We start from the raw sequence: 127,058 nt of genomic DNA, 5'->3' as shown, positions 1-127,058 counted from the left end.
GATTTGCAAAGACAAATTCACAAGATTTCAAGTTTCACAAAGGTTTTAGATTCGTAAAAATGTAAGGACTTTCAGATTCGTAAGAAAAAAATATTCGTAAGATTCTAAGTTTCACAAAGGTTAAAAAAATAATCTAGACTGAGTCAAGATTAGATGATTGAGACAAAATCACAAGTTAAAAAATGAAGCAACCAGGATCGAGTCAAGGTCAAAAATAAATGATTTGAATGAAATCAAGAGTCATAATAAATGATCTAGACTAAGCTAAAGTCGGATGATAAGGACGAAACCAGAGGTTAAAAAATAAGACAACCAAGACTTAGTTGAGTTAAAAAATAAATGATCGAGATAAAACCATAAGTCATAACAAATAACTTGGACTGAGCTAAAATCGGATGAATGATAACAAAGTAATGTAAGTGCATGCCCTATGTGCAGAGTTGATGTCATGAAATTTCAATTGTGGTGACAAGGTTCTTAAGACTTCACCAATCCTTCTTAGTTTCTCAATAATCTCAAGACAAGTTCTGTCAACTGATCCATGTCTTTCTTCTCATTCGGTTATAACTCACAAGTCATGTCAACTAATTTATCACTGAATTCTTTATCGAGTCATCTTGTTTGCCCTATTGTAAATTATTTTCTCATGTTTCTTTTCATTTATCTCATCCTGAATTTCTTTCAAAAGAATGAAAAACTCTTTATGAAAAATATCATTCATTTATTTGACATTATTCAAATCAATGACAGATATGATACATTTTCTTAGTTCATTCAGGATATGTTCATTTGGTGAAGGGTAAGAAAAATGGATCTTTATTATTGAAATAATAAAAGGTAGGGTCAAGAACAACTCAAGGGTGAACAAAGGTAAAATACTGTGATTGATTCAAATAAGACATTAACATCCAAAATAATGATTGCTCAGATAAGTTTGAACTTAAACTTAGGATCATCATTAAAAAACATATTCTGTTAATATCTTCAATCTTTAGCCAATCATCATCCTCATTCTTGGAACATGAAGTTGTTTTTTTTTTTATAAGTTTTCATCTTCACTTAAACTTCCCTTTCAGGTTTTCAATCTAAGTTTTCTTTTTTCCTTTTTTTTCTCTTTTTCTTTCTCTTGGCTTCTTGTTTTTTTATTTTTTGTAATTTTTTTGTTTGTTTTTTTTTTTGCACACTTTTTTTTTCATTATTTCATTTTTCTTTCTCTTTTTATTCATCAATGACACTTTGATCAAAGCTTCACACAATCCAATGGTAAACCTAACCTAATTCAATTCATGATTTTTCAAATCAAGTATTCACATTTGATCAAAATAAATTTTTAATGTACGTAACGTAGGCTAGGGTAAAAGGTGCTAAAGAAAGAGATAAAACAGGTCCAAATTATATTTAAAGGATAATCAAACCAATCATAATTTCTTCATATGGGGTAATTTGCTATTTTACCCCATCAATTTTTTTTATTTTTATTTTTTTGAGTATATTGGCATTTTGCCCCAATAATTTCTCTTTATTTTTTTTTGGGTGAAGTATATTGGCATTTTACCCCATCAATTTTCTTTTTTTTTTTTCAACAAAATGGCTTTGCCCCTGAAATTACTAAAGGTAAATAGACTTTTCAACTTTGTCCCCCCATGTGGGGGTGATCATTACTTAGGGTTCTTTAAAAAAAATTTTCAACCAGCTCAAATAAGATAGCAAGGTATTTTTTTTCTTTTTTTTTTTTGGAAGGATAAAAGAAAAATGACCATTTCTCATTTCAAACATGAATACTTTCAATGAAGAACATTCATTGACTAAGAGTAGACTTATGAATGAACAATTACAAAGATCATGTGCTGCATCACTTTCAAAATTCTTCACCAAATTTGTCTTCTTATTCAGTAGTCCCAATAATATCAAATTTATTAATCAAAACATCACGAATGGTGTTTTTAAAGTTAAATCCTAAATTATTATCACGACTGTCTGAACATTCATTATTTGAAGTTAAAAAAATGGGTAGAAAAAAAAGGTATGAGATGGTAAAAGCAAATGATGGTATTCACACAAAAAGAGAAAATGTCATAAAAGTGCATCAAATCTGTCACTTTTATTAAAATGATAAAAAAATAAAATGAAATTCAAGCACATAAAAGAGATCCATATTTTCAAAAAATTTTAAGATGATAATTAGTTTCAATCAACTTTCCTAAAATCATACCCTTGAATGATTGGGCAAAGAGTCTTCGTGGATATTCAGTTTTTCTGATTCATTAAAGCTTATCAAGCCTGCTCGAATCAAATTTTGCATCTTATGCTTGAAAGCAAGGTAAGTTTCTATAGAGTGACCCAAATTTTCATTATGGTAGTAACATATAGCATTAACATTATACCATTTGAGACAGGGTGGCTTCAATGGCTTCAAAACAACTGGGGATACTAGGTCATTCTTGACCAATTCTAAAAATAACTTAGTATAGGTTATGAGAATAGGATCAATGCGAGCTCTCTCTTAATTACCCATGAATCTTATTAAACTACTCCCTTAATTATTAGGCCTTGAAACTGGTGTAGTAACATGATTGGGCCCATCTGCAAGTGCTTGAAAAGCTAGTTGATAAAGATTTATAGTGATATTGTTCATGGTTAGAAAATAAAGTTGGTAGGAAACTTGCACAACATTATTGACTATTGGATAGTAAGCAAAATGAACATATGGTGGATATGTAGCATAACTTTTGGATTGTTGCCCCTAAAAACTCATCACTTAGGCTTCATTCTCTTTTCTTTTAGGCATTCCACCTTTTTTGGCATTGTCGATCTTTCCCTCCTTAAGCTTGCCACTCTTAATGGTATTTTTAATAATCTCTCATGAGATCACCATATCAACAAAGTTTTTTATTGCATTCCCTATCATCTTTTCATAATAAGAAGATTTTAAAGTACTTACAAACAAAATCATTATTTTTTTTTCAGTTAAAGATGGCTAAACTTAAGTAGCTATATCTCGTCACTTTTGGACATATTTCTTGAAAGACTTAGATGTTTTTTTTAAGACTTGTAATAAAAGGTGATCAAAGGCCATATCTATAATGTGATGGTATTAGTTAATGAAAGATCAAGTTAAATTTCTCCATGACTTAATGCAGGTTCTATTTAACTGAACATACCACCTTGCAGCAAACCCAGTTAAGTTATCTTGAAACACATGCATTAGCAGTTTCTCATTGCTAGCATATGCTATCATCTTACGATAGTACATTGTGATATATGTAATGGGGCACTTAGTACCGTCATACTTTTTAAATTTTAGTTCCTTTAATTTTGAAGGAATTACAACATCTGAAACCAGACAAAGGTTAGTAGCATCCATAGATTCATAGAAGTCAATGCCTTCTACAGCCCGCAATCTTTCTTCAATTATACTTATGGCTTGATCAGTCTTTAAATCTTTCGAAGGTGTAGTCGTATGTAATTTCATTTTTTTTTTAGCTTTAACTATTTTGATGGGCTCATCTATCTTTTTAACAAAAACAAGATTGGTATAGCTCTGAACATTCCCTTGATTGGGTGTATAAGGCATTCTGTAATTCAAGAATGTGGTCTGCTATGGTTGAAGACTTGAAGTGGTTTAGGTTTGATGTGGACCAAAACCTGGTGGATATGACGGTTCAGTAATTTCATGCAAACTATTTTCTTCCACCTCTTTTCCTTTGTTTATCTTTTCAAGAATGTCCAGAATTTTGCTTAATTTTCCTTCAAGTATCCCCTAAGCCTTTTTATCTTTTCGGGATGACTTGCATTATTTTGCTATATTTTTTTGGCTTTAGCTCGAGTATAGGACTAGTGTTGACTATCTTCGAACCTTGATTTCTCACAATTGTAGTGAAAATTTAGAACGATGTTTATGAAACCTTTAAATTATGCATGGGAATGAATGCAATGATGCATGAATGTATGCATACATAATAAAAAAAATGTTAGTAAGCATAATATGCAATCTGAATATATGTTTATAAATATACACAAAAAGAAAAAAAATTGGTTAGTCACCTTAATAATAAAAAATAAATAATAAACACTATAAAACAAGTAAAATAACAACATGGCCCTAATTTTGGGTTAACTATAAAAGGTGAAAGGACATGGCTCTATCTATGGTTGGGCTCTTAAAGTTAACTATACGTGATTTAGATTACTTTTAAAGATTCCAAAATTATTCCTTACATTATAGTTAATCACAAACTAGTAAGGCACCTCGATCCTCGCCCATTATAGGCTTCAAGTGAAAATGGTTCAATTTGAGTAAGAGTATTTTGCAAGCCCATTTGGAGACATGAAATCTTATAAGAGCATAGGTACTTCACTCCCTCATAAAGGTAAAGCCTGGATGGAGAGCTTATGTTATGCATATGCTAATGAATGATAGGTATTTATATAATAAATAGATAATTAAGCAAATATAAGCAATGACTAAAAAGAAAGACAAATGAATAATTATGCAAGTATACACAATGAAAAGAAAAATAAATAATAAAGCAAATATAAGCAATGAAAAAGAATAAAATAATTTTAAATTTATTAAACGAGGCTTGGATAATAAGAAATTATTCATTAGCTTGACTTTTAATGTCCCCAGTGGAGTTGTCAAATTGTCATAATGTATAGATCCATGGACCTACTACTACACATAGATGAAAGGGAGTTGTCATCAATCTTTTTGCTTAGGTGTGATTGGCCACCTGATTGAATTTATCCTATCTAAAGAGGAGTATCAAGATTGACTTAGGTATCTTTAAATAGTATATTTTAATCTACAAAATCAGAGTTTAGGTTTAGAAGTACGATTATCCATGAGAAATGTTATAGCACTCCCATAATACCTATCTAAAAAATGATACCAGTTGAATTTTAGATTATCTAAGCCTTGATCATATTTGTGATTTATCAGATAATTTAATATTGAAAATATATCTTAAAATTGTCTCAATAGTTTGGTAGCAATTTAAGATAATTCTCTCACCTCATAAATGTTCATGGAGACTAGTGTCCTATTCTGAAGAGGCTCTGTCATCAGAATTAATGTATTTTTATTCAAAAAAATTAGTAAAGTCTCTCAATAGTTTAGTAAGACTTATTTTAAGGCATATCTCTCAATAGTTTCGTGAGATTTTATTGTAAAAAGATTTGAAAATATTTTGAAAATCTCATTAAGTTTCATAATAGTTTGGTAAGACTTAATTTAGAACGCAATCCTCAAATTATTTAGAGGATGAAAACATTTTTTTTTTGTTTTTTTTTTCTTTCAAAACTGATTTTATGAAATTTTTCAATAGTTTGGTGGATTTCATAAAATTTTAAATATATGAAAATTCTTCAATAATTTGGCAGGATTCATGAATTTATTTAAAAAGATTTTTTTTTATTTTTTTTGTAAATAAATAAAATGAAACTCGTAAAAAAATCACAATAATAAGTAATGTATTTTTTTTAATTTAAAATAAGAAATAATAAGAGTTAATAAAAATAAACAAAATAACATAAATAAAATAACAAAAATAAAGTTAAAACAAAAAATAGAGTGAAAAATAGGAAGAAAATACCTACAATTGGGTCATGGTAAAACACATAAATTTAGATGCCTCAAATTTCAGGTTTTTCTTTAGAAGTGTTTGAGTATGCTTCTCTTTCTAAACTGGTTATTCTTCTGTCTTCTCTTTAACTGATTTTTAGAAATTGACAAATAAATCTCAAAAGTTGACAAAGAATTTTCAAAAACCCAATAAATTGTTTAAAAAGCTAAACCCATGAATCCTTAGAATGCAGAACCCTATAGAAATTCAAACTCAAAAACACTAAATCCTAACTCTAGAAAATCTAAACAAATCAAACCCAGAATCTAAAACTTCATGGTTGCTAAACAAATTTTTTTCTTTTCTCTCAAGAGTTTTTGCATAATATTTTTTTCTTCCCCCATTTGCTTTGATCACATATTTATATAGGAATTCATGCTCAATTAATTCCCCTTAAATCTATGATTTTATTTTATTTCCATTTTAATGAAAATTGATTCTAAAATCAAATCCTAAAATCTCTCTCTATCAATTTAATGTGAATTGATTATGAAATTAAATCCCAACAATCTCTCCATATCATTTTTAATGCCAATTGATTCTGGAATGAAATCCCAAAAATTTCTCAATCATGGTTGAAGCCTAATTTTGAAAAAATATTTTCAAACAAAATGGGGTGTCTACATGATGGATTGAAAGAAATGAATGGATCAATTGCTCGTATTAAAAGAGCAGTAAGATACATGAGACAATCACCTTTTAGGTTAGCTAAGTTTAAAGAGTATGTTGTAAATGGACATATTCAGAGTAAGAGTTTATTGTGTTTGGATGTTAGCACTAGATGGAATTCTACTTACTTGATGTTGGATGCAGCACAAAAGTTTGAAAGGTCATTTGATGCATTTGATGATATTGATCCTTATTATAAAGCATAGAGACCCCAATCTATCTGGGGTTCTACTAGATTTTTATTTTGTTAATAAAAAATAAAAAAAACAAAAAAAATCAATGGTTGAGTTTGTATGAGACTGTGTATGTGAAAAGGTTGAGTTGGACTTAAAATCTAAAGGGAAGGTTTAAAGAGAATCAAAATCCCCTTTGGATTAGGTTTTTTTTTTTAAATTAGAACCCTATAAATGTAGACCATATCAACTAAGCAAACACAAAAAATCATAGACAAATAGAAAAATCAATGAGAGATTAGCAAAAAATCAAAAAAAAGATTTTTTTTGAAAATTTTTAGATTCCGATGAAATTTTTTGACGAAACTTACACTTTCTAGTGAAATTTTCTAGATTTTAATGCACTTCCCTAATTTTTTATGTGTATTTCGATGGAACTTGAAGTTTCTGTTGCTATTTTCTAAATTGGTTGAATTTTGCGATCGATGTTCAAACAATCTTAAGAGAGGTTAAAGAAGCAGTCGGCTAGAGAGAGAAACAAAGAGGAAAAGTGATGTGAAAATTTTTTTTTTGCCTTTTATATTTTGGCTTAAATGGCGTCATTTTTTAGGTTAAACAACCCTCGGGATCCATGCATTTCCATTCAGGTAGCTTGACCAGCAGCGCATTGCTCGCGATTGGCTTTAAGCAACTAGAACCCAAAGCCGAGTTGAATCACTGAGCTGCATCTCTAAAACTGTCTTATGTGCATGAAGCTGAGTCACACCGTAGCCACTGAGTTGAGTTGTTCCTACTTTTTATTTTTTAAAAATTTAATTTATTTTTTTTAAAAAATATTTTTTAACATGATTAAATTTAGGAAAAATAAAAAATATAAGACAAAATCAAATATTTTTTTAGAATAAATAATAATTATCCAATGATGAAATTTTTAGAAATTTCAAATGCTAAATTTCTATAAAATTCCTATGTGAGAAATTTTTTCTAAATTTTTCTCAAATTGTGAAAGAATTTAGATAAAGTTTCAATAATAATTAATATTTATTTTTAATTCAAAAATAATAATAAAATAAAATTTGGTTTAAAATATTTAAAAATTATCCAATTATGAGATTCTTGAAATTTTCAAATGATAAATTCCTAAGAAATCTTTAATTAAGAAATTTTTTTAAATTTGTCCGAAATGGTAGAAGAATTTAAATGAAATTTTGAAAAAATAATTGTTATATAATTTTTTTCCAAAGATAAAAATAAAAAAATAATTTCTAAATAGACCCAAGTGGTGAAAATTTTAGAAATTAAAAAATTAAAAAAATCTAAATAGGCACAAATAACAAAAAAATTAAAATTTAAAAAGAGAAGATATTTTTAATTTGGCCTAAATTATGGAATAATTAGATATATTTTTAATAAAATTAAATCTTTTTTCGATGACGGAGCCTCTTCAAGAAAATAAATGAGATTTTTGAAGACTCTTGAGATGAAAAATATTTTTAAGAATTCTGCGAGATTGATGGAGAATCTTAGAAGTTATTTTAAATATTTCAACATTAAAATAAAAACCATTAGAATCAAGACCTTAGGATAATTTAAAATAAAATGGTACCATCCATTGAATGGACATATAGGTGTACTATAACCTTCTTCATATGTAACTAAACTTGTGAACCCTGTTATGATTGGTAAATTAGAACTTATTCTTTTAAGGACCCTTAGTCAAGCTTAGGAGTTCCTTAAAAGGATAGATTCATTAGGTAGCCAATCACACATAAAAAAAATATTGGTGACGACTCATCTTGTTAAGTTTATCTATAAATTTATGAATCTATATGTTATGACATAGAGGTGAGTTTTAATAAGAGATGGGGTCCCTAATCAAAATTATTGGGCAATTGTTATGAAGTTTTACCCTTTCTTGCAACAATTTTATGATCTCACTTTAAAAGTTTCAAGTACTTCTTATGTCACATCTAACATTTTTTCTTGATGATCTAAGTGATGTTTATTCCACTTTGTGATAATGGTAAATAAATCATGATGTTAAGTTAAATGCAATGGCAAAGAGAATGAAGGATAAATATGATAAGTATTACGAAAATATAGAGAAGATAAATATGTTAGTTTATATTGCTTCTCTTTTTGATCATTCAAAAAAGCTTTTTTTTGTTAAATATTGCTTCATGAAAATGTATTCTTTTGTTGAAGCTTCATTGATGATTAATAAAGTACAACAAGCAATAAAAGACTTGTTCAATAAATACAAAAGAATGTTAAAACCTTAATCTAAGCAAGTTAGTGAAAGTAGTCAAGGAAGCCAAATGTCACAACCCACTGATGATGAAAGTGGAAATGAAATGAAAAAAAAGAAGCAAAGCTTTAAGTCCAAGTACAAGAGGTATAGGATTAAACATGGCAAAGATGAACATAAATTAGAATTAGCTAAATATTTGAGTAAGGAGCCTAATGATGATGATAGTGATGACTTTGATGTTTTAACTTGGTAAAAACTTAATAGCCATAGGTTTCCTATCATTTTTCATCCAGCTCATGATATATTGGCAATTCCTATATCCACAGTTGCTTCCGAATCTGCTTTTAGTACTAGTGATCATGTGCTTGATGCATATATGAGCTTTTTAACTCTTAAGATTGTACAAGCCTTTTATTTGTACTCAAGATTAGTTATGTAAATCTTCTAATCTTGATTCATTTTAACATAAAGATTATTTGATACAGCTTAACAAAATGGATTTGGGTAACATTTTATTTATACCATCATTTATTTTTTAAGTATTATTATTATTATTTACTTGTTTAAAGCTTACTTTTGTTATTTTTTGTTTATATATTTTTAGATTTGTAAAAAATTACCTTAGATCCGGTAATTGATTAAGAAAAAGGTGCATCAGTGCATAGACCTTTTAAGGTAATTTCATTATTAATTTCTATGAATATTTGCATTTAGAAAATATTTATTTTATTGTTTGACAACTAATTAAAGTTTTGGTTTCTTTAACATATTAGGAAATAATGAAGAATGTGCATTAAACCTATGGGGTTCATGTATAAAAAATGCTGTTAGAACTTGAAATGTCCTTTAATTAGCTTGTTTTATGTTTTTTATGAACTTTTATATCCATTTGCCAATTCGGAGTGTCCTTAGCTTGTTTTATGTTTTGTATGAGCTATTAGCTCAATTTGCCAACTTAAAATATCTTTTATGTTTTGCACCAAAACATGTCTGAAAATGAATGCAAGTCAGTTGTAAGTTTAAGTTTCTGCTAGTAAAAAATTTGATTTATATATGGCGTTTGGCATGAAAATGCCTTCAATAATCTTATAAAAAATTGAATAGGTTATTCAAGGCATTTCTTCTCAAAAACACCTTCAATAATCTCCGTCAATTTTTTGCAAGAGATTATTGAAGGTTTTTTTGATCAAAAAATACCTTTAATAATCCTTTACAAAAAATTTAATAGTATTATTCGAGGTGTTTTTTTTCAAAAACCCATTGAATAATCCTATACTATTTTTTTTGTAAGAAATTATTCAAGGCATTTTTTGGCCCAAAACACTTTGAGTAATCTTATTCAATTTTTTGTAATGGATTATTCAATGTGTTTTTAGTCAGAAACGCCTTTAATAACCCCATTCAATTTTTTGCAAAGGATTATTCAAAGCATTTTTTGTTACAAACGCCTTTACCAACCCCATTCTATTTTTTATAAAAAATTATTCATGGCATTTTTTTCCCAAAAATGCTTTCAATAATTGCAAAAAAAAAAAAAAAAAACCTTCATTAATCTCCTAAAAAAATTGATGGGGATTAATTAAGGTGTTTTTGGCTAAAAATACCTTGAGTAATCTTATATTATTTTTTAGGAGATTATTCAAGGCGTTTTTTTGTCAAAAATGCCTTGAGTAATCCCATTCAATTTTTTATAATAGGTTATTCAAGCCATTTTTAGCTAAAAACGACTTCAATAATTTTATTTAATTTTTTGCATGAGATTATTTAAGGCATTTTGCTGCTTAAATAATCCTCTCATAAAATTAAAAGAGATTATTCGAAGCATTTTTTACCACAAATGCCTTCACTAACCCCATTCAATTTTTTATAAGGAATTATTCAATGCGTTTTTTAAATGCCTTCAATAATTGCAAAAAAAAAAAAATGAAAGGGGACTATTGAAGGCCTTTTTGGCCAAAAATGCCTTCAATAATCCCCTTAAAAAAATTGAAGGGGATTAGGCAAAACATTTTTTGCCAGAAATGTCGTGAGTAATCTTATTCAATTTTTTGTAAGGTATTATTTATGGCATTTTTTACCAGAAATACCTTGAGTAATCCTATTCAATTTTTTGTAATGGATTATTCAATGGGTTTTTGGGTAAAAAATGCTTTCAATAACCCCATTTAATTTTTTGTAAGGGTTTTTCAAGATGTTTTCTAGATAGAACCACATTGAATAATCCCATCATAAAACTTAAAGAGGATTAGTCAAGGCGTTTTTGGCCACAAACACCTTGAATAACCCTATTAAATTTTTTGTAAGAATTATTAAAGGTGTTTTCTGGCTAAAAACGTCTTGAATAATCTCCTTTAATTAAAAATTAGATTGTTTAAGTTACTATCATATATGCCAAAAAAATTATAGTAATTATTTAAGATTTAATATATGTAAATTTTTTCCATCCAAATGAGTAAATCTGAACACAAGATGCTCTAAAAATGGAAAAAAAATCCTGAGCATCATATTTTATCAGGAATCACACTTTTTAAAACTTTATTGTTTAATTTATTTTGATTAAACAAGTTTAGATGAGTATTTATTTGTCTTTTTTCTTGTAAAATATTATTGAAATTATTAATTTCTTCAGTGATTTAGTTTGAATGATATGTGAATTTTAGTTTTATTTAATTGAATTTTTAGCTAAATAATTTTTAAAATAAGAGAAAAAATGATGAAAAATTCAGTTATTTAACCAAATTGATCGAACCGAATTGATTTTGGGTTGGTTCAGTTAAATCGATTATTTAAAATTATGTTGGTCGGTTCGGTTACTTGTAGAATAAAAGTTGATTAATTCGGTTATTAATTTTTTCAGATCAAACCGATCGAATTGACCGACTGCTCATCTCTACTTTTCATGCAAGCATATACAACATACAAACTATAAAGATTATTTTAATTTATTTTTTAAATAAATTAATTATCATATTTATCATATCATTTTGATATTTAAATATATTATAAATATTTAATTTTTAAATATTTTTATTTAAATACTAATTTAAATGATTTTTTTATTTAAATAAATAGATTAATCATATCTAATCATATTATTCGTGTCTAATCGTATCGTGTCATGCTATGTTGTATTATTTAAGTTGTGTTAAACAAATAAATTTTAAATACATTAGTTGTGTCATGTGTAACATATATAATAAATGTATTATATTCGTATTTAAATTATTCATGCTATTTAAGTATTGTATCATATTCATATTAAGATTATTCATATCGTGTTTGAAATCATATCTGATACAAAATATAACCTGATAACATGAATTACCAAAATTAATTGGAACGTACAAGAAATCCAATTGGATTCAAATAAGATTTTTAAAATTTAAAATTTTATTTATTATCTAAAAAAACTAAACTGAATTTAATCTTATCTAAATCATTATCATATATTTAAGATTGTCCCCTCTATTTTTTTTTTTATTTCTCCTTTCTTTCTCTTCTTTTATCTTCTAAAACATAAATTTGTTCAATGAATCAATTACCTATCCCCATGTTTCTGGAGCCATTTTGGTCCAGGCATTGCTATTTGGAGTGTGAATCTATATGATTCTACCTTCTACAATACTTCGTTTTTGCCTTAAGAATAGCTAAAACAAAGAAAAGAAAAAGGGTATGATTATGATACTGTGCAGGCAGAACAACATCAATTGCAAAATTGTTCTACTTTGGGTGCATGCCCAAATCATTTATGCCACCAAAAGTGAAAGGTGGTTAAGAGAAGAAAAGAATTAAAATTACAAGAAAAGATTAAAAAAAAGAAAAAAAAAAGGGAGGGAAAAGGAAGATGGGCCCGATGACAAGCAAGAACTCATAATAATGCGTTGCTCAATGCAAAAATCTACGAGTTAATGGATCCAATAATTATTTTTTGGTCAACTCTCGTCTGCTACCATTCGGTCAATGATTGTCCGCCAAAGCGCACTGATTGGGGCACCACTACCCTTGAAACAAAACCTCAATAACAGTTGAATTGAATTAAAAATACTTAAAATATTTAAAGAAGAAATTCGAACTTAAAAAAAACAGAGAAATTATTATTAGTTGGTAGTATCTGTATCGCAAAAATGGATTTCAAAATCTCTTAATTCCCCCACGGTATTCTTGGATGTGATGTTTCATTTGACCCTCATCTGACAAAATCATTATTGGTATATTCTTAACAAACAGCCTAACATTCAATGCAAGTAAATTAGTTTTGGAATCACCCAACAAATTAAGATTAAATTAACAGTCTGCTATTTTTAGTTTAAAGTTTATTAAACCCATAAATTTCTTTTTTTTTTTTATTGAAGCTAAAGTTTTTAATTTTAATTTTTTTATATTTAAAATTATTAAAATTTGAATTTTAATATTTTATTAAAAAATTAAATGATTATTTTTTTTATTACTAAAATTTAAATTCAGAACTCTCAATTATAGAATCGATTTTAGTATAGATCACGAAATTAATAGTTTATTGGTATTATTATTGGCAGTAGATTGCAAATATTGTCCTGAAAGAGGCCAAGAAAACGCTGAAAAATGTGGGCAGCTATATATATATTATTAAATCACTGCCTAAAGTCAAGACCAATAATAATGTAAAACACTAGTGGCAAAAATGCAATTGGTTCAATGCAACAACCGCACACTTTGCCATGTCTTTGATCAGTTAATTAGGTAAGCAATCATTTCAAAAATTTTGCCCTTTTTTTTTTTTAGGTAAAGCAGCCGTTTGGGAAATTTTAATTTGGGTAATTTTAGTCAAAGAAATGGAAATTAATATTTTCAGTGAAAACGATCATCATGTGCGTCGAAGTTTAATTTTGCTGTGATACCATGGCATGCAATTGGATACAGTCAACCCAAATAGGACACCTCTTTCGACTGTTCGAAAGAATGAGAAAAAAAAAATTGATCCCTTTCGGTTGGTTAAAAAAGGGGTTAATAAAATTTTTATTGGCAAACAGCACGTGATGTAATGATAAAATGTTAAATTTTATTTTAATTGATCAGAATTCAACTTTTGATAATTTCATATAATTCATGTGAAAAACATGTGATTAACTAGGGTAAAGATAACATGTTTTACAAGACTTAAAAGACAAGCTATCAGGGATCAGTGGAAACTAGAATGTTGTCCGTTAGTAGAAAATGGGAGTCGAAGGTTGCCAAAAGTCATCCATAAAAGATAAAAAAGAGCAAGCTAGGCAATAGTGATGATCAGATTTTAAGTCTTATTCGAGGCCATGCTTGCTTTTTTTTTTTTTTTCCTCAGGTTTTTAAGGTCTTACAGAACATGATGCTGTGTGAAAAAGTCCAGCCATTAGAACACCTGAAAAGGCACGAGGAGGAAGGACCAAACACAAAATAAAGTGTAGTGTAGTTACCAATTACGATACATGTCTGATAGTTCGTTTTTCATACAGTCGATTGATATAGAAGACTTAGTTTATTGTTATTGTTGTTTTGTTGTTATCTGATAGCTCGTTTGGGAGGGCGATCAGTGTGGTTCCTACTGCATTGACACCCTCAGACGGCAGTGCTCAAATGCCAATTCCGTTTTGGAGGAATCGCAGCGCATTGACGGCCTACCTAAACAGAATTTGAGCTAACTTTTATGTCAACATCATTGGTATAGAACCATACTCCTGGATCTGATTTTGCAGCGACACTGTTTTCCTTTATCTTAATTCCCTTTGTTTATTTTGAGTCCAAAATCTAAGTCACAGATCTCCAAATTTTTCCTTTATCAATTTCACTCTTCTACCAACCACTTTTCTGATTAGGTGATTTGATACGATACTTGTCAGGCCAAAGAATCTTTCTTAACATGAGATAAACAATTTAACATTGGTGTTAAGGTCATAGGCTGGCAGCCACAAACACCAAATATGAAAGATTTAAATCGAACAGATTTGATGTTGGATCTATCAAATCCATGCGAAATCCCAATGTTCATTGAATTCATTCATTTTCATATTCTTTCATAGTAACACCAAGTTGTAAAATTACATCACAAAAGTGTGGCTTTGAATCAGATTGTGTCTGCAATTTGTATGATTATAGAACACCTAGCACCCTGCATTTTCAAACTACAAATTATATATCCTTTTCTAAATTTTACAGGTCCGTTGGGTAAGAAAAACGAAATTATCGTGCTTTGCTGGGATAGTTCAACATTAATATTTCAAACAGAACATTATAGTAGCTAGCTAGTTTTTATTGAGGTTGTTTTTTTATCAATCCCGTGAGGCATTCTGAGCAAGGTCAACAGGACAATTATTCTTGTCATGAATTACATGTCTCACAATTAAACTTTGAAATTTTTGTTACTTTTTGTCTTTCATTTGGTGTAAATATAGAGAAACCTGATGATTCAGTACTTTAATGAATCTAATGATGACAGTAAATCTATCCCAGAAGCTAGCAAGAAAAAACAACATTTACTGCAATTGAGTTGCAATTAAATTTATCAAAAGTAGGACACTCTCATCAACCATATATGGCCCCATAATTTTCAATATTGGAAATTTGGAAAGATGGTCAAGCATTGACATGAGACAAAATCAAAGAATAAAAAAATGCAAAGAAAAAACCTTTTAACTATATTGAGAGTAGAAGTATAATCAATCGAATATAAGTTGATATAGTATTAAGCTTAAATTTGAGTTCGATTCAAAATTTAATATTCAAAATTCGATTTGACTTCGATTGAGTTTTATTTTTCTTAACTCAAGTTCGATTCGATATAGAAATCGAACTATTCAAACTGATTTGATTAAATTTGATAAACATGTAAAAATAAACTCAATTTTTGTATTCGATAAAAGCTAGATTATTTATATTCGAGCGTGAATTCAAGATATTTTGTTAATTAAAATAATTAAAATATATTAAAATATAAAACTCTATTAGACTCAGAAACTATTCGAATCAAATATAAAAATATTCGAATTTAGCTTAATCGATAAGTTGAGCTACTCAAGTTTGAGCTTAACTCAATAATAATCAAACTGAGTTCAAGTTTTATTCGAATTGAATACGAATAATTTTCTAATACTAATATATCATTTACACCTCTGATTAGAAAGAGTATTTTCATGGCATCCAAAAGGTGCATTTTATGATTGAATTCATTAAACTTTCAAATCAAAGTCTAAATGGATAAAGATGATGACCAGCCAATAGCCTATAATTTACCTTACAAAAAAGATCTTTTATTATATGAAAAAAAAACCATAACCGGCACAAAATTACATAAACATTTTTCTTAGGAGGAAATAGGATTAAATTAACAGCAATGCAATCAACACTTGTTTTCATTATACTATTTTATAATGGGAAAGAGATATGATTAAATTACTCTCGAACCATAATTGAAAAAACAAAGTAGGAAGAAAAATTATAGTACTAGTGAAGTATTGTCAGCAAAGATTTAGTCTTGATTACAAAGGTAAGATCCTGCCTGGAGCTTGACATGAACAAAATCAGAAAAAATAATTTGATGACACTGACCTTTGAAGGCTCTTATTAACATCTAGACAACAAACCCCAAAGTCATAAGGTCGTGCATTGATATAATAATTAAGATTTATTATCAAAGTTGAAAACTTTGTTTGGTTTTGAGAGCTTTTTGTTTTCTCTTTTGATGATCTGATATGGGAGGAATAATTTTTATTCGGAGATAACATCATTGAGAGAGAGTGAGCTGCCTTGATGCTTAAGCAAAATCTATTAGGTCCATTATCCACTAGCCAAAAGTGATTAGGGGCCTCAATTTTTTATGCTTTTAACCGACAAAAATGTTTATAATCTTAAGGCAAAATTATGATACGATAAGATTCTCTTGCATGCCTCGTATGACTGCTTTTTTAACTCATTCTTGACTCAATATACTTTCTTTTCTTACTTGTGCTTGCTTTCAAATAACATGACCCAATATCCCAATTTCTCTAAAATTTTCTTATGCCTTATCCCAATTCTGTTTTTCTTTTCGTTACATTATCATTTGGTCTTGTCTTTTGTATGTGGATCATGTTCGTGTGTTGCACGTGCAATACGATGAATATATTGATTTCAAAGGTGTATTATTTTTGTGCGGTGAGGGGGACAAAGCGGGACTATCTTTAATCATTCTTCTCGATCGCCACTCTTTTTTGAACTACAACTTTAATGTTTACATATTTATATATGCTCTTTGCTCTTTGGAGGTTGTAAAGCAAACTAAAGCATGGGAGGAAGTGAGGGTCGATCTTGATATAATGGCATGATGAGTTTGACTTAATATCATAGAGTTTTTCCAACTGATTAGTGGACTTTGAATCTTTCAGAAGAAATCCCACAACTCTCTCATCATCTTTTAACTTGTTGAAGCAAAGTATATTTGGTTGATTGATTGATTTTTTTTCTTTTTATGTAAGAATTTTCCTAATCAAACAGTTTTTCATTTTGCAGCCTAGTTATTCGGCTGGTTTGGTTATGAGGGCAAATGGGATTTTTTTTTATATAAAAAAAAAATAAATGGTGCATACAAAGTGCTGAAGGGCCACGATTCCATCAAAAATCATGTTTTGGAAGAAAGAAGAAAAGACATCTCTCAGAAGATGCTTATAGAATCTTTAAAAAACATGGGGGCCCTCTTCGACCTTTATTGCCCTGCCTTGGTTGGTACAAAAAACAAAGCATGGCCAACAAGAAAAATCATGCTCTCGTCACAAAGCAAACGCATCAGAGAGAGTGGCGGAAATGGACTTAGCACATCTTCAAAATTAAAAAAAAAAAAAAAAAAAGGCTGTTTGATCCAATGTCACATTGCTTTCACTCATCTCTTCTTTCGTTTTTCTGTCCAAAGGGAATCCCATGACCATCACCTCCATTTTTTTGATTAATTTTCAGTTTCCATTAAACCATGCAAAGCATTAAAACCCCACTACAACTTTCAAAAGAAGCATATTTATAAAAAGATGCTCTCAGCCTTCCCATTCTTCACAACTAGGAATGGTATCAGGTCGGGTTTTGCTCGTCCCGAATCCGATTCGATTTTATATTTTATTAAATTCGATCTCGATTCAAATTTTTTAAATACCCGAACCCGATCCGATCTGACTTTATGTAAATCGTATCTGATCCGACTCGAAATTAATAAAATATTATTTTTAAAATATAAATATTTAAAAATATCGTTATATAAATATATATATATAATTAATTAATTGAAAAATAATTTTTTAATAATGTCGGGTCGGATCGGGTCGAATTTTAAGAAAATCCGAATCGGACTTGACCCTAATTGTCACCTAATTTACCCGACCCGAAATCCAAAATTAAAAAAAAAAAAAACCTGACCCTATAAGGTCGGATCGAGCCGAAACCCATCGGGGACGGACTTGATTGCCGTCCCTATCCACAACATTGAGCAAACTGCATAAACCAAACTTCAAACTATGCTCTCGAGGCTCTCGCTATTTGCTATTGCTAGTCTTTCGCTGCAGGTGGGGAAGTGGCAAAATTTGTATTTATTGTAGATTGATTATCAACATTTGAGAAAATAAAAGAAACGACTACAAAAATTGATACAGGGCAGCCACCAAGGAATTATGAAAAAAAATGTGATCATCTATTAATCATCAATCTCATCAGTCAAGACATGTATTTTTTTCTTCAACATTGACAATATCAGATGTCATAATCTTGCGCTGCTGGCTTTCTGTTCTTTCATTCAGATCTTCTGGTCTATGTTTTATTACTTCTTAACAGATGCGTTTCCTTCCCTTGTGGTCTTTGCACAAGAAAATGAACCAACACAAACAAACAAACCAAAAAAAAAAATGAACCAAGGAATGAAAAACTGATTATAAGACTTAATCTCAGCAGATTTCTTTGGCACCAAATTATTATGACTAAATAAAGGAAGCGTGAGACTCATTCCTATTCTCGTGAGAAAGATATAGGTGAAATTTGAAAAAACTTTTATTGAAAAAATTTAATAGAAATTAAAATTTAAAAATTTAAAAAAATCTTATTACATAAATAAAGTATACAAATTTTGAAAAAAATAATAAAATTTGATATTTCTTAGATAAATATTTTTAATAAAAATTTTAACATAATATTTATCATTAAATAAGTACTCATTAAATATGAATTATAATGATATTTTTAATAATATTTTTTACATACTATTGATTTTCTCATTTACTTTTATCAATCTATTGATTTTAATTTTTAATTTTTAATTTTATTAAGTTATTAAAATTCATGAACTTCGTATATATATCTTTTGGTTATTCAAAATATCCATTCACGGATTTAGAAAGAATTGCCAAAGATCGGTCCAAAATTAAATGGGCTTAACATTTTGGACTGAGCCTTTTTTAATAGAGGCGGCGGTTGTGGGCATTGCATCGAACCGTAGTAGACCCACCTTTACGTTTGTCATCCGGTAAGTTATGGTCCTGCTTTAACAATGTTTGTGTATCCTGTTTCAGGAACAACACACGTTACTTCTGTCTCTGAGTTTTTAGGTGCTAGCAAAAGAAGGTGAGAGTTTAGAAGAGTTACCGGCCTGAACAGCTGCTCAGTTCACTGATGAACAAAATGGGCATCAAAATCCAACGAGGTTATCCAAGATGAGGAAGAACATGGAAATCTTGGATGATGGCCCAAAGAAGTTTCCAAAGATCGCTGATTAGCACCGCATATTTAATCGTTCCCGCTATTAAGGTAGGTAATCTAATTTATATCCGTTGAATTTTGATTTAATCTGATTTTATAAGATTTTTATTTTTATTTAAAATTAAATTTTAAATCAGATTGGGTCTAATTTTTTACAAAAAGTTTAGATTAAATTTTTCAGAAATCCATTTCAATTTGACTCTGTATATATATATATATATATATATATATATATATATATATTATTTATTTTTAATTTTATATATTATATATATTTTTTAAAATAATATTTTATATTAACAAAATAATATTAAATAATATTTTTTAATATTTTATTAATTTCAAATCATATCATATCAATTGCAAGTTTAATCATATGTAAATTGAATTCTAACTATAAAAAATAATATTTTAATATTAAATTGGGTCATGTCGATATTTATTATAAAATTAAATTAAATTCAAAATTATTAAAAAAAATTTTTACCCTTCTCATCCATAACCACTGTTCTCTATTTCTTTGAAAAAGAGTTTAACCCACAAAAATTGTTCACAAAAATTTATATCTAGCTTTATATAAATTTTTTTTATTATTTCTTTCCCTCTTTTGTTCTATTCATATTTTTTTATTTATTATTCGTGTTTCTTATTACTTTACTATATAGAATATTTTGTTACTATAAAATATCATGTTCTATTAAAAAAATTTATTGAGTTAATTTTATTAATATAAAAAATAAAGAAAAAAATTTATTGAATAAATGAAGTAATTGCATAAAAAAATTAACAAGTGGTGCAGTGAGGTGGGAATGAGTGTGGTTTTCTTCGTTTCTATTTCCCGACTATTTATACATTATGCTTGATTCGTTTTTCCTTGCGGTTTAATTGAATCAAAGACGAGTTTCAATGACTTCGATTAATGCATAGTTGGAGAAAATTTGATGGCTTTTTCATATATTTTCCTTATAAGTTAAGAAATTTAGCAATGTTTTTCTGGTTCGTGGAAGAAAGAAAAGGGATTATTGTTGGAAGATGACTTTCATGACTAAATGGAGTCAATGCTGGGAAAATGGAAAAGCAGACAAGCTGTCATTCCAAATGACACCACTGCTTTATGTTGACAAAAGAAAAACTTTCCTTCTGACAATTGCATTTAAATTTCTATTAGCTTCACAATTTCAACAAAGAAGAGTATAGTACTATTACAGCCAAAGAAAAAAAAAAGCCAAAAAAAAAAAAAGGGGGCAAAGAATATCAGAGGATGAGACAACTGTAGTAGCTAGCAACTCCAACAGCTGCTCCACCTTTGGGAGTAACTCCAAGCAGATTGGTAGTTTTTAATCCTAAACACAATAATTTACTACTGATTCCAATGCATTAAAAAACAAACAAAGATCCATCAACTCCTTGACATTATTGTGTGTGATTATAGTCTTCATCTAGTTTTATTACATTAAAAAGCAAGAGCATCTAACTAAAAATTTATTGGTATATATTTGTCAGAGAGATCTACCAATCATTGTACAGCAGAGATGTATCTAAGGTGTAGTCAACTACTGGCCTAAGCTCATCCCAGTTCTGTTGTCCAAAGTATTCATCTCCGTTTGGGTTAGAAAAGCTTAAATATGATGGAAGAACTTGAGTTGTTCCCGCAAAGAACTGGTTCCTTCCAAGGAAATGATCATTGACAAGCTTCCTTTCAATCTCTTTCTCATCTAAAACTCCAAAACTCTCAACCTTGACGCTGTTGTCCGACTCTACACTGCATGTTCTGGAGCTGGTAGCAGTAGTATTTTGTTTGGAAGGATTATTGTTCTTCTTATTTTGCCAATCTGATGCATACTTTCTGCATGAAACATCGCGCTTAAAGATTCTGCAAAGTGTCCAAACTTCCTGCAACCCCATGAAGAAAAAATATTCTAGTCAATATTGATCATCAATTCATCGCTTCTATAAGATTTTAATTTTTTAAAGAAGATGATAGCTAGTATTAACCCAAGCATTAGTTCACTTAAGAAGTGACATCTAATAAGTCTCGGATTTAAATCTCAGTACTTACAACATATTCCGTTATCCCGTGTTGGGACGTCCTATGTAAAATAAAAAAAGTCTGCTGGGTCAAGTTCTTAGCAGTTTGCACTAAAAATTGTTATTAATTAGCTTTAAACATAGAAGGCTTTCAAGAGAGATTAACTGATTAAGTTTATGGTAAGAAATGGATCTTACAGCTTCTGGCAAGTTGTCCTTCTCAGTATTTGAGAGACTGGGATTTTGACCAGCTGGAAGGCGAAACTCATGCATCATCCAATCAGTTTTGGTGCCTTTCCCTGCACTTCCCCGGTAATAGACCAAGGATTTCTTTAGGCCTATGCAATCCTGAAATCCTTCAACAGAATTTATTGGCTTGTCGATACCAGTAGCTTTCCAGAATCCTGACCCTGTAACCCTGTTTGGCCTTATGCTATTCCTATATTTTCTTCCTCTCCTACAAAAGAAGTACCATACCTTCTCTGTAACAGTGCTAATTTTGCTAACTTCTGCACCATCCACAAACAGCAATTAGTTAGCATCAATTAACCACCAAATTAAGAAGAAGAAAGTTTATTATACATGAAATTATCCATTTTCTTCAACAATCAGAGCGAATGAATAATAGTTAACTCGATGAAACTTTCATTTTGAACATGTTTCAGACACTGTAAAGAAGAAAGAAATGAATATTGAATCATACTTGGAAGATCCCAAGGATCATATTTGTAGATATCAACATGTTTGATTATGTCAACACTAAAGAGTTTCATCTCCACCTTCCTTTTAAGATAAAACCCCACAAGCTCTTCATCTGTAGGATGAAATCGAAAACCAGGAAGCAAAACTTCTTCTTCTTCATTGTTACCTGAAGAAATCATCTTCTCCACCTCCATTTTTAATCTCCTCTTTAGTGTTCCTTACCACTTTGAGAATGTAATAGGCCTTACATATTATATTGAGGAGAGATTAGTTTTTAGTCAAAGCCTTACTATTGGACTGAAACATGGGATGGCTTGCTTGCTTAATTAATAGTTGAAGACTTTAATTTATGTTGAAAAAATAAAAATTTGGGAACATAGATTTTGCTTTTTAGTCTGATATTTCTTCAAAGAAAAGGACAACTAAAATCTTTATTAGAAAAATACTGCAGACAAGAAAAAGAAAAGCCATGAACGGTATGGCTCTAGGTATGAAAACCTGACTATCTCTTTTGTGGCATTCTCCAATGAGAAATTGGTTTTACTCATGGATTCCTACTTATAACAGGACATAAATGTTTTTTTCATTAACAATTGGACTATGAGCAGATGACAGGGAATAACTGATACATGCATTTTACCATTGATATTTCTCAACTATATTAAAAGATCTTAATATTTTTGAGGTCTGACACATTTGAATTTAAGAAATTTTTTAAAATACCTAATACCATCAAAATTTAAACTTTATTTATTGAAATTAAGAGATCAACATTTTATTAACAGATAACGATGTTATTGACAAAAAATTTGAAAATTGTTCAGGTCATGGTTTTAATTCATGTTATTGGAAAAATCTTTTCATAAGACAATCGGGTTTTTTATTTGGTCTGGGATATACACCGGCTGTGCCGGAGATGGTGTGCTAACTCTCAATCAATAAATGAATTTACACGTGCATATGACCTGTCATTGCTCATTGTGTCGACCATTTGAATGCAAGAAAAAAACGAACCCATCACACAATACCTGACACAAAACAAAGATAAATCAAACGTCCTAACAGCCTTTTTTTATTCATATCCCTTTATCACGAACTAAACATGGACATGGATAGGATTTTTCTCTCTTGAGCAAGGGCCCCCATTGTATGATGCAACAAAGGAAAAGAAAACAAGTTGTTTCTTTTCAAATTCAAACTAAAATATTAATTTAACTTAAATTAATCATTTTATTTATAATTTTACTCTTAACGTTTTTTATTATTTTTTATCTTTTCGTACCAAACACAATAAAAAATAATTTTTTCGTCTCTTTCTTTTTTTTTCCTTCCCTCCGTATTTTTTTCTTCCCACATTGTGTAAGAGACAATCTCAAATTGTAAACGAGCCTTTTTCTCCATGGTCAGAAGAATTTTAAGATCGTAGAGTTGAATTATTGATGAGACTTTCTCAATAAGAAAGATATTTTTAGATTTTTAGATTTTTTTAATATAATAAGAATGTGTTTAAGTTATGTTTGACATATAAGATTATTGATAAGATAAAATAATAATTATCTTATATCATATTCGATTTATATTTAAAAAAAAAATAGGGATTGCAAAGAAAATTACTATCTTCTCTGGCATAAGATTATTTAATCATTTTCAAGTAAAGAGGATTATTTTTAATCTATTGGATTAAACTTACATGTTTAATTATATCCTTAAAAATTATATCAATAATTTAAATTAAATAAACTTTGAAGAAGAATAATTTTGATAAATAAATAAATTATTCTATCTTTATCTTTACATACATCAAACACAAAATAAGATAATATTATTTAATCTAATTTTAATCATAATATTATATTATCTTATCATATCATAATCTTATATACTAAACATGATTATAGTATACAAAATTATAATAAGATAAGATAAAATAATATTATAAATAAAATTACATTAAATAATATCATCTTATCTTGTATTTGATATATACAAAATTATGATAGAATAATTTTATTTATTAGTTAAAATTATTATCTTTCTTCAAATTTTAGACAATTTAAATTATTAATATAATTTTTAATAGTATAATAAAAAATATAAATTTAATCTTATAAATTAAAAATAATTTTTTATATTTTGAAAGAATCGAATTATTTTATATCAAAAAATTGATTAATTCTTCTTATATTTTTATCTAAATTTTTAAATATAAATAAAATATAATATAAAATAATTATCTAAAATATAAACTAAATATATTACATATAAGTAATTAAAAATTATTTGACTGTAATTACCATCTTTCCTTGTATGCATAATTTTCTGTATAAAATATAAACTCATCCATCCTCGTCCTCAAAATTATACATCGTCACAATTAAAAAAAAGAAAGAAAGAAAAAAGGACGATAGGCAAGAGATCCTACCGCCCACCAGGTTGTCCTTGTCATACGGATCAAATTTTCTACTTTTGATCTACACATTTATTTTTAATAATATCAATAACCATCATTAGCACCCAAAGTCAAATTTTAACAAAGAAAAGTTCTCATTATGTCTAAATTAAATCAATTTAATTTAGGGTGTGCCAAAAAATCAATTTAGCGTAGCAAAACCGCGTGGTAATTAAAACAAGGAAGCTTCTAATTGAACAGCTGAATAAACAAAAAAAAAAAAACGTTTTTGGTAAAAGGAGCTGTTTGGATGCTCGGGCTAATGAGTGGCCGGGGAGGGGCTGTCTCAAAAATTAAGGTTCTCCACGACACTAATTCCTTTGTCCAAACAGACCCCAAGGCATCCCCCCTTTTTGTTAGGCATGCATACGGAATTTTTTTTTATATAATTAAGATCGTTTAAGATTAAACTTTAATTGTTAAAATTAATATTTTAATATTTTAGCGACCGTACGATTGTCGATAAAAAATTTTCACGGGTGAGTAATGTGTGAACAAGTGGGGAAAGGTAATTTGTTTGTGTTACCATATGCAAATGAAAAAGTCAAAGAACGTAGCTGTCTCCTGCCCCACCGTTGCTGACGAATGAAATGGATGAATATGTCAAAGTTGAAACTAGTTGATTCCTCACCACCTTGCTGGCCTTTAGAAACTTCTATCGCACAAGGGCTACCAGCAAAAGTAAGAGGTTTTAAATGTTCAAACCGATTTCTCACAATTCACTTCTTTGGGTGTCCTTGCTTGACCATATGTAAGTACTTGTGATCAAATTTTCCGCATTTTTTTTGTTTCATCAAGGGATAAAGTCTAAAATTTTCAAATTGATTATTTTTTAAATCATTATATGTAATTGAAATTATCATTTGAAATTTACGAATTTAAAAAAATTTATTCATATAATATTTTATTTAATTAAATAATTTAAAATTAAAAAAAAATTTAAATTCTTCAATGTGATGCATCAAATATATTTATTATCTATTTTTGTGTAAGTGTAATTTTATTACTTTTTAATTTTTTAAAAATACTAAAAAATTAAAAAATTTAATTTTTCTAAGGAATAGACTTTTATCGTTAATTCTTAACCAAATTAAGTACAATGATTAAATTAAACCCGTAATCGAGAGCTTATCACTTTTGAACATCCACGTGGAAAAATATTACACAAGTTTTTTATGCTTGTAGGAATTAGAAAGCATTCAAAATTTTGAACATCCACGTGGAAAAATATTGAACAAGTTTTTTATGCTTGTACGAAGCACTATTATCTATCTTTTCTTCCTAAAAAAATGGCACATGCTTGCAAGTACATAAACGCGTTTACGTACAATAAAAGTCAATTATTATCCAATTATCGTTAATCCATCTATTGAAACATCAATGTTTAGATTCAACTTATTTTTATCCTTTTTAAACATTATAAAAATTAATTATTAATTAAACAAATATATATTATATTTGGAGGCATGTATTGGAACTCAAATATAAAAGTGACATTTATATTATTAATTTTGTAAATATTGGTGCAAAGGGATAATGTCCACCTGGCATCTATCCTTTTCACTAATTTTTATTTATTTATTATTTTTTTTTAATTTTAATTTTAAATTTTATTAGATAAATTTTATAAAAAAATCAACAAAAATAAAGATGATAAAATAATTAATATTTGATTAATTTTTATTCATACCAATCTAATATAAGTGTATTTAAAAAAAATCGAAATTAAATCAAGATTTTTTTTAAATGTAATCGGATTAGAGATTGATTTAAGGTGTTTCATCTCATCTTGAATGTCTACGTGACACATCTTTCATTTTTTTATTTTATTTTATTTTATTTATTTTTTAAAGCTTTTCTTTTTGGGGTTTTATTTTTTAATTTTTTACTTTTTTTATTAAATAAATTTTTTAATAAAAAATGTCAATTGAAATAGAGATTACAAACTAACTCATATCTGGTAAATTTGGATTCTTTTCGATCTAATTCATATATTTTCTTTTAATTTATGATAATTAGGTTGAATTTTTTTTAAATTAAACTCGAATAAAAATAAAATTTTAAGTATTACATCTCGATCATATATATATATATAATATTATTTATTTAATATTATATTTATATATTTTTATTAAAAAATTATTTAATATATTAATTAATAAATTCACATATCACCCCATTTGCCTTTTTCTTTTTTTTTTCATTTTAAAATTTTATTTATTATATAATTTTTTAAAAAATTAATAAATATGAAGATAATAAAACAACTTAATCCAATAAGTTTTGATTCGTTATAATCTAATCAATACATTTTTTGAAAAAATAATAAAGATTGGGTTAAATCTTACATCTTTAAACATTTTAAGTCAAGTCAAAATCAAATTTGGAATACTCTATCCCAACCTTTGTTGGGATATATAAAAAAATATATTTGATTATTTATTTATTTATATATTAAATATAAATATATGTACATATATAAAGCTTCTAGAGGTAGACTAAAACTTTTAGAGATAGACTATAAAAGATGTGTAAATAAGAAATATTATAAAAGTCAAAGAAATAGATGAAAAGATTATTTGTAATAAAAAAGAGTGGCACAATAAAATTTAAAACTATGACTAAACATGATTTCTTTATTTGGCCTCTCATATAGTCGGCTTTAGAGTTATGAGTTATAAGACTTAGTTTATTATTGTATATGTATTATATTAATAAAAATATTATTTAATATTTTAATTAATAAAAATATATTTATATATAATTAAGTTAAATTTTATATTAAAAAATAAATACACTTATATTTATTTATATCTTGTCATTTATTAAAAATTCACAAAAAAATTTTACTTCTCACATAATTAAAACATAATTTAAAAAATATAAAATAATCCCATAGCAAAACGCAGGTCTAATTTTAGTTTCCATGAAAATTTTTGTAAGCTTTGGGGGCTTAGAGGGCTTTAGCAAAACCCAAGTCCAATTAATCCAATTCAAACTTTATGGGTCCATTTCAGCCCAAATTTAGTTTGGATAAATTTCAGGCATGGACAAGGGTGAATTAAGTTGAGAAACCGGACAGAGGAACACTAATCACTGGCTCTCTTGAAAGTGAAATCATTAGAAATTCTGAACATGGAAACCGCGCCTTGTTCAATCCTTTACGCTCTCCGCTTTTCAAACAACAACGTCACTGCAACTATTAACAACAACAACAACAATCTTTGTCTGCTTCCTTCATTTTCCTCTACTTTCCCTAGAAACTTCAACGTTCATGGAAAAAACTTGCAATTCAATGGCTTCACTGCTTTTAGCTCACCCTCTAGCGCCCAAAACCAAAACCCATCTCAGGAACTGGCTGTTCTTCTTGAAGTTGATGGGTAATTCATTTATAGGGCTAACTTTTGGTTTTTTAATATATATTTTTTCTCATTTTAGTTACATTTATTGCGCCTTTGACTGTTCGATATATCTTCTTCTTGAGGTGCATGAAGTTACATTTTTATTTTTTTTTTGAAAATTTCATTTTTGATTCTGTCAGGGTCCTTATGGATGAATATCGTTTGGGTGATCGACAAGCCTTCAATTTAGGTGCGGCAGATGAAGTGATCATATGTCTATTGCGCAGAAGGATCCAAGTTAATACTTCAATGATTAAGCTTCATGATCATTTAGAAATCATATGTTTATTACTTAATTTTCCGTTTTTGTTCAAATACTGCCAGCATTTCAAAAGCTTGGGCTTGACTGTGCAAACTGGACTGAACCTGTCTATTCGGATCTTGTAAGGTGCAAAGATTGTACTTTATTGTGTGTTGTCGTCGAAACCAGTGCATTTTGAGTATGCTATGAATCAACTGGTTTTCTTCATCACTACTGAATGGGAGTTGATTGGGTTTTATATAATGGCATAACATTTCAACTCTTTCCTTGGTCTTTTTAGTGGAAAACCATGATTGACACTATGAAATTTCATACTTAACCTTGTTGAGAAGCATTTTGTGATTACTTTCCAGGAGGAGTGCTGGTAATGAAGAAAGGATGCTGATTCTATATTTTAACCGGGTAAGTTCTTGTGATTAAAAGCATTAAAGCTTAGGGGTTAGCTATCTGTATTTGCATGTTATTTCGTCAATTATCTGTCCTATAATCTCCTTTAGTTTGCCAAATCGGTTGGCCTACTTCATTGCCCACAAGTGAGAAGGATCCATTTGTGAAAACTGTATTGCGAGAGAAGGTAATTTGAAATGCAATAATGAAATGATATATGTTTCATGGATGTACTTGTGTCTCTGTGATCTTTTTTTCTGATTTTCTCAATCCATAAAATGGCTCATCCTGCTGCAGTTATAGTCTTGAGTTCTTTCTTTTCTACTTAATCTTTCTTCTAATTGTATAAGCTTTTTTGCCATCATGTTTAGCTTGTGTTCAGAGTGTAGCAAGGTAAGCTAATGGACTTATCTTGTTGTCGACAGAAAATTGCACTGGATGAACTGATTTCGAAATGTTTACCATTATGACCTGGAGTTGAGGAGTAAGTTTGTCATCTTTTTTTTTTTTTTTTCATTTTTTAAGGTTACTTTTCCTTCTTGGCATCAACCCTTTAAATCTGTATTTGCCATGTGTTTTTGCAGTTTTATGGATGATGCATGCAACAAAGGAATACCTGTGATCATCTTAACATCCTACAGTAAAAGTGGGGACAAAATTGATGCAATGTTCTAGTGATCACCAATGTTATGCTGTATTGTTTCTGGAATATGATAGATGTAATGCTGTTTTGATGCAGGCTTGCTGCTAGTCTTTCCCTCTCTCTATTATAAGCATGTTCCAGTTCATTATACAGCAGCACCATGTAAAGCAAATTTCAATGATAATGCACATGATAGTTCATATATACCATGTAGTCCTTTCCAAACTTCTCTGTTCTAATATCTCAGGAAATAATGACTTGTTAAGTTAATGTATTGAAATTTGAACACATCACCCATTTGCTAGAGTTCAAGATGCTTTGTTGATGGCGTGGAAGCTTGCTAATGTTTCTCTTTTATATCAAAAAACATTAGATCTATAGTTGAAAAGCTTGGTCATGAACTGACTCTCAAAAAAAAAAAGGTTGTTGGGAATGAGGAAGTAGAAAAGAGTTTATATGGTCAACTTGTGTTTGGTAAAGCAATGTCTTCTTCTTTGGATGAGCAACTAGCTAAGGAAGCAAGAAAAGCAGGTAGAATCTCAGTTCTTGTGTTTGGTAAAAGAATGATATGCATTTTTTCAGTTCAGCTGGTTTTTGTATAAAATGATTTTGTTCTTGCTTTGTGGCCAGCTTCTTCTGAGAAACAAAGAATAGCGAAGGAGGTTGCATCCGTGCTGAAAGTGTGTTAACATTGATACCAGCTAATCTGAAAGGTCAGACCACTTCTTTTCTCCTTTTGTTCTTTCCCTTTCTTCTTCCAACAGACATTTGAATTTTGATTTACATATTTGGAATAATTTCCACTGCTGTTGAGGCGTTACTTCTATGCTCCATAAAGATCCTTGATTATAGCTTTACTTTGTCTGGTTTATTTCTTATTGGTCTTTGTTTATTCCTGGAAAGCACCAAATGCTAGATAATAATTCAATGTGAAAAATATTTTCGGAGGGAACTATTAAGACTAAGAAATAGGACTTGCTATTCTTCAAAAGCTGAAATAACTTTCTTGACTAAGTTTAAACCTAATACTAGTCTACTGCCGCAAGTCAACCTCACCACTCATTAACTAGTCATGCACCATCACCATCAACAACTACCATTTGCAAACATCATTAGCAACTTTCAAGAACATTGCTACTCAATGTTGATTGTTGAGAAGGATATGAATATGCCAAAATTTCCACAAATTTTCAAGCAGGGGAAAATATAAATCAGAAATGCATTCACGTGTCAAATATTTTATCAGAAACAAAAATCAAGAAAAATCAAGATAGCAGTTCATGTTTGATGTACCAAGTCATTCATTTGGCTATGGCATTACCAACTTCAATCTGATATTGTGAATGCTATCCGGCTTGGAGAAGATTGTAGCTACGTGCAGGGGCAGAAATTGCTGGGATACCTGTCTACAATTGCATCCTTATTGCTGGAAGCAAATCAGGAGTTGCTGCAGCTGAGCAGATAGGCATAACCCATGTTGTTCTGCGGAGCAGGTAAAGGCTTGCTTCTCAACCTTGTAGATTATGTAATGCAATTCATGCCTCTTTCCAAGTATGGGATGCAAATTCATTGCATGTCTATTCTTTTGTAGTTTCACATCTAGAGCAGAGTTCCCTTCAGCCAATGCTATAATGGACTTGGAGGTGCAGATCTAACTATCTTTAAACCATACAAAAAGGACGGTCATGACTAATAAGATGAAGGCAAGTGCTGTGTTCTGAATCAAGTCCCTGGACTGCTGGTTTTGTTTCTCTAGTTTGATATTATTGATCAGCATTTCATGCAATCCAATGGAAAACTTTTGTAACATCACTACACGTTCATTGGTCAACCAGATACAGGCTTAAAACTTGTCACTGCATTTTATCTAAAATTTTCCAAGATTTTGAGTTACCTTCTTCTCAGCAACACTGATCTAATTTTTGTAGAAGTAAACATATTCACGTGGATGGAATGCTGCAACTTCATGCTGAAATTCCTGTAGGCCTGTAGCTCCAACGTCATAGCCACTGCAGTCAATCACAAAGGAAAGAAACAAATTTGCGGAAATAGGAGCTCAATGGGAAGAAAAGTGGAATAAGCTGCATTCATTCACTATCCAGACAGAATTAAGGATTTTGGGTAAATGCCAGCAGGCCTGCAGCTCCCAGGAAAGAACCCAACCGTAAGTAGAGAACAATGCACCATCCAATAAATTGATATTACTCTTATGCATGCCAACAAGTTAAACATGGAAATTTACGGGGTAATAGAAGCAAAGGCAAGTTGCAAGCTTAAACCAACTTTGAGCATCACATAATATTTTCAGCTACAAATATCTGGGCTGCTACTTGTGAAGAAAAGAGATTTCATTAATTAAATTTATGAGAAAGTGCACAATACAAAACTCCCCGACAAATGTGGTGTTAACCTATTACAGCCTAGAACATAGCCAAATCCTGCATCCTGGATTATTCTTTTGTCACATATGTAAAAGACCTCTCTCTCTCTCTCTCTCTCTCCATATATTATATCCCCATTTTTCATTCGAAAGAAAATTTTATGTTGCATAAGGGAGTGGCTAAACCTATTTTGGTACACATTTTACACTGGGAAGACTAGACTTTATTAAGAAAGCTGTGCTTCCTGAATTTTTATACTTCTTCTATGCGACAAGGGTGGGCTTGAGTACTCAACAACATCATCAGACGCTTTAATGTTGGATGATACAGATGATTCTGGAATTGAGATTGATGGGTTTAGCTGACTTTGATTCCCGACCCTCTGAAAAGCCAATGATGATTGTTGCTTGGGGGCCTCAGGAGTTTGATGGCCTTGAGCCTCTTCAGCAAGTCGCCTTAGAAGATTCATGACGGTGGGAAGAAATCTTGATGAAATAGAGATTAGCCCAGCCAGCTGGTAAGAAGGCAAACAAAAAAACTGAATCAGTTTGAAACAAGGTTCCTTTAATTTAGGCAAGGCAACTGGAAAATAGTTCCTGATGATCTTTTGTCTCATTTTAAATGTACAAGTCTGGCTGAAGAAGATAGAATTTCTAAGAACAAAAGAAAACATGAAATATTGAGGACATAAACCCACAGTAAAACATTTCAGCACCAATTTGCTTTCATCATTATGAGTATGCTATAGGTCATACTTTCAATTGCAAGCTGAATAGCCTAAGTGGGAGGCCGTGTACAAATTCACATTTGAAACAGTAAATCACAAGTCAAAACTACAGAACATTTGACAAAAAAATAGAGTGCATTCTCTCTTTCGTACTCACAGTGCCATGTTGAAACTGCCCTGGGATATCCATCTGTACCCACATGGCTTTTGAGAGCAAATATGCAACAAATAGAAGCATGAGATAGAAAGGATTCCTGTTTCATCGGCAGAGAAACATTATGAGCACAATAATTAACTGACATGATAGTAGAAAGTAAACAAGGAAAATCCAGACTAGTATTTCGAACTTTGCTAGGAATCAGACTCTAGAAGAATATCCATGCAAAACCTAGGGCCTGACCCTGTAGATTCACCTACTGTCTTTGGGTATAGCAGTCCCCGAGGGATTAGGATGTCAAAGGCCAGAGTATTTACCCCCTTTAAAAGCATAGCCCAGCAAAAATAGTAGTAAAAAAGAAGGGGAAAAAGAAGGGATGAACTAAGGACTCTAGGTTAGACTAAGTTACCTTAAAAGGAGCATAAATTCATTAAATCCAAGGACAACCATTGCCACAATTGCCCATGGGGGAGGTAACCAGTTGTTACTCTGCTTGTAAGCCTCCTAAAGAAAAGAAACAAAATCATTAGAGAGAGAGCCTACAGTATCTCTTCATTGATCTGCAATCAGCCCCTAGCAACCAACTGGAGCCTTAGATAGCGTACCTGTGCTGAAATAGCTTGAGTAATTGTATACTCGGTCTCAGCTTTGAACTGTCTCCACAATGACTTGCATTGCACTGGAGTAATCAGTGTATTCTTAGGAGGAACCTAATACATGTGTGACTTCTAAATGAGGAACTTCGGTTAGATAGAAGTACACATAAACAAAACAAACCAACCTAACCATTACCTCCTCCCATGTGCCAGAGGCAAGAGGGTCTGAAGAAGTGGCTATACTTTTGTCTTGTGAAGATGCAACAGCCACGGTTCCTTCCAATAGGGACAAAAACAGTATGTCTTCGATTTTATCCAGTTTCTCATCCAACCGTATGGCAGCCATAACAGATAACAGCCTCAGAGACTGCAAAGAGAAAATTAGTTAAAAGTCTCCCACATTGCTGCAGCAAGCACGGTTGGTGATATGTTGAAGTTTTACTCGTGAAATAACCCAGAAAATTACCACTGTACGAGCATCCTTAGTAATTGTCTTAATGTCTTCTTTTCCAGTCCAAACTCTTGGCATTGAATCATTGTCATGACTGAAGACAGTTGAGAACCTGATACATGTAATCAAGCCATAAATACAACAGATCAATCTAATCAATAATAGCTACAATAAGGAATATGAAAATTCAGGTTCTCTACCTATCCTTCATGTGGATCAGAACTTTTCCAGCTTCTTCTCTGGCTTTCTTCTCCACCACATTTCTTGCATAATCCCTCAAACCTTGCAGCATTTTCTCAACTGTCGGTTGGTCTAACTCAAAACTAGAAATGGCAGTTGAAAACTCTGACACAGCAGTCTCAGTCTCACGTGTAAGAAGCTTTCTTATCGAAGCCCATGTGTCTCTTCCAGCAGCATCAAGTAGAGACTCCACTGGTTCAGATAGTGATTGACTAAGTTGTTTCTGAGTAACAAATAAAATGTCAACATTTTGTTTATCTGATAAAACAATGGTGCACAGTTTAAGGAATATCTATAGAAGAAAAACCGTCAATAAATATTGAAATAACAAATAAAATTACCTCATAGCTAGCTATCAATTCTGACAATTTTGCATTTCGAACGGATGATGTATGGGCATCAATATCACGACGAAGTTTTTCTCTTACTCTAGAAGCATCCCAATTAGCATGTCTTATGGCAGCATCTGTAAGAGGAGAAAATTTACTGTTAAAGCAGATAAACAAGTTGAACACAAAACTGAATGATAACATTGTTATTATAATAATTTAGACTTGCTTTGCAATCTTCATTAGGGTACAGATGTATGACAAAAATTTATTAGATTACCTGCACATCCTTGGTCAAATTCAAGCATACAAGACTTAGTACATGTATGAGCAGAAGCTGCAAATCCTTCTCCTTTGTTCAGCATTTTTTCCAATCTAGACTTAAAATCTTCAAGTGCTTTGAAGCGTAAATGTCCCAACAGATTAAGATAAGCAGGATGCACAAGCTGCTCAATTCAGGAGAGTACCTCAATCAGAAGAAGGTAGATTTTTAACAATATTAAAAACTCCAACAAGCTTACTATTATGACACATACGGTACACCATTTAAAATCCCTACACATGAAAACAATCCTAAAGCTAATGAAGGGACAACAATTGGAAAACTCTCATTCACTTCGCCTTAAACAGAGTAGCCTATAATAATATTAGGTTTAATTGTTAATGCACATGTCTGAAGTTTCAAAAAATTATGCTTACTTATATTACACTATCATAACCATAGAAACAGGCCTTATAATACTTTAAGTCTCACTTTCTGCTGTTCCTAAGAATTTTACTACAAAAGCGTGGTTTAGTTGCCAGATTATTTAATTCACCATCAACAAGAGTCTGAAACTCCTTGACTAAATTAAAATCCAATGGCCTCCAAAATAAAATATCATAGAAACATTAAATAAAGCCACAGGCAGAATTGTTAGAGTGAAAAAAGAAGCGAAAAATATAAAATGATAGATATTGATCAAATCACACCATCATGTTTCAAACAGAAGACTGGCTATAGTTTTGTATATTATTACAAAAAATAATGTAAATTTATGATAGATGGTATTAAGAAATCCAACGGCAACTGCCTAGATCAAGATAGCTTTAAGCACCTCCATTAACAACCAAAAACCGTTGGTGAATGCTACAAACTGCTTAGAATTAAAACTAAAAGCTTGAATGCTGACTAGGTACACAATCTACATTTTGAAACAAAATAAGTATCATAATGATAGAAGTACGTAGTACTTACATCCAAAGCTTTTGATTCCAGTTGTTTTCGTTTCACATTTCTTACACCATCATCAAAGTATAATGCCCCCACATCATATCTATGGAGAAATTTGAAGGATACAATAAAGATTATGGCTTGCAGGGAAAAGAATATTAGCTTCATATGAATCATGAATTTACAAAGCCATATGATTCAATAAACAACTAGAAGCTACCCGTGAAAGTAAGGAGTGAAGAAACCTTTCAAGTTACATAGGATGGTAGTATAATATGTAACTTAAAGCCTTTGCTACAGGTCTTTTTTTTCAAATAAGAAGACTATTCGTTTCCATACAATTCAAAATTAAGATAGAGATACATCAAACAACAATACGTTACTCAACATACTAGACAAGCTTACTCTGAAAAGTAGGTTTCTAGGATAGAGCTCAGCTTTCTCCCAAAACCAGATACTGGCCCACACTGAACAGCTTGTTCCAATGCTAACCAATCCTACACAAATTTACTAGTGCCATAACTAAAAAGGAGCATTCAATCAGACAAAGTAACGCCTACGAGAAAGATAGTTGCAAAAGTACCTCATCAGAGGATAAGTGACGGAGCTTCTCATTTGCAATCTCTTCACAACGAACTGTGGCAACCATTACCTAATGAACATGATGGAAAGACATTTACTTATACGATAAACAAAGAAATGCTATTTGGTTAGGAAGATCAGGATGACGAGAAAACCTTGTGAGCAGGAAGATCCAGATCCTTGTTCTCTTTTATAACTTTCCATATCTGTTGTGCACTGAAAGAGAATCCAGAGGCAGGGACAACACCCCGTCTATCACCAGCAAGTCCTCCCGGAGTAATAGAATTGAAAAAGCGTTGCCTTAGTTGAGCAACCTGTGTAAGAATATATCAGATAAGAGTGTGATCTAAAACCCTTTTTTATCTAATAGAAATTAGAATGCTAGTTTAAAATCAAGGTCCAGGTCTCTGCTCACTCCCCCTCCCTCTCCCTCCTCTTCATGCCTTCTCGAATGTACCAAAAAGAAAAAAAAAAGTATCATGATACCCAAAACCCAATTATTTGGTTCAATAAAGTAACATGAAAAGCCTTAACAGCTCTCTAAAAGTCAGTTGTAGCAAAACTTTTGAAGCATGATAAAACTTCATTAACTAGAGGCTGAGAGACTACCTGCTCTTTGAACTCCTCCTCTTTTTCTTCAAAGCTTGATAAGGCAGTGACTTCCACCTTCACAACATAGTTCAAATGTGAAACAATGTTTATAACCATGTAGTAATATGCAATTAAAATACATAATGTAATCAGTAAAAAGGAAAATGGATATTTCTTACATTAAAGAATTCACTGAGGGGTGTATCTTTATGGGACACAGGTTTACTAACTGCATTCCATATCTGCGGTAATCCTCGGCAATTAAAATTAAAAAAAAGACAGCCAGAGAATGAGAGAGAGAAATGGGGGAGAAAAGAAGAAAAATAGAGAAATCTATACACAATGTTACCTTTTGAATATCTTCCTTTAGGATAGGCTCCAAATATTCAAAAGGGGTCTACAAAAATGTCATAAAAAAGGGGTAAAAGTATATCCCAAAGGTTTTACCACAAGGCTAGAAAGTATCACAAATTAATTAAGAACAAAATGAAAAGGCATTAATCCAGACCTTTGTTTTATCACGTATAACAAATAGCAGTGTTGTTTTCCGGGGGCTAAATAATCGTGTCATAACCTAGATTAAAAATAGCAACAAGATTGTCAAACACAATAAACAAAGCAGACATCCAAGAACTAAAGGATTATGTACACACTAGAGTACCTGAAAAACTGTTTTCAAAAGTGGTTTGTTGGCAGCCTGCTCCCGACCAATATCATGACACCACCTATATCAATATCCAATGTCTGATTAATACCTAAATTTATTTCTTCCATTCTCTTCAAAAATAGGCCCAAATATAGGAACAACATCAGATGCCATAGAAGCCAAACCCACACGTGACCATTGAAAAGCACCAAAAGGATATAAAAAATGCAGATAAAAACAATGATGAGAATGACACTATGATTTATTTCAATGCATCAAATTTTAAAATTGGAGTTATATTCCATATTTTCCTAAAGATGAACTAACATATTTTAACATTATTTATTTCTAATTCAGGATTTATTTGTGATTAAAACAAGAAAAGGAAAAAGAACACCACCATTAAAGCCATAAAAGGGCAGAGGAGGCAACTCATCCTGCCATATAGATACCCCTTCTAGTGCTAGAATTTGGACATCCCATTAAGGCCCATCAACAGATGTTTGGGTAAATGTAAGAAATTGAGAATATCCTTGGTGAAAGTTTTAAAAATGTGCATGTGTTGTTCATCCAGTATAGGCTACTAAAGTGCCAATAAATCCAAAACAAAATACAAAGCAAAGATATACTGATATGATATGTAGTGTTCAGTAAAATCCTATAACATGAGTGGTACAAATGACAATTTCGCTTTTAAGACAAGAGACCTTGATTCTTTTACCCAGTCATTCTCTAGAAAGGCCAATGCCTGTTAATTACCAAAATTTCTACAGATTACATAGTTTTGAGCCTTGTAACCTCCGACTTAATGCATGTAACACCAAATGCATAAGGCATTAAAGCATGTATTTAGATAATTACATGTTTATTAGCACAATATCTGCAATGGCCAAGGCAAAAAGGGCACTTTGTTTCTCAAATGTAGTGTCATCCTGAAAATAAAATAAAATAAAAATCAGTGTAGAAATAGTGACAAAGAAATGTGACTAATGAAACAGAAATGAACAAAACTATGATTCAAATAGTTAATTAATTGTCATTTTATATCCAGTCATACATACATTAAGGTGTCCGTTACAAAATCAAAACACCTATATGCTTCCATGTTGGTCTCTGTGTTAGCGTCTTTTTGGTGGGTGGATGGGTGTGTTGGGACTTTTATCTTCAACAACCAATAATAGTTTTTAAAGGCTATTTACCTCGCCTCTTTCTCTTCCATCGGTACCTTCCAAATCCATGGCAACCGTGAAAGGCTCTATGCCAACACAGTGTGCCATCCAAATACCCCTGGTAGTTTGACTCCTGCAATGAAATTTATATAAGTTTATACATCTATCTTTTGATAGAGAAATTAAAAGTTGAACGAGTATACAACAGAGTAATAAGATAAGGGAAAATATTTATTCCTTTTGAAACAATAAATTTGGGAGATGAAAGAACTAACCTTCCTCTGTATGCATCCATCTCCCTGAAATTTGTGTGGAAAAGATGATTTAACAGAGTGCTCTTCCCTGTAAACAGAAGAGAAAGTCCTTTAATCTACAAGACACACCCTTATAAGCAATCCATTGTATAGAGAGTGAAGGAATTAAAGATAGAAGCTGGCATCCCTCTAAACCATGTGCTTCAAAAATATTACAAGAAGAGGTGTGTATCAATATAACGAGATCAACAATGAAACTAAACTTAGAAAGAAAAATGGGAGAATCTAATTTTTTTTTAATAAAAAATTATGATGGAAGGATAAATAGTAATGTCTATATCAGCATGCAAGTATTAGCCTTTCAAATCTAACTTTCTAATAAAAACAATTGGAAATGAATTCTCTTCCAAAATCCATTATATTTGACAAAAAACTTTAGGGTTCATACTTGTTATCGCGCCAAGAGTCGCTCACAGAGATAGTTATGAACAAAAGCCCGATTCAACTAAACACAATCAATCAATTTCACACAAAAACCACAGAGCCAGCGAGAAAGACTGAAACTACAACTTCAACAGAAATGGAGACTCGCCCTACCATGTGTGAAGCATTAGAGTATGTTCAAACAAGAAAAGCACTTCAGTTTTCTCAAAGTGACCCGGAAAGCATCCACTCTTACGGATACACGCTCACGATTTCTTTGAGTAACCTTCCCTTTCGCTAGACTCCATTTCAGATGGACAGAGACTTCTATGATGAATTAAGGATTTAAACAGCTAGTAAAAAGCACTAGGCGTGTAATACCTTATTATTTCAACTAGAAAGTTTAGCTTTTTTCTGCGATGGAATTGGGTGACCAATGTAACTCCGGGAAATGATTATACAGAGCAAGCTATGTCATTCTTATCTAGCTATAGCCCTAAGAAAATAAAAAGGAAAAGCCTGCTATTTAGCACAAGGATGAGAAGAACGAAAACGGTATCAGGTTAGATTAACAGAAGAGAATCAGATATACAAACTCGATTTGCTTGAAGAAATGAAGTGTTCAAAAAGCTCAAAATTTAACTGAAAACAAATCAACCGTTGAAAAAATATTGACTTTTTACCAGAATTTCAATAATAACTAATCCAAAAAACTCCAAGAAATTAATCAGAGAAACAAAATGAAATCATAAAAAAAAAAAAAAGAAGAAGCAAAGCTCGAAATGAATTGAAAGGCAACGCACCGCTACTTTGAGGGCCCATGATGGCGACGACGGCATAAGAGAGGCCACATTGAGAGAGCTTAGTAGTCCGCATGAAGTTGTCGAGTCCAACCACATTGAACTCTCCAGCTCCATCGATCAATTGCATCGAGCAACGATGGTCCGCTTCCGCCATCCAGGAACTTAACCGGATCAAGGATTTCAAAAGAAAAAACCAAAGAAGAATCAAAGATGGATCTGAAAACACTGAATAAACAATAAGAAATTAGGGTTTTGTTGTCCTTGGTTTTGGTGAAGAATAATCAGACCCTGTAGACAGAAAGTTCTTTTCTTTTCTTGATGGTTACGTATGCCCTAGATTTTAGTTGAGGGTAAGAATAAAAGCTCGAGAAGAAGATGGAAAGAGAAGCAGTATTTTGTTTGTGACCAGAGCGTCTCACGTCAGTCGTCACGGATAGCTGTCTTGAGATACGATAATTTCTTTTGTTTTCTTGTTTTTTTTATTTTTTATTTTTATTTTTTACCTTTTTGTTAATGGAAAATTAAAGTGACGATAATGGTGATTTAAATTTATACTTCGTGTCAACGAAGGGATGATTAAGAATACTAATCTTTTTTTTTTTTTTTCAAAGGAGAGGGGAGAAGTTGAGGTCGAACCTCACCGTCCTGATATCTTTTTAAAATTTTTTTCTCATTCAAATTTATAAAAAATTTAATTTTTTATTTTTATAAAAATAAATATACATATTAAATTTTAAAATAAAATTAAAAATAAATATAATTTTAAAATTTTTATCATGTAAATAAATAATATTACTTATCTCATTCATATAGTCTGTATTTATTATATATATTTAATAAATTAATTATATAATATAAATTTTATTTCAAATTTAATAGAATTAATATATTTATATTTTAAAAAAATATATTTATAAAAAATTTATTTAAATGTATAAAATAAAAATTAAAAACTAAATTTTTTAAATCATATGTTTGAAGATTATTTTTATTTATAAAAAAACATATAAGAATAAGATGATAATAAATTTAAAATATTCATTTATTACAAAAATAAATATAACATAAAAAATTAGATATGATATAAGCAATATTTTATCCATCTCATATTTTACTTATTGAAATCCACATAAAATAATTTATATTAAATGAGTTTTGATTTATTTTTATTTAATAAGGTAAGATTCTTTTTTTAATCTAGGTTAGGTCAAGGCAAAGTCAAATACTTTTTAAATCAAATTCATATCAGGTTTTAGGTACCATCACCCCTATCCAGATATATATAAAATATATTTGTATTATTTATTTAATTAGATATATATGTATTATGTTAATAAAATTATTATTTAATATTTTAATTTAAAATATTAACTTAACAAAAATATTATATTTATGTATAATTAAAATATAATTTATTAATAATAATATTTTATAAATATTATATTAAATTAAAATTATTAAATTAATTTTAAATCAATTACAATTTATTAATATATAAATTAATTAAAGCTAAAAAATAATATTTTAATATCAAATCAAAATCAAATATAAATATTAAAACGTCACATCAAAATTGGGATGAATAAAAATTTATCTTGACCCAAAATACTATCATCCCCATATATGTTATTGAATAAAATATGTATTTTTTAAATTTATATGATAATGATAAAATTTTAAATTATATATTTTATTATGTATGGTATTTAAAACTATTACATCTATTCAAATACATATTAATATAGAGAAAAATATATATATAACTTTTTTATGAACACATTTTTGGTTTATTAAACCCTCATAAAACATTATTTCCGTATTTTTCATTTTATTATTTTCAAAATTATGCCCATGAAAAAGTATTTTAATTATGTAACTAAAAAAGAAAAACACCTCTAAGCATGCTCGCACGTGTTAGGGTCATGAAACGCTATCGCAATTTTTTTTATTGGTTTGTTCACAGCTTTTAGCTGTAGGGTACTTTATTTTAGGGTAGGCAATTTAATCTATTTTGTATGAATTTTGAGGTTTTACGGGTCAATTTTTTTTTTAAATTTAAATTTTGGCCTAGATCGATTAAGATTAAAAAATAATCAATGTTGGATTAAGTTTAAATTTTAAATAAATTTGATTTAATTCGATTCAATATTATATAAAAATTTATTTTTTAATTAATTATTTATATATATTTATATAATAATATTTTTAAATATTTATATTTAAAAAATAATATTTTATTAATTTCGTATAAAATAAAATCGAATATGAATTATATAATATCAAATCAGAATCGATTCGAATATAAAAAAATAAAACAAATATTTAAATATGATCAAATTCAAATTTAATAACACATAAAATCAAATCAAATTTAGAACTTACTCGCTCTAACCCGACCCGCCAACTCTACTTTATTTTGCGTAACCCAAAATTTTCAAGCAAATGTTACAAGCGGTTCGAGTATTGGGTTAATTAGATTTTTTTATTCAAATCAAATCCAATAAATATAAGTCTATTTTAAATATTTGTTAAATCGGTTAATATTTGATTAGTTACAGAGATGTTAATTACATGGATCCTTGGTTTTTGCTTCAGACTTATTAATTTAAACATTGGAACACAAAATTAATTTTCATCAAAATAAGATCGCATTTCAGCAATATATTGAAGCCATGAAACATCGATGAGCTTGCACCCTGTTCTTCATAAACCACCAATGCCATTGAAGAGCTTTCGCATCTAGATGCATCCTCGCAATCTTAACTTTATCACCTTATCTAATCTTATCAGCTTCAAATTTTTGTTTGATCTTAAGTAGCCAACCCCTGAAATTGCTTCCCTCAAATCGTGGGCACTAGATCTTGGAATATTCGGTATGCATTGTAGTTGTCATAAGAGAACCACCCAATTTCATCAATGGTTTGGTCCCATTCACATCCATTGTCTTAAAATAGTTTGACCATCGAAGAAACTGCTTCTTTTTCATTCCTTACTTTTGATATCTTCAGTGAACTCTCAAATTTTGCAGCGAGTTGATCAAACATCTTCCTAAGATCGGCACCAATTTTCTCCGACTTAACTTGCAAATCGTTATGTAGTTCTTCTTGCAGTTGGGTTACAATTTGGCTTAACTTGGAATCCAACTATTTTTGCAGTTAACCCAATTCTTTCTGTGCTATGGTGATTACGTCATCCGCCATCGTCGAATCGTCTATTCTAATATCAAATGATAGTAGCTAAACGTATTAAAGAAGATAAGCTGCAACAGAATCACTGCATAACTTTGATAAGAGAAAGAAGAAGAATAATCGAGAGAAAAAATGAAGAATTTTCTATATATTATATTTCATTTCTTGGATTCAATCCTTGCCAATACACTCATGTACCAACATAATAATGACCGATCATAGAATTAGCACCTCTGTAACTAATCAAATATTAATTTACTCTAACAAACACTTAAAATAGATTTATGTTTATTGGACTGGACTTAGAATAAAAAAACCCAATCAGCCCAACACTCGAACAGCTTGTAACACCAGATTCGAGTCCACCGCCGAGCAGCAGTAACCAGAATCGGAAATTCAGGTTAGAAAGAAAAGTTTTACAGATCCTTACTGATTTTGATGGAAAAAGGTTATTTGCCTTGATTTTGGATCAATTAATTTGGAAACAAAATTTTCTATTTTCCTTAAAAATGTTGAATTTTATTTAGGGTTATGCTTTTGCCAATATTCAATTTTGCTTTTTTGTCAACCCTTGATTGTTTATGAATACGATTTGTCATATAATTTATTAGATATTTGATTTCAATATGGTTTTTTATGTTAAAAAATCATGGATTTTGCTTGTTTATTGAGATTTCTCGTAATAAAAATCAGGGGTTTTTCGGGGATTCTAATTATTATTGTTTATCTAGTTTATCAATGCTGGTTTCATTGAGTAGAATTAGAATTTTGGTCAATTTGATCTGTGTATGGTTTCGAGCTTTTTGTTAATTGGTTTATTTACAATGTTATTGGTTAGCAGGTTTAGATTCGCTTTATATGCCATTAACGTTTTTATTAAGACTTTCTGAATAGCAAGCTTAATTCTGAACTAATTTGCTTGCAATATGTTGGCTGAATTCTATGATATTTTGTTGGATTCAGATAGGATAAGATGAATGGAGAAGTCCCCAACATAAAGAAATGGGTAGTTTTCTATCCTGTTTATATTAATTCGAAGAAAACAGTAGCTGCGGGGAGGCGAATCAGCTTGACTAAAGCATGTGAAAATCCCACTTGTGCTGAAATAGCTGATTGCTGCAGCCATCTCAAACTCGCAAATGCCATTGAGGTTTGTTCTTGTATGATTTGTGATGTCACTTATTTGACCCCCTTCCTTTTCCTTTTTCATTGTGGAAACTTGGGGTAGAATAAGACCAGATCTAATATGAACTTTTTGTGACTGATTAGAAACCTGAGGTTTCAAGTTAATAAGTATTTCCCTCAGTGACGATCGAAAATTGTTGTGGACTGCCACCAACATTGTTCTAACAATTATAAGTATTTCCCTCAGTAACAATCAAAATTAAGCAAGGGCTGTCACCAGCATTATCTATTGCCTCCTACAAGGATTTAAAACTTTTATAGTCTCTGGAGACAGTACGCCACAAGCATGGTTTTAGGGGTTTTTCATGCACTGCCCCTTTCATCGTTCAAGGATCCATCTGAGAGTGGTGGCTTTACATATGTGGTGTCTAACTCTAACCCATTGTTGCTTTCTATCTTTGGTTCCTTCTGCCCCTTTTCAGAAATCTGCCTATAACCGGACATTTAGGACTTACTATCATCCATGTCTCGTTACTTGTAAACTATTTTTGTTTCCCAACCATCAATTTACCAGACAATATGGTTGCCTTCAAACCTCAATGGCTTGCTACCTTTAGTGCAATTTATTAGCTAAATTATTTCTGCATCCCATGACAATAATCATTTGCCTATTGTTTTGTTGAGGAACTCGGGACACTCAAAACATATATGCCAAATATCTTCTCCATCTCACTCTTGTTGCATGCTTAGTTGAATTTTTACTGTCAACAGTTAAACGAATTAGTTCTTGCTACTTGTTATATAAATTTAACAGCTGATTTATCTGACTATTGCAGATTGATAAGGCATACCCACGCGATTTCATGCAAAGAGGGAGAGTGAGGGTTCAGCTGAGAAAGGAAGATGGGACTTTATACAATCCAGCCATTTCTTCCAGTAAGTATAGTTTTAAAAATATCAGAGGCTGATTGTAGAATAAATATATTGCATTCTTTGAAAAAAGCCATATTTTTCATAGAAACATTTGTGGGCATATAAATTGGGTTTTTAAGTGAGTTATCGGTACTGCTGGATAAGTTTGTCTGAACTCTAAAGTAAAATGTAAAAGCACTTTCAATCTTTGATTTCACCAAATTAGATTATGAAGGGAGAAATGTTTCCTTTGTCTCATTGATTTCATTAAATTAAAAGAAAAAAATATTAATGACATAATGGATTATGACTGGAATGTAACACAGAGAATGCCACTATTAATGACCCTACTTCCATAATTTGTTTGGTTGCAGGAAAACAACTGATGCTCCATGTTGCAGAGTTGATACCTAGACATCCTGGGAGGACTAAGAAGCAGGAAACTCCAGCCACATCAAGTATTGCTGGATCTTCCAAGTCTGGGAAGGGTGGAAGAAAAAGGCGATAGCTCCTTGATTCCTCATGCAACAGAAGATCATGGTTTTCCCTTGAACAATTTCAATTTCCCATTGAGTTAAACATCTTCATATGACAATGATTTCTGTCAGTTTATACAAGTGAGCTTCAGATTATATGTTTCCAAACGAATTCCTCAAATTGTCAACAGGTCAATCATTGAACCCTTGACTTTATTGTTCTTTAGATTTTAGCTTATCAAATGCTGATTACGGGGCATATGGTTGTTAAATTCAAAAATAAATATAACCAAGTACCTCACACTCTTCCTCGAGCAGTGTGTATACCTCACATAAACACTGTTCTAGGAAACTATTACCCTTTTTTCATTCTTCAGACTATTTCCTGGCTCTTATTCTTTGCTAATATTATTGTTTGCCTGTTTGCCTTTTGCAACTATGCGTGTTAAATGATGGGTGACTATAGACTATGGAGGCGAGTGATATAGTGTGGAGATGTTTTTTTTTTTTTTTTTTTTGTTGAAAAACTCCTTTTAATTGCCACACATAGCATTTGTTACTAACTTATTGTAAACCTATATTACTTAATCGTTGATATTTTAAAATTACACCTGATATTAAGATATTGTAAACATATACATTTATTAATTGTTGATATTTTCAAATAAATTTGAATTGTAATTACCATGTGCTATTTATGTAATTTGTTGCCAGCGTGATTCATGAGTATCATTTGCTTGTGAGATGTGCCAAATATCTATGCATATCATTAGGGATAGTTAGATATTGAAAAATAGTGAAAAGGGTTGGACCCTTGGTTTGATCTTCAGGGACAGAGTTACTTAAAAGTCAGATCTATTCAAGAATCGGTCTCTTGACAGCGCAAATTTGTAAAGAAAATGCTAAATAGTTTGCTAGTAGCAGGAGGGCTTTGACTCCATGAGCCAACATGCCTTTTTTTTTTTTTTTTTTCAGTAGGAAAAAATTTGAGAATAGATAGGTTATTCAATTTTTCAGGTAAAGATAAAATATATTATATCTGATAGTTTAAGACAAATGATTACAAGTCGTGCATTCGAGATAATTTTAATAAATGACCACCGGTAAGAATCCAAAATCTTTTCGTCGAAAAGAATAAATTTTAATCAATTGAATTGAATCAATTGTTGGTGAGTTAACATGACATTGATAGATAAATCTACATGCTCGGGGCAAAGGGTTCCGAGTTCCGACAACACACAAGGTACAATTCTGTAGAGAAATAACTGTTATGCAATGAGTAGAGTAAAGGGGAAAGAAAAATGAGCCAAGGTCAAAGCAATACCAAGATATAAATATAGCAATTACACTAAATTGAAAAGGTTTCCAAACTTAGGCTATATAGCAATTATACTAAATTGAAAAGGTTTCAAAACTTAGGCTATGTTTGGATTGAAGGGGAAGGTGAGGAAAAGGAAAGGAAAGCAGGAAACATTTTCTTTGTTTTGTTTATCAAGTGTAGATGGGAGAAAGGAAAGAAAAGGAAAGCCGGGGAAATAAGGAAACTTTTCCTTTGTTTGGTTTATCATTTATACTTTAATAAATGAAAAAAAAAAAATGTTTGAGTATCTTTCCCTTTTCTTCCGAAGCTTTAATTTTTAATTATTTCAAATTTGAGAAATCAGAAAAAGAAAGGAAATGACTAAAAATTTTAAGTATGAAATATTTTTTATGTTTTTATTATATTTTATCATTTTTTTAAAGAATACTATTATAATATTCAAATTTAACAATTGATGTTGCCTTTAAAGCTTTTGTATCTCACCCCTCAACTATTTTTTTTTATCAATAACTTTAAATTCTATATATTTTTTAATTTATGTTTAAGTTTTTTTTTTTTCATTTTTTAATTACTTCACAAATTCTAAATAATATAATTAAAACAAAAATGATGAAACATGTAGAACTATAGGAAAATACTACTACTTAAAACATATTAGTTTTATCTTAACAATAAATATTTAAGTTTTTTATTCTCATTTAGGGATTAATTTTTAAAAATTTGTAGTAAAAAATAATTAAAACACATTTTTATGAATTAAATATTAACAATATTCTCTTTAATTAAAATTATTTAAAATAATTAATATCAAGATTTTCATATAATAGAAAATTATTTTATTTTAAAAATATATAATTAAAGTAATATAATATAATATCCCCTTTCTTTTCATTTTTACAACTTAATCATCATTATCTTCTTTTACTTTACTCATTTTAACGTTGGAAACAGGGGAAATGAAGTATCATTTCATTTTCTTTAAAAACTTTTCTTTTCTTTTCTTTTTTTCTTTTATTTTCATTTACTAATTTCAATCCAAACATAAACTTAATTTGCTTTGTGGTTAGGTTGCAAAATCGTGACTTGAAGTATAATCAATTTGTATTTTGACAATTTAACATAAGATACAATATTTAGCATTGTATTTTATGAAATTAACATTGGGAAATCCAAAAGTAATAATAGTACTATGTATATTCATATTGTTTGTTTCAACTTTAAATCTCAACGGAGGATTTACATTTTAGATAATATTTATAAAATATTATTAATTATCGATGTTCGAACTCAATTTATGAAAATCAACAAATAAATTGATTGAATCAATAACTTAATTGATTGAATCAATAAATTTTTATTGATACAATTTAATAAAGTTTGTTTTAAACTTAAACATTAAAGGAAGGTTTTTAGAACAATCTCATGAACATTTAAAAAAAATTTACATGCCAACTTTTTTACATATAAATTATTATCAAAGAAAAATAAAAAAAGTCACTTTTGTTCTTTTTTTCTGGTTTTGTAAGCGTGCGTATATAGAGTAAGCAACATTGAATTTTGAAGTGTATAATTCCATGCTCCTAATGTGTGTTGTTCCCTAATCTTGAATGCAGGCAGGACTCTCGAGAGAATTAAAGGCAAACCAATAATAATAAGAGATTTACCATTGGCTGTATTCGTACCGCTGCAATGAAAAAGTGCAGGCTAGAGTCCAAAAACTCGGAACGAAAGGGCAATTCAAAGGGGCTTCTAGACCCCATGGCCTGTCCTCCCTTGGGTCAAAACCCAGGTCAAATTGACCCCTGGCAAAAAATTTGGTACCTTCAATTCCTAGCTGGCACGTAGATAAAAGCGAAGAAAAAGGATGCTGATGTGGAATTGAAGGCTTTAAATGTCTTGGCTTAAGAGACGATGTTGACAACTGTGTTATCCTCAAATGTCTGTAATAATCCCCAGCTTTACCATGTGACATTATGTGCTACCCAATTCTATTTGTTCTCTTGTCTTCCATGGTTGTAACCAAATGATTAGGGTATTCTGAGCCATGCTGGTTGGTCTTTTAATGTGGATCTCTCTTGCCTAATCTTGCTTAGTAGCAAATCTTTTTGGAAGTAATATGCTTAATCAGAATGTTTATGATGTTGTCAAAATGTGTGTTTGATTATTACAAAGTGTAGGAAGGAACTGTAGATTTAGTTGGAAGGGGGAATGATGATTGGTGGCTTTGCCACATGTGTGGTCTAATCTTTCATGGTGACACCCTCCCTAAAGCAGGCAACACTGTATCTTTTTCTCTATCCCATATTATCTAATACCCTTTCCTAGAAAAAAAAAAAAGACTCTCTATCTCTGTCTTCACCTGCTTGATCTAGAGGCCAAATCAGCACCTTCCGAGGGCTCAGCCCCCTTTGAACGACAAAAAAAAACTCTCTATCTCTCTCTCTCCTCCTCTGTAAAATTTTTAGGGTTTGTCGATATGTCAGTTTTTGCTTGGCCTTTTCTTATAATGGTGCGCTTGATAACAGCTTTTTCTCTCCCACCCTTCATCTCTCTGTCTCTCTCATAGTTTTCTTTCCCTCACTTTGTGGGGAGGAGCAGTGGTTCGAATAAGTAGTTTTAGATTTCGACTTTCACCTTTGAAGATTTTTTTGATGACTTTAAGGGAGGGGGGAGTGCAAACTTCCCGAAAAAGGAGCTGAAAGTCTTAAGTACTGGAGAAAAAGAAGAGATGTATGGATGGTGAAAACAGACAGCTTAACTTTGCTTTGCTGCTTCTGATCTCCTTTTCATTTACACAAATGGTGAAAACGGGCAGCTTAACTTGAAACCACCAAAACCATGAAAGCAGCATTACCATTTTTGTTTTGTCTTAAGAGTGATGCTTATTGAGTAACTGATATTTAGCTTTAGGTAGAACCCATATTAATTCCTTCGCCTCAATTAGCAATCTTTGTGATATTTGACAACTCTGTTACCCAACATCAGATCAGGTCTCCAAAAAGAGAGCAAAAGACACTGAGTATCCAGTAGTAGACCCCCTTGGGCCAAGTTTCATTCTTTTTCAAGTTTCTCTTGTAAAAAGAGTTCATCTTGCTCCCTTTTCTTGAGCTTCTCCCTTCTCCTCCCTTCTCTCTCCCTATGTTTTGTTAGAGTGTTGCATGCACTTGGGGATGGCTGATCAAAGTGGTAAAAATATTGTATTGAGGGAATACAGGAAAGCAAACTGGACTGTTGATGAAACTATGGTATTGATTGAGGCAAAGAAGATGGATGATGAGAGGAGAATGAAGAAAAGTGGGGACAGTCAAGGGAGGAGCAAACCAACAGAGCTGAGATGGAAATGGGTGGAAGATTATTGTTGGAAAAGAGGGTGTTCGAGGAGCCAAAACCAGTGCAATGACAAGTGGGATAATCTCATTAGGGACTACAAGAAAGTGAGAAAGTACCAAAGGAGAATAGCTGAAAGTGGGGAAGGGAATACTAGTAACGAAGGATCTTATTGGGAGATGGAGAAGAATGAAAGAAAAGAAAAAAACTTGCCTAGCAACATGTTGCGCCAGATATACGATCGTTTGGAGGAGGTGGTGGAGAAGAAAGGAGATCAAAAGGTGGTGGCTGCTGGTGGGTCACGTTCCATTTCCAACATACCTTACGTTACGGATAGAACAATGACTAGTGTGCAAGCTTCATTGCCTCCTCTATTGCAACATCAACTTTCAGCTCCTATTCCAGCTGCAATTCCATTACCTCTACCAGCAATGCCACTGCTGCCGCCACCACCGGCTGCTCCTGCGCCATTAGTGCAACCACCTCCCCTTTCATATGCTCAACCATTGCCCACAGTAGGTACTCTCTCTCTCGCTTGCCTTGCTCACATTGCATTTTTTTTCCACTATTTATCATAACATTCTGTAACGCTTTCCATTTCCTCTACATCAACTCTTGCTTTAAATTTGCTACATATTATTAATCTTGACGGATCACTACTTCCAAAGATTTCATCACTAATAATTGATAGTTTTCGGTATCATAAATTTTTCTATTATTATCGATTGAGTTTATTGGTTCCATATTTTTACGTTTTGGAGATGTGTGATAGCTCAGATTCTGATACAAGTGAGTATTCAGACTCACCAGCAAAGAGAAGGCGAAGAGGAGGCAGTGGGGAAGGCACCAGTGGCACTGCCAGTGCAAACAACTCAAATGAAGTGGGCACTGCAATCTCTGAAAGTGCTTCCATTATAGCAGAAGCCATCCAGGCTAGTGAGGAAAGACAGGAGAGAAGACATAGAGATCTTTTTAGTTTGCATGAGAGAAGACTAAAGATTGAGGAGTCTAAGACAGAGATCAACAAAAGAGGCATGGATGGCCTGGTTGATGCGATTAACCAGCTTGCTAATTCCATCCTTGCTTTAGCTTCCCACAAGAACCAGTCAGCTCCAAAGTGATTCTCTTATTAATGAAAAGGAAAAACTATCCTTTAATATCCAAGACAGGGAGAGATTAATTAATCACATTGGTAGTTGTACATAGTAATTGGTAATCCCATTTGTGATGTATATTTTATGTTGTACTCACTTTCATTGATCATTCTAATTTATATCTTCAAACTCTCATGTTTTGTGTTCAAACACAAACTAGAATTGGTTGTAATTGTAATCTACCAAAAGTGAAATATTAGCAAATTGTTGTGCAGTTGAGTTTATCTTCAAGGAAGTTAAGTATACCGTCTATACAAGTCTTGAATTTGCATTATGCTTTTCCATCAAAGGGCACTCTTTAAATTCTCTTGTTGATCAGATAATTACAGTTCTAGCTGTATTGGAAAACAAATTAAACAGTAAACTAGAGAGTGAGAAAATGATAAATTAATTATCCTAATCTTTAAATTGATTGAACTTGCTTATGAATGTCCCGGATCACATGAATCAAAGCGGTAGGTCACTCCAGTGCTTGACGTCCAGATTGTCATACAAACTCTACAGCTTTTATTAAATTGCCTTAATTTGTTACAACTTCGATTACACCGATAGTTAAAAATTTATTAAAATATATATTTAATCATCGGTATAAGATTTTTTAAACTATAGCAACGAATTATTAAATTTCGCAGATAAATTTTTAAACGTCTGGCAATTTTTTTGTAGTGCATCTTTGAAGAAAATGCACAGGAAGATTCCACAAAGTATCTAATGACAGATATCGGAATATCAACCCTACTCTTCCTTGTTTACAGAAGGTCAAACCCCAAAGAAACCATAATTCTGAACATGGTTGGAGTGTGAATCACACATGCAATGGCGGGAAGGTGGAATTGGGAGCTGCTCATCTTATCATTTCTTTATGAGAGAAATGTTGCAGCAACAGGGCAGTGACCAGTACTTCTCTGGAACTGGTCAAAGGCGACCAGTCAATGGATCTCTGAACCCCGAGGGATGTCATGGTTGGAAAAATTTACAGAAATGCCATTCTGGGCGCTATTATTGGATTTAGTCTTGTATTCTCTTGACAAGGCTGTTGTGTGTGCCTGTGGCAAAAGTTGAGAATTCAGAGTGAGAGAGAAAGGCGGAAGAGGCCATTATTGGCTAGTTTGGTAGGCTTGGTTGTAATTTTCTGACAAAAGGTTGTGTATTAAAGTTGGCCTTTTCTATTGGGTATTAGGATAGAGATCCTGGATATAATGGGCATTTTAAGCTTTTGTTCCCCTTTTTCTGTGTTATTACTTATCATCGGTCAAATTACTATCTACGTCCATCTATTTTGGCCATTTGCTACACTTTCACTGTTTCACATTTCTTGTTCTTTTGGTAGAATGGCACTGCTGCTTCACATTTCTCCTCCACTATATCATGTACAAACATGACCATTTGTGTGGTTGTGGTTAGTATTTCTTTATTTTGTATTTAATATGTATAAAATATAAAAAATATTATATTATAATTTATATTTATATATTAAATATAATATATATTTTTTATATTATTATATTATATTTAAAATTATTAGATATAATACAATATCATAAAAGGACAACCACCCCCCTTCCCTCTGATTTTAATCTCCTTTTCTTCTTGGGAAGGAAAATAAAATGCTTTGTTTTTCATTATTTTCAAGTTTTTTTTTTCTTCTTATTACAAGCAATCTCATTCCAGGAGTAATTTCTTAGTCCTAAAGTTGTTTTTAACTGAAATATCAAATGATAACAGTTGGTTGCTCAGTAGACATTTGTTTGTAGTTAAATGTTGAAATGTTTACATATTAGATATAAATGCAACGGATGGCCAGGAGGACACCATTGATGCCCAACATGGATTCCAAATGGAGGACCATTACTTTTCAAGGCTGCCCTTATCATAAAACAAAAAACAGCTGTAACTTCTAAAGCCATCTTCGTACTGAGATTCCTGGTAAAAAAAGCTTAATTTGCTTGCTTCTTGCTTTGTCCAAAAATGCTTTTGTTCTTATCTGACAGAGCATACCAAAAAAAAAATGAAAAACAAAAGAACATATCTAGCCATGGTGCCATAGCTCATTAGCTTGCCTCTACAGGTTAGAGAACGTTCATATGAAGAATTCTTGCCCTAAGAAAAGGCCAAAAATCTTGTCTTTGGACCCTAGAGATTAGACACAACAGTTTCATGCATTATTCCCAAGCACTTTGATATGCAAATGAAGGAGCAATGAAAGGCTTTGGTGCAGAATTTTAGAACTTGAGATCAATTATGCATGAAATTTTTGAAGCAAATGATCTTGTTAAAATCATCAACGGCCCCTCCATTGTTGGATCTCAAAACTTTGAATTCATCAGTAAATACACACAATGAGAGGTTACAAAATACAAAACAATTCTCTAGTTGGAAGTTGGCACAGCTTTCTGTTAAGGTTTGTGGGGAAACATGTCTGGGAATTTCATGAAAGATTGAGTATTCACAACTTGATGTTTCTACCCATCATTATAAAGTTAACAAACTTCAGCAGATTGAGGTCCCATGCGCTGTCTTATTTGTTTATGTTGTTGCCTTGTTTATAGGGGGAAGTTGAGAATTCCTTTTGCTTTTAGGATTAAATAATCCTACATTTTCTTGGCCTATGGCAAATTGGTCTATCACTCTTTATTAACAGTACGGTGAACCCTAGTTTCTTGGCAAATATATTCTATTTCTATTCGTTTATTAAATTTAATAATCGATCTCAAATAATATTTTAAGATTTATTAATTAAATGAATAGATTATGAATATATAAAATTTATTCATATTTGATTTATTTACATTCGTGATTAAAATATTCAATGAACAGTTTATGAACATTCTAAATTTTTATTTGTATATAAATTTAACAAATAATTACAGACAATATTCAAATTCATTAACTAAATAAAAAAAATTCATTTATATTTGGAAAGTTTCCAACTCTTATTTCTCACTTGGGGCTCAACTCAAATGGCCCATCCGCCATGGATTATGGTCCGACTGGGTTTTTTAATGAGATGTTAAACCCAAACCAAAAACGTTCTGAAATTGGATTCATAAAGCCCAATCTTGTTTAGAGTCATAGTACTGGACTCCAATCTTTGGGTTGGAGAAAAGACAAGATAATGGCTAAGCTGTTGCCACGTGGAATGGTGACTAGTTAATACCCTAGAAAAAGAGATTATTATAAAAATAAAAAAGGAGTACAAATTAAAAAGAAAATGCAATAAATTTCCGAAGAAGAAAAGAAAATCAAAATATCGCTTTCGTGTTTGGATTCGAGTCATTGGCAGACTTTGGCTTGGTTTGAAGGTTGAGGAGGATCCTTCCTTTTGCCTTTACCTTTACCCTTTGTCTTTTACATCCCTATTTTCTTCCTTTTCAACGCCTCCAACAAGCCACAACTCTCTTGTTACTGCCTAATTTTTCTTGATCTGTTTTTGTTTGGAATATAAAATCTGATCAAAGGATCTCATGGCCACCACTGGAAACAAGAACATCAATGCTAAATTAGTCAGTTTTCTCTCTCTCTTGATCTTAAACCCTCCTTTTGTTCCCTAAGATAGTTTTTTTTTTTTTTTTTGTTATTACAAGTATTTTGTGCTTTGTTCCTGCTTTAGATGCTGAATTCTGATCTGGGTCTTGATGAATTGTGGATCATGAAGGATTTTTATCTGAATTATTACATGGGTTTTGCTAATTTTTGCAAAATATTCTTTTGATTTTGGTGTTTTGTTTTAGGGCTGACCAATTCCCATGTGGGTTTTGCTTTGATCTTCGAGGTTCATTTTTATTTCTGAATCTTAGAGTTTTTGTTAACATTTTGACTCTGTCTGGCTTGCGTGAATATGCTTAGGTTTATGCCTAACTTCTTTGGGATTTTTGTTGTTCAGATTGTGGATATTATGTTGATATCATATCAGCTATTTCATTTCATTGGCTTCATACATGTTCTAATTACAGAACTTACTCAATGTGGATGTATCTTGTTGGGTTCAAATATTTCTGCTTTCATTTGCGATGATGCATCCAAACATGTCTAGAATTTGAGTGCCTAATTATTGTGCTTATACCAGAAGTTAAGTTGTGTCTTTAATTTCAACTTTGAACTGGTGTTTTTGTTTTATGTATGAATTGTTAGTGTGTATTTTATTCTTCAGGTTCTACTTGGGGATGTTGGAGCCGGAAAATCTAGTCTTGTGTTGCGCTTTGTTAAAGGGCAATTTGTTGAATTTCAGGTTGGTGATGTTGTGGAATTTTGTGAGTTAGAACATTATTAATTCAAAATTTGAGTTAGGAATATATAGCTTGACGTTTATCTTATAATGATTTAGGAATCAACCATAGGTGCAGCTTTTTTCTCCCAGACCTTGGCTGTGAATGATGCGACTGTAAAGTTTGAGATTTGGGATACAGCTGGTCAAGAGAGGTACCATAGCTTGGCACCAATGTATTACAGAGGAGCTGCAGCTGCGATCATTGTGTATGATATAACAAATCAAGTGAGTTCAAGATGGCTAACCAATGTCTTGTCTATGTGTTTTGGTCATGTAAACACTAAATTGCCTATTGCTCAAAATGTGACACTGGGAGATGAAGCGTTAAAACTTTGGGAGCACATAATCTAGGTCGTTCTTTGTTAAATTCCCTAAACATTACTGGTCTCAAGTCAAGCTTTCTATGAATCCAAATTTATGATGTGGATTTACATTCTGAGACATTTATGGTGCATGATTCTATACATTATTACAACTTGCCACCACATCAAAGCCAACACTTATTTGTAAGGATTTTAAAAACTCAGGGTGAATTTTGTTTTAGGTTGAAGTTTAAAACAGTAGTATTCCCTTTGTTGAATTTTAGTAGGGATGTGGAATGATATTTAGTATCTGAAAGAGGAGTAATAGTGTTTTTCTTATTTTGTAGGCATCATTTGAGAGAGCCAAAAAATGGGTCCAAGAGCTTCAAGCACAAGGTAGTAGTTTGCCCTCTCTATTCTTTGAAGGCATCCTTTATTTTTCTTATTTTTAATCCTTATGACATGTTATTTAAGTGCTCCGAGTAATTGAATTCTAATTTTTCTTATGTTGAATGTCTTCTTTTCCTTTTCTTGTGAAGGCAATCCTAATATGGTAATGGCACTTGCTGGGAACAAAGCTGATTTACTCGATGCAAGGAAGGTGGCTGCAGAGGCAAGTTATTAGTTTTTACTTCATATAACTTTTGCCTTCAAATTTAAACATTATAATATTACTGTTAATCAGTAGTTCTGAGCGTTCTGAGGTAGAATGACTGCTAGGATTAGTCTAGTTCCAAAATTTTGACATTTCGAAACAACTCATTCTCTTTTTGAGATGGTAAAGGGTTAAATAGATTCATGGTTCAATTTTGGTTTGACTTCAACCTACATGTAAATATCAATTTGACTTCTTATTCTCCTTGGTGATTCAGGAAGCACAAACCTATGCTCAGGAGAATGGTCTTTTCTTCATGGAAACTTCTGCAAAGACTGCATCCAATGTCAATGACATTTTCTATGAAATAGGTGTTTTACTTGTTGTTTTGTTAAGTTTTCAAAAAACATTCAGTATTTGTTTTATTGAATTGGCAGTTGACTGATTTTTATTTCATACAGCTAAAAGATTACCTCGAGTGCAGCCGGCACAAAATCCTGCTGGAATGGTTCTTATGGATAGACCTGCAGAACGGACAGCAAGTGCATCTTGTTGCTCTTAGGCGGTGGTTGTGTTCGCCTGTATCGTATAAGTAGCTCTTGTAATGCTCACTGCAATCAAAGTTTTTTCTTTCCTTCTTTACCTTGTTTGTGTACAATCATTGGGAACTGTACATGCACGATGTTTAGACGCTTTGATATCAACCCCCTACTCGTATTGGAGATTGGTTTTTCTTGTAATTAAAGTGTGGTAATGCTATGTTTCATTTCCATATTACAGCGGACATGTTGAAATAAATATATTCCATTTCATGTGTTGACTTGGTAGCTCGTTAACAAGTCGTGGTAATTGTTAAGAGAATGCAATACTTTATAGCACTTCACTGAATTACTATAGGGATTTTGAGGGGTCTTGTGGATGACCTATGTGGTTAACTGGTAAGCATGTAAGGACTCGTCGGGGCTGTCGTCGGTGGGTTTTGGCTCATTTAGTTTTGTATTTAGTAAAGATGCCGAGAATGTTATTACATCTGCCGCTTTTAGCCTGTAAAACTCATGGATGTAGTTTGTGTGGCCTTGTTGTATGGGACTTGGGAACTTTTACCTTTTTTTTCGTAACTTGTAAGCAGTAGTATAAAGTTTTGCTATGGGCTTCAAAATGTAGGGACTTCATTTTCCTGAAGTGAATATTTAAAAGCTTCTTTTAGACCTCTGGACGATGCAAAAGAGTACCAATCAGCAACTTCCAACAGATCATTGAGGATACGGCTTTTGGTGTTTTGTCAATGTTGATACGAGTGTTGGCTGCACCAGAGCTAGAATGGTTTATGAAATAAACAAAATGAGAGAAAAGAACGTAACTTACAGGAAAGGAATTTATGCATGAGAATTATGTTTTCTTATTTCTGGTGGAAGTGATGAATTCTGGTGAAACTGCATTTCCATTCTGATATTGTATATCATCATCGTGAAAAAGACTAACCCCATTGCTAAAATGAGTAATGAGACAATTCTGAAGAAGGGATGGTGTTGTCAGTCTGAAAATCCAAAATATGCTAATGAAGTAATGGAGTAGGCAACGAATTCAGCCAGAAAAAAAGGACTCAAGAAAGACTGAAGCATTGACAAAGTTTGTTTGCCTTATTACCATATGCAAGGAAGTGATCATGAACATGACTCATATTGGACCGTTGAGCCGTTGTCAAAATTATGAGATCAGTTGATACCGACTACTCCTGCATAGATAGAAGAAAATAGGGTGATCTGCTGTGGCGAAAAATAACTCAAATAATCAAGAAATGTTCAAAGATAACAAATTTATGGGATTTTTTTTTTTTTTATGAAATGGTAACAATTTTTGCTTTAAAACATTAATTCTTAGAAATCTTTAGTAGTGAATTTGTGTTCATGAAAACGAAATAATTGAAAGATATGGCATAGGCGTACAGACTGAGTGCAAGTCAACTATTTGAGTGATTACTGAAATAGTACATTCAGTTGGGACCATATCCAACAATCCCATATCCATCAACTGGAAAAGTCAGATCAGACTCAATTTTGTTTTTCATTAGTACTCAGATTTTGACCTTTTCTATATCATTTATACATCGCAGGAGTAGAAAAATATACAAATCTCTGACAGATCAATATCCGAAGATATTAGACTCAAGTTTACTTCCTATATTCGCCGTTGCCTCTTTGCTAAAGTCCTCACCAAACCTTTAATAATCTTCCCAAACCACACCAAGTTCATGGTAGCTAATACTGACGGCACCACAAAAACCAAGACATAGCCAAAGGTATGCATCTTGATCACCTATTGAGCCAAACACGTCAGAACAGATTCTTACCAAATACTTGTATAACAAAGCAATCAGTGATACCAGAATTGTTCAAATGGGCGTGGAATTTCTTAAGAGTTGGTTGCCGCACGACGTACAGGATCAATAAACAAGAAAATAGCAAGCTTATAGAATAAATTCAAAAGAGGCTGAAATTTCAGGATGAAATGAAAACTGACATGAAGACAAGCCATGCTTTAAAATACAGATCAATGAAAATCTGCAAGTACTTGCAAGAAATTTTTATTACATGATGTATATAATTTAATAGAACTCATCTATCACTATATATATAATTAAATAACCATGCAGCAAATGATCTTTTTGGCTGCAAATAGGAAAGACAAGGTGAATTTATCCAAAAAAGAAAATGAGGCAGGGGAAAAAGGGGTTGCAGCAAAGCTGGAATCTAATAGCCACTGAAAATTTGGAATTGTTATCAAATAAATGAATGATAGATTCCTACTTTTAGCTTTAATTTCTCATCACTCTTCTTAGCAGCAACCAGATATTAAAAAGACCAATTCATGAAAATCTAAAAGATATGGAAGAATAGAAAATATTAGTCAATGCAGAAAAGTAGTTGAAGACAACAAAAACATTCAGTTAAAGCTAAAATATCAGGGAGGTAAAATTACCTGCTGATAATGCAAGTACACATGGTAGAACAGGTAGCCAAACAGAAGAACTCTTGCAATCTGCAATTCATAACTTACTTGAGTTTCTAGAAAAGGTCTAAAGCTCAAAAGGACAAGGAACTTATTAAAATGAAAAATAGCAAAAAAAAAAAAATCAAAACTAAGGAACTTCTGCTATCTTTGAGACCAAAGATATGCAATATTCTCAAAAAAGCTTCTAACTGACTGAGAAACTCCAGTCAGCTTGTTTTGAGAGCCACCCACATCTAATTATCAATTCAAGTTTTATGGTATCACATATAACTCTGCATGTCCATTTTACAAAGAAAACTTACGAAGAGTTTAGCTCACCAGCCAAGCAAAAAAGATGACAACACCATTAATGAGATATGCACTGGATCTCTTCATACCAGCTGTATCAAGATACCTTCATCACAGAAACATGATATGGTTTAAAATCAGAATTTCAACAAATAAAACCTAACTAGTTAGAACTTACCATCTCATATTAATCTCTGGAGTTGTCACCTCAGATATAAGAACCATGTACGTATAAAGCTGTGCTTCTCCGGTAAACATTGAATATGCCACTGCAATTCCAGAAAGGGAGTGATGAATAACCTGCAATCAGATGCTACCATCTTGTTAGTCATCCCTTAACATTGCATATACTCCGTGAACATAAGCACTTTAAGCATGCGACACCTTATAATTTGTTGGTTACTGCACTTTTAAAAAGTTATAAGTTTCATAAAGATTCAGTTCTGCTCAACATGACAAACATACAAGTCAAAGTTGTTCCAAAAATTAATTACATTGAATCCTCCAATCTAGAAGCCTAACTACCCTATGCTTGCATGCTTTCTGGTGCATATTCAGTTAATGAACCAAATGGGTTTGTCTTAAGTTTTGGTAAAAGGAAAACAGCCAAGTATTTAAAGATAAAGTTTAAAAGGTTGTAGCAAGCGTCATTCACATGCTTAGCGACAGAGGCAACAGAATTGTTACCATCATTTCTTACAAAAGTAACAAAATAAACAAATGAATAAAATGTAAGTCAGAGTGCAGTCCATATAGAGAATACACTTACATATTCTATTCCACCTAAAGATGGATATAGCCACAAAATCATTCCAAGATCCGAAAGGAAGTATCCAACAGAAACCTGTAAAATATCGTAACAAATATTTGAAAAAGTCCTAGGATTTGACCCAAAAGTTGGTACTCGAAATTTATCCAGGAGAGTGATTGAAGAAGCTGTGTACAACTACAAAGGATGACATGCATCCTCAAAATGTTGAGTGGAATAGAGAAAAAGGAAGGGATGTCCCTTCTGGTTGCCATTATGTAGTTTAATCTAAACTATGCTAATCACTTTCATCCAAAAGGTGAAATCATAAAAGAAACTTTCTTCTTTGAAGAAACTATAAGCATATCTCATACGAATGAATGAGCTGAAAAGTGAGAGGCATCATAAGCATATACATAGGACATAGTGATGCCACGTTAAATAAGCATATAAGATGGATCCTAGTTCACAGTTGAGAATCTATACTTAATAGATAAATTGCCCACAAGATACATGGTTGAACTTCTTCAAGATCACATAAAAGGTTAACACTTACCCCTAATCCAAAAGTAGAGAGTGGTGAGCTTCGGAAGACAACAAGACCAGGAAGGTGTTGATCAGAAAAGAGATCCGACCAGAAAACAAAGTACAATGACAAAGCAGAAACAAAAATGGCATGAATTGTAGAGATGCCACTGCCAAAAATAAGTTAATAAGAAATGAGAGAATGAACATCATAACAGAAGCGGAAAAAAAAAAAAGGAAAAACTAGATCATGCATTACACTAACCGGTTGTTCCACTCTACTCGTTGAATTTTAGTAAGACCAGGGTAAGTCTTGATGTAAATGCTGCTGATTAACTGGGTAAGATCATAGGCCTGAGGGATGGGGAGAAACATGTAAACTGAATTTTAATAAAGGAGACAGAGGGGAAAGCATCCACGAAATCACATAACAACATAAAAATAGGTAGGATTTAAATTTAAAATGTAAATTCATTCCTGCGAGTTTCATTAAAGGGTATAAGCAAACATCTGCCCTTAGGATTCAAAGATCCTGAATTCAAAAGTTAAACATATTTACTATGGGAAAAAGTGAGTATACCACTTTGCAAGCAAGAATGCCACCAAGGATGGAAGTGTACGGAATGAAGGGATCGGCCAATAAGTAGTTCTTAAACAACATCTGAGCCTGATTTTGATAAGACTTTATAGCCATAACTGTCTGTTTAGGCACGGCCGTCATATTGCAATCTCAAAATCACCTTAGTAACAAGAGTATCTTCTCCTATCTTCATCCCTCCTTCATTCATCCATTCCATAACAAATACAAAAAGGTAGTCAGAAAAAAAAAAAGAAAGAAAAGAAAACTTTCATTCAAGTCAATTTTAGAATAAAAGTTATAAAGAGGAAAATTAGACATTGAGGAAGTTTTGACAATTGATACTACAACCAACCATATAGTCTACAAGCAAACACTACAAGGTGATAATAATAAAAACAAATGCCAATTTCCATCCTATTCCAAGAAATATCAGGTCTAACATCTTCTCCATTTAAGGACAAATTTAATTCAGTCAAGTTGAAGCAAACAAGGAACCAACCGAAACTATGAAAAGCTTAATTCAAACGAAGAAAGCAAGTATTAATGGTAAGACTGAACACAAATAAATATGTCCATTTCAGATAAGCAAATGCAAATGCAATGAAAAAGCAAAGAAATTCGAAGTAATCCATGTGGAAAACACCTAGATAACATTGGAATGAAAAGCAACATAAGGCAATCAAAGGTAACAGTAACACAATAGAAGCAAAGAAGCTGAGCAATTAGATAAACATGCTTACCACAAGCATGGCCTGCATATTTGAAGAAGCAACCATGAAATTCAAACTATATGCAGGTGGGTAAAGGGGGAAAAAACTAATCTTTGAAAGAGAAACCCCAAGCGAGGGACGAGAAAAATTGGGTGCTTGAAGAAAAACCAAGGTCAACCAATGCCTGGGACCTGAAAAGAAAAAAACTTTTAAACCCAAAAATAAGGTGCAAATGCAAATAGGCACTTGACAAAATGGAAAATAAAAAAGAAATAAAGGTAATCAATGCAAAAACCAAACGTCCATGAGAAGAAAACCAAAGCTTTTTAATGAATGCAAAAAGGAACAACAACCCATGGAATAAGAAGGCTCAAAAGTCAAAACCAAAACATAAGGTAGAATCGAAAGAAGGGAAATCAATTTCTTGGATCATTTGGATAGCAGAAGAAAAAGAAATGTGGCACCAACCGTAAGATTTAATCAGTGTGGCAAGAATAAATGCGGCACCAACTGTAAAGAGTTAATCAGTGTAGGAAGAGTCCTTCGAATCTCCAACCAACTCAATAATGGAGGACTTTAATAAATGAATAAGGATACAACATATCAAGAAAGTAATCAGAAGCCGCTGATTTCTGGATGCTTGGGATGATGGGATTGGATGATGATGAGTCGTTGTTTTGGGCCCCTTTATGGAGTGGAAGGATGCAATTTTATCATTTTGAAATGTGTCTCTTGTTTATTGGGTGATATTGGAATTTGGATTTTGCTCTCAGTGATTTATCATTTCCTGTTTTACAAGTAAGCATCTTTATGCCACTTGATATGATTAAGTGAATCTTATTTTATCAAATGAAAAGAAATTTGACATTTGAATTTGAATTATTATTATAAAAATTATGATAAATTTTATTCTTTTTATTAAAAATTTAAGTTCATTTAATATTTGGGTTTATAGTTGTATGAATTTAAAACTAATCATAAATGTTATGATCCAAATTTAACAATACATGACTTTGCAGGTCACTATTAAATCCACAACCATATAATAACTCCATTTGCTAGTGTGGTAGGAAAAATGGTTGGTGATTGGTTGAGGAGAGTTATCATTTGATCCACATCCATATAATATATAAGAGGTTGTAAGTGTTAAAAATTTTTTTATTATTATTATTAAATATTATTTTTTTAAAATGATTAAATTAATCAATTAAATTATATTTTAGATTCTAACTCTTCATAGTTGATAATATTATAAATTTAAATTTTGACCGATAAAATCTTACTTATCTTAATATAAAATTAAAAGTGTTGAAATTCAATTTGAGTAATTGAATCTTATCTTTTATGTGTTAATTTATAATCCAAAAGCTCCATTAGAATAATTCATTAGAGTTTGAGTTACTAAAATATAATAATAGATAGTAGAATTCCAAACTTAACCCGATTCATAGAAGGAAATTTTATATAAAATTAAAAAAAATTTCTTCTTGAACAAGCATCGCAGGAAATCTTATATAGGATGGAGTGTTGCAGTGGAAACGAGTTCCTGGAATTAATCCATAATTGTATTTAGCAGCCCATCCTTGTGGTTTTAGCATTATAAACATTTTTAATATCTTAGAAATTCTGACGTAGTTAGGAGAATGCAATAATGGCTCTTTCTTTCACTTGGTTTGCTTCTCCTTGTTAAACACGTTACTGGCCAACCAACCAAACCCATGTCTGTTTTGCATTTGAGAACGACTTCTTTCTTTAAGCTGTTTTGTTTTTCTTTTGTTTTATATATGAAGAAACTTTGGCAATCAATTAACTGAAAACCTGTTTCGAGCTATATTGCATCCTCTATAAATTTTTGTTGTCTTGTAGGAGCAGCTAGGCAAAGACATTTCTGTTACATAATTGGACACACAGCTAACTTTACTTCCCAGGGATATTATACAGGGTTAGTTTTTCATACACTGCCATCATCATCCTTGTAGACAACCAGAAATCCTTCATTATTCTTTCAAAGAGGGAGAAGATGCTGATGAAGACAAACCAGAGCGGTTAAGCTCAGGCCTTGTTCTTATGTGCTCCTGTCAAACAAAAAGGTAGGTCATCCTACCTTCATGAACTTACCTAAACGCCAAAGCATTTGGCTTCTGCTCATCGTCCTTATTGTTGACACAACCTACATTTCTTCACAATTTTCTGAGCTTATAAGGGCCACCATCTTTTAGGGAAGATGATGATGATGATGAAGACAAACCATTGCGGTTAAACTCAGCCTTGTCCTTTTTAAATGCCTTCTGAACATCGTCCTTGAGCTCCCTGAAGCGTGATCTTTTAACTTTTTGCTCCTCTGGGGTGCCCCTCTCAAGGTAAAACAAATCAGGAAGGTCATCCTCCATGAACTTATCTAGAACTTCCGAGCAATGAGGGAAATAGCGTCGACCCATCTCCACTGTGAAACAACCAAAATGATCAGATTATGAAGTGCGAGGAAATTTTGATTGTTTCAGTTTCCAAAAATTTTATATCTCCTGAGGTCGTGCTTCTTTAAAAGAGGAATCACATGACTTAGATTGACCTCAGAAACTACAATGCTAAATACATGATAATATTCTCGAATCAGGAAGTAGATTGACATTTTAAGGCCAGAAACTCATAGAGGTCAATTAAAATAAAAGATGCAGAACATTTTTGGGAACTCTAATTTTCCACATACTGATGGAAACAGCTCCTAATTTAGTGCTCAAACAACACAACATTAGATTAGAATTTACTCATGAATCATTCCAGAATAGATATGATGTAAGTTGGCAACAGTACGTTTTTTAGTAATCAGCATCAATGGTAAAAAATTTATGCAATGGCAACAAACTGAAATTTCCCTAACAAGTTGAATTGCAAGAAAGAAATAAGATGGGATGAAAGCACACAATTTAATCAAGTTAAACCAAACATGAATGGGAAAAAAATTAAGAGAAGAAGTGTCTGTAATGATAAAAAACCATTAAGCCTAAGATATGACTAAATGCTTAGGAACAAGAAATGAGAGCAAGAAACAATTATTTTGCCAGCTTCTTAGTTTTCTTCTACGCTTTTTTTTTTTTTGCTCTCTGATAGTAAAACTAGCATTGGCTAATAGTTTAACAAGTAGTTTGATCTATTTATGTTCTTTTTACTTGACCTAAAGAATGTGTGAAAATCTAATCTTCATTATTACTTGATTAATTGACTGTCTATTTTAGTCAAGTCTCTTATTTTTAGAATAAGGAGTGATTTGGGTAATTACACCAAATCCATTCGACATTTTCCCATTATATGTGAAGAGTAGATTACTCCTTTGATTAGCTGTTTTTAATGCTTAAAAATCTTGAGTTTTAAGGCTAAGAATATTCAGTCTTTAGCCTATATATTTTCATGCAATTATAGCATTGTAATAAGAAAAATATAAAAAAATAAAATAATTTTATTCTAGAAATTTCTTCATGGTATCAGAGTGCGATATGAGCTTTTGAAAATTTTCACTTGAAGTCCAATATGGCAAGTGAAAAGGAGAGCCAGACACTAGAGGTTACCTCTACTCCCAGAGCTAGCGTTTCTCAATCACTGCATAACATTACCACTCCTATTCGAACAAGTTCTTTAGCACAAAAAGGGAATTTTCTAAATACGTTAAGTGTAAAACTAGAGAAATCAAATTCAAAGACTGTGGATTCAAGTGCTTCAAGCTATATGACAGGGGATGCATCTGTATTTAGTAAATACAAACCATGTCATGAAAACTTCACTATTCAAATTGCTAATGGGTTACTTTTAAAAGTAGCCAGTACAAATTCTGTTATTATTTCCAAAGAAATAACACTCGATTATGTTCTGTTTATCCCAAATCTAAGTTGCAATCTATTGTCTACAAGCAAACTTACAAAAGACCTTAAGTGTGCTACTAAATTTCTTCCAAATATGTGTAAATTTCAAGATTTGGACTCGTGAAGATGATTAGCAATTCTAAGATCTGTGCGGCACTCTATATCCTAAAAGCTAATGACTCTGAAAGACAATATCATAATACCTATGGTGTGGCTTCATCCTCCAGTAATAATAAAGATAATACTATCATGTTGTGGCACTATAGATTAGGGCATCTAAATTTTTTGTACCTCAAAAGGTTGTTTCCCTCATTATTCAATAAAAATCTTAACAACTTTCAGTGTGAAATCTACCGACTATCTAAACATACCCATACCACATCCTAATCAGCCTTATAAATCATCCCATCCTTTTTTAGTAATACACAATGACATTAGGGCTCCCTCCACAATAAATAACATTACTGGCTCCATATGGTTTGTCACATTTATTGATGATCACACCAAGATTACCTAGGTATTCCTTATGAAGGAAAAATCAGAAGTGGGCCAGCTATTAGAAAACTTCACAATATGATCCAAATTCAATTCAAAACCAAAATCCAAGTGTTGAGAACCAACAATGGAGAGAATACTACAATTCAATCCTTGGATCATATCTAATGAAGCATGATATAATTCATCAAAGCTCGTGTCAATACTCCTCAGCAAAATGACATTGTTGAAAGAAAGAATCAACATTAGTTGGAAGATGCAAGATCCTTCAAGATGGCTACCCATGTACCTAAGCATTTTTAGGGTGAGGGTGTTCTTACCGCTACAAATCTTATAAACAAAATGCCTTCTCGAATCCTAAAATTTCAAAGCCCTTACCAATCCTTTCTCGGTTTTTATCCTCACCTTCGTATCATCTTATCTATTCCCATTAAAGTGTTTGGATGCACTTTATTTGTTCTTACTAGCCAACAAAACCAAAGCAAACTAGATCCCAAATCCATCAAATGCATATTTCTCGGATACTCCTCGAATCAAAAAGGATACAAGTGTTATTTACCAGTGACAAAGAAATTTTACCATTCCATGAATGTTACCTTTTTTTAAAATCAACCTTACTTTCCCAAAACTGCCATTGAAGGGAAGAATCAAATCACACGAGAATACCAACTTTGGGAAGATCTTATTACTAAACCACCAACACTTCTCAAACTCCCTTTCATGACCAAAACATCCAACCAGATCCTTTAACTCCCTTTTAAGTTCAAAACATCCAATTAGATCCTTCAAGCACTTCTCAAACTCCCTTTCACATCCAAAACATCCAACCAGATCCTTCAACTCCCTTTCAAGTACAAAACATCCAACCAGATCCTCTAACTCCCTTTCAAGTCCAAAACATCCAACTAGATCATCCAAGCCTAAAGTCCACAAAAAGGAAAACAAACAAAGAATTGATTGTCTATTCAAGAAGACATAAAACTCAGAAGGATCTAGGAGAATGTACACCTTCAAAGCAAAACTAAGAATCTGAATTGATTCCAGAGACACTTGAAACCAACACAAGTAATATACTCTTACTAAATCTGATTCAATTGAATCTTTTGATGATCTTGATCAACCAATTGCTCTTAGGAAAGGTGTGAGATCATGTACTCAACACCCAATTTGGAACATGGTTTCTTATGAAGTTTTATCACTCAGTTATCGAGCTTTTGTTACCATACTAAACAATATGTAGATTCCCAATAATATTCATGAAGCACTCATGCAACCAAAATGGAAGAGGGCTGTTTTGGAAGAAATCAAGGCTCTAAAAAAGAACAAAACATGGGAGATTTCAAAACTACCCAAAGGGAAAAATCCAATTGGGTGCAAATGGATTTTTACTGTCAAGCACATTGCAAATGGAAGTATTAACAGATTCAAAGCTTGCTTTGTTGCCAAGAGATTTACTCAATCTTATGGTGTTGACCATGAGGAGACATTTGCTCCGGCTGCTAAACTTAATTCAATCCGAGTGTTATTATCATTGGCAGCAAATCTAGATTGGGCACTCTACCAACTAAATGTCAAAAATGCATTTCTTAATAGTGACGTAGAAAAAGAAGTTTACATAGAAATCCCTCCGAGATTCCAAAATCAGGACAATTCTGGCAAGGCCTGTAAACTTCAAAAGTCTTTATATCCTCTCAAACAATCCCTACGTGCATGGTTTGATAGATTAACAAAAGTGGTAAAGAAGTATGGTTTTTCACAATGCCAAACTAATCACACCATGTTTGTCAAACATTCGCTTGAAGGAAATATAGCCATTCTTATTGTCTATGCGGATGACATTATTCTTACTGAAGACCATGTGAAAGAAATTAACAACCTAAAGAACCTCCTAGCCAAAAAATTTGAAATCAAAGATTTGGGACACCTCAAATATTTTCTCGACATGGAGGTAGCCTGTTCAAGGAATGCATCTCTATTTCATAGTGTAAGCATGTCTTAGACTTAATAAAAGAAACTGAAATGTTTGGATGCAAACCTGCTGACACCCCATGGACATAATGAATAAGGTAGGAATGGAAGAAGAAAGTTCATCAACTAATAAGGGTAGGCTAGATATCAAAGACTTGTAGGGAAACTTATCTACCTCTCTCATACAAGACCAGATATCAGTTTTTCGATTAGCATGGTAAGCAGATTCATGAACAACCCAACCGAGGAACACTTGAGGGCTGCGTTTTGAATCTTACAATACCTAAAGAAGAGTCATGGCAAAGGGTTTTTTAAGATGACATCAGCCAAAATGTTGAAATTTACACTGATGTTGATTGGGCTGGATCCATTACTGACCAAAGATCAACTATTGGTTATTGTACCTATGTGTGGAGAAATTTGGTTACTTGACGAAGCAAGAAGCAATCTGTGGTGGTTAGAAGTAGCGCAAAAGCTGAATTTAGAGCTATATCTCATGGCATATGTGAGGGAATTTGGCTGAAAAAATTGCTAGGGGAGTTAAAGGTCTCTGCAGAAGAATTCATGAAGATATTCTGCCAGAACAAAGCTGCTATAAGTATAGCAAAGAATCCTATTCATCATGATAGGAATAAACATGTGGAGATTGATCATCACTTCATCAAAGAGAAGATAGAGGGAAGGAATTGTTAGATTAGTTTATACTCCCACATGCCTCCAAACTGCAGACATACTCACTAAAGATCTCTCTCGAAACAAATTTGACAATCTGAAGTCCAAGCTGGGCATGATTGACATCTACCACCCAGCTTGAGGGGGAGTGTAGAAATCTAATCTTCATTATTATTTGATTAATTGACTTTGTCTATTTTAGTTAAATCTCTTATTTTTAGAATAAGGAGTGATTTGGGTAATTACACCAAATCCATTAGATATTTTCCCATTATGGGTAGAGAGTAAATTACTCCTTTGATTAGCTGTTTTTAATGCATGAAAATCTTAGGTTTTGAGGCTGAAAATATTCAGTCTTTAGCCTATATATTTTCATACAATTCTAGCATTGTAATAAGAAAAATATAGAAAAATAAAATAGTTTTATTCTAGAGATTTCTGCAGAACGATTCTTCTTGTCCCAACCCATATGACCCCTGTTCAAGCCACTAAAGAGTACTTGTTTGGACAGGACATTGACAAAAATGACTCTTAACTGCTAAACCAAGAAAGCATGCTGCCATTGAAAAGTGAAACTGAAGACCTGCAAATGAGAATATTTACAGCTTTCAATCACCTGTTTTCATAAGGGCCTCCATCCTCGCAAGAAGTCTTTTCTTCTGCATAAATGGTGTCTCATTCAAGTTAACCTGCCTTAAGTTTCCACTTGAAGCTCTTGATGAAAGACCAGCAAACTCAGCGGTTGTCTCAGCATGTGCTATGTCCATGGCAAGTTTTGCTTCACTAGGGAAAAGTAACCTTGCAAATGCCACTGCAATAGACAACTTCACTCAGCTAATCACCTAAAGAATATGAACTCATAATAGGGGGCACTTGCAGAATGAATCAAATGCATTTTTAATGTAAGTAGATAAATACAAAGTACCAAAACTACATTTTAAACCAAATTATAAGGAGAAAATGTCTGCATGTATATTATATCTATCTAAAAGTCAAATGAGAGGAAGCCTGACTTTTACCAAGTATTTGATTACATCATACTTTTTCAATTAACAAACAGAGCCTTTAAGCCGGACATCATAAAAGAAAGACCATATATATAACATCAAACACCTTTAGCTCAGCTAGTGTTCCAGCATCACTTGTCCTAAAATGATGATAACCTCCGAAGGAGCATCAATTACATAGTTAGCAGTCGTTATGGAATCTTCAGCTACATGCACATGGGAATGAGCCTGACTTTTTCATGAAGACATTCAAACTATAATGTGGCTTATTAACACCTTAAAATTTCCCAAGCATTATTCACAAAGAAAAGAACATAAAAGTACCATTTATCCAGGGCAGGTTACGCTTGCTTTCGACATGCAGTACCAATCGCACAAATTCAATATCATACGTCAAGACATGTTACAACTGTTCAGAAATTGTCATACCCATAAAAAATTTTACCTGTTTCAATAATTCTAAATTGAAAACAATTATACTCTACTGTTTAAGCAAATTTATGGAAATGCAATTAGATAAACCAATAGGTGGAGATAGAGAGGCATAGTAAATCCCCACAGAGTAATACCTCTGTTCTCTAGGTACAGAAGTCTCATGTGCAGATCATCAGCCAATGTATGGGAAGTAACAGAAATATCTCCAGCCATTGGATTTCTCCTCATTTCTCTCTCCAGAACATCAATGCATATCCTGTCTTTATTTGTTTCCTTCCCTTGCTCGGTTTTAGCACGATAATCCTTTGGTCTTGTCAACCTCTGGCAGATGTTAACAGCACTTCGTCCATCCCATGTCAATTCTGAAGCAGATGCCCCTTTTGCTAGAAGTGACATTATCACTGATGGTTCTTTACGCATTGCAGCTATGTGAAGAACCGTGTAACCACGAGAATTTCGCAGATTGACATCAGCGAGACGCAGGCCGAGAACCTCAGAGACAACTTTGGGATCACAATATGCTGCAGCATAATGGAGGGCTGTAGCGTCATCCAAAGTTATGTCAGACTCGGTTAAAAGTAGTTTAACAAGTTCAACATCGTCAGAGTCTAATGCTTTGAGTATTCTCCGGATTCTTTTTTCTTGCAAAGGATCAATCATTGCCTCATTATCTTCATCGATGGGTGGAGACTTGCGGCGAAGCAATCGAATACTCTCTGCAACTTCATAAGGAAGCTCTTTCTCCATAGAGATGCTATCAAGATCTGACCTTGCCACTCTATCAACACATTGAGAAACAAGCTGACTGCATTGACAATGGAAAGCAACCACAAGGATTGGGATGATATCTTCCACAAGAGCTTTGTCAACAAAATTAAGAAGACGACGCTGCAAATGTATTCATAAATGAAATTAGTAGACATTCTCTTGGTCTAATCAAGCCAAAAATGTTGTTTAGTTAAAGGGAAATTAGGGGCCAAAATCTATCCATGCTTCTTCATTTCAATTACCATGTTAGTACAATGATTTTTATTACATATTCACTGAAGGATGCAAAGGCAACCCACTGTTAAAACACTCACTGCATCAGAAGTTCCCATTTAACTTTACAGTGAGTACATATTCAATATATTTACTGAATATTGAAAACTATTACCATGATAGATCACACCATTACACCAAGTCAAAACTAAAAACTGATGCTCTTGAAGAGTAAATAAATTTCCTAAAAGAATTAAAAACTATCACCATGATAATCCCATACTAACCTGAAAAAGTGAAACCAGCTCCGGTATTTGAAATATCGATGAAGCATACATCAACTCCACGGCAAAATTAATGGCGGGTCGACAAGCATCATGAGCACAAACATCATCAACACATGTTGAAACCTCCACGGGAGAAGGCTTGAGCTTCCCAGTATACAAATAACTCAAGAAAACCTGAAAGGCTTCAAGTCCAATCTTGCCGTAAGGCAACAACTCACTCATGTTGTAACTTGGTTTTCCTTCTTTCTCAAAAGGCCCATTTCCTTTCTTGAACAACTCATTGAAAAACTTACTCCTAACAGCTAAAATACATCTATGAACACCAACAGGAACATCTTCAACAACTATATCAGCATCACTAAAAACAGGACAATTGTCAACAACAAGTTGCTCCAAGCAGGAGCTGAGCTTGGTCAAACTTATAACTTCAAGGCTAGACCCAGTTTCAGGAACAGAAAAGGAGGGTATATTGTGAGTAATTGAGCCATTTGATACATGAGAAGAAGAACTGAAGCTCAAAGAAGATGATGGCTCAGATAAATAAGCCATTGAAATCTTAGTCAGAATCTTACTTAATTCATGAACAAGAAAGATCAAAACTTTGGTCCCAAAAAACCAACTTTCTATTGCTATTGAACTAAAAGAAAAAGAAAGAAGAATTAAGCCCAGAAGGGAAAAACTGTGTACAAATCCAAAAAAAATTTGTAAAAACAAAAAAAAAAAAATCCTACATGGGTTTCTTAAGAAAACAAGTATTCAGACAAATTATACACAAAACTGAGTCTTTTTTTTTTCAAATTTCCTTTAAACTGATATCATTTAAATAATAGCATACAACAAAGAGGCTGAAACTGAAGATCCCAGATTGAACTTTTTTGATCGCATTATTTTGATCAAATCACATGACTGAAAACAAATATATGAAGGCAAAAAAAATACAAACCGGCTTGAATTTCCAAGACCTCTTAATGAACATAATAACGAAGAAAAAAGGAAATTAAAAAAAAAAAAAGACAAAGTATTTTAAAGGAAGATCACGAATCAGATCCTATAAAAAAAGATAACCCAAGAACATGCACATAATTTACTTCATAAACATGCAACAAAAATAGAAGCTTGGCAAAGATCAAAGAGAGAAATTTTTTTTTTATTTTCTGTTCATGCGAAGATCTAAAAGAAAAAAAAGCAAGGACTTGAAAGCGTAGAGAAGAGTCAATACTTAATAGAAGTGTAAAAATAAAAAATAAAAAATAAAAAAGATAAAATAAGAACTAAAAAAAATGGTCCAGATGAAGTCGTTTGGATGACGTTGAAGGTGACGTGGTAAATTGGAGCTTGTTTCACTGGCGTCAGCAATGACGTCATAGTTATGAGGGGATAGTGGCATATTTAACATATTGTGCGAAAAGGTCCTTATCAATAGTCACCTATAATAAATAATATTATTGTTTAGCCCAAAGAGATAAACATAATCATTATGTTCGTGGTTGACATGTTGTTTTAATGCAAATTACAATTAGCTTTGAATCAATTTAATAAAAATTTGAAAATTTATCTAACTATTGATATTTATTAAAATAATAATAATTAGATTTTAATTAAAATTTTCTTACCAGCCTCTCATGTTTGCTCAATTTTAACCTTTTTAGGTCTCTACTTTTTTACAATAATAATGAATTAAAAACTTTCATTTGCAAAATAAATAATTATTTATGTGTACACACAGTGTATATATATACATAAATATCCATAAAAAAATCATTAGTTGTATATATCTTTTAGGTCATATTTGGTGTATAATTTTACATTATGTTTGAAATATATCTAAATAAAATTATAGAATTAAAAGAGAATTAATCATTTTTTAGGTATAAGGTTATTTAATCTTATCAAAATAAAAAAATTATTTTTAATTTATTGGATTAAACTTATATATTTATATCATTAAAATTTGATAATTTTGATATATAAATAAATTATCTTATTATAATATTTACACACATTAAATACAATATGACATTATTTAATTTAATTATATTTATAATAATATCTTATTTTATCCTATCATAATCTTATATATCAAATACATCTTTAATGTATATTTAAAAAATAAAAAGAATTAATTAAAAAAAGACATATATCATTATTTTAATTTAATTTATGAAATAAAAAAATTTATTGTAAATGTATCAAATAATTTAATATATATATTATAGAACAACATATATAAATAAGTTTACCACATAGATACTTATATAAACAATTCTTTTAAATAACGCATAAGATATTTAAAAAAAAGATAATTTTTTTTAATTACAAATTAGATAATTTTAAATTTATTCAAATATCAAAATTATTCAAATTATAATTGAAAATCAAATCAATTTAGAGATATATATTTTAAAATTAAAAATATAAAATATAGATTTTATTTTTTTAATAAATAATTTTAGTTGTTTACCAAATAACCTCATTTAAAATTTTATTTAATTATCAAAATCTTTCAAACATGTTTAAAAATTACAAAGATTAAGTTTATTTAAATCTTTCAATAATCTTTTTTATTTTGATTTAAAAAATTAGTTTTTAAAAATTTTTATTTAACACATTAAAAATTCAAGTAATTTTAGGCAAGATTTTGAAAATTCATTTTAAATTTAAATAATAAAATTATCAAAATTATTATATCAATTTGAACGTTAATTATCAAATTTATATTTCAAATAAATGCCAAAATTTTAATATTATCTTTATCATTTATTATATCTATTTTAAATTTTAAAAATTATTTATTTAATCATAATTGACACTAAAGAATTATTCTACAAATTTAATACTACAAAGATAAATGTTTTATACATCAATTTTTTTTTGGTAACTTTTTTAAGGAATATTCTATTACAACTACAATTTTTTTTTATAAACTTTTTAAAATATATATTTTATTATTATTACAGTTTTCATTCTTATAAAAATAATTTTTTTCAATTTATTTTTTCTTTTTTCACATATTTTCTAACATTTTCATATTTTTTATAATAATTTAGTCAAATTTACTAAAGTGAAAGTGTGTTAATACTTATTTTATTATTTAAGTTGTTATTTAATAATATATATTTTTATTTTAAAAAATATAATTTATTTTTATTTTATATAATTTTACAAGTGTATAAATATTATTATAAATAAAAAAATCTTAAAAAAAGACATACTTTTTTTTTGCTATTTTCAAAAAATTTATTTTTTAATAATACGTTAATGTATATAAATCTTATACATATTATAAGTTTTAAAAATTTAAATATAATTAAAATTTTATATTTATATTAAATAAATAAAATTATTTCATATATGACACGAGTTATAATTTAATTTATATATATATCTTTATTTTGATGTTTACTTGAATTGCATGTAGTTCTTTGTGATCCATGATATTCTAAATTTATTTAAAAAAAACGTGTGCTATTTTTTACATTTGGAAAGAGGTACTCAACTTACTCAAAACAAAAACTCTATTATAAAATACTAGTTGAGTTAATTAATAAGATTGTACAGGGTGAGTTCCCGAAACAAACAATAACTGAGTTGGTATAGATCGTACTTAAACAATTATTTTATATTAGGTGACGAGAGAATTCCTTTCGCATCTCACGTCTCATTTTATTATTAAATTAATTTTTAAAAATATTAATTATAAAATACAATTATGATGCGATGAAAAATGTTTCCATCGCTAAGCTAAAAGGACTCACTATAAAAAAGCTACGGTATTCTTTCTTATTTTCCTTAGAAGAATCAGATTCAGTTCAGCCCAAATTAATTGTTATCCTCGATTTAAAAAAAAACAATTATATTATATTATATCAATAAATAATTGATTTAATTAATTAAAATTATTTTTTTATAAAAAAATTTAAAATTCGAATCATGTCGATGATCATTTATTAAGATTATTTCGAATATATGATTTATAATTATCTATTTTAAATTGTTATATATGACATATCTTATTTTAATTTAAGAGATTGAATTATTTATCAACTTTTAAATTTTTTTTATCTAAAAAAAAATTATGTTATGTTATTAATGTTGTGAAACGAAACAACAATATTTTTTTTATTTCATTTCAATTTTTTTTTTCTGTATTCATCTATTTAAAGTCTAATAACGTATCAAACAAACTTAAAGTCTTTATTTTTCCTTTGATTGACTCCACCCACTTGATATGGTCCCCTTCTTCCTACTATTAGAGTTTAGAAAATTATTATATCTTTTGTTTCCATGACGTCCTTTCCCCCATTTTTGCTTCATAAGAGACGTTTATCAAGGGTTAAAAATACAAAAGTTGAATTTTGAATTCGATATTTTATTATAAATTTCATTTAAAATACATTTAAATAATTTTTAATTTATTAATTGCTCGCACACGTAAAATGCATGTGAGTGTTATAATATTTTTTAATTCTTATGGCTTGACAAGGTTGGAGTCTAACAATCACATGAATTTAAGAATATTAATTTTATACATAATTAACGAGAAATTTTTTTTTATCCGAATGAGAATATAATAAACATTACATTATCGGAATAAAAATTAGTATAATTTTAAATTTTTATTTAATATAAAAATAAAAATAGATAATATTATATTCGTACTTGTATTTATATCTTACATATATATTTTTATATATATTTAGTGAATAGATTTTTTGTCAAATAATATAATTTATTATTTTAAATTTATTATAACTAATATTTTTTATTTAAAAAATATATATTTATAAAAAATTACATAAATATATAAGATAAAAATAAAAAATAATTTTTATTTTTATTTAAAAAAAAAAGCTTAGGTACAATGATTATAAATATCTATTAAATACCCTTGATAATAAAAATAAAAGTAAATTTAAAATACTTATTGGATATGAGTACAATAACAAATATAATATAAAAATCTAAAAACAAAAATAAAAATAAAAAATGATTTAACCATTTTGTACATTAGCTATTAATATCCTTTATATGAATAATCCATATGCTTGAAGCTGAAAATGTGGACGGGTAGTCCACAACACGTCCCATATTGTTATAGTAATTGATCGAGTTTGATATTATTCTTATTAAAGTGTTAGTTTAGTTAAGATTTTTTATTTATGAGCTGGCATGATATGACTCCTTAATTGTTAATATATTTGTAAAATTTATTATTTTTGAAAATTAATTAATATTTGTAAAAAAAAAAATTTATAGTTTTTTTTTTAATTTTTCGTAGACATAAGATTTAAAGTGGAATTGCGTAAATAATGTGGTTCATTTTGCTTTTTTCATAAGTATGAAATTAAAATAATAAATACATAAAAAATTAACAATAAAAAATTTTTATATATATGATAAAAAGTTATTGAATTAAACGCGGCATGATCCATTCCAATTTAAAACTAATCCTCAGTGAATATGACAGAATAGAGCTAGGGATGATAAAAAAATATAAAAATAAAAAATTAATTTAAAATTATAATATTTGATTCGTTTTGATTTAATTTTTTTAATACGATTCGAATTAAGTTAAGATATTAAATGTATATATTAAATTTGAATTAAATTTTTAATTAAAAAATTTTAAAAAAATCGAATCGAATTATATATATTTAACTTTTATATATATTTAAAACTTTTATAAATAAAAATAGTAATTTCATATTAAAATTTATTTAAATATGTTAAAATTTTATATTAAAATAATATAAAAAATAAATTTTAAAAATTAATAAATCAAACTTAATCGAATCAATAAAATTTAATTTAAATCAAATGATAATTCAATTTGAATTCAAATCAAATTTTAAAATTTTATAATATAATATAATATCTAAAAAATTTTAATTAAATTCGATTTGATTCAAATCATTGTTACCTTTAATTAGAGCAATGTGATCCGAATTATATTATGTCTAATATAGGTTCTAGCTCAACTGCCTAGGCTGCCAAATTTACCACCTCTAAATGTAGTACAACGGCAAACCTTATTAATGTTACATTAAGGCCCTGTTCAGTGATGGTGGCCAGTCCCATTTTAATAATGCAAAGGAGAAGGAATCTTCAAGGCACTAACCAGTAACCACCTTCACCGAATAGGCAAGTAGCAAAACTTTTCTAAGAGAAATGCTAAAGTCACATGAATTATCAATTGACTTTATACTTTGATTATAAGATAAGATTGTTGGATAATATAACATTTCTCTTGTTTCTTGTCATAATACCATATAATAATAATAATAATAATGTATCGAATTCCAATGATTTATCGTACCAAAAAAAAATCTTATGAATTAGAGTGAGAGACAGTCATAGCTTAAATATATCATAAAACTAATTCCAGGAGCCATCAAATTTTTAATAATGGAAATATTTATGTTAGATTTATTTTATATTAAATATGTATAAAATATAAAATTTATCGTATAATAAATTTATATTGATATATTAAATATAAAAAAAAAATATTTTTTATTAATTTTATATTATATTATTTTTATATATTTTTTATATTATTTTAATATCATATTTAAAACTATTACGTAAGAAAAATTGAAGTTCCAACTTGGGTTAATTTCCAAGATCCTTCCTTTTGCAGTTTCATTGGCAAATTATAATAGCTTGCTTTAGCTATAATTAATTACGGATAACAAAAAAATATATAGACTAGAGTTTATAAATAGAATAGAAAATATCAAAAGTCCAGCTAAGAAACTCCCTTTCAAGTCTTTGCACTATTAAAACGTGAAATAAACGAGTTAGATGATGACATGATTCTCTTAGAAAATTAAAGCTGTTTTACAAATTTCCCCAAAATCTATAGCTATAATTGGACCAACTTGTTAAGGTAGCTCATCCACCTTCCATCTTTTATTTTTTATTTTTTTTTTACTTTGAATTGTAAAAAATTGTTTAATTTAAATTTGTTTAATTTAAGATATTTTATTATAATTTTGTAATTAATTAATTACGATAAAAAATTATAAAAATTTATTTTATTCATATAATATTTTAATTTTAGCTGGACACGGCATTTGCGGAGAAATCAAAAGGAAACCAGGAATCTGATAAATTACTTTAGATCGGAAAATTCTAGAAGGCGAAATATATGCCTGCATTACATTCCATTCCCATATTAACACTTTTTTCCCACTTTACTTGCAACCTACCAGGAAATTCCATCGGTACTAGTCAGTTTTTACATTTTTTAAAATTATTTTAATCTAATATTGAATCTCTCTGTATTTACTTGACTTTAAAAAAATTATATATATAAATTTATTCGAATTCATAATTTTTAAATATTAAATTCAATTATATTTAGAGATTAATCGATTAATTTTGAATTTTTCTTAAATTAATTAAATTAATTTATATTTCAAAATGTCATGTTAAAAAAATACCTTAAATTAATTTTAATGCTTAAGAATAAGTATAAAGGAAACAGTAAGTTTTCAAAATGGTTAAAATATGCTTTATATTAGGAGTGTTAATCAAATATTCTTTATTATCTCTCGTTCATGAAAAGTTTTATCCCTATCTCTCATTAGTTGATAATGCAAATTATGGAATAGGGAAGCAAGGGTTTGTGCTTTTCGCATTATTTTGGGTAGTAATAGTTAGGCCTGGAGTGATCTGGCCTATGGCTGACACATCCATTGTTCATTTAATTTCTATTCTAAGGCCCAATAATCAATGGGTTTCTTGGTCCTTAACATTCAATGTGATGCAGACTGTTTATACATGTTGGCCTAGAAGATTCCAAATCAAAGAAAAAGAAAAGTCAATATAAATTGGGTTGAAGTTTTTCTTTGAGATGTTTAGGTTGGATTTGAATTTGAAATTTTTATCAATCTCTCAACATGTTATTTTTGAATTTTCATCAATGTATTGTTACTCAAAAAATTGAACCCAGATTTTAATTTAATTATTTCATCTAATAATAATTAAGAAAATCTGAAATTTAAATTTCAATTCTTATAATTTTTTTTTTTTTTACTTTCAGTTACCATATCTTCTGTATAAAAAAATTATCATGTCAAAGATAGCAAAAAGAACGAAAGAATCTATGTTTCTTGGGAGCCCAAGGCCACGAACTTGATGTTTTTCTCCTTTACATGGGGGAAAAAAAAAAGTTGTCAACTACAAATGAAGAAAGAAAGTTTGTTTCTTAAAAAAAAACCTTCTTAGAATCTAAGTTGTGGACAGTTAATAAGCAAATCATTCATTCACGAGTCACGAATGCTGACCTTGTAAATGTCTGGACAGCAAAACAAATATCCAAAATTTCATGGATTTCTCGTTAATGACTCTAAAGGCGCTACATTATTAAATATAAAAATATAAACGAGTTACTCGGAAGCTATTCACTTTATTAATAACTTTTCATAATTTTTTCTACCAACTTATCCTTCCAACAAAGCCAAAGTGCATGAATAAATGTATTAAGCAATTAGAGGAAAATAAACACAAATATAATAAAAAAAAATAAAATAAGTGCAAGCATTTTGACAAAGTACATAATCCATTCAAATGCAACCATACAAAGGGGAAAACCCTTCTTCATAATGCTGTTTTCTGCTTTTGGAGTAAAGAAGCACCGAATACAACAAACAAATGCATATAAAATCAAGTCCACAAGGAAATTCCAAAAAACAGAGAAAAAAAACACAAATTCAATGCATATCTTCAAATCCGTTAGATTCACGCACAAACCTCTTTACCATTCACTTTGAAAAGGAGTAAACCTGTGTTCAGAGCATTTCTTTCAAACAATGGTGGTTGTCTTCATCCCCATTGTCACAGAGAATTTGGCCATGCTTCAGTCAAACAAAAAACATCATGTTTTCCATGTCTGCATGCAGCTTGAACCAATCATGAAATAAAGCAGCAGTCGACTGTGATGATGTTGAAATGCAAGACTGTCTTTCCATTGCCTGATAGTACAGCCGTCCCCTATAAGCAACAAGATCAGCATAATACACAGGAGGAACCAGAGATACAGGTTTTGTGCACCGTGCAAAGGTAAAGCACATATCGTAAATAAGCTTCTGCAACTGGTCAGAAGAGAACCTATGTTGATCCGATAAGACATAGTAGTGTGTGGGCTTGCTAGTACCAAGGCTTCCATAGTGACTACAAAGATAGAAGTCAAACTCAAAAGGATGCACAATTTCAGTGTCAACAACTGTGCCCGGAGGAATATTACCAGTGGGACCCCCATCCCTCTGGCTCTGTGGAAAGAGACGAGTTTGGTGCCGTTTCTGAGCAACAATAAGGGTGATTGTAGGAAAGTAATCAATTTTCTGGAATGCACTCTTGAGATCCATTAATTCTTCATTGAGAACCATATCAAACTGGCCCTCACTAACCCCATCACGAAAGAGCACAATTTTTTCTGGTCTAACATTATTTAGCTGATAATAAGAATCAACAAGTTCCAAACACATTTCCCCAAACTGTAGGATCTGTTCTTTGCGATGGTATTGGGGACGAACCCTTGCTGCATAATGATTAGCCTCAGGCCAGTTCACTGTGGCTACTACAGCTGCTATAGATGGGCTAGTCCTATTACGAGAGCCAGGATGATTAACATCTGCTCCCACAAACATAACATGGTCTTCGCCCAGTAAGCATGGTAGCTGGTCATTCAGCTCCACATTGCTGCCCCCAAGCTTGGCATTGATTTTCAGGGCAAGATTAGCAAGGTACTGGTCCTGCCCCATATTCGCAAGGTTGGACAGACAACACTGAGTCACCACACCAATTTTAGTTTCAGAGATCCACTTAAGACAGCTGTAGCCATCATCCTTCCTCGACATCACACAAAGTAGAAATTGTAAATTTCCTCTACAAAGCTTATAAGCTTGACTAATAACTTCTTCAAGCAGTTGACGAAGTGCACTACCATCAGAAAATTGTTGCATTCTGGACTTTTTACATAAGAGAGGTTCCTCCATTCTCATCCCAAGACTCTTACACCTGTTTCTCAGCTTTGGAATGAATGAATTGTAATCCAGTCTGGATCGATCAGCATGGCTGAAGTCAATCAGAGCCCAACGCTCAATTGCTCTGCCTTCCACAAAAGCCTTTCCAACCATGTTCCACTGACATTTGTCTTTGTCAACTGTTAGCTTCATCGATTCACCAGTAGGAGCAGCCAGCTTCAAAACTGGAGGCTTAATCACACGTCCTATCACTGATGTCATCCTAGTATCGACTTCAATTCCAAAATTTTGGATATTGTTTCCACTGCAAGAAATAAATATACAAGATTTTAAGAAGACAATTCAAGAATGCAAAACCAGATTCATATTACAGGTGACCACTCCAGTTTGCTAGGATTATGGTACTAGTATAGGATTATACATGCAACTTTCAGATAGCAATAACATATACCCAGGCATCATACAAACAAACTAAACATCTTAAGCATGAAAATGAATAAAGCTTGTACATGTACACAGTTTTAAGAACAGCAATTTGGATCATATAAAGAACCCAAAACTTGACCAGAACTCATTCATTCATGCCAAAGAATAAAGAGCATAAGCAAAAATTATTGATCAAGGCACTTACTGAAGAACGAAAATTTCAACAATGGCTTACTGATAAAATCACCAGCATGGCATGTGACTAAAATGGCTTCACAGCATGTAAAACAAATAAATCATTACAACAATGTTTAATCATCTATGCTGGATGGAGACCAAAAGATTTATTATGATTGTTTAGAAAGAAAAGCGAGCAAATTTGCCCCATTGCTCAAAAGTTCAAGAATTTTTATCAAGTGTTATGCAGCAGCAAATTAATTGATGACAAAATAATAATGCGATAGCAAGAAAAAAAGTTTGTCACAAATGAAAGCAACAAAACAGACAAATTGTGAAAGCAAACAGAGAAATAAAAGGCTGAATTGTTATTTACACATACCCACAAGGTCCATCCTCAGACTGAACCATGCCACAGATCTTGCTTTGTCTTACCGACGGCTTTGCCAGTGATATTCTCTTCAACAAGAAGGCTGCATTTTGATCCAAATTCTCCTTTGGATAGACCTGCCCCTCAGCTAAGACACAGAACTCCATTGGGACATAGTTCATCCTATTGTTCTTGCTCAAATCTAGGCAAGGAATGTCCAAGTAGGTAATATTCTTGTTGTATTTCTTCCAGAAATAATCAACAATCCTAACATGCTCTTGTGGAGCATTTGCATCTGGAAAGGTAATATCACGAGTACTGTGACTGGTCAACCCAACTATAGCATATTTCTGTTTGGTACACCGATGGGTTACAGTAACCTTCAAGTTTCCCAACACTTCCTCAACATTTTGCTTAAAGCTTCCAAATCTATTCATATCAAAACCAGGAATGTGCTCCTTCAGAAATTCTATAACTGGCATTTGCTTGCAAAATGCCAAAACAGAATAATCCAGGCAAAGTGCTAGACCCCGGAAAGTGGGCTTGAGGCTATATTGGATCCCTCTGGATGCTGTGATGCCACGTCCAAGATCATCTTTTGGACAAGATTTAGCAGGATGGAAGCTTCGGCCAGCAGGAATCATATGCATAACTGGATTCTCCTTCATAACTACATCTATCCCCTGTAATACGTCACGAGGTAGTGAGGAGGCATTCCTAGTCAAGTAATCCCGCAACTTGCAAAGCTTAAGCTCAGTCACAAACTTTATAGAAAATATGAATTTACAAGGTTTCATGTCTTCCCCCTCAGACAATTCCACTTTGAATTCTCCTTCGGGTAGTTGAACAGCACTAAATATATTCTTTTCACCATCATATGCAGTCATCAACAATGGCAATTGAGAAGGATTATCAGTGAATAGCTTTTTCCGGATCATAGACAGTACCGTCTTTGATAGTTTCACAGGGCGACCATGCCTGGCAGACTCCAGTGGCCTGACATCAACATCATAGTGCCTTATGACACTGTCAGGATTGAACTTGACCGGAAAATGATTGACACGAAGCCTAACAGTCGCAACACATGCACCTCCACCTTTATCGGGTCGCATAATCGGATCAAGTCTATCCGTATACGCTGGAGGAGATGATGTCGAAGCCAACTGTTCTGAAACATTCATCGCAACAAAATCTGAAATGGTAAAAGGGAAATTTTTTTCAAAAAAAAAAACCTCAAATCCGAACATTAGTTGCAACTCAAAACCAAGGCTGAAGTTTAAGCAAATTTTAACACTAATCATATCTAAAATGACTGATTCTTTTTCCTAATAAAGCAAAATTACCCAATACAAAAGTAACAAAACATTACTTTGCTTAACATAATTTATGTCCTACTTCATCAACATAATAGAAAAGTTTGATCCCCTAGTCAACAAAGTCAAATCGAAAAAGATTTCTACCAGGAACAAGTTCTGTGGTACTAGGAGGTAATGGCGGTTCGTTAACTTGAGGCCGTCGTTGTGGAGAAGCACCAGGCCTCCATTGTCCCCTCCATGGCCCGCTATCAGGTGCACCGCCAGCGCCACCTCGCCCGGCTGATTCAGTCACATGACTATAACTTGGTCTCTCCGGTTGAGGCCGAGGGCCCCACCCTATCCTCCCTCTATTTCCACCACGGCCACCACCAGTGTAACCACCTCTTGTGGCGCCACCCTGTCCGGTACTTTGAAAGGAGCCCACATAAGTGTTAGTTGGATTCCCGTGGACCCCACCTTGTCCTTGACCCGTCTGGTGAGGCGGCTGATGATCACCGCCGCCATGTCTCCCTCTTCCTCTTCCACCACCCCGGTAACCACCTCTTCCACCAGCTCCTCTTCCTCTATGACCACCGCCTCTCTCCATTGGACTCGGGAGCACAACTAGGGGAATGTGAACTCGGTCTTTACTCACTCAGTAACCACCAGATCATCCAACGAAAAATAAAAAAAAAACAAAAAAAAAAAACCGAAAAGTTTGCAAATGCTTTTGGAAAGCGGGACAAATAGGATCGAGAATTCAAGGCTTTATAAGGGGAAGGGATGGAGAACTGAAACTACGGAAACAACCTTAAGTCGGTGGGTCCAAATATTAGGTGAAGAAGAAAGTAATTTTCTTTTATAAAGAAAAAAAAAAAATTCTTTACTTTGGTTAAACTACATGTTTAAGAACTTTCTAATAATAATTAATAATTAAGGAAGATGGAGGGAAACTTGTAGGTGTTCGAGAAAGTGTGTGTTGACAAATTTGAGATTTAGCGGAAAGTATGAGTAGACGCCTGGAGGAATGGTTTGTTGTCTTAAAAATATATAATAAAAATCACAAAATCTAATTTTCAAATTCTAACATTTTTATTACACTTTAATTAATTTATTTGGGATTATTAAAAATCACAAAATCTACTTACTATTTGGGATTATTAATTACTTCATTTGTTTTTTTTATATATATATATATTGAAAATTATGTCCACCAATCAATTGTGACATCTGATTATTTGCATTTTGATGTTTTACAATTAAAAAGATAATATCCACGAATTTCTATAATTTAAGTTTTTTATCAACAAGTGATTAATTTAATTAGTTAAGATTTATTTTTTTCGATAAAAAGATTTTGAGTTTGAGTTTTGAGAGTGACCACTTATTCGAGTCATCTCAAATGCACGATTTACAGTCACTTATTTTAAGTTATCAAGTACAGCACATCTTATTTTAATTTAAGAGATTGAATAACTTATTTACTTTCGATTTTTTTTTTTTTTTAAATAATTTCTTTCATGAGTAAGTGTTGAGAACATAATTTAACAGTTCTACATTTTTTTTAATGAGATTCACATCTAACATAATATTATCTAATTTGTGCATATTTCTACTTAGGTGGCACGTGACATTTTACAATATATTTTTTAATTTTTTAAAAATTTAATTTATATAAAATTATCATTCATGGAATTATGCATTTACGAATATTTATTATGAATGAGTATTATCATTTAAATTATGAGTTTACATTCATATATATTATATTTAATTATTCATAAATTTAATTATTTATGAGTCTATAAATTTAACTACGAATTATTTTCTTTGACTATTTATGAACTTAGAGATTCATGTATTTATGTTATATATAAACTCAATTAATTATGGTTGAATGTACTTTTTGTTTCATGTTATTTAAAATTTGAGTTTAGATTCATATCTATTATTAATTAATCATTAATCAAATCCAAATTAAATGAATTTAACTATTTATGAACTTAATCATTCATGGATATATGATATCTATGAATCCAATTAACTGTAAACAATGTTCTTAATGTTAAATAAATTTTAAATTTAACATATTTATTAAATAGTATAAATATCCATAAATTAAATCAATATATTAAAAAAAATAACATTCATGGCAATACAAAGAACATGACTTAGTTTTTACACATTTTTGTCATGCCTCAATCATTATTATACCTATCTACTCGATCAACAAGATCAACTCTCTTAGTTGTTTAAGCAACGCATGCTCAACTGACAAGCATTTTATGTAAGAATCGGCTTACCTCTTGCCAAGGAAAGACTTACTCGACATATCCTATCAAAGCATCACTTCAAAACTAAACACTTAATCACTAACTTACCTGAAATCATTAAATACAACTTACATTTACCTGAAATCATTAAATGTAGTTTGCAATCACCTATGTGAACTCTTCATAAGCTTTACATAAACTTATCATTAATTGATTTAGTCAAGTCATTGCCCTTAGTCTTATATATAAGATAAATAGGAGGCTCAAATATTCAAGTTGGCCATTAAATGCAATTCACACTTATCTGAGATCATTAAATACAATTCGTAATAACTCATATGGATTTTCCTCGAGCTCCACATACACTTACTATCAAATGTTAATTATCTCAATCAAGTCATTCATGTAAACTTTCTTTGAACTTCATGTAAACTTATCCTCAACTACTAATTGTCTTAGTTAAGTCATTGGCCTTAATCTTATATATCAGGTTAAAAGGAGACCAGGTATCCTCTTTATTGTAGCTTTCTCGATACATTTCATCTTTTTCTTCTTCACCAAACCTTAAACACATTACGGATTTAGTGAATACATATAGGAGAACCAACTCTATGCCCCCTAACTGTATTTTTTAGCTACAGACACAGATTTTCTCATCTTCAACCTTTAATTAATTTTTCTCTAATTAAAGCATTCAAAAATACCATCAACGGTCATGAAATTAATTTTGTTTATATTGGATTACGAAGGACAAGACATCATGATAAAAAAGATTCAAGTATTGGCTAAAAAATAAAAAGGTTTTAGATCTTTTATTGCAATGTAATGTAGTGGATATGTAATTCATGAAGCAAAACTGACAAGGCTCATCAGCTTATCCCTACAGGTAATGGTCTTTCCTTAAGAATCCTTAGTTTTCCTTCATAAATGGTTCCATCCCCATATAAACCACAACAATTCACGGTCTATTTCTATCCCATTACCTCTCTATCCCACTCAGAAATGGCTTCCACTTTCAGGGTCTTCTTTTTTGCATTCCTGTTGGCTTTAAGCTTGCTCAAGGCCATTGGACCACCCCAAACCAACAACAACCAACCTCATGGCTCGGTTGAAGGTGGGTGACGAATCACCCAACTGATGGGACTCGTTAATTCAGCTTCAATCATGCACTGGAGAGTTTATCATGTTCTTCTTGAATGGTGAGACCGACCTAGGAGATAGCTGCTGTCGAGCAATTCGTACCATAAGCCATCAATGCTGGCCGACCATGATCGATCCGCTGGGCTTTACAACGGAAGAGACCCACGTTCTTGAAGGCTACTGCAACCTTGAAGATGATCCGTCATCGTCATCCATTGGTCCTACTAATGAAGTTGGTTCCTTAAAATTACTTGATCCCTAAGTGGATTTAGTTTCTCTCTTGACAATATGCTGATAATGAAAAATAAAAATGCTTGATAAAAAGCATGCTTTGAATATTGAAATTATTTCTACATTGCATATTTATCTTGAAATGTCTGCTGCATTTTAATTTCCAGTGATAGCAATTAATAAATCGGCTAACCTCAAACAAGAAAATCTAAAATTCAAACTGTTTGGGGATTGGGTTTCGAAACACCAAAAAAATACTTTCAAAACAAGCCCATAATAAAGAAATAATGTGAAGCTAATTTTTTTTTTCCTACTTGCCTCTATTGGTTTCTATTTGTGCAGTGCACCTACTTTGTTTTATCTTATTAATTTTAGAATGTCAAGATTTTATGCATGATCACTAAAAATTTAACATTCTATCAACAAATTACATGCAAAGCATGTCACTTTATTTTTATTGGCATCAAGGTATTTAACTGGTATGTTTTCTGATACTAAGTTTAATTTAATTTGTTTTACGAGGATTTGGTGGTTTGTAAAATTTACTATTTAAATAGTATATCTCCATTTAACAACTAACACCATTGATGCACTAGATGCTGATGTGAGTTGTGGCCTGGTTGGAATAATTGTTGTGATTTGGGAGTTGTCTGGAATAAGATTGGTTTGGTGCATAACGCACTTTTGCACTAACAAAGAGTTTTCAGTGTTGGGTAATGAATCCTTAGGCTAGACAAATTGCTAATCTTAAAGAGGAGGTTTTATTTTTCTTCATTTTTTGGTTTTCATTGGTGAAGTATCATCTAATAATATGTGCAAGACCTTGGGCGAGTGAAGTAAATGCTGTGTTTCCTTTGGTAACAGATTAGCAAATTTTTAAAATTTTTTGCATAGTATTTTTTGCATGTATTATAATTTTTGCGAGATAAGTTTTTAATTCCCAATATTTTAATCATCAAGGTCGCAAATTTTGCTTGAAATAGGCATAAATCATCGCCGTCACTAAGTCGATGCTTGAAAGCATGAACGATATGGAGTATGGTTTATCTTCTTCCTTGTTTCTTCACTTCTATTTATATGGTTTGCCTTGTCTTCTCTTCCTAGTTCCTAATTAATAGCAAGCAAAGCATATTAAGTTTGGTGGCAAATACCTCTGCCTCTGTACAAAATCCATCAGATAAAAACCAAAACACTGATTAATATATGCAATATAAAAGGAATCAGAAGACATGAATGATATGATGGATGCCCCTTATCGAGAAGCAGGCGCCACTCTGCTGGACGAACCAAAATCCAGTATAGTGTTCATGGATCTGCACAGACAGGATGATGATGACATTCGAAAGATAAAGGAATTTCAGTCTTACTTTGATATGCAACTTTTTTCTTTTTTGGTCATTTACCTGTTCTCTTTTTCATCTTTTAAAACATTCTTTTTGTAAAATTCTGTTAATTCTCAGTGTGTGGCTTGTTGGTCATTGTTTATTCAACAAACATGAATTCCACCATTCTTTACCAAAAAAAAAAAAAAAAGCTCAGTTTTTTAATAAAATCTTTATAAAGATAAAGATGAATGGTACTTACTAGAGTCTTTGACCGAGGAACAGAGCTAAGCTTCTTTTGCCAAGAAGAAAGGAGAACTGAAAAAATGGCCATAAGTCCAAAATGCAGTGGGACGGAAGGTACCCAAGCTGAAGGGCGGGCCCCACCCGCTCCCCCAATGTTCGATTATAAAGGCGTATAATTTTCTATATGCATGGATTTGATTAATTTTGAATCATATTATTTAAAAATAAAATTTTTTATTTTGTTTTTATTAATTAAACTAAAATTTATTATTTTAAAAATTAATTAATTGAAATTAATTCAATTGATTTAATTATTTTTTATTAATTAAATAATAAAATTTATTAAATTATACTATATTTTAAATTTTAAATTTTTTATATTTAAAATAAATTAAATAAAATTATCTAACAAAAAATTAAAATATCAAAATATTAAATTAAAATTTTAATAACTTAAAATAAAATAAACAATTTATTATATTTTTAATTTTATATATAAATTTTATTATATTTCAATTAAAATTTTAATTAATTTAATTTTTAAATTAAATTAATCAAAAATTAAAATTATTTTTAATAATCAATTAATTAATCAAATGAAATCGTTTTGATTGATTAATTAAATTAAAATCGAATACTCCTATATATAATTATGTCACTTTTAGTCACCGCCTAAAAATGTAAGCCATGTTTATTTTAATGTAGAGTTTAGCTATTAGGACACGTCCTCTCTCACCATGCACTAATTTGAGGATAATAAAAATCAACTCAAGTGAGGATAATAAAAATATTTATATCCTAAAATCAATTTTAATTTACAGCCCACGTGAGATGATGATCATAGCCGTGACATTATCTTTTATTTTAATGATAACTTATTATCTCCGGTGACATATTTTTAATATCAAAAATTAATTTTGATATTAAATATTATGATTCAAATTAATTTATAAAATATTATTTAATTTTATAATTTTATTTTATAAAAAAATATTTTATAAATTAAAAATAATATAGTCACTTATATTTGAAAATGAAACATCATATTTATTACTTTTCTTTTTGACCAGAACACTGCCCTGCTACCCAATCACAACGACCTAAGACTTAACCAAACTCAACCCAAGCACATGCAGCAGAGTGAGACTCGCGTGTGTCAGTTTTCATCAGGAAAATACACTACAAGTGGCAACGTCCTAAAATGGCCAGCAGCCTCACATGGGACATCCATCGTTCTGAAATTGAAAATTTTCTCCATGCTTCATAAATCCAGAGAGTCAAGAGTAGATAAATGTCCTTTTTGTGTCCTTGCCTAGGGCCGTCCCTTCCCCTCATAGTGCTTGTCATCGTCAAAGCAAAGAATAGACTAACATCTTCTCTTTTACCCTGGTACTCCCCCAAAGTGCATTTCCATTTTTCCAGACCCTACTAATTTTGATTTTTGTACTCATTTTATACACCTACAGTCATAGTTTGGATAATTATAAAGGTAGATAAGGATTATCTAATAGGAGTTTTAAAGATAATTCTTTCCTAAAAAACAAAGATGTTTGATAAGGTTAAATATGGCTATTTTTTTTATCATTTATTTTCTAAGTGAAGAAAAACAAAGTGAAAAAACAAACACCTGACTAAAACTACATCAGTTATGGTACTTAACAGTACTAAAAATGGAAATGGAAATGGAAATGGAAATGGAAATGGAAATGGAAGCTACTTGATTCAGTTCCCCATACTTAAAATCATCTTTAAAGTAATCCAAGTTGCAATTATAAAGATTAAATATTCAAATCAAAATTAAACGTTTAAGTGATTACTTAATTTATTATCAAACATTTTAATTTATACAAATAAAAATAAAATGTTATTGATTTGTAACAATATAAAATTTATTTAAATAATAAAAAAGATGTGCATGTTACATGTCATTAAATTTCTCCCTTGTAAAAGCCATAAAAAGTAAACATGACATGGAATTAACTTATCATGAGTAACAACAACCTAGTTAAGATTTTGGTTGTTTTTAAGCTTATTCTATTTTTGTTTATATTCTTCTTTATCCTTTTTGTTTGTAATAACGTGAGATAGCTTCAACTTATGATTTTCTCCTTGTTTTTTCTCGTTTTTCATTGTAAATTTAAAAAAATTTTGTTGAAATAACATATGAACACAATGTTTTTTTCAAATATCTGTTTATCTAGCAGCGTAAATTCAATGTTAGTATAAATTTAAGTTTTTCTCATGCTCTGATTTTCTCTTAATTTTCTTTTCAAAATATTAAAATTGCAGAGTTTCTAGAAAAGGGTCTTATGATATAAATACATATAAGTTAATTTTAGTTAGTTAACCTTTATAATGGACTTTGAAGGAAAACCCATTTTCTGTCATCACAATACGAAGGTAGCTAGGTGGATTGCATGGATAAATAGCAATCCTGGTAAAAGATTTTATGGATGCTCACATTATCCCATAAATTTGTTTGTATTTTTATAGTATTTTTGCTGGTATTTTTTTTATATTTTCTTGATGTGATTATAAGTTAGTAAATTTACCAGTATTTTTTTGATATTTTTGTTGAAATTTATTTGTTGATATTTTTTTGGTGTGATTGTAGGGCACTATTTGTGGGTTTTATTTATGGTATGATCTTAAAATTTTTGAAAATGCAAAAGAGATTATTCTATAGCTAAAAAAAAAATTATATAATCATGTTCAAAGTTTGAAATATGAAGTTTTAAAGTGAAAAAAAAATGTTGGTGAAGCTGATGTTATTGTAGAGAATATGTAGTTGAGGAGAGAAGTTAGTTTTTTTAGGTTAAAATTGAAAAAAAAAATTGTTGGTGGTAGACATAGTAGAGATCGCAGTTGAAAAATAATTTGGCTTATCTCATTCTTTTTTATACTTGTATGTTGTGTAATCTTTTTCAATCCTAAAAAAATTTTGAAAACTTAACTTATATGCTTAACAGTGGGTTAGAATAATTATGAGGGTCTATAAATGTTTATTAAAACTCTTATTATATCAATAGTAATTGAATCAATGTTATTAGTTGTGAATTTTGTTACTTTATGTTATTAGCTATGAAAATGTGATTTAGTGCAATATATTCATCTTGCAATATACAACTAGAAAGTAATATAAGACAATATGATAATTAAGGCAATATTATAACAAAGTAATTTGATGAATGTTAACAGAAAGTGTTTTTACACAACATTTAGTATAGAAAACATTCAGCCAACAAAAGATTGAATAGAAAGTGTTCTTATAATATTAATAAGCAAAAAAAAAAAATAAAAATTAACATCAGCAGCTAGCAGCAACAGTTAACAGAACATAATAGCAACTTTTTAAATTTTTTGTTTCCCTTTATTTCTTTTAAAGGCAAAAACTTGATTTTTTTTAGTACCAATTTCTCAACAACCTTCCTCATACCTCTGCTTGTCCCAATTGCTATCATTTTCTTACTTTTTAATCTAGACTATTGAATAGCATTTATCAAGTTATAATAGGTAATATTAAGGAAATAAAATAAAAAATATATATGTTTGGTAAAGAATTACTCACATTTAAAATTTGTCTCTCTCTTTCTAAGTTTATTTATAATCCATAACCTTACAAGACTTTTGTCTTGCTTCTAGTGACAGCTCTAATAATATGTTTATCATTGTGACTTTCAAAGCTGTTTGCTAAAATTACTCTCTTCCTGGTAGTTATTGTAAAATAGTTAGACTTTGATAAAAGACTTGTTTTTCCATCAGTCATCCCATAAAATCTCTTATTTTCATCTGTAAAACATCTTTTAATAGATTTTGTTGGCCTTTTAGACTTCAATTTTGCATTTTCAATGACAACAAAAGCAACAACATTGATTGAATTTGAAAGTTTTGTTGAAACTGGAATGGAAAGTGGATTTAAAGCTGAAGTTGAAATTGAAATTGAAATGAAAATTGGATTTGAAACTAGATTTGTTGAAGCTAGATTTAAAACTAGATTTGAGATTTGTACAGATGCAGTTGTAGTTACAGTTGTATATGCAAAATCGTTGATATTAATAGAAGCATATGCATATGTGTAGCCAAATATGGATGTAAAAACAGAAGCTGATGCGAAAGCACCATAAGCAGTAGCATGGTTGCTTATACCATTTTTAACTTTAATATGATCTAAAGCACTTGATACACTTTGGTCCATTGACTAGTCTTCAAATCTGAGCACGTGATAATCTTGCTATCATAAATAAAACAATAAAATTAAACTAATGTATTAGGACATTTTAACAAGAGAGGATCCATAATAGTACAATATTTATAATAATAAATAAAAACAAAATAGAATGAAATTACCTATCATAGGATAACCATTTTTGTTGTGGCTTGTTTGATGATATAGTTTACATGTTATTATCATACCCTTCCTGGATAGATTTATTAAATTGTTGGGTTTCTTTTTCTCGGGTTTATCATAATCCTTTCTTCTGTTGATTTTAAGCCTGCCTAACATCTTTTTGAACTCTGGGGGCAAAACATTATCACTGAAATTGAATAAATGATTGAAATAACTTATCTGGGTGATTAGGATTAATGACGAATTGCTTTGGGCCTAGGAATTTTTAGTTTTTTCTTATTTGTGTTAAATGTTAATTTTTTTTATTAAAAAACTTATCATTTTTTTTTTTAGAATTGTAATAAAAAAAATCCAAATCAGCATGAATTTGCTTAATCAATTGTTTTTTTTTTTTTTTTTTTTTTCATGTTATAATAGTTTGTAACGTGCACATCCTTTTTATCATTGAAATAATCCTACATTATTACAAGTCGATAACGTTTAATCCTTATTTGAACGAATTAAAATATTTGATCATGAATTGAGCAACTACCCAAATGTTTGATATAAATTTAAGCATTTAGCCAATTATAAATGACATCAAAGAGTTTTAAGTTTCATCAAAGGTTGTTAATATTGTATTGGATAATGTTTTGATTTTTTTAAAAAATATGGTATATACCGATACCAATTATTTTGGCATATTATTTTGAATTTTTTGATTTAATATAAATATATTAATAAACATGTTTGAACTTGTACATTATAATATTATTAATAATCTACAAAACAAATATGCCATATATTCAAAAATCAAATAAATAAGTTTAAAAGCATAAGAAATAATATTATAAAATTTTTATGATATTTTTAAATACTTAATTTGATTATATGATATTTAAATACGTATTTTTATATAAATATTAAGATAAAAATAAATAGATAAAAAATTAATCAAGGCTTTATAATTGTTAACTTTTATAAAAGGAATATAATTGCTTTCTTGAAAAAAATTAAAATACTTATAAACTTAGGTTTGAAAAAATAAAATATAAAATTATAAATTGTAGTTTGAAAAAAATAAAATAAAATAAAAAATAAAAAAAACTCAACTTTTAAATGTTATTTTATCAAATAATTTTATTTTTATTAGACTAAAAATAGTTAAATAATAAAAAATAAATTAAAAATTATAAAATATATTTTATATTTACTTAACGATCCAAACATATTATTCCACTAAAATTCATTGTGAAACTAATTAAAACAATCAATATTATCTGGTATCAAATTTAACACAAAAAATTATTTTTAAATATATTATATTTTGATATAATTAAAACATATAGATTGATACCAAAATAAAATTAACAGATATAATTTCGTCACCAAAACTTGGGAAATTCTTTCCAACTTTTAAGTAAACTATAGTATTATTACCTACAAGTTTGTCAGTCTCGAACTAATCAAAGAATAATTAATCTTGATGTAAGCCAATCTGGATGATGTTTTTTAAAACTCCATTTGGATCTCACCGAACCATTCGAGGTGCGATTTGCTTGCTTGTTTCTCTTCAAAAGTACTATTTGTTGTTTGGATTTCATCTTTGAGGTATGATTAGAGACAGTGACCAACTAGAGCTAAAAGCTCTCAAAATTTGTAGTCTCATCGCTTTTTGTTTAATTTTATCTTTAGATTTTTTTTTTTCATTTTTGCCTTGCAATTAGAAGTTTTTAATAATTATTTTTTAATTTTATTTTATTATATTATTATTTTTTAATCCACACACATACTTTATGGTTATTTTTAATTTTATTATTATAATAATTAATCTCTCTTCTACTACTATTATTTTTAATTTTATCAAAACTAATTTTATTATATATCCAAATGAAGCTTAAGTAGGGGAGGGGTCCAAAGGATCATCTTCTTATACAGATAATAAATTACAGATAAATCAAGATTATTTTCAGTCAAATTGAATAAAAAGCTAACTTAAATATAATAAATTGGCCAAAAAAAACTTAAATATAATAGTTTTAAAATATATATTTAAAACATTCGTTACTAAAATTAGATTTGAACATATTTCGTGGGCGAAAAAAAACTTACATTAAAAAAATTTTCTTGATTAGTTGAGAGGATAGTCCTTTTTTAGATACATGTGAAATAAAAAATATAAATGTTCTTATTTACGTATTTTCATTATAATTTTGTTTTTATTTTTCAATAATTTCTTCAATAAAATTGATATGATTTAAAATGTAACATCAAATAAGCTCAAATTTTTAACAATATATACTATAATAGTAATATAAGTATAGATTACAAAATAAAAAATCAAAAACAAAAAAACTCTTAAGGAAAGGGTAGTGTTGGCAATCTAGAAAAGTTTTAGTCATTCCTCCAGAACTCACGGGGAATAAAGGCAAACACCAACCCCGGTCCCAACCGTCAATCAGATGACACTGGACAGACTGTGATTGATGTTTAAAATTGAGTATTTTAGAAGAAAAGAAAGAAAGAAGGAAAAATGGTGTAATTTTTTATGGCTCTGAAACACAGTCTGGACCAGATATATATTGATATTCATAGCTTAAAAGGAAAAAACAAATATATCCAATTTTGTTTGTAATGTTCTTTTTTGGCTTTTAACTGATAAGAAAGTTTAAGTGGATTTATCAATGATCATATCATTTCCCCAGCCTGCAAAATCTGATCTCTTCTGACTCCTTTGCATTTCCTTCCTTTTTAGTCTTTTTGTTTGCTATTTTCCCACAATCATGCCCCTCGATTCCCACCCCTCTTTTCCAATATCTAATATTATCCTCAATTTATTCTTTTTTATTCTTTTTTTTTTTATATAGTCAATAGTATATTCTTTTCTTGAAATCTGAATAAGAAGAAAAAGGACATTTTTTAATCATCTGTTCATGTTGTCCCTTGTCATTGAGGTTTTCTTGGTTGTCATGATGGTGATGGGTTGGCTTGCTTTTGGTTCATGGGAATTCAGTCTTTTCTAGATTCTTACTAGTACATGATATCAATTTTTTTTTTACCTTGTTTCTTCTTTATTTAAATTTTCTGTCTTTTTCTATCCTGGGTCTTGCTCAGAATTCAGGTTTCTTTGGTCATCATATGGATTTCTTGTGGCAGGCAAATGCAGATTTCAAAGCAAGGTTAGACCTTTAGCCAATTTCCTCTTCTTCTGTCTCTCTCAACAATACTTGGTTTTTGCATTATTCGTATTTTCCTTTGGATTATCTGTTGGTTTCTTTTGTTAGGCTGACAAAGATAAAGAGAGAAGATTTATTGGTTTTTTTCTATCTTTTGTGAACTCTTATTGTATGATATCAGATGGCCTTGCTCTTCTCCTTAGATTTGAATTGAACTTGTTTTACATCTATTATAATCAAGCATTCGATTTTGTCGTGCTTAAATTTATTCTAATGAATTTTTTTGCTGAATTATGCAGATTCTGACATCCAAGAGACGTTTTGGTGTCTTACCAACTCTAGATACCTGTAATTTCCAAGGTTGTAGTGATTATAGGACTTGGCATGTGCTAAATCTGTGTTAAATTCTCCTATGATCTCTTTCAATGATGTTGGTTTTGAGAAGCCTGTAAGCTTGTGAATTTTGAATGGACCTGTCCTCCAACTGTAAGCCTTCGAGGTTATTCGGTTGCCATTTGACTTCTGTAACATGCAAATGTCTTGCTTTTGTCACAATTGCTCTGTTTTTCAGAGCTATCTTGCTTCATTCATTCTCTGGCTACGGTGTGGTTGAATGGAACAATCTAGACTTGATTTTAAGACCTTTATTGTTGAACTCTGATGATGGGATTCGTAGAGAGAAGTTTGTGGAGGTTCCTCAAATTGTGTGGGGACTAAATAATCAGAAGATAGCATTTGCAAGATCTTGTCTTACTGCTAGAATGCTTAACCGAACTCTTTTGATGCCTAGCTTAAGTGCTTCACTTTTCTACAAGGAAATTGACCGCTTGAAGCCTATTTCCTTTGATAAAGTCTTCCAATTTGAAAAGTTTAATTCACTTTGTAATGGGTTTGTGCGATTGGGTCGTTATTCGGATCTTAAGAATCAAACAGGAATATATGATCTCCAGAAGGGAAGTGGAAGAAAGTGGACAGTTGAGAGAGACCTGGAGCAGTTGAAGCAAAGCAGCAAAGGTCCTGTTGATAAGCATGAAGTGATTAGATTTGTTGGAAAGAATCCGTTTCTTTGGCATGATCATTGGCCTGTTAAGGACTATGCAAGGGTCTTTGAGTGCTTGGTTTTGGTTGATGAGATAGCAAAAGAAGCAGATAAAGTTGTGTCCAAGATTAGGCAGATAGGAAGAAAGCTTCGGATCAAAACTGAGGCAGTTCAAAACAATTTTGATGCAGAGGTTTCTTCACTGCCACCGGCTCCTTACGTAGCAGTCCATATGAGGGTAGAAATAGACTGGATGATTCACTGTAAGAAACTAGAGCAAAGATCAGGCATAAGCCAAATTTGTAGCAGCAAGCAAGAAATTATGGAAAGAGTGGGGAACATTGCCAGATTAGAATCTCCCACTGTTGTTTATCTTGCTGTTGCCGATAGCCTCCTTAACGATTCTTCAATATTGGGTGGTTGGAAGAAAGGATTGCTTCTTTTTGAGAAGAAAAAATTAGGGGTTGATGGAATTTACAAGAAGCATCCATATCTCATTCAGTCAGCAATTGACTATGAGGTGTGCTCAAGGGCTGATATATTTGTGGGCAACAGTTTTTCCACTTTTTCTAGCCTCATAGTTCTTGAGAGGACACAAAAAATGATCAGAATGGGCATCACAAGCACATGTGACATCGATGTTCGGTGGCCATCTTATGCATACAACGTACCCGGGGAATTAAACCGGCCTAAGAAATGGATGACTAATATGTCTGATGCAAGTCTCAAAGCAATTAGTTATGGTTCCAATGCCATCTCATGTTGAAGTTTATCGCATACTATATGTATCTTTCGCAGCTTTTCCCCAGTTGCTGATCATATTATCACTGCATGTTCAGCATTTTTGAACCCATTTCATCCTGCTGGTTGAATGGATTAAAGGATATAGTGAACATATCAAGATACAGCTGAATACCGAAATAATAGGTACAGTTTTCATTTTTGTAATTTTGGTGTTTTGCTCACTTTTTTTTTGATATATGTCACTTGTTCTTAGCGAACATATTCATCTTGAAGCCATAGTCCAAAATTTTGCTTATTTTTTGCTTAATATCCTCAAAAAAATTCATTTAGTTACTGGTTTCTATTGACAATTGAAAAGATGTAGTCTTTACACCGATTCTTGTTGTTGGATTACCTTCAAACTAATGCTCTATATGATCTTAATCTTTTATTAATTTTTTTGTACAAAAGAGGCCATTATCGGGTGTTAAATTTTGAATTTCAGAGTTATTGGATGTTATCTCATAAATATATGATTGCAGTAATCAACTAAGTCAAGTTTTGGATTCCTGTTTTGCCAAACCAAACTAAATCTTTTCTCCTAATAAGCGTGATCTATTAGCTTTTTGGGGGTCATTTGCTTTAGTTTAGTTATATTCTTTTTGTTCTGTCCGCCATTAAAGGATAGGAACAGAGTGGAAAGGTAAAGTGAATGACCACCCTTTGTTGTCTCCACTAGAATCAAAGATTTTGTTTTCCCCTTTTGTGTAGGTCCAACATTGGCCTCCACTACGACTGGTCATTTTTTGGCTCAATTCGCGTAATTCAGTTATGTATTATGATGTTAAGAGTCGTATTAAAGGAATTTCATTACTTTCTTTTTTTTTTTTCCCAGCTAAGGCAGTAATCTGTTTGTCCCTGTAGTTTCACCGCCATATATATACCCAGAAGAAAGCTCTCCCATGGCCTGCCTGTTATCAGTACAAGTGAAAATGAAATACTAGTGCTGTTAAAATTAAATAAAAAAAAGATGGTGGGTGGATGCACTAGGAGATGAGAGATGGTTAAAATAGACGTGCCAGTGGCACCCCACAGAAAAATAAATTATGAAAAACGAAAGCTTGTTGCAATTTTTACTGTGATGGCATCTATAATTATAAAGCCAGTAATCAGGCGAAAAAACGAGGGAAAATACTGATCATTGAAGGGTGTTCTAGTGAGTGATTCCTGTAGGATAGTAAAAAATTGCATGTTTTTGTCATTCACCTATTGATCTAGTGCCTAAAGATGTTTTATAAAGATTTAAAGGTCCTGATTTTGAGTGAAGATCTCCTTCTGTCCATTCCCTCCTGCCTGAACAAAAAAATAAATAAAATTGCATGTGGTTTGGCTTTGCCTCTGTCTCCAAGTCTTGCTGGAACGACTTCGGAAGGCTATGTTACGTTCATTATTACCTATTAAGAATCTACAATATGCAGAACATACGAAATAAACAACACAATCTGTAAAAACTTGGATTTCGTTTCAGTTGACGAATGACATAAACCAAGATATAATGGGTATCGCTTGGCAAAATTGATGCCGCCCGTCCATGGTACTAGTCCAGTTCACCAGGCACGAGTGAAATCAAAGCGACAGATCCTGATCTCGTTCCATATTCCAAGCCTATCCTAATTCGATGTTGGAGGCTTGGAACCCATATCTATAACCCAGTCAAACCGGCTGTTGAACTGGTTAAACAGGAAACTGACTCCTCAAATAAAATAGGCCATTGTACGATCCAGTTCAGCTATGCCTATGAGCACAGCCATTTTGTGTGCTAAGTAAGACCTAGATTTAAAAACATTGGACCGCAGTCCACAGTTGAACTGCTATTAATAAACCCCATGAACATGGCACCGTGGATGGTGGATGGGTAGGCTGCTAGGGATATTGGAACTTTAAAGTTAAACCGCATGGCTTTGCCTATAGGTTAGTGAAGGAAAGTGTGGAGACTTTGGGAGAGAAATTGATGGAAAAGGCCTGCAACACAGCAATTAATGTCACAATTAACTTACCTGTCTATTGAAATGAGCTAGAACATAATTAGCAAAGCTCAGTAAATCCAAAATACTTTCTGCAACTTGAAGAATGTTTAAAGCGAGAAAAAAAAAACAGTATTCCTGTCAAGATAATGCTAACTATTGCATTCATGAGACAGAATGAAAAGACTTGTTTCATTAACTTTTGTTTCAATTTGATGACATTACCAAATGTTTACCCTATTATCCATCTTTTTCTTTCAAGATGAAAGCAACTATCATGCATAGAATCTTCCCCCTAATCTAATACAAAGTCCTCCAGGGTATTTTATCTTCCAGCGTGTAGTTAATGACTAACGAGAACGAAGTGCTGATCTCAAGAACTTTGTGCAAACGAAAATGGAGCCAATTGAGTGAGAAACTCTTTGACTCTCTTGTAAACCTAATTGGACCGACAAGTAATTTATTACCTAACATTGGAATGATCTACACTACCTTCATTGGATATAGTCTTCGTAGTAGTTGTCACTTATTACAGAGACAAATCTCTCAAGCCAAGGAAGCTGATGGAGGTCCTTCATGGCATCTACATAGGAATCTGTACAGCGGGGTGGGGATTGATATGGATGATGGTCACTCAGACTAAAGCCCCCAGCAAGGAACCTTTGGATTAGCGCCAGCTGTGATCTTTCTTGGTCTGAGTAGGCATCCATGATCATAGGGAGTGAATTGAAAGTCTCCCATGCCCATTGTTCTGATTCCTGGACAGAATGCGTTACCAAGTCGTCAGAGTTGTCTTCATCCCAAAAGGCACATTGACAGGTCTGTTGACCATCCCTGTATTCAGCACCACAAGAATAACAGAACTCATGCCTGCACCTGAAAAGTAATGTGAAAGCAAAATTGGTTTAACGAACCTCAAACCATATAATAAACCCAGTCATATTCGACTAAATTGCACATGTGTGTGCAAAACATACAAATAAACTTCTTCACATGTGGACAAACAAGAACTTGGCACGCATACAAAATTGCACAATCAACCAAGTTACCATTCAAAAATAGTCTAATCATATGGGTGCTCATATAATTAGATTGTTGCAGAAAATAAAAAATAACAATTCAAAAATGGTACAAAATGCATGGCCTGTTTTTAGATTCAGGTATAGCAATTAAAATAGTCCCTCAGGAGCAAGCAAGAAAATTGCAACCAATATAAAAAATCTCAGGCAGGAAGGAGATTGGCTTCAAATAATTTCATTTGTCAACAATCAATCTGCCCATTATTTAAGCAATTCCAACGAAGTCACTTCTAATAACCAGAGCACTTATTAAAAGAAGATGGATCTTACCAGCACGTCATGTGGTAGCAACCTTGAGTAAGTTCAATCATCCTATGGCACTGCTGGCAACGCCTCCACCTATTGTTTTGTGCCAAGCGATGTAAGGTAATATCTGCAGCATCTCTTTCCTCGAGAGGGAGGTTCTGATACTCTTCACAACTCATTGACAAATGCCACGGAACTCCACATTCCACACATATAAACCTTTGACAAACTGGGCACTCAACACAGCTATTATCTGATTGACTAGATGAACTTGCCCTAGTTGACAAGCATTCACGTGGATCAAGCAAGACAGAACAATTTGGATAAGGACAGTAGATTCCATCTGAGCGAAGAACATTTGCTTCTGTTTGGGCTCTTTCTAAAGACTCATAGGAAGCCAGTGGAAGAAAAGATCTACACTCAGCAGTGGAGATGTAATACTTGCATCTTAACTGAGGGCACCTGATTGGGACTTGGGACGACTTCAGTTTACCATCCACATAAGTTCTCATACAATGGGAACAGAATTTATGAGAACACTTCATGGTGATCATCATCAATGATGGTTTCTCATCACAGCAGATAGAACAATTTTCAGGAGTGTTATCTCCCTTGGTAGGAGAAGAAACGACTCCTATTGCTACTTGGGCTAGCTGCAATGGCCTCAAAAGATTGATGGTTGGAACGAGTTTCAGAACAAACTCTTCCAAATTACGGGTATGTTCTAGGATTCTTTCCCTCAATGCCATCACAAGTGGATTATCAAGTTTCTTGTCGCATGTAATCTGCCAGAAATTCATGTCAGTAGAGCATAGTACAAGGAATAACATGGAAGTTAATTGGATTACTAAAGATGATGAACTTCAGATCTATTGTCTATAAAAAAATCATTGTGGGTATTTTCCTGAGATTCATCATAAGCAACCACCAACTGTTCCTTTTTCTTAAGTTAAAGGATTTCAGATACAATTAAAACTTTTCATCATTAAGCCATAATGATTGGATACACGTATGCATTTGGTAAATTTGAACATTAAACAGATAAAAGTTGCAAGAAATAGAGTTACCATTACTAGCATAACGAACTTAAAAACTTTAACTACCAACTTTTCAGCATAATTGAAAGTTCTAAGTCTAAAACCGGGAGAGAAAAATTAGCAAAAGCTATGTTCTATAACTTCAAAATTTAAAAAAAAAAAATGGATACAGTGGATTTGGGAGGTGAGAACCTGCAGCTCTTCAGATAAAGACAAATAAACTTTTATGATGTAGCCAAGCATAAGAAAATAAACTGAAACTTCATATTATAGGAAGATTTTGTGATATCATATAATGAAAGTAACTGTTCTAAGTGCAATAAAAACGAGGTAATCTTTAACGTTTGATACGAAAAGAACATTATGAGGATGCCAATCTTTACTGACCTGATCATATAACATTGCTGAATCAGTAAAAGCGTATACACGGTGGATTTTATTCTCTATAGCCTCTGTCAAACCATCCATTAAAGCTAAATAATCAGCCACGGATTCCTCCACATAAAAGTCAAGCTTTTTCTGCACTTGAATAACAGGGCTATCGGCTGATCTCTCCATGACCACCCCAATTCCTGAAAACCCAGAACTAGAGTCGCCAGTCTCAGCTAAAGAGATGCCCTTGAAGAACATCTTCACTGAAAATTCATCGAACTCTTCCTTTTCTTCTTCCTTTACCACCTCTTCAGTTTCCTTCCATACCTCATCATCTTCACAACAGCTCCGAAAGTCTTCCTCGTCTTCTTCTACTCTAACTTCGCTAACGAATGATACAAAGGACTCATCAGGCAAAACTACTTGATCCTCCATTTTTCAAGACCAATTCCTCCAAATAATCTGAAAACGAGCTCTGCTACTCTTTACACTTCAAGTGATTACTGATATCCAAACCTAAATGACACCAATTAGGATAAAAAAAAATCCATCTCAATTTGCATGTCACTCAAAAAATAAAGAAAGAAAAAAAGTGATCTTTTCTAGCTCATATTTCTAAAACAAAATCCGACAGAACCCATCAAGGAAATTGACCAATACCCCAGATTTTATCACCAAAATCCGGCTGAAATCACAAAAAAAAAGTTGATATTCCGGTTCTTAACCAGAATCTAACAAATACCCATCAACAGATCAATTAAAAGCTCCAAGCTCTGACCAAAAAAATTAAAACTTGAAACTTGAAAAAAATCAACTTCAACAATCCAATAACCCCAGAAAAAAAAGTTAAATCTACTGAAAAATCAATCCCTCCATTATTTTCTACAAAACTACGGGGAAAATAAATTATAAAAAAAAAAAATGGTATCGATCAAATGAAATGAAACTTCCATACCATGGCTTGGAACCTTATCTGGAAGGGAATTTTCGCGCAGTCTTGTGAATGGGTATTAAAGCCCTAATTTTCTGACAAGCTGCTTCGTGCCAGAAAATTAAAAAAAAAAGAAAAAACTATTTTTATTATTTTACTGAGAATTAGATTAAGACAGGATCATTATGTGGAGAGAGAAAGAAGAAAAAGAAAAAAAAAAATCTGGTGCTAATGGCGTAAGAGAATAAGAAAATACTTTTTTTCTTTGTTTTTTCGGCTATTTGTTTTGCTGGCATTCTTTTATTTTTGCTTGACTTTTTCATTTTTCTAGAAATAATGTCACATCTGCAAGGCTAAAACTTTCTAAAACCTTGATTTATGGTCCATCTTTAATTAATTATCTGATTTTTCTTTAAAAAAAATTTCTATCTTTGGTTAAAAATTTTGGATTAAAAATACCATCTTGTCGTAAATTTTTTATTTTTTAATGTTAAATGTGCGGTCTGATGAGATTTAATTTAATTAGTTGTTGGCAAAAAAAATAATTAATTCAAAAAAATGTATGAATTTTTTATAAAAGAAAATAATTTAAAAACAATATGTAAAAAAAAAGAGAGAATCAAGTGAGAATTTATACCATTTTTTGTCTCAAATTTAATTCGTGGGTGGAAAGTAGTATAGCATTAAGGAAGGCAATTGCATCCAAATTTGGTACTTGACTTCACCTTTTAAGAGAGTTTTTTTTTTTTTTTTTTAAATCAAGTATCAAGCCAAGTAATAATAGCAAAAATTAAGTTCAGATGAGATTAAATCGGATCAAAATTAAGTTTTAAACAAATTTGATATGATTTGATATATATAAATTTATTTTTTTAATTATTTTTTTAATTTTATATTTATATATAATTTTATATTTATATTAAAAATAATATTTTATTAATTTAAAATTAAATCAAATTAAATATAATTTTATACAATATCAACTTGAATCAAATTTAAATTTAAAAATTAAAAAATATCATCAAATCAAAACGAATTCAAATTTTATATATATATATAATCAAATTAAATTTGAGACAAACAAAAATCAATTTAAATTTAATCGGTTACCATCCTTTTTCTTTAAATGATTCCTAGCTTTTTTTTTAGTTCTTGAAAGACTTTCTTTGTCTAGTCTTTTTTTTTTTTAATTTTAAAATTACGTTTTTTTTAAGTTAAAATTTTTTATTTTTTTATATGTTAAAATTATTATTTATTTTTATATTAAAAATTATGAAAATTTAATTTTATAAAAAAAAATTAAAATTTATTATTAAATATATTTAAATTATTTTTTAAAATTTCGTAAAAATCAATATATAATAAATATTTTGAAATAAAAGAAATAGTATTTTTTGTCTCCGTATGATACAATAAAAACTTGTAATCACTCTTTTTTTTTTGGAACACATGGAAACATTGATTTTAAAATTTTTGTTGTAATTCTCCCTCAATCCAACAAATAAAATTACAAAACGTTTGTCTTGTTTCTCCCTGAAAGAAAAAAAACAAACTGTTTGATAATGCAACAAACGAAGATCAAAGATTCCCAGCCAGAAACAGAAAACATTGGCTTAAGAAATCTATGTGCACATGGGTTTTGTCTGTTGGATGAGAATAAAATATGTGACTTCTGTTCTGACTTTTTCAACCCCAATACAAAATTTATTTATTTATTTATTTATAGTAATAAATAAATCTGAAAAAGTAACTGTAGCAGGGTTGAAAAATGAGCCAATAATCATCATACCCACCACCTTTCCTTGTATTTGACTGCTCTCTAATAAAAAAGAATATCATATAAATTAATTGAAATTATTTGGACAGATAAACTAAAAAATTTAACATGAATGCTAATTGTGTTAACCTACTCATGATAATTTTTTATTAGTGTAAATTTTACTAAAAAAAAAAAAAAAAACTAAACTATGGGAAAGAAGGATACTGCATGCTTGGACTTATGTTATTTATAGCCACATTAAAAACTAGACTTACCAAATTTAAGTCAAAATTAATAGTTCTGGCAGAAAGAGGAATTGAATTTATGTTTGAGGCATGCATTTCTTTTCCATTGGATGAGCTTAAAATGAATATTATAGGAGATTGATCACACTACTTCAAATTGCATGACAGCTACTAAAGTATGAGTATCTTGTTGGGGATTATGCTCAGCATGTTGCTAGTATGTAGCTTTGGATTTGCTCTTTTTGGTTGGTGCAGGGCTGCAAATCATAAATTTAAAATTTAATTTAATTGATTAATGTAATATTTTTAAAAATAATATTTAATAAGTTTGAAATTTAAATTTATTTATAATTTATTTATTTTTAAAAAATCAGTTTCGATAATTAATGTTATTTACCGCGGTTGGCTCATTTTAATTACAATATCATTTTTTGGTTTTTGTGTTTGGTGGGTAGGGTTGGTGGCATAGTTTGAAAAATATAGCAGCAAAAGTAAATGGAGATGATAAAGACAAAGTTGAGTAGTGTATCATTGCCTTAAGAAACATCAACTACTCAAAACCAAACTTCATATCATTAAAGGGAACTTTGGTCTATAATTTAGATTCAAGAAGGAAGAAGGCCATGTGAAATTCTTTGCTTGGTATAAATTAGATTAAAGTGATTGGAACTTTGAACTCCTTCCCTTTCTTGGGCCAATGATTGGAACCCGAAAAGAAGGGGAAAGAATATAGATTTTGATTAGAGGAACTGAAAACCTAGTTTTCAAAGAAGAATTAAAGGAACCCCTCCTGAGTGATGGTGTTATTATCTTCTATCCATGTTGGTACCTTTCCTGACAATTTGTTCTTACCAAAGATCAAAGCTCCTCTGCACAGTCCTCTGCAGAGGACTGTTTTGCAAAGATAAAGGAATTTTCTCCTCTAAAACTGTTGCTGCTAACGATTAGATATCGAAAAAATGACCCAATTCCACTTTGATGGGTTGAGTCTTGATTATCAATAGCCCTTCTTGTTGGGCCAAGTTCAACCTAATGCTGAATTCATTAGATTGAGCTCTAAACTCCCGCAGCCCTTCTTATTCAAGGCTTTGAGTCCAAGATTTGTCTGCAATTAGCTATGGGGATGATTACTTCCCGTATTCATATTTAATCATTTTGGTTTGGGGTTTTGGGCTTATGTTGTTGTTTTCTCTCCTATTCTTCATTGTTAAAATTTTTCCTTTTTTTTTTGTTGGTAAACTAATGCTGGCTTATTAGTCATAACCACAAAGATTAGTAACAATATCAGACGGTTAGATAGCATACAGTTGATTTTATGGCTCTCTGAACCATGGGTACTTGTACAAGTTTCTACTTGATTGAATTATAACATGGTTTTCATCTTGGATTACTGAATGCATGCATTTTCAAGATGACGAAATTCTAGAAAACAGTTTTATTCTGACTGCAGCTCACGAGCTTGACCTCGCATTAAGATTCTAGTTTACAACAGTTCATTATGGTCCAACCACATTTCCTTGGAGCCACCCACTCGTTACAGCCCATTACTGTGATGGGCCACATATGAATAATCTTTTTCTCTCCGTGTAGCAAATGCATTTTCATTGTGATATAAAAAATCTGTGAAGCTGATAGATTTCATATTTTTGAAGCCATTGGATCCAAAATGGAAGTCAATTCCTGGGTCAACTTTTCCTTACAGCTTTTTCATTTCAGCCTGTAGCAATGCTTTTATGAAAAGGAGCATCCTAAGTTTCAAATTATTCCATTCCACATTTTCAATAACTTTGGGTTCTATCCTTCCAAATTGAAAATTTTTTAAAGGAGACAGTAATATAGGATAAAAATATATTACAAATGTTAAGATTTAAATTTTAATTAACTTGATATTATTTAAATGAAATTATTTAGTTAAACTTAAGATTTATAGAAAAATTTAAATTTGTTATAGAAGTAAATGTGTTCCCACTGGGACAAGATGAATGGAATCATAACCTCTCCCTCCATATATCAAAGAACCATCCACTGTAACACCATGACTGTAGGGTGGTTGAGTTATCTAGGTCACTAGGACTTTAAGGTTTAAAAACTTCAAAAAGCTAGACATAATCATTCTACCCAAGATGGGTGTTGGGTTGATTTGCACTAAACATCTCTGATGGTGCAATCTTCAAAACCCCATTAATGGAATTGAAAAGGACCCAAAAGGTTCTGTAGGCTTAGCACAAGGGAATTATATTTTAGTGGGAGAATATAATGTCTTCACCCATCTTTTATAACCCACCCTAGAAAAAGAATAATTTTATTGGTTCCCCCTCTAACATGCTCAGCCTAATTTGGTTTTGATTGATTCAACCATGGAATAATGATCTCTTAGCTTTACTTCTACTCCACTAGCCCCTATATTATATATATATATATATATAAATATATATCACCCTACCAAATTGATATGCCTTAAAAGTAAACAGATGGCAGGCTTTAAAACTCCCAAATAAAGGGATTTGCATTGTGGAAGAGCCATGATTCTAGATGGCTAGTGCTCCTTCTCTATTTCTATCTCTCTCTCTCTCTCCCTCGTTTTCTATCTCTATCTCTATCTCTTACAACTTGTTCTTTGGGAGTGGGGCAATGTCATAAAGGCGAAATGTGTTCTAGGGGAACAAAAGAATCAAATCAATTTTAAGGTGATGAACCAGTACCAGTGTGCCCCAATTCCACGTTTAAACAATGAATCCAAGAAAAAAAATTAGAGGAAAGAAAGGTTGAGATTCACATCTAGGGCCCCATAGCCTTAATTGGGTCCATATTTCATGTTCAGCTGCGTGCACTCCATCCCCTTCAAAACCCATCCACCTCCAAGGAATAAATGGATAAATCGACAAAGTGGGCTGCTTTATGGTAAACCTTTCCATCTCTTTACACAACTGGGACCCATACCCCCCTATATTTTTCGTTGTCTTGGACTGTGGCCACTCATCAAGGATTCAAAGATTAGGGACAAAGACATGGACGTCGATACTGGGAAACCCTATTTTGTGTCAGATAATGGGTCCCAAACACTGAAAAAAATACCAATACAAATAAATAATTGGGGTGGGTTTAATGTGTCATTTTCAAACTTGTTTGATATCAGAGGGCTGGCAAACATGTGGGACGAACAAATACGTTGTCTTGATAGCCTGTTATGTTACTTTCCTCTTGATATGGGCCATGTTGTAAAAAGGATGAGCCTTATTCTCTTTGCGACAAAGTCCTCAAAGCATCTATCACCTTTGGTGAAAGGAACAATACACCAATATATCTCCTACCCCTCCATTAGCCTCCAACACATTGATTGAATTAATGTATCATTTCACAAAAACAATGAATGACTGAATGAATGAATGAATGAATATGAATCCTTTTCATATTTGGTTGATCAAATTCAATGCTTAAAGATAAACTTTTAGAAATTTCAGATTTATAAAGTTGTAATTCAAGTAATTAAGCAAACCAAAAGAAAATGACAAGATTCTTTTTCTGTTGAGTGAATCTTTTCATCAAAGAGACATCGTATATGGTCGTGTATGGAGCTTTGAGTCTATAAACTTTTTCTACCTTAGTATGTATTATGATTGAGGATAAAAAGGAATTTTTTTTTTTTTGGGACGTGGGGCAAGGGAAAGGCCCACATGACGTGAAGATGTGATTCCATGACATAGAGGATATTTTATGTTTATTTTTATTTAATTTGATTTTTATTTGGATGATTAGTCAACTTTCTCTTTAATTAATGTGGCCTTAGAAATTCATTACACCTCAATTTACGTGTAGCTCATCTACTTCAATGCTGTGTGCTAACCGAATTCAATGATAATTAAATTCTAATCGGTAACACTTACACCTCAGTATAATTATATTGCAAGTGATTGTTATACGGACCAAATCATTATAAAAAACCCTAAACATGATTTAAGATATATAATTTTACCATTAATTAAATTAATCTCAATCCCCATTTCTTAATGTTTTAGAGAAGTTTAAAGCGAGACTGGACAAGAAAGTGAAAGTAAGAATCTTGAAAATGGAGGATTCATGTGAAACTTTTGACTCGTTTGAAACAGACAGGATGCTCTTGATTTCTTTTTCATTTTGTTTTTTCTTTCAAGAGTTTCATGCCGGTCATAGAGGGACAAAAGGCCCATTAATTAAATGGATCCGAAAAAAAAAAAAAAAGCAAAAAAAATCAAATAAATAAATCTTCATCATCAAATGTTGCTTTCATGTACCCCATTATTAATTATAGTCATCAGTTTTTTGGCTAAAATTTTATTCCCCTTATCTCTAATTAGAATCCCAGGGTTTGCACGATTGATGGGAATATAATATTTTAAAATATTAATATAAAAATAACTATTTAAAAAAATTAATTAAAGCAAGATGATGATTTCATCTAACATTTTAATAATGTTATTCGAATGGATCATATGTAAGTCCATCAAAGCTGTTCGCTTATCACGTGGAATTATAAATTAAGGTTAGATCAGCTTTCAAGCAGACAAAAATTATAAAAGTTGCTATAAAGGTTTCATTAAAATACAGAAAAGGATTTATACTTGAACTAAACAACAACATCAATAATAATTTATTGAAATAGAATATATGAAAGTTTTGAATTTTTTTTGTATCACTCAATTTTTGTTAAAATATATTTAAATTAGCTAAATTTAAATGCAAATACTTGCTTAATTAATTGAAAATCTTTTTTAATGTGGAATGCGAATTTTAATTTTTTTTTTAAAGAAAAAGACATGTTTAATATTGAATCAAGTACTTAAGTACGCATGTTACTTGGCCTAGTGGCCAAGAATAAGAAGACATAAGGTTGGGGTTCGACCCTAACTTCTCCTTTTTCTTCTTGTTGTAGGGTTTTTTCCTTTTGAAAAAAAAAAAAAACTATAACAATGTTTATATAATTGGACCGAACTACTTCATTGAAATTGAATTCTTTACAACATTTTCAACTTCTAATAAAATATGTAGGAGAGGACATGGGTTGATTCAGTTGATAATCAGTTGAAAAAAATCAAATACTTCGTTGAAATAGACTTAGATTCGATTTTCACTATCAATAATCATCCATTGATAAACAATCTATTAATTCAATGTAAATCTTCGATAAAGAAACCTGCACATGCGATAACCTTAGAATTGAGTCACTTCTCCTATAAACTTTTAAAACTTTTAAGTGAGTGTACTTGCTCCTTAAATTTATCATAAACAATCAAATATTATGTTAAAGAAATTTAGGTTGAATTGAGATATAATGTCACTTACATTCTCAAAAACAAAAAATAAGAAATTAGTTAATTTGAAATTCAAATTTCGAGTTTCTTGGTTTGGTTAAATGGGGCAAATCACTAAGTAACATGTGCAAATGAATCTAATCATCGTATTATTTCAATTAATTAGGTGATTTGGAAGGTTAAGTACCAACACATTGTGACTGTGCGCATGTGATTAGGCTTTCCCTGACCCTAAGCATATTTTTGGTGAAATTGACAGCTACAAAATTGTCTTCATTGAAGGTATATGAAGTATGAATCAAACTTTCCAAAAGGAACAAGGAACATTTAGACAGTCTAATTTGGAGGCGGCATCAGTTTTGACTTTCATGTTGAATTATGCTTCATATTTGAGAGACATTGTCTCCTCTTCATGCAATACAATATCACAAAGGAAGCTTCCTTTTTTTTTTTTTTTGTGTGTGTGTGTAGACTTGGACCTTGATCATTTGTTAAAACTCTTATTGGAAGATAAAATTTCCCAGTTTTCAAAGGAAAGTTTCCCTTCGAGAATTATGGGTTTGATCGGAAATGCAGCCGACCAGCAAACATGTAGTCATTGAGTGAAAATTTCCCACCAACATCACAAAATTTCTTTGCTTCAATGTCATGAGTTGTAGCTTAGTTTCTTTATCATTCACCAAAAACAAGGAGAAACTCTCTCATCTACTTTATTCATACATCAAAATCAATTTTCTATTAAGTAATGTACTAAATTTTTATCCTTAAAAGATATAAAGGGCAAATGACACATCTACTTTCTTAAAGTATACCTTTGACATGTCTCTCATTTGGTACTCACTTCATCCTTGCTATATTAACCTTTTCCTTACTATACATAAATTCCTTCACATAGAAAACCTGCCTAATTTCGAAAGTAAATTTAATAATTCATGTAATAGTAAGTGAAATAACAGTGTCACTACTAGCTAAGACCATGCCTTCTTCAACCTTATTTTTAGGTCTATTACATGTTTTTTCTTTGACGATAAACTTTAAGGACTAATTCTAGAAAGCGATTTTAATCAAATACTAAATAAGATGAAACTTGAAATATCAAGAAATGCGGCCCAAAAACATGACATAGCATGGAAGAAGGGGAACAGTAAACAAGGACGATAAAGAATATTACACGTGTCAAAACCCAGAAGGGAGCCCACAAAGGAGAGGTTAAAGCAAAGTCCATTCACATGGATGCCCCATGAAAGGGTTTTGTGATTATTGAGAGGTCAAATAATTTATAGGACACACTTAAACTCACACAAAGGTGCCAAAATTAGCAGGTTATGGTCTTCTTTTTTCTCTGGTGTTTGTCTGTGCGTTACCCCCACGTACACCGCACTGTTCCTGCCTTAAACCTAATTTTTACTGGTTGCTTTTCACCTCTCTCTTTAACCTTTTCTCTGATTTTGTCGGCTTTGCACCCTCCAAGATTAGCATCCAGCTCTCTGACAACAGCAGCACAGAAAAGAAAAAGAAAAAGAAGAGTGTTATTATCATCTGCACTGCAAGGCTGCAGCATCAACGCATGATCTTCTCTCACGCTTACATCAACACCCCTCGCCAACCCCACTATCGTACACCTTTGCTGCAGGTCCTCGGCGTGTTTCTAGGGTTCTTTTTTTTTTTCTTTTGGAAAGGGTTTGGAATTTGGATTCACCTCCCTTGGAAAGTGCCTGATATATACCATCCAAATGAGAAAATGACGAAAAAAAAATCAGCTTTCATTTCTCAATTTGGTCTATAAGCATGACATATGTGCCTTCTGAAATGGACCTTTCAATTGACTCGTCTATATATCAGGGGTCTCTATATAAAGATTGAAAAGGAGAGAAAGAAGGTATGAAATGAAATGAATGGTGCTAATTTTGAGGTGTGTATGGGAAGGAGAGGAAGGAGTTGCATCTGGATCACGCATACCAAGGTCTGTGCCTGTGGGGTTAACGCTGACAGAGAGACAGAAAATTATAGTTCTTGATTGGTCTTCTTCGAAGATTATAATATTAATTTTCTGTTCTCTGTCTCTCTCTCTCCCTTGTATTTTACGCTGTTTCTTTTGAAGCAAAATTTATTGCCATGCAGATTTCCATATACATTGCATATGTTATTATTATGCAGTACTGTATTGATGTTGTTGTATTTGTCATCTTTGAAAATTTATTATCAGTGTCCGTTTCTCGTGTGACGTGTCAGCACCTGCTTCCTACTTGCCACGTTCTCTTATTTACCTCATCCACTCTACCTTTTTTTTTATTAGTTATTTATTTATATTTGAAATGTTGAATTTTAATTATTAAAATTAAAAATTTAACTAGCAACTAATTATATGATTGTTGATTAATTATTTATTTAACTTTTAAATAAAAAGTGTATTAAAATTTTAAAAAATATTTAGACCCTATATCCTATTAGTTTAAGTATTTAAAAATAGATGATATATTTATTTATATTTAACAACAAAGAAATGTTTTAATTTCTCAATCAAATAATGAGACCAATAATAAAGCTAAGGAACCAACCCTCTCTTAGATAATTGGATAGAGATAGGTATATATTGTACATCAAGTACCAAGAGAAGCCAAGGCAACCTTATCTAACTAGTGGGTAGCACTTAAAAACTACTCATTCAAAGGAAAGGGATGAGCTGACAGGCTTTTCCAAGGGTTAATTCCATGTGAAAGGAAAGGCATCTAATGCTTGCTTGCCTAAAAATGATAGCTTTAATTCCTTGGCTATTGGGTACCAAGTTGAGTCCCATAATTACTTTGCCTCTCTTTGAAAATTCCTATTCAAAGGAAATGAGAATTCAGAGCAGCCCACCAACTCACCTAAAATATTAAAAAAAAAAAAAAGATAAAGTTGAAGAAGAGCATTCTAAAAGCAACAATATTTTGTACTGTGATAATCTTTGTGAGGAAGTGCTTGGGGTGATAATTTGTTTAGTATTTCTTAATTATGATTACAGCAAAATAATCTTATTTTTTGGGAGCTGAAAATAGTAATGACATGACAAGTGAATGGAAATATTTGTGCCATCTTTCACTTTAAAATATGTGTGCCTTTCATGCTTTATAAAATAAAGAAATTTGGACTAAGAAACAAGAGACATGGAAAAGGTGAAAAAGAAAATGAGTGGGAAAAAGAATGGGGAGAAAATTGGGGCATATCAATCATTTCATTTTCAGCTAATTTGAGTTGAGGAGTAAGTACAAACTAAAATCACAGTTTTTGCTTTTTGATTGAAAAGAAGACCACTTATTAGAAATAAATAGTGATTGAAATTCTTTAAAATAAAAAATAAAAAAGTTGAGAAGGGGACACCTAAGATAGCTTTAGATATTGGTTTTCATTTACTAGATTGCCTACCAAAATCATCTTTTTGGTTAAGTCAAGATAATTGGTTTTTACTCTAAAGAAAACTTTTCATAGCCTTCAATAAATCCGTTGTGTCAATTCACCCTTTCCCCATTGTCTTGTATGTTAGATGAATGCAAAGATAGAACTTTGGATTCAAGAGATTTGGTACAAATTGATGAGTGTGGGTGTGTGGGAGGACCAACCCCACAATGCCCTTTCCAAGGGGGCAAAGAAGGGATTGGCAATTTAAAACACACAATAAAAGGGAAATAGCCTGTGACCACCACCCTAAGAGGATCCTTCAAGCTTCAAGAAAAGTAAAGGAATGAATCAATGAATGAAGCTAAGAACCAACAAGGCCAACCCCTCAAAATCAATTAATATCTACCTTCAAGAGTCAAGACTCTTAACCCATTCTTTAAAAAAAAAAATAAAGTAGAAAAAAAAGGGTTGTGAACAGAAAATGAATAATTGTCCTCACCTAGTAAGCGAACAATAATGCTTTAACTTTGACAATTTTACTTTACACAGTTTGGCATGTTCCTTTCTTGTTCAAGTTTTGTGGCTTTGGCTGCAAAATGAATTAGTAAAAACAGAACTCTTACAGGCAGCAACTCTCACCAGTTGGCCTTCTTCTTACTACTAGAAATCACCATTCTCAATGGTAAAAACAGATGCTTGAACAAGAAAGGAACAAAAAATAAGAGAGAAAGGAAATAGGAAAAGAATGAGATGAAACAGATACTAATAATGAAAATTTTTTCTGTGATCCATTTCTAAAAAGATATTTGCATTTGCCTTTTTTTTTTTTTTTCACTGAGAACTCTACAAAAGAGAGAGAGATTTTTTTTATGACATGTTAACATGAACACTGCCATTGGTAACAGAATCACAAACAGGGCAACTGCATACCAGGGTGGACCCACACAATGTACAAAGACAAAGATGTCTGCATGGCAGCAACAGCACACTTGACTCTTTCTCACCACACTTTCTACACTTCCTATTATTCCCAACCACCACCGCCTTATCCTGCGCACCACAATCACCACCGACACAGCCACGCCCTTGCCCTTGTGGTTGGGGTGGAATAACCTTGCGCCAGCCTTCATCACTGCTGCCACAGCTAGACTCTGCATCATCGGCCAACGCGGCTGCGCCTCCCCCGCTCACATGGCGTTCCTCGCTAACATGAGCCAGGACTTGTTCTAAATTGGTGCGAAGGGAATTGGCTGTGGCTTCATTTGTTTGTGCCAAGTCTCTCCACAGTTGGTTCTCCATGTATAGGCTTTTCACCCTTTCTTGAAGAACCCAGTTTAGTTTCCCCATTCTTTGTATCTCTTCATCTTTTTCCTTCAGTTTCTTCACAACCCCTTCTTGGATTGCCGTAATCAACATTGTAGATTGTCTCTTTCTTCTTTCTTCAAGTTCCAACCTCACTTTTTCTGTCTGTAATTAATGCAAAAATAAAAAAAGTTCATATCAATAAATTGCCATGTTAACTGAGCATTACAAAGGAAAGAAGGATTTTTTTTTTTCATTGAAACAGCTGTATTAAGAAAAAGTTGGTTTTTTTAGAACTTACATGTTCAGCAATGAAACGGTCAATTTCTTGGTGTTGTTGTTGGATTTGTGAGAATACATCATCGTCAAGAACAAAGGAAACACCGGAAATTTTGTTCTTTTGAGGGACTATATATGAATCAAAGCCGTTGATGAATGAATCTCTAGGCCTTTTTCTAGGAGCTGAAACTGGGATATTCATATTATAGGTAAGGCCACTATCAGCTTTATTGATTGAAGTTTTGGCCGAAATTGGATCACAAACAAGGGATTGATTTAATGGAAAAAGCTGTGAAGCTTCATGCATTGTATCAACCAAAGGAACACAAGAATCCATCTGGGTATTGTATATATTGCCACTCCCTTGATTTGTTTTGAAAAAATCTCTGCTACAAAAAAAAGAAACCGCATGTTTAAAAAAAAAAAACTCGAACCCATTATTAATACAGCAAAGGAGACATATATTTTGAGATATATACCTGTTGGTGATTAACTGAGGAGGGAAAAGATTCATATGAGGAGCTTCAACTGCCATTGGATAAAGCTGTTGGCTTTCGATTCTTTGCTTCTACGTGATTTCCTTTTGCTTTGCTTTGCTTTGCTTTGCTTTGCTTTGATGTGTAGTAGTAGTTGTTGTTCTTTAAGTTTCCTAAGAGAAGGAATAATATAGAAATATAGAGAGAAAGGGAGAGATACAAGGGAAGTGGTCGAGAAGAGAGAGTCTTTGGCTTCGAAGAAGGAGAGAACAAGGAAAGCAGACGATGAGCATGCAAAAAATAAAGAAAACAGATAGAGAAGGGTTTATTTAGGCATTTGGTTTTGATAGAGAGAGAAAGTCAAAAACACTTTGTTTTTGTTTACTAATAAAAGAGAAAGAGAGAGAGAGAATCAAATTTTCCTAGCAAAATTAGAAAAAAAAATGGGGTGGCAGATTTTGTGCTTAGATTTGGTTACTATACAAATTCTTCTCCATTTTTCCAGTGTTTTTATTTTTGAAAAATTATTTCATTATTTGTTAGTGTAATTTTTAAAATTTATAAACAAAATTAAACATATATGTTTTTAAGAAATATTAAAAATGAAAAATTAAATAAAAATAAAATATATCAAATTTTAAATTAAATTTATGAAAGTTAAAAGATTATACTGAAAATATAAAATATATTTTTTTTATTTTTACAATAAAAACTAGACAAAGGAAAGGGGTAAAGACCCTTCCTCAATGTAACTTTTTTTTTTTAATTTTATATACTCCGTTTTTTGATCCAGTGGATGTACCTATGAAGCATATTTGGAGGGGTATTAAGGGAATTTCATTATGCCCTTTTCGGTCCGTCAAACGTGGGATTTAGTGTTTTTAACGAAAATCGATGTGGCTGTGATTTTTACCTGAGTACCTGACATGGGGCATATCTGCCACGTATCAGCTCCATGTAATCTATGCCACGTAAGCCGATCACAACGGTCCAAGAAGCCATCAACAATTATAAAAAAAAAAAAACAGGTGAAAGCCCGTTATGAACGTGACCCAACCATGGACCCCACTGCCTTTTCGCACGTGTGAAGTGTGAGATCTTTTTTTCAGAAGTAATAACAAATTTAAATTAAATTAAAAAAAGAAAAGAAAAAGAGGATTCTCCTCCAGCCCTCTTCCTGCTCGCCCACGTTTGTGGGGCCCAATTATGGTTTCCCGTTTTGCTATGCTACCTTTGTTTTTGTCCGCTTCTTTCTTTAGCCGGCGTATCTGTACGGACAACAATTCGTGGGAGTGGTAGTAATAAGTAAGTGAATAATCCTCTTGTGGGACCCGTTTCTTACATTACGTTTTTTTTTTTTTTTTTTTTGTATTTTCAATGAAATAACATATTTTAAATTTGTACAAAATTTTTTGTTATAATTATTTTATACTTGAGAAATTTTTTTTGTTCTTATAATGTAATGTTACCATTTTTCATTTTAAAAATTAATTCGATTTAATTATTTACAAATTAAAAACGTTAGTGGTAAGAATCACTTCATATTATTGATAAGATTTAAATTCAAGAAATATCATTATCAATTGAATTAATTTTTGATTGATTCCTTGTTAAGTGGAAATGCTTTTTTTTATTTGTATTTGGTGCGACGTTATAGTTTTGTGCAAGTTAATTAAATCAGCTAATGGAATTGAGATTTGGATGATAATTACAAAACCATATTAATTGATATTTGTCTCATTGTTTCTATTCACAAGTGGGCTGATTAAAGCTACCAATCAATTAATTTTAGGTATTTAATGAGAATAGGAAATTAAAAATCTCATATGGTAATTATATTTTCATCTTTAATATTAATAAAAGGATTTATTTACAAATAATTAAATAATTTTTTTTATATAAAAGAGATCATATTTTGAAGAGAAAAATAAAAATGGTAAGTATTAAATTTTGAATATCAAGTTTACTGGATAAAAGACAACTAGATAATTTTGTGTAACATGTTAGGACTTCAATTAGTTTGGCATGATATAGTTAGATAATAAAGGATTTTTTGTGATAGTTTAAGAGTACATTTGGATTAAAAATTTTAAAAAATAAAAACATTTTAAAATACATCATATCAAAATGTTAGCATTTGTAATTAATTTTTTGAATAAATATTTCTTAGAAATAAATTGAGTATATTGAAATTTGATGTGATAAAAAAGTAATTTTAAAAGAAGAATAATGATATTAAAGATAAAAATAGATATGTATAAATCAAATATTTAATATGGGTATCATTAGATTTGTGAAAATATAAAGATTTTTTAATATAAAAATAAAAAAAATATTTGTTAAATAAAATGATATTTTCCTTTCTTAAATTTTTTATTTTATTGCAGTAAAGAGATGAAACGTTTGGAGAAATCTTGAAAAATCACATAAAATTTTAAAAAAGAATTTGAGCCTTTCAAATTCAATTTTTAAATTTAACCTAAAATTAATTTTTTTTTTAACCCAAACAAGTAAATTCATTTTTAGACTTTTGAAAGTCTTAATTGAAATAAAATCCCTCCTTTACCACTCTATAGTTAAAAAAGTTTGAAATTAATTTTAATGAAAGAAAAAAAAAAGACCCACCAAGTGACTTTAATCAATTGCATTATCAAACGCATGATATAAGAAACATTAAAAACAATGACTTCAATAATAAGCTCTTGACATCATTATTACAATAGAATTAAGTACTCTTTAAAGGTTCTTGATTGATCCTAGGTTAATTAAGATGCAAATGAGGTAAATTATTAATTGATTTTATCAACCAACTATGGTAGCTTCATGATATTGAAATCGGTTCTAATACTAAAGATTTTCGAGTTTATATTTCAATTGTAATTCAAAAAATTTTTTTTTTTCAATTAAAGATATAAAGTTAGTACCCAAACTTTTTAAAAACTTCCTAATAACGTTTAATTGCTTTTACTCATTCTTCTGATTAATCCAAATAAAGTGCTAACTTGAATCACAATGTTTAATATCAATCAAATTAAATATTTTAAAGAATATTATTTGTCTGTTATTTATATTTATTTTTTTTTCTTTTGGTTTTATCTTTATTTTTACACATACAACTTAAAAACAAATTTTCTTATCATATACAAAAGAGATTACAGTTTGAGAATAGAAAAATAGGCTGTAGATTTTCGGATTTGAACCCTAAATTTGGATATTACATTTTAAAGGTGATTATATGAATAAATTGATTTAGATTAAGATTTGAAAATTTTTTTACCTTTTTATAATCATTTATATGGAATATAATTAAGGCATGGACTGCCCATTATAACCAAAAAAAAAAAAAAGAAATCCAGAATGTGTCATATCTCTATGAGATCTTGATTAATGTGAAATTTCTATCAAATCATCAATGTTTGGTAAGCTTGATTCCAAATTTAATCCTATGCTTATCCTATATCTGTTTCATGTCATTTTTGGATAGCAGATAACTCCACAGAATCAAGATAAGTATGGCTGATATATAGCTTTTCATGCCCATTTAGTTCTTAAAATTTTTTTTTTTGAAAATTTTAAAAAATAAAATTTTAAATGCATTTTCAATGTGAGAATTGATATCTAGAGGTGGGGTTTTGGGGGTTGTGGATTTAGATAAGGAATTTATTAAAAAACTATTGCAAATTAACAAGACTTATTTATGAATTCCTAATTAACATGACTATTGCTTGTCACATTAATGTTTACTTTTTTTTTGGGGGGGGGGGGGGGGTAACTTTTGGTAGCTGAATGCATGTAGATTTGCATGGATACTGTTTTTTTCTTGCTTTCCAAACAGCTTAAGTTTGTCGGTGCCATACTATGGGGCTTTCCTTGGATTTTTTTTTTCTGATGAAGATAAAAAGTAATGTGGAGAGAAAAATGTTCCAACTTCTACTTCAAATTACTTTGTCATACTAAGCAAACTATATATTTTCATGAAGGGTCAACATATTAATTGCATTGAGATTGGTGCAAAATTATGAATTTGCCAGGGAAGAAAATTCTTGATTAATTCTAGATTTTATAAAGGAATTGGAATTCCTGCCTTTGACTGAAACCCATTTTTTTTCCTTCAAAATTTCCTATTTTGAAGGTATTTTGAAGGTCAATCTGTTTGGGGTGAGGGTGTTCTTGGCTGGCTTTGAAGAAATGATAGATTGCCACCATAATTTGTTCAGTCATTCCCTTTTATATCATGATAGATTTCTTAATTCTCCAATATTATTCTTTCATAATTAACTATAACAGCTCAATGAACTTTAATATCATGGTTGGGATAACCAAAAAAAAAGAAAAAGGGTCAAATAACCATATATTTATAAAATTACTAAATACATTAACAGTAAAAATTTGTAACTCTCACTGATAAGATTAAAATAATGATACATGTGTCTTAATGTTTATTTAAAAAATAAAAAAATAAAACTTGTATCGTCATTTTAATCCATTTGTGAAATTAAAAAAACTTTACTATTACTATATCAAATGATATATATATATATATATATGTTAAAAAGGACAAGTCAAATTATTCATAGCTAGATCCAAATTCTCCCAGCAACCAAACTTTGGTCCCCCACTTCTTTCCCACACTAAATTGAATCTACGGCCAAATCGTGCTACCACAATGAGAGGCTATTGAACAACTTGAATGAATGGGATAGAACAGCCCCTACAATAAATGTATACAGATGGATTCACACATCCCACCACTGTCCCCTTCTCATCTTCCAGTTTTTTTTTTTTTTTTCATCTCCTTGATATATGTTTTATTTCTACAAACATTAATTATTTTTTTTTCATAAATGAGGTTAAAGCCAAAGGTACAAACCAAGAAAAAAATTTATAAGTGTTAAAAATCAAATTTTAATCTTGTAAAATTCCATATTTTAAAAGAAAGTGAATAAATTATTTGAATTAAACTTCGGTTATTAGACCAGTATTTCATTTTGTTGAATTCTTCATTCCTGAATTTATGAAACCGGTTGATTATGATCTGTCCTTTCAAACAATTCTCTCTTTCTCTCCTTCTCCTCCAACTGTCATGTTCTTCTATCCGTGCTTATTTCTCTTGCAATTTCAAGTCTCTTTTAGCATCACCATTTGGGAGTTCGCTTCACTCCTCTATTATTGCTTTGCTTTCATCATATCCCAATGGGATTCAACTATAGCCACCTCAAAAGATAACAAAAAGTTAAAAAAAAAAGGGGGGGGGGGAACAATGTGAAATATACATCAAACACGCAAAACAAACCAAAGCACAATTGTAGATAAGTAGGTGTGATCAGTTAAATTCATGATTGATCCTATCAAATGTTTATTGTACATTAATTGTGCTGTCAAAAACTCAATCTAATTATAAAAATCTTGTATTATAATATATATTTATATATGATTAATGGGTGTTTAATTGAATTAAAAAACACAGATTTCCTAGAACTTTCAAATGGGACTTTTCTAGAAAACCCAGACTCGCTTTTGAAAGTAGAGTTTGTAGGGTTGTAGCAACAACAGCAAAGTAGCAAGTAGCCAGCCACTCTTTATTTTCTTCCCATTATATCTTCAGAGGCAGGTTTTATATTCCAACCACTGGGTGATCCCATGATGATTCAAAAAGCTCTCAAATATAGGAGCCACCAATATGGAGAAAAAAGGTAGTCTCATCTCTCCTTTTGGGGTTTCCTTGCAGCACATTGGGTTTCTTTCTCTTTTTCATTTTTTCTTCTTCTTTAGTTATTATATATACTCCTATGAAAATGAAATCTTGTAAACATGAAAAAAAAAAAAGAAAAACCATCCTTTTAATACAAAGTGGGTGGCTAAATGATAGTAAATTGGAAAAATCACTGATAGAGTGCTTATGCTTTTCTAGCAAGGCAGAAAAGGGCTAAAATGGGTCCCTTCAAATGTGCTTGAGTTGTGATTATTGACCTAATTGAAAAAAGAAAAAAAACCCAATTAGAGTAAAATTAGGTTTGTCAATGAGACTAAATGATTTGACACCACCTTAGCATGCTCATATATAAATATATTACTCACTTTTCCTAATGCAAAATTTACCCTTCCAAGTGGTCATTGGCTTCACATGAACTTTCCTTGGCCAACTGATTACTTGCAATTATGTTTGTTTATTAGTGCAAACCCTACCCTAAATTAATAAGCTTTTGGTTTTCACACAAACATGGGTATCCAAGAGAGATCATGCACCAAATAATGTAATTGATGAAGTTGTTTTTGCCCTGTTTTCTTTTCTGTCACCCACCTTTGATAAGATTCATTAATTTGTGGAGATATTAAAGTTTTGGTTCCATGAAACAACGGAAACCCATTTGTGGGGACAAAGTTCATTGGACGTTCCTGCAATTTGTGACAATGAATTTGCCAAAATGTTTATAGTTTGCTTTGAATAGATAATTAGAAGTGAAAAAAAAAATTAATGCAAATGGTTGCATTTCTTTGAAGTCATTTGTCTCTCTCCCTCTTTGGGGACAAAAAGTGTAGGTTATTAGTAGGATTTTGTTGAATTCAGGACTTATTTAACTGTCATGCTTGTTAAAAACCTAAAAATGTACTTCTAAGAAAAAAAATTTTTCACTTAACATATTTAATTTTCATTGTTTTGAGCTCCATTGGAGAGCTTAGTGACAATGCTTCTATGACACTGAAAAATACGTTTTATAATTGAATCTGAACCTATCAATTTTCTTTTGAAAATTTATTTCAGTCCTTTTGGGATTGTTCCTTCTAAGAAATGACCAAAATTTTAAGGTATTCATTTTTCAACCCAAGTACGTGGTAATTTATTTCATTCTTATTGCTTATATGTTCAAAAGAAAATAATTCTTCAACCAAAAAATAAAACTATATAGTTGCACCAACCCCATGTGTTGAGTCCTAACAGTTGATTTTCATCAAATTTATTTAACAAACCCATCTAATACTAAAGAAATCATTGTAATAGAGGATTTTGGTTTTCTTTGGGTGAATAAAAATCTTTCTTACTATTAGGAAACAAATGGAATATAAAATAGAAAAGGACTCCAACAATCGGGGTACGCAATGTTGATGTTGAAATTTGTTGGCATTTCCCTTTGTGAAGTTGCCTTGAAACACATCGGGTTGCAAAATTTTCAAAAGAAAATAATTGAGCTAACTTTCATGTGTAAGAAAAAGATTTGATGATGCAAAACTTTTGTTTTTCTTCACTTTCTTTCATATCAAGGTTAGAAAATACTCTCCACCTTTACTAGCGATCGATGGACACGAATATCATATTGTGTTGGCTTTGGATGATGGATGGAGGTTCCATTTTCCATCCACTTTTCAACAAAAATCCCATTCATACATTAATTTTGTGTAATTGACAGAACCAAAGGGAGATTCCAGTAAAAATCAATACCTTTCGACCACGAAAATGGACAAAAAATTTTGAAACCTTCCCCTAACCCTAGCGATGGTGATGGATATCAAGTCGTTTTCTGATAGAATTTCTCCTTTGGAGGCTGCCAAAAATTTTGATTGTTTGTGCTGTAGACCCTTTAGTGTTGTCATTAGTCACGTACTTTATCAAAATTAATATTACAACATTGTGGACCAAATTTCCAGCCTTTCAATCTTTTAATGATGTGGATAGATAGTGGTCTATGTCTTTGTTTTAAGTTCAAAACCATTTTTAGATTAAAGGTGGGTACTTCTTTGGCTTTATTCATTAATCAATATATAAATATATCTCCGTCTTTTTCATATGATGATGACAACCCTAGAATAACATGAAATTCTAGCTACATATAATTAATATAAATAGTTGGTTTTTTTTTTCTTTTTTTTTTTTCTCTCTCTTTAATTATTACTTAAATTTGAGCAATCCATCTTGCAAAAAAATGAAAAAAAAAAAAAAGAAAATTTCTTCTAACAATCCTTATAATTTTCATATATAAATTCATTGCACACTCTACAAACCTATCCCTAGACCATATATGTAAAACAACTGTGGCATGAATCACCAAATTAAGCAGGAAGACAATTTGTTGATAGCCTTGGAGGATGATTAAATGAAATCTAAATTCAATTAGACTGAGCAACGACCCTAAGTTTTGAATATGCCTTTGAGTTTAATGATGCAAGGTCATTGTTAATTTACTTGTGAATATTATTTCTTGAAAGTGGCCAAAGGCAGATTTTTGGCAACTGATTCCCTTGTTTTTTTGGCACCATGAGCGGTTATACTCTACACGTTATTGAATTTGATCAATAAGTGAACAAAATAACATTTTGTACAATTTTGAATCATATTAAGAACTTGTATGAAAGGACAAAATGGAAAAAAAAAGGAAAAAAAAAACTTTGTTTGAGCATGCAATATCATCACAAAAACCTAATTTTCAAGCAAGCATCAGCTGATTACAACGTGGTAGGTGTATCAATTTCTTGCAAATTTCCCCATTTCTCTACTCTACAATTGACACAAACGTAAAGGCATTGAAGTGTCATCTAATGCCATCCGCTCAAATTGCACTTAAATTTTAGCTTTTGACGTGTAGCAAATACCAATGTTTAACCAAAAACAAGTTGTTCTCAATAAATTTCTATCATATAGCGCTTTCTGCATTATCTGTGTACAAAACAATCGAAACAAATATAATAAACAAAAAAAAATCAAATGAAATCAATGTTATCTGTCACTTAAAAGAAAAAAACAATTAAACAGATTGTGATCGCACCCATCATATCTGACATAACATAGTGTATCTTCTGGAGGCTGTTAGAGTACCATGATAGCTACATTTTGCTAGTAATGCTGTCATTAATCATCTGTTTGGAGCCTAATTCTGATATTACAATTATGGGTTTAATTAAGTGCTTAATTTATATTAAGACGATTGAAGGTTTATCAAAAACAAATAAACTTTTGATAGGAGCTAGTTTCTCCAAAAATATAATTCTTGGTATGTTTCATTCTCCCTAATTTATAAGCTTCTCAAAATTTTATTCTGTATTGATTTTATTTTCTTTTTATCTTAATATTTATTTTGCGTATCCTTGATAATATTATTGGAAGAAATTTGTTTGGTTTTAAATTACCTTGTACCCATTAATGTTTAATTAAAATTTTGCCTATCAAGTATTTAAATATATACATAATGTGGAGATCTTGTATGTGTAACTATTGTACTTACAAATATATAATTTGATCAAGATCTCTTTTTGAATGTGATAACAATGTCAAATGAACAGAAAAAAAATTTGTATTAATATCAGCTTCTTTGCTCATTAATCCAATTTTTTTTTTCTATAATGGGATTTTCATTTCTTAGAAGTTGAGACAACAATCAAATGAAATATCATCAACCTTACAAGTCAAAAATACATATAAATTAGTGAATAAAAAAATAGAAGTTAGGTGGCTTATCTGGATCACGAGATAACATCATTAGCATATCTTAATCATTGAAACCGTAGAATATAATATCACCCAAACGTTTCATAAAGTATATATATATTGTGGATATTGAATTGGTCTTCTTTTGACTATATATATATATATATTATGAGCAAAGATATATAATATATATTTGCTAATGCCCAAAACAGATTTTATAAGATTCCCCAAGCTGAGGTCACCTTTGATCCATTTCAATGTGAACATCTTGATTAAAGATGTTGAAGAAAATTTTGATTAATGTAACTACTCATTATAGTTGATTATTGTACTTGAATCAATGGGAAAATTATTAACACGAGAATTACTGTCTGGTGAAGAGAAATGAAAATTT

At 31.1% G+C, this 127,058-nt stretch overlaps 12 protein-coding genes and 2 pseudogenes across 22 annotated transcripts; 7 read left to right on the top strand and 7 right to left on the bottom strand.

The window, feature by feature from the left end:
- Positions 1 to 20,904: 20,904 nt before the first annotated feature.
- On the bottom strand, positions 20,905 to 22,446 carry LOC111280855 (transcription factor JUNGBRUNNEN 1-like). The gene is made up of 3 exons (XM_022868378.2): positions 22,165 to 22,446; positions 21,660 to 21,970; positions 20,905 to 21,326 (listed from the first exon to the last, which is right to left on the bottom strand). Exons 1-3 carry the CDS (start codon positions 22,355 to 22,357, stop codon positions 20,943 to 20,945), a joined length of 888 nt encoding a protein of 295 aa, XP_022724113.1. The 5' UTR covers positions 22,358 to 22,446; the 3' UTR covers positions 20,905 to 20,942.
- A 5,228-nt stretch (positions 22,447 to 27,674) lies between these two features.
- Positions 27,675 to 31,617, top strand: LOC111280318 (uncharacterized). Of its 2 annotated transcripts, XM_089757274.1 has the most exons (10): positions 27,675 to 27,992; positions 28,154 to 28,250; positions 28,338 to 28,401; positions 28,629 to 28,677; positions 29,088 to 29,146; positions 29,247 to 29,836; positions 29,936 to 30,018; positions 30,670 to 30,798; positions 30,897 to 31,008; positions 31,234 to 31,611. In XM_089757274.1, exons 1-3 carry the CDS (start codon positions 27,748 to 27,750, stop codon positions 28,398 to 28,400), a joined length of 405 nt encoding a protein of 134 aa, XP_089613400.1. In that variant the 5' UTR covers positions 27,675 to 27,747; the 3' UTR covers position 28,401; positions 28,629 to 28,677; positions 29,088 to 29,146; positions 29,247 to 29,836; positions 29,936 to 30,018; positions 30,670 to 30,798; positions 30,897 to 31,008; positions 31,234 to 31,611. The 2 variants fall into 2 exon arrangements, with proteins under 2 accessions (XP_089613400.1, XP_089613399.1); XM_089757273.1 differs by having other exon boundaries at positions 28,154 to 28,401; positions 31,234 to 31,617.
- LOC149510659 (uncharacterized) lies at positions 28,461 to 31,112 on the top strand. Its single transcript, XM_089757049.1, has 11 exons — positions 28,461 to 28,507; positions 28,629 to 28,687; positions 28,773 to 28,849; positions 29,045 to 29,055; positions 29,247 to 29,302; positions 29,402 to 29,537; positions 29,679 to 29,836; positions 29,936 to 29,985; positions 30,677 to 30,798; positions 30,897 to 30,948; positions 31,062 to 31,112. Exons 1-11 carry the CDS (start codon positions 28,461 to 28,463, stop codon positions 31,110 to 31,112), a joined length of 819 nt encoding a protein of 272 aa, XP_089613175.1.
- An 18-nt stretch (positions 31,618 to 31,635) lies between the features above and the next one.
- LOC111280316 (protein ROOT HAIR DEFECTIVE 3 homolog 2-like) lies at positions 31,636 to 40,284 on the bottom strand. Of its 3 annotated transcripts, none has more exons than XM_022867567.2 (22): positions 39,868 to 40,284; positions 38,663 to 38,729; positions 38,280 to 38,520; positions 38,080 to 38,150; positions 37,234 to 37,297; positions 37,081 to 37,146; positions 36,922 to 36,969; positions 36,752 to 36,814; positions 36,591 to 36,647; positions 36,137 to 36,295; positions 35,983 to 36,051; positions 35,805 to 35,896; positions 35,424 to 35,502; positions 34,467 to 34,632; positions 34,199 to 34,323; positions 33,818 to 34,080; positions 33,633 to 33,729; positions 33,363 to 33,533; positions 33,176 to 33,280; positions 32,980 to 33,074; positions 32,571 to 32,667; positions 31,636 to 32,200 (listed from the first exon to the last, which is right to left on the bottom strand). In XM_022867567.2, coding segments are annotated over exons 4-22 (2,106 nt in total). In that variant the 5' UTR covers positions 38,082 to 38,150; positions 38,280 to 38,520; positions 38,663 to 38,729; positions 39,868 to 40,284; the 3' UTR covers positions 31,636 to 31,912. The 3 variants fall into 3 exon arrangements, with proteins under 3 accessions (XP_022723302.2, XP_022723299.2, XP_022723300.2); XM_022867564.2 differs by having other exon boundaries at positions 38,418 to 38,520; XM_022867565.2 differs by lacking the exons at positions 35,424 to 35,502; positions 35,805 to 35,896 and having other exon boundaries at positions 38,418 to 38,520.
- A 2,458-nt stretch (positions 40,285 to 42,742) lies between these two features.
- On the top strand, positions 42,743 to 45,937 carry LOC111280874 (signal recognition particle 19 kDa protein-like). 2 transcript variants are annotated; one of them, XM_022868405.2, is made up of 4 exons: positions 42,743 to 43,455; positions 44,019 to 44,205; positions 45,017 to 45,116; positions 45,467 to 45,937. In XM_022868405.2, the coding sequence occupies exons 2-4, from the start codon at positions 44,029 to 44,031 to the stop codon at positions 45,598 to 45,600; spliced, it is 411 nt and encodes a 136-aa protein (XP_022724140.2). In that variant the 5' UTR covers positions 42,743 to 43,455; positions 44,019 to 44,028; the 3' UTR covers positions 45,601 to 45,937. The 2 variants fall into 2 exon arrangements, with proteins under 2 accessions (XP_022724140.2, XP_089613597.1); XM_089757471.1 differs by having other exon boundaries at positions 43,439 to 43,503.
- Positions 45,938 to 49,545: 3,608 nt separating this feature from the next.
- LOC111281222 (uncharacterized) lies at positions 49,546 to 51,714 on the top strand. The gene is made up of 2 exons (XM_022868888.2): positions 49,546 to 50,735; positions 50,994 to 51,714. The coding sequence occupies exons 1-2, from the start codon at positions 50,048 to 50,050 to the stop codon at positions 51,335 to 51,337; spliced, it is 1,032 nt and encodes a 343-aa protein (XP_022724623.2). The 5' UTR covers positions 49,546 to 50,047; the 3' UTR covers positions 51,338 to 51,714.
- A 2,846-nt stretch (positions 51,715 to 54,560) lies between these two features.
- LOC111280372 (ras-related protein RABF2b) lies at positions 54,561 to 57,354 on the top strand. Of its 2 annotated transcripts, none has more exons than XM_022867692.2 (7): positions 54,561 to 54,873; positions 55,521 to 55,598; positions 55,695 to 55,862; positions 56,287 to 56,335; positions 56,479 to 56,552; positions 56,812 to 56,905; positions 56,996 to 57,354. In XM_022867692.2, exons 1-7 carry the CDS (start codon positions 54,835 to 54,837, stop codon positions 57,094 to 57,096), a joined length of 603 nt encoding a protein of 200 aa, XP_022723427.1. In that variant the 5' UTR covers positions 54,561 to 54,834; the 3' UTR covers positions 57,097 to 57,354. The 2 variants fall into 2 exon arrangements, with proteins under 2 accessions (XP_022723427.1, XP_022723428.1); XM_022867693.2 differs by having other exon boundaries at positions 54,641 to 54,873; positions 56,479 to 56,556; positions 56,816 to 56,905.
- A 1,130-nt stretch (positions 57,355 to 58,484) lies between these two features.
- Positions 58,485 to 62,950, bottom strand: LOC111280371 (uncharacterized). 3 transcript variants are annotated; one of them, XM_089757098.1, is made up of 10 exons: positions 62,782 to 62,950; positions 62,428 to 62,588; positions 61,688 to 61,885; positions 61,373 to 61,461; positions 61,139 to 61,277; positions 60,604 to 60,678; positions 60,013 to 60,134; positions 59,865 to 59,940; positions 59,514 to 59,573; positions 58,485 to 58,850 (listed from the first exon to the last, which is right to left on the bottom strand). In XM_089757098.1, exons 3-10 carry the CDS (start codon positions 61,826 to 61,828, stop codon positions 58,713 to 58,715), a joined length of 840 nt encoding a protein of 279 aa, XP_089613224.1. In that variant the 5' UTR covers positions 61,829 to 61,885; positions 62,428 to 62,588; positions 62,782 to 62,950; the 3' UTR covers positions 58,485 to 58,712. The 3 variants fall into 3 exon arrangements, with proteins under 3 accessions (XP_089613224.1, XP_022723423.1, XP_022723425.1); XM_022867688.2 differs by having other exon boundaries at positions 62,866 to 62,950; XM_022867690.2 differs by lacking the exon at positions 62,428 to 62,588 and having other exon boundaries at positions 62,866 to 62,950.
- Positions 62,951 to 64,203: 1,253 nt separating this feature from the next.
- Positions 64,204 to 73,328, bottom strand: LOC111281270 (BTB/POZ domain and ankyrin repeat-containing protein NPR1-like). Its single transcript, XM_022868977.2, has 4 exons — positions 72,097 to 73,328; positions 70,963 to 71,716; positions 70,003 to 70,197; positions 64,204 to 64,840 (listed from the first exon to the last, which is right to left on the bottom strand). Exons 1-4 carry the CDS (start codon positions 72,643 to 72,645, stop codon positions 64,578 to 64,580), a joined length of 1,761 nt encoding a protein of 586 aa, XP_022724712.1. The 5' UTR covers positions 72,646 to 73,328; the 3' UTR covers positions 64,204 to 64,577.
- Positions 73,329 to 80,593: 7,265 nt separating this feature from the next.
- LOC111280905 (protein argonaute 2-like) lies at positions 80,594 to 85,183 on the bottom strand. The gene is made up of 3 exons (XM_022868440.2): positions 84,519 to 85,183; positions 83,071 to 84,250; positions 80,594 to 82,389 (listed from the first exon to the last, which is right to left on the bottom strand). The coding sequence occupies exons 1-3, from the start codon at positions 84,958 to 84,960 to the stop codon at positions 80,964 to 80,966; spliced, it is 3,048 nt and encodes a 1,015-aa protein (XP_022724175.2). The 5' UTR covers positions 84,961 to 85,183; the 3' UTR covers positions 80,594 to 80,963.
- Positions 85,184 to 87,628: 2,445 nt separating this feature from the next.
- Positions 87,629 to 88,028, top strand: LOC111281391 (egg cell-secreted protein 1.1 pseudogene; annotated as a pseudogene).
- Positions 88,029 to 96,764: 8,736 nt separating this feature from the next.
- LOC111280384 (O-fucosyltransferase 23 pseudogene) lies at positions 96,765 to 99,035 on the top strand (annotated as a pseudogene). Its single transcript, XR_016334948.1, has 2 exons — positions 96,765 to 97,071; positions 97,368 to 99,035. The product of XR_016334948.1 is annotated as an O-fucosyltransferase 23 pseudogene (transcript).
- Positions 99,036 to 100,319: 1,284 nt separating this feature from the next.
- LOC111280382 (E3 ubiquitin-protein ligase RSL1-like) lies at positions 100,320 to 104,634 on the bottom strand. Of its 2 annotated transcripts, XM_022867730.2 has the most exons (5): positions 104,544 to 104,634; positions 103,604 to 104,104; positions 102,204 to 102,964; positions 101,347 to 101,730; positions 100,320 to 100,852 (listed from the first exon to the last, which is right to left on the bottom strand). In XM_022867730.2, the coding sequence occupies exons 2-4, from the start codon at positions 104,021 to 104,023 to the stop codon at positions 101,349 to 101,351; spliced, it is 1,563 nt and encodes a 520-aa protein (XP_022723465.2). In that variant the 5' UTR covers positions 104,024 to 104,104; positions 104,544 to 104,634; the 3' UTR covers positions 100,320 to 100,852; positions 101,347 to 101,348. The 2 variants fall into 2 exon arrangements, with proteins under 2 accessions (XP_022723465.2, XP_022723464.2); XM_022867729.2 differs by lacking the exon at positions 100,320 to 100,852 and having other exon boundaries at positions 101,023 to 101,730.
- Positions 104,635 to 115,952: 11,318 nt separating this feature from the next.
- Positions 115,953 to 117,586, bottom strand: LOC111280833 (BOI-related E3 ubiquitin-protein ligase 1-like). Of its 2 annotated transcripts, none has more exons than XM_022868341.2 (3): positions 117,250 to 117,586; positions 116,793 to 117,159; positions 115,953 to 116,656 (listed from the first exon to the last, which is right to left on the bottom strand). In XM_022868341.2, the coding sequence occupies exons 1-3, from the start codon at positions 117,303 to 117,305 to the stop codon at positions 116,057 to 116,059; spliced, it is 1,023 nt and encodes a 340-aa protein (XP_022724076.2). In that variant the 5' UTR covers positions 117,306 to 117,586; the 3' UTR covers positions 115,953 to 116,056. The 2 variants fall into 2 exon arrangements, with proteins under 2 accessions (XP_022724076.2, XP_022724077.2); XM_022868342.2 differs by having other exon boundaries at positions 116,793 to 117,156; positions 117,250 to 117,581.
- Positions 117,587 to 127,058: the final 9,472 nt, after the last annotated feature.

The sequence above is a fragment of the Durio zibethinus genome, chromosome 28, assembly GCF_047325235.1.
Source record: "Durio zibethinus cultivar Kanyao isolate XHJ-2024 chromosome 28, ASM4732523v1, whole genome shotgun sequence".
Classification (NCBI taxonomy): Eukaryota; Viridiplantae; Streptophyta; class Magnoliopsida; order Malvales; family Malvaceae; genus Durio; species Durio zibethinus.
The sequence above is the reverse complement of the archived record's forward strand: the minus strand, read 5'-3'. Positions and strand labels throughout refer to the sequence as shown.

Coding starts and splice junctions, on each gene's coding strand:
- LOC111280855 (XM_022868378.2), bottom strand. CDS start 22,357: ATGGAGGTGGAGAAGATGATTTCTTCAGGTAACAATGAAGAAGAAGAA. Junction 21,971..22,164: donor TGATCCTTGGGATCTTCCAA/GTATGATTCAAT, acceptor TGGATGGTGCAG/AAGTTAGCAAAATTAGCACT. Junction 21,327..21,659: donor AGGACAACTTGCCAGAAGCT/GTAAGATCCATT, acceptor ATGGGGTTGCAG/GAAGTTTGGACACTTTGCAG.
- LOC111280318 (XM_089757273.1), top strand. CDS start 27,748: ATGGAAACCGCGCCTTGTTCAATCCTTTACGCTCTCCGCTTTTCAAAC. Junction 27,993..28,153: donor GTTCTTCTTGAAGTTGATGG/GTAATTCATTTA, acceptor TGATTCTGTCAG/GGTCCTTATGGATGAATATC.
- LOC149510659 (XM_089757049.1), top strand. CDS start 28,461: ATGAATCAACTGGTTTTCTTCATCACTACTGAATGGGAGTTGATTGG. Junction 29,538..29,678: donor AGTCCTTTCCAAACTTCTCT/GTTCTAATATCT, acceptor AAAAAACATTAG/ATCTATAGTTGAAAAGCTTG. Junction 30,949..31,061: donor ATGCTATAATGGACTTGGAG/GTGCAGATCTAA, acceptor TTGTTTCTCTAG/TTTGATATTATTGATCAGCA.
- LOC111280316 (XM_022867564.2), bottom strand. CDS start 40,021: ATGGCGGAAGCGGACCATCGTTGCTCGATGCAATTGATCGATGGAGCT. Junction 37,147..37,233: donor TTTTGAAAACAGTTTTTCAG/GTACTCTAGTGT, acceptor TTTTTAATCTAG/GTTATGACACGATTATTTAG. Junction 34,081..34,198: donor AATTGATAGCTAGCTATGAG/GTAATTTTATTT, acceptor TTTGTTACTCAG/AAACAACTTAGTCAATCACT.
- LOC111280874 (XM_022868405.2), top strand. CDS start 44,029: ATGAATGGAGAAGTCCCCAACATAAAGAAATGGGTAGTTTTCTATCCT. Junction 44,206..45,016: donor AACTCGCAAATGCCATTGAG/GTTTGTTCTTGT, acceptor TGACTATTGCAG/ATTGATAAGGCATACCCACG. Junction 45,117..45,466: donor CAATCCAGCCATTTCTTCCA/GTAAGTATAGTT, acceptor GTTTGGTTGCAG/GAAAACAACTGATGCTCCAT.
- LOC111281222 (XM_022868888.2), top strand. CDS start 50,048: ATGCACTTGGGGATGGCTGATCAAAGTGGTAAAAATATTGTATTGAGG. Junction 50,736..50,993: donor TCAACCATTGCCCACAGTAG/GTACTCTCTCTC, acceptor GTGATAGCTCAG/ATTCTGATACAAGTGAGTAT.
- LOC111280372 (XM_022867692.2), top strand. CDS start 54,835: ATGGCCACCACTGGAAACAAGAACATCAATGCTAAATTA. Junction 55,599..55,694: donor GGCAATTTGTTGAATTTCAG/GTTGGTGATGTT, acceptor ATAATGATTTAG/GAATCAACCATAGGTGCAGC. Junction 56,906..56,995: donor TGACATTTTCTATGAAATAG/GTGTTTTACTTG, acceptor TATTTCATACAG/CTAAAAGATTACCTCGAGTG.
- LOC111280371 (XM_089757098.1), bottom strand. CDS start 61,828: ATGACGGCCGTGCCTAAACAGACAGTTATGGCTATAAAGTCTTATCAA. Junction 59,941..60,012: donor CCAGAGATTAATATGAGATG/GTAAGTTCTAAC, acceptor TCTGTGATGAAG/GTATCTTGATACAGCTGGTA. Junction 58,851..59,513: donor TGTACTTGCATTATCAGCAG/GTAATTTTACCT, acceptor TTGGCTCAATAG/GTGATCAAGATGCATACCTT.
- LOC111281270 (XM_022868977.2), bottom strand. CDS start 72,645: ATGGCTTATTTATCTGAGCCATCATCTTCTTTGAGCTTCAGTTCTTCT. Junction 71,717..72,096: donor AGCTGGTTTCACTTTTTCAG/GTTAGTATGGGA, acceptor ATACATTTGCAG/CGTCGTCTTCTTAATTTTGT. Junction 70,198..70,962: donor TCTGTACCTAGAGAACAGAG/GTATTACTCTGT, acceptor TGTCTATTGCAG/TGGCATTTGCAAGGTTACTT.
- LOC111280905 (XM_022868440.2), bottom strand. CDS start 84,960: ATGGAGAGAGGCGGTGGTCATAGAGGAAGAGGAGCTGGTGGAAGAGGT. Junction 84,251..84,518: donor TACCACAGAACTTGTTCCTG/GTAGAAATCTTT, acceptor TTACCATTTCAG/ATTTTGTTGCGATGAATGTT. Junction 82,390..83,070: donor TCTGAGGATGGACCTTGTGG/GTATGTGTAAAT, acceptor TATTTCTTGCAG/TGGAAACAATATCCAAAATT.
- LOC111280382 (XM_022867730.2), bottom strand. CDS start 104,023: ATGGAGGATCAAGTAGTTTTGCCTGATGAGTCCTTTGTATCATTCGTT. Junction 102,965..103,603: donor CAGCAATGTTATATGATCAG/GTCAGTAAAGAT, acceptor AATTTCTGGCAG/ATTACATGCGACAAGAAACT. Junction 101,731..102,203: donor TGCTACCACATGACGTGCTG/GTAAGATCCATC, acceptor ATTACTTTTCAG/GTGCAGGCATGAGTTCTGTT.
- LOC111280833 (XM_022868341.2), bottom strand. CDS start 117,305: ATGGCAGTTGAAGCTCCTCATATGAATCTTTTCCCTCCTCAGTTAATC. Junction 117,160..117,249: donor CCTCAGTTAATCACCAACAG/GTATATATCTCA, acceptor TTTTTTTTGTAG/CAGAGATTTTTTCAAAACAA. Junction 116,657..116,792: donor ACCGTTTCATTGCTGAACAT/GTAAGTTCTAAA, acceptor CATTAATTACAG/ACAGAAAAAGTGAGGTTGGA.